This window comes from Talpa europaea (genome assembly GCF_964194135.1).
Source record: "Talpa europaea genome assembly, chromosome: 9".
NCBI classification, from domain to species: Eukaryota; Metazoa; Chordata; class Mammalia; order Eulipotyphla; family Talpidae; genus Talpa; species Talpa europaea.
The window spans coordinates 2,447,008-2,584,897 of record NC_140076.1 but is presented as its reverse complement, the minus strand read 5'-3'; the positions used below and the strand labels follow the sequence as shown (position 1 = coordinate 2,584,897).

The following is a 137,890-nucleotide window of genomic DNA, read 5'->3' as shown; positions in this document are numbered from 1 at the left end:
GGGTTTCCACCGACTGCATTGAATTTCATCCGCTCCGTCCATCTCCATCCTATGACCTTGGCCAGACCTTTCACCAACATCTCTCCTGCAGGGACCTTGCTGCCCCCAGTGAGCAGGAACCCCACACCAGCTAGATGAGGACTGGCAGCCGCCTCGCTAAAACGGGGAGGGGGCGGAGGGTTGCCGGGTGCCTTCCAGCCTCAGCGCCCCTGAGAGCCTGCGACCTCAAACCTCTGAAACGGTCGTTGTTCTCCAAACCTCTCCCGGTGCCCAGTTCCAATTGGATTATTACAACCCACTTCTCTCCAGAATGACCCGAACCCCTCCCTCGACGCTCAGCCACAGAGGGAAAATTAACAGTAACATAAAAAGTTAAGAAGGTGAAGGAACACGATCACTCTTGTCAACAATAAAATCTGCTGCTGATCTTCAGCGGTGAAGACAGGCACATCTATTATTTATAAAATACAGATTGTTAAATATTAAATACTTGAGCCCGGGACAGTGTGAGGGGAAAGCCAGGAGTGTGAACTTGTCAAAATCGTAAAAACGGTAACTGTGCAAGAGTGGCATGCACCCGCATTTACGGCCGCTTTTACTGCGCTATAAATTAGGGGGGGAAACCGATGATGTGTCAATTTCAAGTTCTAAGTGATACGCATTATCTTTGGATCCACATCTGTCTAGATGCTTCCACTACCCACTTGCCAAGGACTGTTAGCTCTGTTGGCTGGGAAGGTAGCAAAAGATAAGGTTTTCTTCCTTCTTCACCCCATGGTAGGTGAAGGAAGATGGTAGACAGGTCAAACATTTCACAAACCCGTCATTTTTCTTATCATTACTTGAATGTCTGATCTAACATTTGTCCAAAGATTTGTGTTGATGAAGGCAAAGATACTCCTTAAAAATCATTAAGGTCATCCAATGGAATCAAATAGAAAATCCAGAAATAAACCCACAGATTTATGGTCAACTAATCTTTGACAAAGGAGCAAAGAATATGCATTGGAGCAAAGAAAGTTTGTTCAATAAATGGTGCTGGGAAAACTGGGTTGCTACATGCAAAAGAATGAAGCTTGACCACTACCTCACACCATACACAAAAATCAACTCAAAATGGATTAAAGAACTAGACATAAGACCTGAAACCATAAAATATATAGAAGGAAATATAGGCAAAACACTACGTGATTTGCACATCAAAGACATCTTTACAGACACATCACCCAAAGCAGTGATAGTGAAGGCAAAGATCAACAGCTGGGACTACATCAAATTAAAGAGCTTCTGCACAGCAAAAGAGACAATAACAAAAACAAAGAGAAACCCCACCAACTGGGAGAACATTTTTGCACCCAACACTAATGATAAAGGACTGATCACAAAAATCTGCAAAGAGCTGATGAGACTCAACAACAACAAAGAAAATTATCCAGTCAAAAAATGGGCAGAAGAGCTAAAAAGAAACTTCTCTGAAGAGGAAATGCAAATGGCCAACAGGCATATGAAAAAATGTTCAACATCACTTGTCATCAGGGAAATGCAAATCAAAACTACCATGAGATACCATCTTACACCAGTGAGAATGGCACATATTAAAAAAACTAGCAACAACAAATGTTGGCGAGGGTGTGGAGAAAAAGGAACTCTTGTGCACTGTTGGTGGGAGTGCAAACTGGTCCAACCACTGTGGAGAGCTATGTGGAGATTCCTCAACCTGCTGAAGATGGAGCTTCCATATGATCCAGCAATTCCACTCCTAGGTATTTACCCAAAGGACACAGAAACATCAATTCCAAAGAACACCTGCACCCCTATGTTTACAGCAGCACTGTATACAATAGCTAAGCTTTGGAAACAACCCAAATGCCCAAAAATAGATGACTGGATCAAGAAGATGTGATACATATATACCATGGAATATTACTCAGCATTCAAAAAAGATAAACACATGCAATTTGCAGCAACATGGATGGCGCTGGAAGGGATCATGCTCAGCGAAATAAGCCAAAAAGAAAAAGAAAAATACCGGATGGTCTCACTCATAGCAGGAATCTAGAAAACTTAAATAAGGGACCAGGAAAATGAATATAAGAAAGTGAAAATCAAAATCAACAAAAAACTATGAACCAGAGACACTTTTAGGGGGGCAGGGGCAGGGGCAGGAGGGGAGGGATTGGGGTCAGAATGGGGGGGCTGCAATTGTATGGGGAATATAACAATAAAATTTATAATATATATATATATAATAAAAGGAACAAAAAATAAATAAAATAAATAAATAAAATAAAACAAAAATCAATGATAATTTTTATAGATAAAAAAAATCATTAAGGTCATCTTTGATGCCAAACATCTCAACTTTTTTTTATGCATGCGAGAACTAGGATATAGGCCAGAGGTGCAGGGGTGAGAGGATTCACTAGAGACAGAGTGGGGAGCAGAACAGGCTGATCTACTGAAATCCACTGCTGAGGGGAGCAGCAGGCAAGACAGTAGAGGTCTGCTCCGCCATGTGGGCCAGCTCCCTGGTGGGGGATTGAACTTGTGCCGCAGTGGCTGGTAATAGCTTTTTAGCACTGAGACTTTAACCCCTGAGCCACCAGGGAGGCCCCATCTTAACTTTTACATGATTTTAATATCCTCCAACATACCTAAATTTATTTCTGGGATGACTTATTCCCATAATTTAAAAAAAATGTGTCTCCCCATCTGCTTCATCATGTGAACAGAGCTGCCATGAGATCTGCTGGAATCTGAGTGTCCACTCAGCCCCCTAAGAAGCTTGTAGGTATAACATCTTAATTTCTTGCTTTCCTGCTCAAATTATAAGTCTTTTCTTACAAAGAACATCAGCACATCCAATTTGCTTGCCCCTTGTAAAAAAATGTCTTGAATTGAGGCAAAAATTGTCCAAGGAGAGCCCTGATTCAAACATCAATTCTGCCCCCATAGTAGGCGGTCTTATTATGTTTAATAAGCACTCAGCAGGGATTATGCATTAAATTATCTTCCTCTAAAATTTCAATATTTGGACTTAACTTGAATGTTAAAGAAGTAAATTCTCACCCTTTCCATTTTCGGAGAAAAGCAAAGTGGTGACCGCAGAACAGTTTTAACCTTGATGGTCCCTTTATCTGATTGAACAATATATAATGATATTAAACTCAAAAATTAATCTAGCCTGCAGGGTGGATAATTAGTCAAAACCAGGGGAAAGTCACGAGAAATTAACAATGAAATCAATTCCTTGATTTTGTGTCACACCTCTTGCTGCTGGGCATTTGAGGCAGATTTGCAATATGAGCTCATCGCTGCCTTCTAAATTCTGCTGAAGTCACATCCCAGAGAGATCTAGACTTTTCTTTTAAAGATGGGAAAACTCGGGTCAATTTCCAAAATGACCAAAAGGAAACTTAGAGGGAGAAAGGATCCTGAAAGAGACAGACTAGGGAAGAGCCAGGACTCAGAGGAACTTAGGGAGCTGGTCGGCAGCTGGGGATGAGCAGGAAGCAGAGAGCTGCAGAGGACAGTCTCTGGTGGAAATAGATGGCATGACAGAGAGATCAAAAAAGAATTGAGAGGGCCTCCCCGGTGGCGCAGCAGTTGAGCGCTGGGTTGCAAGGCTGCCCGCAGCCTCTGCAGCGCCTGGTTCGAGCCCCGGCTGCTCCCCGGCCACCGGAGGAGGGTCCCACATGGCGCGCAGACCTCTCCTGCCGCCCGCTGCTCCCCTCAGCAGTGTCCTTCGGTCCTTCTGCCTGCTCTGCTCCCCGCTCTGGCTCTGGTGAATTCTCTCACCCTCCCGCGCTTCTGACTGTACCCAGTGCATGTATAAATAAATAAATAAAAATAAATCTTTAAAAAAAAAAATGCAGCAAATAAAATGTACCCTAATTTTAAGCAACCAATGAGCTATAATAAAAACTTTTTTTTTTTAATTTAGAGATACGGCACAGAGTTCACTCCAAGGCCAGGCATTAAATACACCTGAGGAAGTCATTGTAACATAAAGTTACTCATCTGCTTGTGTCTTTTCAATTCAAATCACTGGCAGAGGAACCAAGACTTGGTGTGTTGTCAGAATGGGATGTAAATGTTGCCAATCTTGAAGTAGTGAAAGTGTAGCTAATAGATGTATAGCCAAGGAAGGAGGGAGGAAAGCATGAGGTTTAACTATCCTTATCTGATACGGGTTCAAATGAAATTGTGGACCGTTAACATACAAAAACATCAAGAGAAGTCTATACAATGAGTAAAGCCACTGATGGAAGAATTTAGAAGAATTATGTCAATATCAAACATTAAGAGGACAGGAAAAATGCAACAAGGACTCGAGGATAGAAAACAGGCACCACCGACTAGAGCAGAGATTGAATTAGTAGCCAAAATACTTCACACATGCACACACACACACACATGCACGCGCGCACACAAACACACGCGCATGCAAACAATCACACACCAATATGGCTTTTGGAAATAGATGCCCAAACCCTTGACATAATGCTAGAAAGTCAAATGCAACAACATATAAAAAGGATTCGATGGCCAAATGGGATTTATCCCAGGAACACAATGCTGGTTTAACATGAAAATTAACCAGTGTAACATAGCATATTAGCTACATGACATACTAGGACAAAAATAGCATAAATTAACTCAATTAAACACAGGAAAGGTATTTGACAAAACCCAACATTCCTTCACATCATTAACATTCAACAAACTGGGAACAGACAGAAACATCCTTTACCCAATAAAAGTCGTCCAGGAAAAGTTCACAGACTTAATGGATAAAGACAGAGTACTTTCCCCCTAAGACAGGGAACAAACAAGGATGTTCAACATCGTACTGGAAGTTCCAGGCAGGGCAAGAAAAACAAAAAGCATCTACAGTAGAAAAGAGAAAATAAAACTATCTGTATGCACAGATGACATGATGGTGTACACAGCAAATCCTAAGGAACACACAGAGACAAAACCATCAGAACTAGTAAACAAGTCCAACGGCAGGATACAAGATCAATAACAAAAATCAATTGCATTTCTATACACTAGCAATGAACAAACTGAAAATGAAATTAAGAAAATAATTCCATTTGCAACAGCATCAAAAAGTGAAAACTACAAGACAGTATTGAAAGAAATTAAAGAAGACCTAAATAAATGGATCCCGTGTTTATGGCCTGGAAGACAATATTGTTAAGATGATAACTCCCCAAAACAGTCTCCACACGCCACATAATTCCTATCAGAGACCTACACGAAAAAACCAAGCCTGTGAAAATCTCAGACAAACCTGTATAGGCAGCCCCGTCCTGATCCAAAGTAAGTCCCCAGGAGTTTACATGGGCTTTGAATTTGCAGTAACAGGTATGAACATTCGAGCAGCCGTGTGATGATTCTGCAAACTGGAAAAGAAGAAGATAAAGGATAAAAAATTTAGAAGAAAACAGGAGTAAATTTTTGTGACCTTGGATGAGGCAATGATTTCTTAGATATTAACAGCAAAGGGATAAGCGATCGAAGACAAAATAAGTAAATTGGACTTTGTCAAAATTTAAAATTTTGAGATGCAAAGGGTACCATCGAGCAGCTAAACAGGCGACCCCCACAGAATGGGCGGAAATAATTGCAAATCCTGTATCTGATAAAGACCCAGTATCCGGAAAACATAAAGGAGTCTTATACCTCAAAAACAAACAAGCAACACAATTTAAGAATCAACGAGAGACTTGGACAGCCGTTGCGCCAAAGAAGATCTGTAAGTGACCAAGAAACTCGTGAAGAGAAAACTCAAAATCAGCAGCAACTTGGGAGACACAAATCAAATCCACAAGCAGAAACCACTTCACACCCACTAGGACAACTAGGTGGAAAAAGACAGAAAAATAGCAAGTGTTGGTGAGGATGCAGGAAGTCCGCCATTGCTGGGTTTGGCCAGAGGAGTGAGTGAGGACCCACCGCTCAGGAACTCGGGGTCTCTTTGGAGAGGACAAAGATGTTCTGGATTTGGAGACTGGAGCTCACTCCAGATTTAGAGATGTTTACTCAGCTTTGGGAATGTGCTGTAAAGAAAAAACTGAATTGGGGCCTCCCCGGTGGCACAGCGGTTGAGCGCTGGGTTGCTAAGCTGCCTGCAGCCTCTGCAGCGCCGGTTCGATCCCCGGCTGCTCCCCGGCCACCGGAGGAGGGTCCCGCATGGCGCGCAGACCTCTCCTGCCGCCCGCTGCTCCCCTCAGCAGTGTACTTCGTCACTCTGCCTGTTCTGCTCCCCGCTCTGGCTCTGGTGAATCCTCTCACCCTCCCGCGCTTCTGACTGTACCCAGTGCTTGTATAAATAAATAAGTAAATAAATAAATCTTTAAAAGAAAAAAAAGAAAAAACTGAATTGTATGTTTTAATGGGGTGAATTTTATGGTATGTGAATGCCAGCTCAATCATGCAGTTAGCAAAAGAAAAAAAAGGAGGGCAAGGAAGAAGGGGTGGGGTGGGTGAACTGGATCCTTCTCTTCTCAGTTAGGAGGTCAAAAGAAAGTGTCCAAAACTGGGGTCTCCCCGGTGGCGCAGCGGTTGAGCGCTGGGCTGCAAAGCTGCCCGCAGCCTCTGCAGCGCCGGTTCAATGCCCGGCCGCCGGCGAGGGTCCCACATGGCACGCAGACCTTCCCTGCTGCGCCCGCTGCTCCCCTCAGCAGTGTCCTTCGGTCCTTCTGCCTGCTCTGCTCCCCGCTCTGGCTCTGGTGAATTTTCTCACCCTCCCGCGCTTCTGACTGTACCCAGTGCTTGTATAAATAAATAAATGAATCTTTAAAAAAAAAAAAAAAGAAAGAAAGAAAGTGTCCAAAACTGATAAAGTGAACAAAAGTGGTGTCGCCCTCGGGAATGCAGGCCTGAGACAGGAAGGTCGCTCTGGGGAGAGAGGGGGTAAGAAAGCTGCTTTTCAACTTTATCTCTTTTCTGTTTTTTGTTACCTGGTATGTGCTTTGATATAAAGTGAAAAGCCAAATTCTTAAAAATGGAAGTGTGTTGTTTTTTTTTTTCCAAAGCTCCTAGAGATGGAGGCCAGGAAGAGGGAAGACTTGAAAGATACTCATGGGACATAGAGATGGAGCCGCTGGAACAACTTCTTCCAGGAAAGCATCTCGTCTCGGCTCCACGCCTGCGGAGGCTCCCTGCTGCCTCCTGCTGCGGCCAGATGACCCCATCTGGGCTCCAGCGATGGCTGATACAGATTTTTTCCTGACCAGTTGAGAGATCAGATAAGTGACACTGTCAAAGAAACAGTGAAAAGAATTCACTGTAAAATTAATTCTATGTCGTGCACTCGAAATCCCAGCAAGATTGGAACGAGAACCCGGGCTAAGGCTTACTTAGTCAGCACTCGACTTTCACAAACCTCTGCACATGCCCCCAAGTGTGCTGATCATTGGGGTTCACTCTGTCAACAGGGGTCTCTGTGGCTTTACCTCTAAATCACTTCTCTTCTGCGTTGAACCCACTGCTCAGCTCACACATGGCTCAAAGAACTTCCCGTTTGACCCAATACTCGGGGAAAAAAAAATTAAAAAACACAGTGTGTTGGGTAATTTTGTCCCAGATCTTCCCCTCCAAGTCATGAACATAATAGATTTGACTTTTTACACCGTGTGCCCCCCTAAGAAGCATAAAAGAAAGGTTACACTGGCAGGCAGCTAGAAAAGAGTTTAATTAATCCCAAAGCGTGTGCTTCACTTGGAAAGCACATCACAAAAGAATCTGTGTTTACTGGACTGGATCCTTGGGGCTATTATCCCTCCACCGACGGTGAGATTTTTCTGAGGGAGTCTTGTCCCTTGCGGTCTGGAAGGTACAGCCATTAAAAAATAAGATCCACAAGGGGAAGCAGGAGGGAAGATGCTGAGGAGGCAGGCGTGGCCCCTTGGCAGAGGTGATTGTTGTCCTGGCATTTGGGGAAGGAGTTCTGTGCCCCAAGCCTGCGGGTGCCCAGCCAGCGCCCCTGGAGCCCCGATGGTGGGGTCTTGCTCCTTGCGCCTCCTCTTTGGAAAGCAGACGCTGCCCTGCCTTCACGGGCAAGCTCCAGTCTACCCAAAAACGACTTGTCCAAAACCAAAAATGCACTTGTGTTTTAATTTAGCGTGGCTTTTGTCAGTTAGACGAGTGACTTTTAAGGAGGTTGGGACCTACATCGCGGGTGAAACTTGAAGGCGTTCACAAAAGACAAACACCGTGTTGCTGACATGAAAGGACAGCTCCCACGTGAGCCCACTCATAGGAGACCCCCAGAGCAGCGACAGTCACAGTCACAAGTGGGGTGCCGGGGTGGCAGAGGGTGGAAGGGCACAGGGTTTCAGCCGGGCACGATGCCGAGACTTGCAGAGGAGGCGGGCATGACGGCCCCATATGAATGTGCTTAATGCCCTGAATTACATGCTTAAAAGTGGTAAAATGGTGAATTTTGTATGGTCTATATTGTGCCACTATTTCGACAATTAATTACTTTTTTAAAATGAGAGCTTATCCTATGAAAAAGAGCAGGGGTGGTGCTTTGTCATAGGTGTTGGCATCATGCTGACTTCAGAGATGTCTTAGAAGCCCAGGGCAGGGCCCCTCAGTGGGCACGGGAGGACATCCCGGACTCTTCTGGAAACAGGGAGGAAGCTTGCCCTGTTCATGAGTAATGACTATGGGTTTCTGGCCAACATTAAGGAGGAAAGCACTAAAAATACTTATCGGCCACTCTGCCAAAACTCCGCAGTGCTCAGAACGTACCAGGCCAACATGTTGAGGCACTCTCAGAGTGAGGGGGAGCAGACTACACCCCAAGGTCAAAGTCATGTCACACTTGCCCATCGCCACGCACCGTGGCTAATGCAGGGGAGGCAGGACCTGGTGCCCTGCGCTGCACAGACAGCTGCCCAGCTGTGCCCTGGAGAGAGGCAGCCGCAGGAGGCCCTGGAGTCCCCGCAGCCGCCGGGCCATCTCCCCCACCAGCTGCAGGGCTCCTAGGACTGCCAGGCGGGACCTCTTCCACTGCCAGCTCCCAGAAGCCAAGACAGAAAGAGCCACACAGACACTTCCTGACACTCCCCCACCCCCGCCTGGCTGCGGGCATCCTGGCCCAGACACCTGCGGAGGGCCTGGGAGAGGCGGAGGCAGGGCTGGAGGGTGGGCCAGCCCTTCTCAGTGAGGATGGCGGGGCAGCTGGTTCTGACTCAGTGGACCGTGGCACGGCCGAGCTGCTGTGTATCCAACAAGCGCCCAGCTGGACCAACATTGCTCCCACACGGGCCAGGCCCAGAGGGACGGGACAAACCCCGGGCACAGACAGACAGACAGCCCCGGGCACACAGGCCAGGGCTGCTGGGCTGGAAACGGCAGGTGCTGGTGGGAACTTGCCTGCATCCTGGCCTCGCTCAGCAGACCAGCAGCCTGTGCTGGTGATTCGGCCATGAGGGAGAATGCCCAGGACCCCTTGCAGGTATGGGGCTGCGTGCACCCACCATCGCCAGGAGGAAGCATAAAGCAGCATGCTGCTCTCAATGACGGAGGTAAGAGATCAAGTCCCAGCTGCTCCACATCTGCTGTGTGACCTTGGGCATGTCCTCTGAGCCTCCGTGTCCTCATCTGTAAAGTGGGAGTAACCATGGCCCCTGTCTACAGGGTCCAGAATAATCCCCCAAAGAGATACATATCCTAATCCCTGTGACCTGATGCTGTGTGCCCTCAGGCAGCAAGAAGTCCTTGGCAGCTGTGATTATATTAAAGATCTTGAGTCGGGGGAGTGCCCTAGATGATGGGGGGGGGGGTGTCAGTGTAATCAAACTTTTTAAAGAGGAGACAGGAGGATGAGCCAGACACGATGGTGAAGGCGGAAGCAGGAGAGGGCGATTTGTAGAAGCCTTGGCCCGCCTGGAGGATGGATGGACCACAAGCCCAGGAACATGGGCAGCCTCCAGCAACTGGGACAGGCAGGGGAATGGATTCTCCTTCAAACTCTGGAGGGAACCAAGTCTGCCCAACCTTTGATTTTAACCCCTTGCGACCCATCCCCTCAGAATTTAAGGGAACAATTGGACAGGAATGAAGCAGGGGTGGCCCCCAGCACAGGAGTGCCCTGGGCAGGCCGCAGATGGCACAGCAGGGACGCTGTCAGCATAGCAATGGGTTTCAGGTGACGCCACCCCACTCTGGGCCAGAAACCCAGAAGTTCTCATCACACAATGATGACCAAGGACTTCCTGCCTCCAAGCGCTGGGGGTGACTCTGAGGCCAGGCACGTTTGGGGGGAGGAGAGGGATCCCCAAAGTGAAGGTCAGGAAACACCTATGAAGAACAAAAGGTTATTACTCCCGGGAGTTCTATTCTGTGTCATGCACTTTCCTTTAAAAATTAAAGTCGTGCGGGCCTCCCTGGGGGTGCAGGGGTTAAGGCTCAGCACTGTGAAGCTGTCTGCAGCCTCTGCAGCACGAGTGTCATCCCCGGCCAGGGAGCTACACATGGCGCAGCAGACCTCTCCTGTCTCCCCGCTGCTCCCCTCAGCAGTGTGTTTCAGTGGATCCGCCTGTTCTGTTCCTCACTCTGTCTCTGGGGAATCCTCTCACCCCCCCATACCTCTGGCCTACACCCCAGCTCTTGTGTGCATAAATAAAAATAAATCTTAAAAAAAAATTAAAGCCATTCTAAGAAAAATCCTTATACCTTCCCAATAACTTCACCGAAAAATAACAAAATGCCATTTTAGGGGCGGGGAGAAGGAGCGGAAACAGATGACCTGCAGCCCGGGTTGGGGTTTCTGTGAAACGGACAGGCCTGAGCATCTGGAGGAGCAGGTGCTGTGGGGGGCAGGGGTGCAGAGTCCTGGGGAAGATCTCCTGAGGCTCCAGGGTTCCCAGAGCTGGCCCCTGGCCAGGGCATAATGTGTTATAACTATAGAGTAAGTTATTCAAATTATGATCATTTCAGGAACCATTTTTTATGAGAAAATAAATTTTAAATAATAGCATTTTAAACTTTTTATGGTTACATTTGTCATGTGACCTGGGACAAGGTATATTTTTGCACTAAAATGGGACACATTAATTATCTCCAAAGTAACAATCACTCAGTGACAACATTAGTGGGATGAAAGGACACAAGGGGCCAGACCGCCTGGGCCAGGCCGGCGGAGGCAGCGTCATTGCCACCTGGATGTGTGGAGACACACACGCGCGCGCACACACACACACACACACACACACACACGGTAAGGGCAGGCCAGTTCCTCTGTGAATCAAAGCTAGGTCTCTGGAGGGCAGAGGAAGCTCACAACAGTCAATTTAATTCAGGTCCAGCAAACATTGTAGTGTGTGTGCATGCGTGAGTGAGTGTGTGTGTGTGTGTGTGTATTGCTTGTTTATTCAGCTCTTAAACAATCAAACCATTAAACTTTAACTTTGGCTATAAATGTCCCCAAATTCCTGCAAATGGGGAAGAAACTTCCTATGAGCCATGACTCTCTCCCTCTGTCCACACCCCTAGGGGCGCCCAGGGGGCCTGAGCCGACCCCGATGTCTCAGGCCTGCAGTGGGGTAGTATGAGCAGAGGCTTCCTGGCAGGAGGCCCCATGACACTAGACCAGGAGTGCACATGCCCTTCTGTCCCTGGGGGGGACGGAGGCTTCTCAACAATACCGGTGCTCTGCCCGCCCCCCCCCCACCAAGACTTGGTGCACCTGCCCTGACCAGCTATGGAAGGTGCGCAGGGTGGAAATGCAGACCCTCACTCAAAAATTGTTAGGCATTTCAAGATGGCAACAGCAGAGTATTTAAGTAGAGCCCAGGCCTCTTGTGATGCCGAGGGGGTAGTCTGTGAAACTGGCCCTGCCCCTCTCAATATTCAGAATGACCCTGGCTGCACTGGTACTGCCCGGTGACCCCACGCCCACAGGCTCCCCCTCCACCTCTACCCCCTCAGCCATCCACCCTGCTTTCAGCTGTAAATTACAAACACCCAAGCAAACTGGTTTAAATAATAGGGAGATATAGTGGGTCATATCATTAGAGGTCAAGAGAAAGCAGGGCTTTCGGACCTCCCTGATCCACAGCTCTGGTGCTCACTGGCTTGCTCTGGATTCAGTCAGCTTGGGGGTGACGCCATCCCTGGGATGGAAGAAAGAATGTTCGAGGTGGCCGGAAGGCGGCACCGACGACACAGCAGTGTCCCCAGGAACAGAGGCCACCTTCTGCCATGACTCCCCCGACAAGCAGGGATGTTCGCTCCCGGCAGTGCCCCACACTCCCCCCTTGGGAAACATGGAGCTGACTCATAAAGCCACACGGGCCTATTCCCACAGAACGCAGCGCTGGGTGCCACCCAAGCTGGGTCCTTCCACCAAGAACCAGGGGGAGGGCCTCCCCGGTGGCGCAGTGGTTGAGCGCTGGGTTGCAAAGCTGCCCGCAGCCTCTGCGGCGCCAGTTCAATCCCTGGCTGCTCCTCGGCCATCGGAGGAGGGTCCCACATGGTGCGCAGACCTTTCCTGTCGCCCGCTGCTCCCCTCAGCAGTGTACTTCGGTCCTTCTGCCTGCTCTGCTCCCCGCTCTGGCTCTGGTGAATTCTCTCACCCTCCCTCCCGCACTTCTGACTGTACCCAGTGCTTGTATAAACAAAACAAACAAACAAATAAATAAATAAAACATGCCTCTATAAAAAATATATATATATTTAAAAAAAAAAAAAAAAAAAAGAACCAGGGGGAGGCAGAGCTGCCTTGCTCGACTTCAGGGCTCTTCCCCGGACAGTTGCAGTCCCGGCCCCACCCACATTGCTGCTACACGGGGGGACTGCAGATCCCACTCCCAGCGCCCCAGGGCCCCGCCCACATCTCTGGGGGACAGCGGTCACGGGCAGCCAGGCTCTCTAGCCTTGGACACTGACCTCCGGCCATATTTGAGTGGACCGCGGGTAACACAGGGTCACCAATCGCTGGCCAGACTTTGCTCCGTCTGGAAAGATGACTTGGACCAGATTGTCGGTGTGGGCACTTGAAGGAAGAAGCCACAGGACTGACGGAAGGGGCAGCTAGTGTTCATAGAGAGAATGACACCGTGGAAAGAAATCAGAGAGGCCACAGAGGCCGGGGAATTTGGGAAGGAGAAGAAACCATGGAGGGGCAGGAGCGATGGAGAAAAGATGTTGGCTGAGAGGTAAAGAGAGGGGGTGGGAGGGAGCCCCGAGTCACCTGCTGGTGATGGCTCAGCAGAGTCAAACTTCTGCTCCCGCAGCCCCTGGGCAGCCTCCTGCTGCAGGAGGCCAGAGTGTGCACCCAGCTCTGCCCCAGCTCCCCCTGCGCTGGTCCCCTCCCTCCTCTCTGCGCCCCCAGTCCTTGAGCATTATCTTCTCACAACCAGAAAACCTTGTCTCAAACAAAGGATCTCAGATTTAGCGCCACTCTCAGCTGGCTGAGAGGGGAGAATCCCTCACCCACAGATGACGCCTGGAACGCTCCCCTCCCTGCGGAGCCCCAGAGGCTGTGGGGACGCAGCCGCAAGCTGGGGTTCCTCTCCAGGGCTGCACAGCGCGTGGGGGAGGGGAGAAGGACTCAGACAGGTAAACAAGTAATTACGCTGGGATGTGATGAGCATGGCAGGGAGAGGGAGGCGGTGATTGAAAGGGTCCCCCAAACACAGCCACCTCGGAGGGAACTCTCTCCAGAGCAGGCCGGCCATGGGAGCTGAGTGCGGATGAGATGCAAATGCTTGGTAATAAGCAAGCATATGGCAAATTTGTTCCAGCTCCCCTCCCCACTGCTTCCCCTGGCTCTGTAATCCTTCCACTCGTGTGAAAAAGAATTAAAAACAAACAAAAAAGGTTTATCCTGAGCGCCTTCCCCAAATTAGTGCTTCCAGTGGGTGAAGTCCACAAAAGTGCAGCTCGCGGACGCTGAGAACCGCGATACCCAAAGCCATATCCATGGCAACTGATCAGAAACATAGGAAATCTATGGCGGGGCTCTGACGGGCCAGGGTAATCAGGTGGATGGCGCTGCCTTATGAATCCAGTTATGGAATTTTATGAGAAAAAGAATGATACTCCTCCAGAGGAGGGAGGGCTCACGTCTCACACAAGATCCATCTGTGGCAGCATAATCTTACCTTGACTCCAAGGGAACGGTCCTTTTCTCGGGGAAAAAAAATGCAGGGAGCTGAGATCTAATACCTGTGTGTGCTGGGGGAGGAGGTGGGAGGAAAACTTGCGTATTTCTTTTTTTTTAAAAGATTTATTTATTTATACAAGAACTGGGGTACAGGCCAGACGCACAGGAGGGTGAGAGGATTCATCAGAGACAGAGTGGGGAACAGAACAGGCAGACTGACGAAATACACTGCTGAGGGGAGCAGCGGGCGAGACAGGAGAGGTCTGCCATGTCATGTGAGATTCTCGCCGGCCGGGATCGAACCCGCGCTGCAGAGGCTGCTGACAGCTTCACAGGCTGCTGACAGCTTCACAGTGCAGCGAACCGCCTGCGCCACCAGAGAGGCCCAAACTTGCATATTTCTACGGGGAAGGTCTGAGCAGTCTTTCCCGGCTTACTGAGCGGTGGGCGCCCCATGGCCCCGCTGCAGATTCATATGCTGCTGATACTGAGAAGCTAAGAAACCATCTGGGCTAAGAAACCCCTGGGCCGGGATCTTCTTCCTGCAGGTCTCCAAAGCACAAGGTCCAAACCTGGAGAAGGACCTTAGCTTAGTTCCCAGAAACTTAGGGGGGGACCGTGTCTAAGCACGAAGCCTAAAAACCTGGGGTGTGATGGCTCAGCCTTCAGCCCCCGACCTGGTGACAACCCGTCTCGGCGATACACCGTGAAAGGGGAGCTGCACCACAGGACCTGGGTGGAGTGGGCTTGATGCCCAGACGTCTCCTCCCTCCGCCCCTGTCTATGCAGCCCTTGGAGAGTGGATGTGAGGCAGCTCTCCTCTCGGTGTCTCGTCGTGGCCTCACAATCATACAAGATGTGCAGTTAACTCCTGCAGGAAATATCATCGCTGCAGAAATCACAAAGACCTCAGTGTGCTTTTTAGATTGCAATGAAGAGACGCAGCCTGGTCCTAAGTTCAGCTCAAAGAAATGGGGATGGGAGCCTCCCTGTTGGCGCAAGGAATTAAGTCTCAGCACCATGAAGCTACCTGTAGCCTCTGCAGCACAAGTTCGATCCCCGGCCAGGGAGGTGACCCACATGGGGCAGCAGACCTCTCCTGTCTCCCTCTGCTCCCCTCAGCAGTGTGTTTCAGTAGATCCGCCTGTTCTGCTCCCCACTCTGTCTCTGGTGAATCCTCTCACCCCCCGTACCTCTGGCCTGTACCCCAGCTCTTGTATGATAAATAAATAAATCTTTAAAAAAAAAAAAAAAGCAGCAGGGATGGATTTCTTCACGAAGCCGTTGTTCAACCACCACCCGGCCAGTTGTGACCTGACTGTGTCCACATCTGTATCGGAGGATCCAATCCGCCACCCTTTCCTACCCAGAGAGTGGCTAAACCAGGCGGCTGGCGGCGGTCACGTTAATGGGGTAAGAGCGGCCAGTCTGCTATGGGAGTGACATTTTCAGAATCAATGAGTTTTGATAATTGAGTTTACCCCTCGCGAGGAGCTCAGGAGCCTAGACAGAAGCGTCGTGGGCTTTGTTCGGTTCACTGTTTCCTGAGCAAGGCCCATTAGCTTCACATGACTGTTTTGGACATTTTGCTGTCATTACACTCTGGGAGGGACTTCCAGCGGTGCTCGCCAGCATCGTTTCGACCCCACAGAACCCTTTTTAAAATAATATGTGGAAAAGCAAACAAACCGCTTGCTCTGCTTGCTCGGGGGCCTGGGAGAAGCTGCTTCTCACTTGATGTCACCCCCCAGTATACACGGAAGCCCGGGTGGGGTACCCTGGGGAACACAGTTTGGAAATCACTGTCCCGTCTGCAGTGAGCAGACCTGCAGGTCTCCTGGCTGGTTGACAGAGCATCACGGTCGGGCTGGCCTTGGTGTGACCTTGGCTTGGGTCTGCGTGCCGGACGGGCAGGTGGAAGTTGCCCAGGAAGAGAACACCCTGAGGGCAAAGGGCGGGGAGGTGGACACTGGGCCGTAGGGGTCTTGAATATCAAGCTGAGAAATTTGGCCTTTGTCCAGCACCCTGGACTCGTGACCAGTTCACTGGACTCATCTCCTAGAGCCGCTACAACCAAGCACCACAGATGGCGCCCGGACCCCAGAAGCACCCGACCCCCAGTCTCCAGTTCTGGGGTCTGGAGTCTGAGATCTGGGTGTTGGCAGGTGGATTTTTTCAGAGGCCTCTCTCCTGGGCTTTACATTTTTTTAAGATTTGTTTATTTATGCATACAAGAGCTGGGGTGTAGGCCAGAGGTGTGGGGGTGAGAGGACTCACCAGAAACAGAGTGGAGAGCAGAACAGGCAGATCTACTGAAATCCACTGCTGAGGGGAACAGCGGGAAGACAGGAGAGGTCTGCTATGCCATGTGGGTCAGCAACCTGGCCAGGGATCGAACTCGTGCTGCAGTGGCTGCCAATAGCTTCTGCTGACGCTCAACCCCTTGTGCCACCAGGGAGGCCCTTCTCCAGGGCTTTAGATGTCGGTGCTCCCGGTGTCCCTACAGGGTGCTCTCCTTTAGTGCGCTGCCTCTTCTAACAAGGACCCACTCAGGTTGGACGAGAACCTACCCTGATGGCCTCGTTTTACTTAATTACCTCATCTAAGACCCCAGCTCCAAATCTAGCACATTCTGAGGTCCAGGAGGCTAGGAATTCAACACATCGGGGGCACCTGTCAGTCTACGATGCTGTGACCTAGCGAGGTGATAGCTGAGTAGATTTGATTAGATACACAATCAGATGACATATTTACATGTGTGTGTACGTATAAAAGTAGCTCTTTAAAAAGTCATCAGGCGGGCCTCCCCGGTGGCGCAGCGGTTGAGCGCTGGGTTGCGAAGCTGCCTGCAGCCTCTGCAGCCGGTTCGATCCCCGGCTGCTCCCCGGCCACCAGAGGAGGGTCCCACATGGCACGCAGACCTCTCCTGCCGCCCGCTGCTCCCCTCAGCAGTGTCCTTCGGTCCTTCTGCCTGCTCTGCTCCCCGCTCTGGCTCTGGTGAATTCTCTCACCCTCCCGCGCTTCTGACTGTACCCAGTGCATGTATAAACAAAAACAAACAAACAAATAATAAATAAATAAATAAATAAGACATGCCTCTAGAAAATTAAATAAATAAATAAATAAATAAATAAAATAAAAAGTCATCAGGCGACAGTGCAGAGACAAGGGGGTGGCTGCAGGTGTGGAGCAGGAGCGGCGGGAGTGGGGACAGAGAGAAGCATGAAAACTCAGGGCCACTGCCACGGAGATGGGGAGCAGTGTGGGCAGTTGAAAGAAGGGCAGGCGGCTGTGATGAAATACAAGAAGAGGGGCTGCACCTCGAAGGATGGGTGGGTTTGGGACAGAAGAATTGAAGGAGGGGCCGAAGACAGAACCACAGGACAGGCTTGCAGCTGGCCTGCAGGTCGTGTCATGACTGGATAAGACCCCATGACAGGGGCTGTCTCAATCAGACTCATGAGGTCAGGAAACCATTGCTCGTAGCATGATACTTAAATACGAGGGACTTTAGGGAAATGTTAATTCAAAAAGGTATCTGCACCCCAATGTTCATGGAGGCCATATTTACAATAGCCAAGACTTGGAGGCAACCTAAGTGCCCATCAACAGATGAGTGGATTAAGATGTGGTCCATATACACAAAGGAATACTACTTAGCTACATAAAAGGTGAAATCTTGTCCTTTTCAACAACTGGATGAAACTGGGGGGACTATGGTAAGCAAAATAAGTCAGAACGAGCAAAACAAATATTGTGTGACCTCACTCGTGGAAGATAATGAAACAAAGGACAAACAAAATAAAATAAAAACAAACCCTTAGACTCTGATAATAAGATGGTTATCAGAGGGGAGGGAGTAGGGGTGGGGGGCAGGGGTAGAGGTTGATTGGATGGTGGTGGCTGGAAACCGGGCCTTTCTGGGGGCAGTGGCATGGTATGTGCTTGTAGATACTTATTAAGGTGTGAAGCTGTAGCCCTGAGACCTAAATAGTATTATAAACCAATGGTACCACATGGAAACATGCCTGATACATACACATACGTGCTCATACATGCATGCACGTATGCACACATGAATACATACATACAAGGGACCACCCACCACCACCACATGTGTCTCAACAGTGCCCATCCAAATCGAGTTTTCAGACAAGCTCAAATAACAATCTAGAAAAGCCAGACTTCAGAAAACAATGAGAAACGTAGAGAAGCCAGATACAAAAATACTGAGACATGCAAAAAAAAAAAAAAAATCAATTCACTTCCACAGATTACAACTGGAAATTCCCAGAGGGACGGGTAGATTTTGGAGGAGAACAAGAGATTATATTTTATGGGAAGAGCTACAATAACCATTCTCTTCCCATAAAGCTGGTTTTAGAAAATTGTCTCTGCTCCGTAGCTGCACGCTGCACATTTTCAGGATAATACTAACAGGAAATCAATAGGATCTCTTATATGTGAAAAGACATTATCTCTCTGGAATCCCAGCACGGCTAATAGGGCTACAGGAGCCCTTCACGAAAACTGGCCACTCACCATCGGTCTTGCTCCTGGGACCGGGAGTGGCCTTTACATCCGCATCTTTGCTTAGTTTTAAATTATCCTTATTATTTATTTACTTGTTGTTAGACACGACCACGTTCAAAGCTTCGTCCTTCCTTGGGACCAAAGGACCTTGAGGTTTCGCTGCTGCAGGGCGGGGGTCTCGAGGGTGGGCCAGACGCTCCAGGAAGCCCCCAGCGTCGGCCACCTGCAGCTTTCTGGGGTGCGATTGGGCCGTTTGGACGGGCTCAGCGGGCTGTGCCTCCGTGGAGCTGAAATAGAATCAAAGTTAATGGCAGCACACTTGGGGGCCATTCTCCCACGGGAGGCGGGGCTTCCGACACACACTCCAGCCTCGGCGCTCTACACGCAGCCCCGGGCCAGCGCCAGGTGCCAAGTTTGAGGCTCGCCAGAAAGACTGAACACCCTTGTGTCTCCTGGATGGGGCTCACGCCACCACCCTCTAAAGTCTCTCGTTTCCCAGAGAGACTCACTGGTTGTCTCAGGGCAAAGACCAGTGAGCGTGAAGTTTGGAGTTAATGCTGGATCCCTGCCCCCTCCCAGCCATGTATGCATGGCCCAGGGCAGCCCCATCAAGGTACCAATACCCCCCAGGGGGTTCAAGCAACAGGGATCTATTCTCTCCCAGTCTGGGGGCCACTACTCTGAAATCAAGGTGTCGGTGGGATGTCCCGGATGGCTCCAGGGGAGGAAGAGCTGGCGCAAACCCGCCTCATCCCTGTCAGGTGCGCCAGCCATCCCAGGGCCCAAGGCCATCTGAGGGCCCAGCTGTGCCTGCTTTCCTCCCGCCAGTGGTCTCCTGCCTGTGCCTCCACTCCGTGTTCTCCCTTTGGGGAGCACATGTCCCAATTTCCCCTTTTTGTAAGAACACCAGCCGTGCTGGCTTAGGGCCACCCTAATAACCTCATTTCACTAGCTTACTTCTGTGAAGGTCTGAATTCCAAAGATGGGCTCAAGCTGGGGTCAGAACTTGATGGCACCTCTTTTGGACGACACGATTTGATGCACAGCAGCCCCCCAGGAACTCACCCCTTAATAAATGCAGATATAAGTCCTAATGTGGTCACTTAAATCAGGGTCTCTCAGCCTTCACACTATAAACATTTTACTCCGTAATTCCTGGCTGTGGGGAACTGTGCCCTGCCTCGGAGGCTGTTTAGCAAGGTGAGCTCTCTGGCCTCTACCAAGTGGAGATCCCGGCACGAGGGGCCCGCCGCCCCTGCTCTCCCAGGACAACCAGAAATGTCTGCAGACGTCACCAAGGCTCCCCGAGGGGCCGTGGCAGCCCTGACAGAGAGCCCCAGGCCAGACCCCAGACGGGGCTTCGAGTGTCTGCAGGAGTCTGGGCGTCCTCTGACCACAGAGTTTCCGAAAAGCCAGGACCCTGAGCAGGCCCCTCCATCTGGGTTCTCTCGCTAATGCCACAAGTATTTACTGAGGGCCAACCACCTGTCGGTGCTGACCTGGGCAAAGAATAAAAGGGATTTTAAACCCTTTGCCGTAAACATCATCCACGCTGATAGGGAGACTGGAAAGAAACAGGCTCAAGTGTAGCTCGTCAGCTAGGGCCTCTTGTGGGTGAATAAAAGTGAGCAGGTGGAGGATCGGGTTCCATGGCGGGCTCCGAGCGGCCCCTGCCCGGATGGCAGCAGTAGTTCTAGGGGGAGACACCATGGGCCCTGAGCGTGTCTTCCCCAATCACACGGAGGAACTAGGGCCGCGACAAGGCCCTCCAGAAGGCACTGGGGATTGGAGCAGTGAGGAGCCTGAAGAAGAGCAGGAGGAAAACAGGGCAGGCCCAGCTGGCTACTCCTACCAGCCCTTGAACCAAGATCCTGAACAAGAAGAGGTGGGGTTGGCACCAGTGGGGGATGGAGAAGATGTAGCTGCTGTTATCCAGGATAGGATCCAGCAGGCTCTGGGGCTTCGTTTGCCAGACCCACCATCAGAGAGAGAGGATGAAGATGCAGAGGGAGCGACAGCATTGAGCAGCCACAGCTCTATTCCCACGGACCCAGAACATGTAGAGCTGGTGAAGAGCACGATCCTGGAGGAAGCCTGCCTGCGCCAGGGGTGCCTGCCTGGGCTCGGGAGATATCAGATGCCCAGAGGGAAGACGTGGTGCAGAAGGCCCTCCAAGCCCAGCAGGCAACCTCTGCCTGGCAGTGACCACCCTGAGAGCTGCCTTATCTCCCTGCATTCCAGGCCAGAACCAGCACAGGACTGAACACACCCCTGGTTGTCATGTGTATCTCCACCCTCCTCATCTCCCGTTGCACATCAAGGCAAATCAGGCTTCTCCTCAGAGACCCACTTGATTCATTTCTGTACATATGCGGACATTGGCCCAAGCCCAACCCACCATAGCATGTATCACTCTGTGGAGAATAAAGCACCCCATGTACACAGCCAAAAAAAAAAAGTGAGCAAGGATGAAAGGGTGTGTTTGGGGGTGCTGAAGCTTCCACACGGGCCTGGAGGGGCCCACCGAGAAGCGAGGACCAGCCACAAAGATTGGGGGGAAGCACTTCGAAGACGGAGGAGACAAAGCAAAGGCCAAGGCCCTAGGGCAGGACACCCCAGGTTTCTGAAGAACAGGGGTAGCCTGTGAGCCTGGAGCAGAGTGGACAACCAGAAGGGGAGGGGGCAAAGTCGGCGAGGGCCGAGGCGGACAGACACCTCAGGGCTTGCCCTGGTGCTAAAGACACCGTCACTCCGAGGGGGAGGAGAGGCTCTCTGACCCCAGCAAGACCACTGAAGGGGCCACCAACAGGCAAGGGCGAAAACCCAGGAATCTGGTCTGGGGCCCGGCTCGGTGGGCGGTTTGGGACATGGTGAGTTCAGAAGGCCCGTGGACGTGGGGCAGCCGAGGTCGGCTGGCCATGGCGCCAGGGAAAGCAGAGTTCTTTGACGTGTGTAGGAGAGAAATGGGGCTGGTATAAACTGAAATAGGAAGTCTGCAGAAGGCGCAGGCTCGGAGGAAAAATCAGAAGACTCGGTTCTTTTTGTTGCGGTGAAAGAGATCACAAAATCTACCATTTTTGTCCTTTTTTGGCGTCTATGGCGTCTATGTACGTCAAGTACGTCCAGTCTATGGCGTCAAGTACGTTCACATTTTTGTGCCACCATCCCCTCCATCAGAACTCTTCACCTTCCCCACTCTGTCCCCACTAGGCTCTACCCCCGCCCCGGCACTGGCACCCACCTGTCCACTTTCTGTCTCCCTGAACTGGATGACCCTAGCACCTCATATAAAAAGAATCACACAGTATTCGCCCTCAGCACCTGACTTATTTCAACCACCATAATGTCTTCAAGGTCCATGCACAATGTCATACATCAAAACGTCCTTCCTTTTTGAAGGCTGGCTAATATTCCATTTTATGTGTCTTCAACATTGGGTTCATCGCCTCCATCATCATGGGTACTTGGTTTGCTTCCCCATGTTGGCCATTGTGAACGGTGAAGTTGGGAACGTAGGAACAAATGTTGGTTTGATTCCCTGCTTTGGGATCTTTTGGGTCACTACCTAGGATTACTAGATCACGTGGTAATTCTGTTTACGTCTTTGAAGGACTGTCCTATCATTGTCTACAGCATGCGCCATTTGACACTCGCAACAGCAACGCACAAGGGTCGGAGACTCCATGTCCTCCCAGCACTTGTTATTTTCTGTTTGTCTGCTTTTCAAAAGCCGTCCTAAGAGGCGTGAAGTGGCATCTTCTTGTGAACAGAAGGTTAGTTTTGAGTATGTCAAATCTAAAGCGCCTACTAGACATTCAAGTAAAGATGTCAACTAGGGACTTGCACGGTGGGGTTGGTGTCTTAGGGACACGGTGGAGGTGTCTAGGCAAATGCGATATCAGGGCCATGAGATCAACCCAAACCATCCAGGTGTGCATTGGCCAGGGAAGCAGCCCCTGGACACGGATGGCCACTGAAATGAACATATTCTAATCAATCAAATTTTGATTTTATTCCTCAGTTACTCCAGCCACATCTCAAGTGTCACCAGTCACATCTGACTGGTGGCAATGGTCTTGGACCCAGGACAGCCGCGCCATGGCAGGACGTGCATCCAGAGCAGACAGCCGGGGCTGATGCGTGATAGAGGAGAGAAGAGGCTGAGTCCTAAGGTGGCTCTGGGCACAGGTTGTCCTAAAGCCAGGACTACCAGAGACCTATCTTTCCCAGGGGCCATTCAGATGGCACACACGGCTAATGCTGGCACGTATTACTTGCTAACAGTGGGTTTTGCCATTCACTCTCAAAAGCTCTCCTGTTTGGGTACAATGATCACCCCACCTGCTCTGAAGTAAGGGTTCCCAGGGGATGACCAGGGTGCAGAGCATCAGTGGCTGACAAGCCCAGCTGGGCCCCTCATGCAGGTGACTGTCTGGTGCACCGGGTCCATCAGAGGCTCGGCTGCAGTCTCTTCTCCTGCCACGACCATCTCAGAGAAGGCTGAGCTCCACAGAGGCCTCACCTTCTATGCCAGCAGAAGCAGGTGCAATCTCACAGCCCATGGCCTCAGGGTTGTGGGCAAGGGCACATGGCCGTGGGTCTGCCTTCCAACTGCGTGTCCAGCTTTGGCACAAAACAAAGGGTGAATTCGATTGGCGACGTCTCAGACTGTGACAGCCCCGCCCGGATTTCCATCTCGCCTACAGCCTACCCTGTGGATCCCACCTGCTGACCCACAGTTCACCTGTTGACATTGACACCCCAGTGCCAAGAGAAGAGAGAGCCTAAGAGCCAGGGACAGGAAGGTCTGGGGTGTTCCTGCATTACTCAGTGCTGTAAGCCATGAGGGTTGGAATGTGCTAGAACATGAGGAAGCCGTGGCTCTACATCCCAAGTGGCCCACAACGTCTTCAGAGTGAACGACTCTCAGCGGCAGGCGAAAACAATAGCCCTTGTTAAACTCTGAAGTTTACATGCACACGGGCACCATTCTCACTCAACCTTTCATTTCCATGGAAACCATTTATGATGCCACAAAAAAGAGAATTCTTCCAGAGAGTGAAGGAGTAGTAGCGATGGAAGCGGGCTTTCGAGTGAGCTTCTGGCCCAGAGGAGGACCAGAGGAAATAGGAGCAGGGCTACCGCCAGGTCGAGAAAGTGTCCAGGGACCCCATGCAGCCAATGCAGAGCTGACTCTGAACATATGACTTTTGGGGGACCCCCCCCCCACCGTGAGTCCATGAAAAAGCTTCACCTTTTTTCAAAGGAAAAAAAATGTGTTCTTCAGTCAACATTAAAGAGCTCTTTTCTCCACCTCAAACACAGCAGGTGTGGGAGGTGGGGGCAGCGGTCACCCACAGGGTCTCCTTCCTGAGCTGCCATGGATGGGGGGACAGGCTTAACGAGCAGAGATGCATTGTCTCACAGCCTGGAGGCCAGAGTCTGCGACCTCAGCTGCACTCCCTCTGTGGGGAGGGCTCCAGGGCGGGATCGGTCCTGCCTCTTCCGGTTCTAATATCTCCAGGTGTTCCTTGGCTTGTGGCCACAACCCTCTGACGCCTGAGTCCCACTTCGCATGATGCCTTCCCTGGGTCCACGTGTCCACTCTCCCACAAGGACACCTGCAGTTGGAACTCCCAGGGGTTAGATCCTTAATCTCACCTGCAAAGAACCCTTCAAGTAAGGTCACGTTCCCAGGTTTCAGACATTAGGACTTGCATCTATCTTTGGGGGCCCAGTACACCCCCATAACAGGGAACTTTGCTCGGGATGCTGCAAAAGTCCACTTCCTGAGCACCGAATGGCCGATCCCTGAGGTCTTGTGGCCAAGTTCAGGGCCATGGCATGACCAGTGCCTCCCATTCCGAGACCTGGACATGGCAGGGGAGCTGAGACGTTGCCATAGTGATTCCAAGCCTTGAAACTTCTGTCCTTTTGTATGGTTTGCAAGGAACTAATTGCTCTAACATGACATGAAACACATGAACCCAATAGGTGGGCTGTTTCTGGAGGAAACTCACTGCTCGGAGAGAACTTTCCTCTCTCTTCCCCCATCCGAGAAACAGAATCTGGGCAGTCTTTAGATTTTTTTGCTGAATGACCATTGCACTAGCCTTTGCAACACTGACATTTGGGAGTCATGAGGATGAGTCAAGGTGGTGGGGTGTTCTACTCCTTACTACCTTCCACCCGCCAATGCAGAGGAGATTTTGCAAAACAATGGATGCTACAGAAAGGCTGGTGGTAACACAGGCAGGAAGAGGACACTGAAGACTCGATGAGCAGGCCCGGCCAGGCACATGGCTAGTGGTGAGGAGCTAGCAGAGGGGCCACGCCGCAGGAGACACCCGCTCCTCCGGGAGACTAAACAAATCTGAAGAAGTGGTTTTCCTGGAGCTTGCAGGCAGGTAAGCACATCAAAATGAAAACTGGGGGAAACTCATCAGAGCATCATCCTGGACATTATGTTGATTTGTATGTCTGTTTTTGCAAAGATTTGTTTATTTATGCACAGAAGAGCTGGATTGCAGGCCAAAGATGTGAGGGGTGAAAGGATTTCCCAGAGACAGAGTGGGGAGCAGAACAGCGGATCTACTGAGATACACTGCTGAGGGGAGCAGCAGGGAGACAGGAGAGGTCTGCTGCGCCCTGTGGGTAGCTCCCTGGCCGGGATCGAACTCGTGCTGCAGTGGCTGTGGAACAGCTTCACAGTGTAGTGTTTAATCCCTTGCAGCACCAGGGAGGCCCCGCCTTTGTTTTTTTGGGCAGAATTTTGCTCAAACATTCTGTGGGTTTCTCTTTCTTCAGAAATTAAAGACCAATAGGGCTCTCCTGTCTCAACACAGATATTGCCATCTGTATTCTTCGTCCTGCCTTTGGAGCCTGCTGAGGCTAGAACACATGGCCCTGACTTGAAGTCCTGGCCCTGAGCCCCTGCGAGATGGGGCGGGGCGGTGGGGGTGGTAATAGAGGAAACCCTTCTTTCCTCATGGTGTTGCACAGTAGAAATTGCTTCGCTCCCAGCATACTTGCAGACTATGATCAGCCTCATGATGAAAAGTCAGGAATAGGATGGCAAAGCCAAGGTCCTATTTTAACTAGGTAATGTGCTTTTTGCCTTAAAGACAACACTTTCTTTTTCTCTCCAGAGGTCTTAGTGGTTGTTTCACCCAACAGCCCCATTCATTAAAGGCTTTGATGGGCATTATGCATTTCTGAAAGAACAAGACAACTTAAATACACTGCCCACAAAAATATTAGAAACAGGGGCCTCCCTGGTGGCACAAGGGGTTAAGACCCACAGGGCGCAGCAGGCCTCTCCTTTCTCCCTGCTGCTCCCCTCAGCAGTGGATTTCAGTTAGTCTGCCTGTTCTCTGTTCCACATTGTCTCTGGTGAATCAGCTCACCCCCCCCCCCCACCCCACATCTCTGGACTGTGCTCCAGTTCTTGGAAGCATAAATAAATAACTCTTAAAAAAATAATGCTTTATGGGCCTCCCCGGTGGCGCAGCGGTTGAGCGCTGGGTTGCGAAGCTGCCCGCAGCCTCCTCAGCGCCGGTTTGATCCCCGGCTGCTCCCCGGCCACCGGAGGAGGGTCCCACATGGCGCGCAGACCTCTCCTGCCGCCCGCTGCTCCCCTCAGCAGTGTCCTTCGGTCCTTCTGCCTGCTCTGCTCCCCTCTCCGGCTCTGGTGAATTCTCTCACCCTCCCGCGCTTCTGACTGTACCCGGTGCATGTAAAATAAATAAATAAAAATAAATCTTTAAAAAAAAAAATAATGCTTTAAAAAAAATATTAGAGGGCCTCCCTGGTGGCGCAGGTGGTTGAGTGCAGCGCTATGAAGTTGGCCACAGCTTCTGCGGCGTGGGTTCAATCCCTAGCCAGCTGGCGAGAATCCCACATGGCGTTGCAGACCTCTCCTGTCTCCCCACTGCTCCCCTCAGCAGTGTACTTCAGTCAGTCTGCCTGTTCTGTTCCCCATTGTCTCTGGTGAATCCTCTCACCCTCACACCTCTGGCCTGTACCCCAGTTCTTGGATGGATAAATAAATAAATCTTTTTAAAAAATGCTTTAAAAAATATTAGAAACGGCCCCGCTGCTGGACAAGCAAGTGACCTCTAAGGTGCTATTTTCCCAAAACCTTTCTTCGTCTCCATTCCAAATCAAAAATGGCCCCACTTGTGTCCATGGTGGGGCAGGGGGAGGAGGGCACAGGTCTGCCCTCTGCTGGACATTCTGGCATGACCTCAGCCGGGAAGGGGACAGCTGGGAGCCCTGGGCGGCAGCCTCGCCTGAATGCAGACACGGGCTTATCTCCTGACTCTGAGGATCCATCTCTGAGTCAGAGCTGTTGAGTCGAAGCTGCCTTTGTGGGCACTAGTAACATCCTTACATATCAATATCCAGGGAAATCATAAAATAAAGCTGGCATTATCATACAGATAGCTGAAAGTCCTCTGAGACAGCAGTCTATGAATTAAAAGAAAGGTAAAGCAGTCATTTCAGGAGCGATCAGAACCTGGTTTCAATATCGACCAGCTCCGGGGGCTGGGATGAGAACACGGTCGCTCTGAATTCCAGCTTCCTTACAATTAAAGGAGCCTGTTAATTATTGCACCAGAGCATTGCCAAGAAGATTGAATGAGATAGTGAATCAGCAGTGTCGGCACTCACTCCATACCTATGCATGGTTACTTGGGTGATTTGCAATTCGTTGTGTTCTAGAAGGTACAGAATGTTGAGGCACCCACAGTGGGAGAAACCAGTGCTGGCAAGAAAGTGGGTGCAGAGCTGCTTGTGGTTTGGAGACAGTGGTGCCGACAAGTCCAGCAATGAGGCTGAATGCTGCTGAGGAGGCCACAGGACGCCCTCCAGCTCATCCCCCTGCAGAGGGTCACCATGCAAATATCAGAGGGCTGAGTCTGGAAGCCCTGCTCCTGCAGTTCTAGAAGGGTCTTCATCTCTAACACCAATGCTCAGGCCTCAGCCAACCCCAGTCTGCAACTGAAGCTGTGCTTCCCTCAAGTGGAAAACAATCAGAAATGGAAGAGACTAGTACGCTCTGTGCCAGGTGTGACCTTAAGCCTGGGTGTCTACTGAGTTCTGGAACTTTCCATCCCTGACTGACAGCACTCCTGCTTCTCCCTTGGCTCATTAGATGACAACGAGATAGGGACTAAGACCTCTGGGATTGAAAGTCAACTAAAATCGGGCTTCCCCGGTGGTGCAGCGGTTGAGCGCTGGGTTGCGAAGCTGCCCGTGGCCTCTGCGGCGCCGGTTCCATCCCCGGCTGCTCCCCGGCCACCGGAGGAGGGTCCCACATGGTGCGCAGACCTCTCCTGCCGCCCGCTGCTCCCCTCAGCAGTGTCCTTCGGTCCTTCTGCCTGCTCTGCTCCCCGCTCTGGCTCTGGTGAATTCTCTCACCCTCCCGCGCTTCTGACTGTACCCAGTGCATGTATAAACAAACAAACAAACAAATAAATAAATAAATGCATGCCTCTATTAAAAAAAAATAAAAAAAAAACAGTTTATAAAAGTCAACCAAAATCAAGAGATTGAGACTTGGATTTTTTTTTTTATTTTATGTTGTAATAGAATACACTCAACATGAAACTGACCATCTTGACCATTTTTAAGAGTCCAGTCCAGGTGTGTTAAGTATATTCACATTGTTGAGCATCCATCTCTAGAACATTTCCATCTTGCAAAACTGACCTCTACATAAACAAAACCTCATTCCCCTGCCCAAGGACTCCCACTATCCTTTATAAGGTAAAATATTCATGCATTTTTCAAATGACCTGACAGCCATCTGGGCCCCCCTGGGAGACACCCATGAATGGCTGGAGGCAGCAGGAGAGAAGCTCCCTCCTGGATGATGTCACTGATCTGCTGAGAGATCCACTTCCGGAAACTTCTTGGCTTTGGGCCTCTTTTTTGTTAAGAAATAAACTTATTCTTGTTTGTGGAAGAAAAAAAAAAAACACAAAAACCCATGTAAAGACAAATTAAAGCAAAACAAACCAACAAACAAAAAACAACCAACAAAAGCTCCAGAGGCTTTTCTTTGATATTGCCACCTAATTTAAAAGGAGCTTTTCTTCAAAGCCAATCCAACTCTGTGGCCCAGGCAGCTGCCTGTGACAAAGTCACCTGCACCTGTCCCTTCTTGGGACACCTATTGTATGGGGCAGAGAAACAGAAAGCTGACCAAGTTGCAGAGCCCCTTCCTAGGGCAATGGGTGTTGGGTAGAAGGTTGATGCACCCCAATTCAGGTTCATTCTGGGTCAGTCCTCTGACCCAATGGTCCTTGGTACCCCAATCTGAACTCTAAGCCTCTGCCTGTCGTTGTATAAAAATATCTCTGCTTCTCCACTTCCATCTTCTTTTGTTTCCAGTTCTGTGTCTCTTTCTGATGTCAGCATACATTGCATACATAGATGTGCCTTAAGCATTTATTATATGCCAGGCACACAATGCTATTGGAAATATAAACACAAAATATGTCAAGCACTTGCCTCAAGGGAGCTTACAGTCTGATAGAGGAATAAATGTGTAAATGATAGAAATTTGTCAGTGGAATATCAGTGGAACAAATAGGATAGTGCCATAAATCATATTTGACAAAGGGTTTTACATTAAAGCTGTTGAGACACAGGCAGGAGTTTGTCTTTGCTTCCTCCAGAAATCCCAAAACAATGACAAACACAGATCTGGATGCAACTGGACAAAATAAATGGAGAGGAGATAACATCAGACCTATGATGTCAACAAAACACTGGAAGATGTAAAATAGGTCCCTTGGTTACAAACTTAGGTCTCACCACTCCACTAAATGCCTAGGGGATGTGCAAAAGCAACTGGAAAGCACACTTGTCTGTGCTGAAGGATCCAGGAAGGGTTTAGGAATTGACTGCTGGGCAGGGGTGTTAATAATCTATATAAGGAATAGTTAGGAACCTCAGATCCCCCCCCCAATCTACCCAGTAAAGCAATGACATAACCTCTACCCTGTAGGAGGTTTATTGTCTGGTGAAACTCAACAGGAAAGGCTTAGGTATCAGAGCATAGCAAGATGTCAGATGTTCTAATAAAAATGGGGATTTTGTGAATGTCTAGGCACTGAAATGTTATTCACAGTTCTTCCCCTGCAGGGTTTTTTTACCTACCCCAGGCAGGAGAAAGGAGGGCCCCTCACTGGGAAAACTAATCCAAGAGGAAAGACCTGGAGATCTGATATCTGGGAGAACTGACCTGACAACTCTCCAAGAGGCACCCCAGAAGAACAGCCTTGAACATATAGTTATTCCTGTGAACAGACAGCCAAGGATCACAAGAGCATTGGGGAAAGTCCCCTACAACAAACCAGGTCAAAACAAACAATAAAAAATAACAAGGAGGAAATAGAAACAGTGAGAAAGAAGAACAAAACTTAAATACATCCTCAGAGATTTGAGAGAACATATCACATCCATGAAATGAAAGGAAAAAAATCAGAGAATAAGAAAGAGCTCTAGAAAATGAAAAAGTATTAGTTCATTTAAAAAATCAATAAAGGGTGAGTAGATATAATTGAGATCTCCAAAAAGACTAAAAAGACAAAATAATGGAAATAAAAAAGAGAATAGTACAGGAAATCTGACATCACAATAAACAAAGTTCCAGTAAGAACAAGCCAACAAAACTAAAGGAACCAAGTTATCAAGAAACCATAGTCTGCAAGAAGTGACGGACAGAAGGTTCCTGGTTAAAAGAGCCTGCTGAGCACCCAGCCCAATAAATTTTAAAGCCCCATCCCGGGTACATCATGGTAGAATTTCATAACTCCAGGAATAAAAATATTTCCAAAGAAAATGAAAAAACACAAAGTTCAGGCTAGATCTGCCTTATTGCTAGCAATGTGGGGAAAACTAGAATTAACAAAACAATGCCTTCAAAATTCTGAGGGGAAAATTTTACAACCTAGACTTTTATACCCAGTCAGAGTATCTACCCATTAACCTAGGTGTCAAATGGAAAGGTAGGATATAGGCATCCAAGTTTCTTAAAAGAAAACTGGAAAGATTTGGTCCAAAAAATAAAACAGGAAACAGGACATTCAGGTAACAGTGTTAACATTCTGACACCAACAGTGGAGAGCAGAAAAGTTTTCCCTACAACGAAGATGCAAGGAAGAGGCAGGATGACAACTTTGGAGCAGCCTGTGTGATTCCCTATACAAAATTCTAGAAAACATGAACTAATCTATGATGATAATGGATCAGTAATTTCCTGGAGATAGACCCCAAGAAAGGGGTAGGTTACAAGGAAATAAGAAAAATTTGTGGTGATGGAAATGTTCATCATTTCAATTATAGTAAGAAATTCATGGGTGAAAATGTGACAAAACTCATAAAATTGCTTACTTGAAATATGTGCATTTTTACACATAAACTAGACCTTGATAAAGCTATAAAAAATTTTAGGAAAATGAGAAAATTAGTGAAGCTGAAGATTGGTCAGATGAACTAACCACAAAAACCCCATAGAAATAAAAAGAAAGAAGACAGAGATTTAAAACCAAACAGGCTACACTGAGGAGTGCTTCCTTTAGATGCATGTTTAACGGGGACCCCCAAAGAGAAGAGAGAGAGAGCCCCTTCGCACAGCAATACCAGAATTCGAAAGGAAATGAAATATTAGAAAAGTGCTGGAACACAAAACAACTTGCCAGACTCAAGTTCTCTGCCCTGAGAAAATGCCCTTTAATATTAATGAAGGTAGACAAAGACATTTTCAAGTAAATAAAAATTGAGAGTTCTCCAGCATGCACTCAAAGAAATTCCATGGGGTGTCTTTAGGCTGAAGGTCAATGACCCTAGATGGAAGCTCAGACAAGCACAAAGGAGGAAAAACAAAGTTCAAGGAGTGTTCAGAGAATCATAGATTTTTCTTTCTGGCTAGAACCAAAGATCCATGCAGGAAAGGGAAGGGGTGTAGACCGAAAGGTACGTGAACCAAGACCACAAAGGGACCTCAGTGCCATGCAGGAGCAGAAGGATGAACCAATACAGAGAGGGATGGAAGGTGGAAGGCAGGAGGGAGTAAAGCAGTCAAGGATGAGGGATTAATGGAACAACATCGTGCAATATACCTGGAGTTCAGGCAGAGGGCACACAAATGCCATTGGACTTGGGGTTCCAAGAAGTCCAAGGGAAGGTAGCAACGGGAATGTTAATGGAATGATGGCAATGAGCACTGATTGCAAGAAATGAGGGTGAGCGTGGTAGAGGTAGCAGAAGTGGCAGGTCCCTCGAACTGGAGGTCTAACAGACGCCTAGCTCTACTTCTCCAAAGTAGAAAGCTCCCTCCCCACTGAGCCTGCCTCTTCTTGAATTTTCCTCAGTTCCATAAGGGGCTTGACCACTCGTAGTGCAAGCGAAAATGCAAAAGTAATCACTGATTCCTCTTCCCAGTCCCCCCAAAGTCAGTCTATCAGTAGTTTCTGTTGACTCCAGCCCAGAGTGGATTTTCCAGCCCAGAGTGGATTTTGTCTGCCCACCCTCATTGCTTAGCCCAAGTCCAAACATTCCATTCTCCTGCTGCCCCCAACCAGTCTGGAGTGATCCTTTGAAGGGGAAAAAAATCAGACCATGTCATTTCCCAGCTTAGCACCTGTCCGTGGTTCACCACTGTGGGCAGAATAAGATTAAACTTCCTGACCACATCCTGCCCTGGCTGAGCCTGTCTCTTCCTACTGCCTCCCCCACCTGCATCAGCTTCTTCCTGTCTCTGAGTCCTTGCACAGGAAGTCTCCTGCTCTAAAGCTGGACCCTTCCCATCATTCAGCTCAAAATTACCTCCTCGGGTCGACCTTCCATAAGCAACCAGCATAACGTGGACTCCCCCATCGCTGTGGTTTATTAAAGCACTTAGACCTGCAATTCTCTTCTTTATTAACTGATTAGTTTATTGTCTACACCCATACAGCCACCCGCAGCCCTCACTGGGGTGTGGCGGGCAGGCTAGGAACAGCTCATGGGTTCGGATCCCATCTGGACTCCATGACCGAGAGAACAGAGAGAATAATCTGCTGAATTTCCTCCTGAATTAAAGGGCAGGTCCTCCCCTGGTGGCGCAGCGGTTGGGCGCTGGGCTGGGAAGCTGCCCATAGCCTCTGCAGCGCCAGTTCAATCCCCAGCCGCCGGCAAGTGTACCACATGGTGCACAGACCTCTCCTGCTGCACCCACCGCTCCCCTCAGCAGTGTACTTCGTCCGTCTGCCTGTTCTGTTCCCTGCTCTGGCTCTGATGAATTCTCTCACCCTCCTGCACTTCTGACTGTACCCAGTGCTTGTATAAATAAATAAATAAATCTTTAAAAATAAATAAATAAATAAAGGGCAGTGGGTGGGTTCAGGCCACCTTAGCAGGACTCAGCTGGGGTGACCAGATGTTGCAAATAATAATACAGAACCTGATTCACATCTGCATTTCAGATTAGCATGGAATTTTTTTAAGGGTGCGTACCTGCACATGAGTGTGTTCAGACTCTGGTTGGACCCTTCCAAGCGCAGGCCCACTTACACCCAGATTTTCTTGTAAATGGATGGCAAGGACTCACGGTATCCAAAAACTCAGTATCACTGACTTATTTCCCTTCTGAGTCTCTGAATGTGTTTCCTTTCTCTAGCTTCCTTTATTATAAGAATACAAGGCCTCCCTGGAGGTGCAAGGGGTTAAGTCTCAGCACTATGAAGCTGTCGCCAGCCACTGCAGCACGAGTTCCATCCCCAGCCAGGGAGCTGCCCACATGGCGCAGCAGATCTCTCCTGTCTCCCCGCCGCTCCCCTCAGCAGTGTATTTCAGCCAGTCGGCCTGTTCTGCTCCCCACTCTGTCTCTCATGAATCCTCTCACCTCCCCCCCCCGGCCTGTACCCCAGCTCTTGCATGCATAAATAAATAAATAATAATCTTTTTAAAAAAGAATACCGTATATAACAACTAATAGACAAAATAGGCGCTGATCAGCTGTCATGCGGTCGGTGGCCTTGGGTCAACAGCAGGCTCTGGGTATTTCTGGGGGAGTCAAAAGTTGTATGTGGACTATCAAGGGCATGGGGGCAGGTACCTCAACCCCGCACCCTTTAAGGGCCAACTGTACTTATGTAACAGGGTGAGCCCCATAGACAGGAGGAGCTTCAGGGTCCCTGCCCCACCCAAGGAAGCGTGGAGCCGAGCAGGGAGGAGACGCTGGAGAGGACGGGAGGGGCGCTGAGGACCCAGGAAGGGACGGAGGGAGGGGGGCCTGGAGACACCGAGGCAGAGAGCCACGCGGAGGGGCTGTGCTGGCCTCCCGGCCTGGGGCTGGCACCAGGACTTGGGGACATGGTGTCGACACTTGGGGGAGGCGTGGGGGAGCCCGCGGGGAGCCTGGCAGGGGCAGCTTTTGTCCTGACTTGCACTTTGATTTTGCTCCTTTCCTCCCAGCCCCGCCTGGCGCCTTCTGCCCATTCCTGTGGCCCAGCAGGGGAAGGGGGTGGCCTCAGACTGGGGCAGGCTTTTTGGGTGCTTCCCTGGGAAACCATTTCAGCTCTACCCTTTCTCTGCCTCTCTCCACCGCACACTAACTGTATGAAAGTTCTTTTCTACTGAAGGTTGTATGCACTGAAGGTATGTTTTGCCTTTATGCAGGTAGGTTGGGGTGCCCCTCATTCTGCCTGCTAACACACTAACGAAATTCCTTGTTTTTTTTTTTAAAGATTCAGAAGACTTTATTTATTCATTTTTAAGATTTTTTTTAATATTTATTTATTAATTTATACATGCACTGGGTACAGTCAGAAGCGCGGGAGGGTGAGAGAATTCAGCAGAGCCAGAGCGGGGAGCAGAGCAGGCAGAAGGACCGAAGGACACTGCTGAGGGGAGCAGCAGGGGAGACAGGAGAGGTCTGCGCGCCATGCGGGACCCTCCTCCGGTGGCCGGGGAGCAGCCAGGGATCGAACCGGCGCTGAGGAGGCTGCGGGCAGCTTCGCAACCCGGCGCTCAACCGCTGCGCCACCGGGGAGGCCCTGAAATTCCTTGTTATCTGAAGTTCCAGCTAACGGGACACCCCATATTCAACCTTGCAGCCCTGACCACGCACGCTAGAAGAGAGGCCCAGGCCTTTGCCCTGGAGGGACCCCAAAAACAGGAAACCCCTGAGTGCTGTGCTGGGGACCAAACATGCCCAAGTCACCCCGCAAAGGGGAGGTTGTGGAGGCACGTGTCCCCAGTCACTAGTTAAAGATGAGAGAATTGCGTGATGCAATAAAACAATCACAGTGGAAAAAAATACAGGTGAGCGACATCCTTGGCCTAGACACACACGTGTAACGTGCACACGCGTGTCTACCGCTGCATAAATGTGACATTGCAGATGAGCTTTGCTTGACAGCTAAGTGACAGGCTGCCGTGCGGCTCTCGCCAATAAGAAAACAAAGGTGCAAGAGTGATGGTGACGAGCGTGAGCAGCAGCCGCCTGTGGGTGCTTAACGGGACCGTCTGTTCTGCACCTGGTTCTGTTGTTTGGCCCATCACAGATTAGGGGTTTGGGAGGAAAGAAGACGGCCGATCTCTGAAGTAACGGTATCCCCAGGCCGGTGGTGTATTTAAGTTTATTTTCCATTTGTCACAACCACTTTCCAAGTAACCATAACAGAAAATATCGCGAGTCCACAGGGGCGCGCTGAGCATCCCCGGGTCACTATTTATTTGGTTTGAGTGGTGATAAAAGCCGGGTCATTTTCCATCACAGAAACCCAGACCCGGGCCTTCTGAAACCCACATTCTGCCCGTTTATGTCATTTCTAGAGGCAGCGTTTTCCAAAGCAGAGAAAGCACCGCAAGGAGCCTCTCTTCCTAGCTGGGCGCTATGGCCTGTGTCATGACCACGGGAGGAGGGGTGGCTTGAGATGTCACGTCCCCTCAGTCTCTCTGTGAGGAATTCCTCATGACCAGCAAATGTCAGCACGCAGTTTAGCCTTAATCACAGCTCTGCAGAGGAGAAGAAAGGAAACCATAAAAAATGGCTGGATTAGCTGACAGCACCGGCGCGTGAGAGACTGTTGCAGGGAGCTGCACGCAGCTCCAGAAAGAGCCTTCCGTTTACAAGCTGGCCGACAGTGGCTGCAGACGGGCTCAGCGCTCCCGAGGAACCGGCTCAGCACACCTCCGTGTCTGTGCCAGAAGACCCAGCGAGAGCCAGACGCCGCCGAAGGGACACCCGGGCCCACATGACGCACATCTGGCCAGAAATTAGGAAGAGAAAGAAATCCACTTGTCAAATCCACAGACAGGTGTTTGGGGCTCCCCGGAGGCCAGATGCCGCAGGGGACACCGGATGGCCCTAAAGGCAGGGTGAGCGGGGACTCAACAGCGTTCCTGAGAAATTATGACTAGAGGCAGAGGTCAGCAGGAGGCAGGCAGGTGGCGGGAGTATGGGGGGTTCTGCTGACCACCCCTGCATTGTTCCCAAGACTTTTAAATTGTTTAGATGTGGGCCTCCCTGGTGGTGCAAGGGGTTAAGTCTCAGCACTGTGAAGCTGTCCGCAGCCACTGCAGCCTGAGTTCAATCCCCAGCCAGGGAGCTCCCCACATGGCGCAGCAGACCTCTCCTGTCTCCCCGCTGCTCCCCTCAGCAGTGTATTTCATTCAATGTCCCTGTTCTGCTCCCCTCTTTGTCTCTGGTGAATCCTCTCACCCCCTGCACCTCTGGCCTGCACCCCAGTTCTTGTATGCATGAATAAAATAAATCTTAAAAAAATAAATTATTTAGATGATTGTAACCAGGACGTCTTTAATAATGCACCAAACGCCAGGCACTGGGTGGGAATCAATCGGACCCCGCCGCTAAGTGACAGGGTAGACGTTCCCAGCAGAAGGGCAGTGCGGCGGGGCTGGCGGTAGCACCTGCCCGGCCTTGTCATTTAAGCAGCAGAAACCTGGGCCGTGTTCCCAGGCGTGACGAGACAGGAAGGGCCGGCCCGTCCTCGGGGCTGGGCTCAAGGCGGCCAAGGGAGAAGGCGAGGCAGCCGGCTGGAGCGGGTCCCAAGGCGGAGGCGCCCCCGCGGGCCGGGCAGGTGCGGCCCAGGTGCGGCCCAGGTGCGGCCCAGGTGCGGCCCAGGTGGGGCTGTGCAGGCTGCAGAGGCGCCGGCCCTCGCGGCCAGGGGGGGACCGGGGAGGTGCGCAGCGCCCGAGGGTGGCGACCCCCAGGCGCGGCCGCAGCGCCCGGCTCCCGGCGCAGGCGCAGCCCTCGGGCCGCCGGGCTGGGCGTTGGGGCGCACGAGCACGTGGCCGGCGGCGGGCGCCAGGCCCGCCCTCGGCCGCACGGGGGCGCAGGGCGCAGGCGCGCTCTCGCGGGCGCGGGGGCGGCGCGGCTCCGGGCCGCCAGGGGTCGCTGTGGCGCCGCGGCGCCGGGCCGCGCGGTGGCGCCGGGGGCCGCCGGTCCCTCTTGAGCACGGCCCGGCCGGTTTGGCGGGGTGAAAGGTTGCGAAGATGGCGACGGCCTTGAGCGAGGAGGAGCTGGACAATGAAGACTATTACTCGCTGCTGAACGTGCGCCGGGAGGTGAGACCTGCGGCGGGACGCCGTCGGGGCCGAGGCCGGGCCGGGCCGCTCGGGAGGGCCGGGCGGGCGGCCCCGCTCCGCTGCGGGCGGCCGGGCCGGCGGGGAGGCCGCGTGACCCCGCCCGACGCGCGCGGCCGCCGGCAGACGGAGCGGTCCCCGCCGCCGACCCACCCGGGCGCGGGGCTGCCCCGGCCGCCGCTGGCCGTGCGCCCCGAGGCCGCCGCGCCGGGGCCGGACCGGGCCGGAGGCCCCGCGCCCCCGGAGGGGGGCTTGGCGCGGGGCTCCCGGTTCTGCAGGACCCGGTACCGCGTCCGGCTCCCCTGGCCGCCCTGGCGGAGGGCCTGTGTCCTCTCCCCGCACCGGCAGGATGCGCCTCTGAGACCCAGACGCCAAGGTCAAGGCCGCCGGGGAAGCTCCCCCGGGTTCTGTCCGGGCCCCGAGGCTTCTATGGGGACGTTCCAGCTCTGCAGTGAGTCCGTCCAGGCCCACGGACACGTGTCTGGAGCCGTGCTGTCCCCTGAGCCGCTGTCCCCAAACCCCGGGAGGCGCTCCCCGCGCTTGCTGTCTCGGTTCGGAGGCCTCGGATGCGCGGCGGCGCCGAGGCCTGGAAAGAAGCGGTGCCCCCGGGAGCCGCCGCAGCCGGCCGGGTCCCACGCGCCACGTGCTTGTTTACTCGCCGAATGAAAGACGAGAAGAGATTTTCACACCGTGGCCCGGTCAGTTGAGGTTTTTGTTGACTAGTCCAGCAGGGATCAGAGTGAAGGGCAAAAAAGGCTTCCAAGGTCAGGCCATAAGATGGATCATTTCTCTCTAAACTGCTGTGTTCAGCCTTCGAGCTCTGCGTGAGAATCCTTAATTTAAACCCTTAGGTTTTCCAGTGAACAGAACTAGCCACGTTTGGCTCGTCTAGGTAAAGCCAGGTTAGGAGTGTGTTGTCAGTAGACGTCAGCCTGTATGGTGTCAATAACAGCTGTTATTAAAAGTGCTTCCTTCGTCCAGGACCACCTTTGCCAAAAGAACACTTTGCCTTATTTTATCTCATTGCGTTCTCAGGTCAGCCCTCATGTCAGGTATTATGGTAACCCTTGAGTCACAGTTAAGGAACAGGGTTAGGACTATGAAGTAACTTGCACCAGGGCCTGAATTTGACCCTCGGCTGTCTGACTCTGGAGCCCCAGCTTGTGACCTCTAGACTGTGCTGCCACCTTGGTTTACCAGCCAGTCCTCAGACCACAGAGCTGCTGGTGTGGGCCTGTGTCTTGGGCACCCCACATAATCCCTCAGATGTGTTAGCCACCTATTTACGGTAAAAATATCCCATGAACCATTTTTTTGTTAGCCACAGACCTTGGTAAGCTGCCACAGTGCCCCTGGAGAGTCTTGTTCCCATTTGTAACCATCAGCAGCGAGGCCTAGGGAAACTGGCCTTCAGTTTCCTTCCCTTGAATGAGGTTATCTGGCTAGTTGTTCTTTAAGTTTTCTCTTATTCTAGAAACAGAGCAATGAAAACAGCTTTTCTGAAATCAGTGTTTCTTACCACTCATTTGTAATTAGCCTGGTTTATCAGCATTGAGCAACCATTTACCAGGCTTACTGAACCGCTGGTAGCTGCAAATTCACAAAGAAATCTAGAGTAGAAGGGTTGGCAAGGGTCATCGGTAACATTTGTCAAAGGATTTTAGGATCTGTCATGGATTGGACTGTTGAGAGGGAGCCAGGGAAATATTTCTTTAAGAAAACACTTCATTTTCCTAATGAGTGAAGGCACTTCCCATGTTTTTAACTATAGGCAAATTCCATAGGCAGTGAAGCTACTCTGTTGCCTTTGTGGACAGACTCAGTGTGAGATGCCATCAGGTGTGACTTACAGGTTCCTTTCAGGATTCTGTTAGAAGCGAAGGTCTGAAGGTGATGTATGGGCTTGATATTTACTAGGATTTTTTTGTGAAATCGGAAATTGACCTGAAGTTGCAATCACATGACTTAGTTGGAGATAAGCTAGAAGTAACCTTCATTCTTTCTTGTGAGGTCAGAAGAAGATAATAACACCTGTTTTCAAGCTTGCTATCAATTCTGCCACTTCCAGCCATTTAAGTATGCTGTCAGAGGCCAGCTCTCCTCCCAGGGGCACTTCAAAATCCCTGCAAAAAAGTGGCATCAAAACTTTTCCTTAGGAATCTCAGATGGAAGCAACCTGACCCAAAACCTGGGCGGGGCGGGGGGGAGTCTTGTTTAAAAATTATAAACATAATACATAATTAAAACGATTGGAATAACAGTAATGTCAAAAATCAACAAAGAATCTCCCTTCCCAGAGAGTGAAGCAGGCAGCCAGGCTTGCGTCCTCTCGATCCTTACCCTTCTCCACTGTTCTGGATTTCCTGGTCCACCTGCTCCATGTTGAGGGGAGAGAGTCATTTATCATTAATGGGGCTCTCAAGTCAGCTTGGCATCTCTGCCAGAGGCAGCATCACTGACCTGAAATCACTAAGCTGAGATTTTCCAAAATGTATTTGGAGGGAGCATTTAGTTAGACTGAAATGTTCTCATCTTTGTGTTTTTTCTAAACATTTTAATGGACACACTTTAAACCTAATTTATTCCTAATTAATTGACTGGTTCCCAGTTTATCAGCATTGTAGTGCCTTTGTTTTCTTTTTATTCACAGCATTCAGCAGTGCATAGAACCCATTTTAAGATCTGTGGTCCCAATCCATTTAACCTTTTTTTTTTTTATATTTTATTTTATTTATTTTTTAAGGATTTATTTATTTATTTATTTATTTATACAAGCACTGGGTACAGTCAGAAGCGCGGGAGGGTGAGAGAATTCACCAGAGCCAGAGCGGGGAGCAGAGCAGGCAGAAGGACCGAAGGACACTGCTGAGGGGAGCAGCGGGCGGCAGGAGAGGTCTGCGCGCCATGTGGGACCCTCCTCCGGTGGCCGGGGAGCAGCCGGGGATCGAACCGGCGCTGCAGAGGCTGCCGGCAGCCTCTGCAACCCAGCGCTCAACCGCTGCGCCACCGGGGAGGCCCCCCAATCCATTTAACCTTAAAGGAACCAATCTCCTCAGGTTTTAAGCACTTTTTGAAAAAAGGTATTAAGGGCCTCCCCAGTGGCGCAGTGGTTGAGCGCTGGGTTGCGAAGCTGCCCGCAGACTCTGCAGCACCGGTTCGATCCCCGGCTGCTCCCCGGCCACAGGAGGAGGGTCCCACATGGCGCGCAGACCTCTCCTGCCGCCCGCTGCTCCCCTCAGCAGTGTACTTCGGTCCTTCTGCCTGCTCTGCTCCCCGCTCTGGCTCTGGTGAATTCTCTCACCCTCCCGCGCTTCTGACTGTACCCAGTGCTTGTACGTATAAACAAACAAATAAATAAATAAAAATCAATCGTTAAAAAAAAATTTATTAAAAAAAAAGAAAAGAGAAAAGGTATTAAGTAAAATGTAAGCCTAACTAGCAGAGCTTTTTTCTTGTGATCTACACGTGGAGCTTGGTGCTGGGGTCTTCCTTCCAAAGCAGCCATGAGACAGGAAGCTGGAGGTCACGGCCTTCCCTTAGAAAGGTCCCCAGAGTTCCCACCTTGCGTCATCCCCTGGTGTAGAGCACCGCGCTCTTTAACACAATTTGTGGTTGTCCCGGTTTCTCTGGTGGCAGGTTACATCGTGGAGTGGGGGTTGCAGAAAGGAGCACAGGGCCAGATAGGGTCTGCTGGCCCCTTGCAGCATAGATCTGGGAACCAAGTCACCAACCTCCCCACCAGGATGGCTCCGCCACGCCTAAACCCTCAGGCACTGTATGTTGGTTTCACTCTGCCCTAACTTCAGGTCTAGAAGGGGAGCAATGTCATTCCTTGAATGAGTTTCCCATCCCCTAAGTGCTGTTCAAGTCTGATCTTCATAACAATCACCCTGCTTGAAGTAGGTGCTTGGGACAAGTCGTGTGCAGTCTTGCTTGTCCAAAAACCTAACTGCACCAAGGATCACATCCTCAGGTGTCCTGTGAGCCAAGAGGCTGGGGAGTGCATTGCTCTGAGCACGTTTCAGCCTCTCAGTCTCCGCCCCTTGCTGCCAAGGTGCTTCCTGGAGTCGTGGAGAGCAGAAGGGGCAGCTCTGGGGGATGTGGCTGACGGCGGGTCAGGTGCCCAGGCCAGGGTTTGTGCCCCTCACTAGGCATTGAACCCTCTGCTCCGTTTCCTTTGCTGTTGACCTGTAGATGACAGGTGATCCTGTAGTGGGCAGCTGCTGTGAGCCAGGTGCGCGAGCTATCTGCGGAGTGTCAGCTTGTGTGTGAGATATGTGGCGCGTAGGTGTTCAGGCAATTATTGTTATTTCTTGGGTTTTGATAAACATGTGGTTTTGCTTATTGAAAAAAGACAGACATGTGCGCAGAGAGCCTTGGAGTGCTTCATCCCGACTAAATGTACCGCCCATCTGTCAGTAAAAATCGCAGTTCCAGAATTTATGCTGAGCATTAGGTTAAGGGCAGCTGAAGCTTTCTTTGCTCTTTTGGGTCAGAATTCTGAGTTCAGTCTTTGAAAGGCTCTCACAACACCCCTTCCCACAAGGTCTTGAATTTTACTTGGGGGGAGCTCCACAGGCTCAGGCTAAAAATGGGAGACTGGTGCAGAGACCAGGGATCACCCAAAGTGAGAGTGGGGTCCAGAAAGTTGCCCTCCGCTGTCAGCATGGCGGGGAGGAGAGCACCTGATCAGAGGCACTGGGGATCAGGAGGGTGCCCTGGTGGAGTTGGGGGGCTTTCTGAGTCTTGCCCATGGAAGTGGGGGGGGCTCTTAGAGTACCCAGCTGCCTCCGGTGTCATCTCATAAAGTGATTAGCAAACACCATGAGGTTAAACTTTAAAATGTGTTTTTTTTTTTTTTTTCTTTTTAAAGATTTATTTATTTACTTATGCAAGCACTGGGTATAGTCAGAAGTGCGGGAGGGTGAGAGAATTCACCAAAGCCAGAGCGGGGAGCAGAGCAGGCAGAAGGACCGAAGGACACTGCTGAGGGGAGCAGCGGGCGGCAGGAGAGGTCTGCGCGCCATGTGGGACCCTCCTCCGGTGGCCGGGGAGCAGCCGGGGATCGAACCGGTGCTGCAGAGGCTGCGGACAGCTTCGCAACCCAGCGCTTAACCGCTGCGCCACCGGGGAGGCCCAAAATGTGTTTTTTTAATGAACCATGAGGTGCTTGTTATCTCTCTGCTCTGGACATGTCAAGCCGTTAATTACATCCTGAAAATGCAAGGCTCTCGTTCCGTGTTGTCCACCACAACACCTCCTTGCTTGCTCTCTTACAGAGAATTCAGTTCAAAGCTTTCCTGTTGGCTGGAAGTTCAGGAACAGTGAAGCTGTGAGGCACGCGGAGGGGCGTGTTCTGCTTGGCTGGGGCAGTTTGGTGTTTACTTGTGTTGAACTTTCACTTTCATTTTATTTATCCCCTACCTGCTCAAGAAAGGATTTAAGACAATTGACAGATGAGTAAACAAAATAATGCAAACATTATGCATATAAGAGCTGGGGTGTAGGCCAGAGGTGTGGGGGGTGAGAGGATTCCCCAGAGACAGAGGGAGGAACAGAACAGGCGGATCTACTGACAAACACTGCTGAGGGGAGCAGCAGGAGACAGGAGAGGTCGGCTGCGCCCTGTGGGTCAGCTCCCTGGCCGGGGATCAAACCTAGACCGCAGAGGCCACCCATAGCTTCATCATGCTGAGACTTACCCCTTTAAGGAGGCCCCCGGGGCTCACATTTAGATTAAAAGGACATCTGCCTGGTCCCCACTGCCCGGGGTGTCCACCCCCAGCAGCCCCGGCCACAGGGCCACCTCCCTGCATTGCCTGGCAGCGGCTTTGGTTTGGTCCTGGACAGGAGCCACTTCTGCCTGCAGCGTGTACACGGTATTCCGCCCACATTGGCAGGACCCAGAACATTCTTGACAGCAAAATGCCACCAGACAGCAGCCAGCAGAAGCCCGTGCGAGTGGGCAGCTGTAACTAACAGGTGAGCGTGCCCAGTGAAAGTGCAGGGTCAGCTTTTAGGGGGGAACAAGGCAGACCCTTGACGTGGAGACAGGACCCGAGCTTCAGCCTGACCCAGGAAGGAACCCGGCCCTCGCCCAGCCTCTGGCCTTGCTTACCCTGGCCGCTGTGTCTCAAGGGCACCAAGGAAGCGCATGGACGTGACCAGGAAGAGAAATGGAGAAAATGGCAGGGAGTGGGGGGGTGGGCAGCTTAAGCCCTTGGCCTGCCACTGATGAGGAAGTCCAGGTTTTTCTCCGCTGGACCATTTGTTCTTGCCACTTGTGATGGGGGGAGGGTGTGGGGAGCACAACCCCCGCCCCTTAAACCACAAAGGTCGTATGGCCCCGCCTTTGTTCTGTCTGAGTATTTAGGGTCCTGGCGTCGCTGATGGCCTGATCCTTTTTGGGCTCGCATTGCTGTGGCGGGTGCCAGGTCCTGGCGCTTGGAGAAGGCCCCCTCGATGCCTCAGGGCCGTCCTGGGTGTAGGTCGGGCTCCTGTCAAGCTTTCTCAGCTCAGTCATGACTTGAGTCCCTTGGGTCTACCCTTCTGAAGTGAAGATCCCTGGAGGCTCCAACCTCCAGCATCAGGCGAGGTGCAGTGTGTGTGCCTGAGCCCGGGCTCCGCCGAGGTGGGGCTTGGGGTGTAAGGCTGGACGGACGGGGTGATGTAGTGCCGCCCTTTGCCCGGGAGCACCTCTGAGCACTAGTGGGGGTGACTCCACAGACACTGTTGGGGTCTCTTCCTGCTTGTAGATGAAGCCCACGGAGGGGAACTCCTCTTCAGACCCTCCAGGACCTTCCACGATCCCGTGAAACAGGCAGAAGCGGGCAGGACAGTGGCCTTGGGCAGTGGCCTGGCTGTGACGCCCCCAGTGCTTCTTTGTGGGGCGCCCGGCTGGGCGAGGGGAGCTGTGGGGGGTTCCCAGCTGGGCCCTGCCCTAGTGAGCCAATGGGTGGTCTAGCCAGTCTCTGCCCAGTGGCAGGAGACGCCAGATAACACCCCTCTCTACCCCTCTCGCCACGAAACAGCCTTCTCAGCACAAAGCGCCGGGCGCCTTGGTGTTAATTACCCTGGCATCTGCTTTCCCCTTCCCGTCGTGTGAGCACCAAGTATCGTTAGAAAAAAAAAAAAAAAGCACAGGTTTTATTAGCTGATGCAGTTTATTTCCCTCGGATTCTCCTGGAACATATGGACAGTCATGAATCTTCGATTGTGGTAATTAGGCAAACTTCCCAAGAGCCAGCCCGATACCGTTTGCAGAGACGTCATTGCTGAAGTGCAGCAACTTCGGTGTCGCCCAGAAGCCAGCGCTTGAGCACAGGCTTCAGCAGCAAAGAGCCTGGCTCCGCCACCCACTGTGGGCGTGAGGACGGGCCGTTACCTGCGAGCTCCTGGGACCTCTCCGTGCATCACACTTGGCAGCTCCGGGGACTCTGCACTTGCCCTGCACCTGGTAGGACCGCACGTCCTGGCCCGCCAGTGGGCGAGTGGGGCCGTGACGGGTTCTCGCCGGTGATGTGGGTGGAGGGGACGTGTGTCCCGCCAGATCGCAATGCCTGTGTGAGCCAGAAGGTCCCTCGCTCTTCCCTCTGCCGCAGCGACTGGCAGAGGCTCCGGAGGGAGGCTGCGCTGTCATATCAGTGCCTGGGGACATGCCAGTCACAGTGCCAGCTGGCCCGGGAGAGACATGTGACATGAGGGGGAGATGTGGGTTGCTTGTTGCACAGTATCATCTGCGCGGCAGTTCTGAACCTCTCTGGTGGCAAGACCCCTTTGTATTCTTAAGAGTTTGTTTGTTTTTTTTAAGATTTATTTATTTATGCATACCAGCACTGGGGTACAGGCCAGAGGTGTGGGACGTGAGAGGATTCACCAGAGGCAGCGTGGGGAGCAGAACAGGCAGACTGACTGAAGCACACTGCTGAGGGGAGCAGCGGGCGAGGCAGGAGAGGTCTGCTGCGCCATGTGGGCAGCTCCCTGGCTGGCCGGGAATCAAACTTGTGCTGCAGAGGCTGCAGATAGCTTCATAGGCTGCATCTTAACCCTTGCACCACCAGGGAGACCCTGTATTCTTAAGTTTTTGAGGGATCCAAAGAACTAGTCTGTGGGGGCTGTAGCTGCCAGTGTTCAGTTCAAAATTAAAACCAAATCATTGATGAAAAATTGTTGTAAAACAGCGCATGGTGTCCGCACATCTGTGAGCAGAGGCACAGGAAGACTCAAGGGTCAAAATGAGTGTGTGTTAGGTAATAAGGAGGTTACAGGAGAGCAGGTGTCATCGCAGATGTGACATGGTCGCTGTAGAGGTGAAAGAACCGGGAGCCAGTTGAGGTAACTTCTGGAAACTCCTGTATTTATGCCCTAAAACTACACTTTGAAAATTTCTAGAAAACATGAGAACACACGAGGACACATCCCACTGACCTTCAGAACAGAGACGTTATCACACACGCCTCGAGAAAAAGAGAAGGGGGGGCAAAGAACAGCACGGAGCTCTTACGGAGAGGGGGCCTCCGGGGTGCTCCACGGCGCGCCTTGAGAACCACTGACCTGGCTCGCCCTGTCCGACGCCCACCCATGGCTGGGACGGGATCCGCCCGGCACCGCTGCCCCCGCCATCCACTGCTGTCACTGGCCGGCTCCGGGACTGCGACAGTGAGGGAGGCAAACGCTGTGACGTCACGTCAGCAGCCCCCGCGAGCCACCACAGCAGTCGCAGAGACCTGGGAGGTTTGGTTTCGTAAAAACAAGAAGCTCCGTTTTGCCATCGTTACTTTGATAAATTCTGTAATTTTTTTATTCTCATTCAGTTTCATGATAAATTTGTATTTCTGGAATATTAACTTTCCAGTTAACTTCCAGTTAAATAATTAGAATAAGCAGCTTCTGTGAAAAGCAAAACAAACAAACAAACAAGAAGCTCACCTTTATTAAAGGAAAAAGCTGAAACCTAAAAAGAAAATAATAAATGTTACTTAGTGGCTTAAAAGGCTCAGGAGGACTGCAATGGATTTTTTGATCAGAAATCCCTATTTCTAAAGTTAACAGACAAGCTTGAACAGTGTAAGTGTCAAGATCTGATTGGCTTTATTAGTTTACGGGGAGGGGAGGGATCTGCCTGATGAGCTTCACCAGGTCGCCTCCCCTCCCCTTCCGCCTGTGGGCCGCCCCATGGACCACCCCCACCCCCACCGTCGGGGCAGAACCCAGACTGACTGGTTGTGATCACATTCCTCGGAGGGGCTGAAGCTGCAGTAAATGAGGTACTGACACTCCCTTTTGGGCCTGTTGACTCTTTTTTTGACACTAATACTGTAAGGAACTCTTGGAAACCAGAAAAGAAACAGATGAATACCCACTAGGAGAACCGAACTGAAAAATGCATCGGCTGTTTCATAAAAGGAGGCATCTGAGATGCAAATACGCGTCTGGAGAAAACGGCCCCCCTCCCGGTAAACCAACGCTCCTTCTCACAGACCACGCTCCTGGGCTCCACCAGAGCCACCGAGACTCCGTGCCCCCTGCTGGGCCCGCGCGGGACCCACGGGTGGGAGTGTTCCCCTGCCCTGTCGGCACCCTCGGGTCGCTTCTGCGAAGACACTGGACCGGGAAGGGCTGGCCTCGGCGGCGTCCAGAGAGGACGGCACAGGAAAACTCCACAAACTTAAATTTTAAAAATCAGGACCTCACCTCTTAGACATAAGCCACGCAGAGGGAAGCGGAAGGCATTCAGCAGCTCCCGTGAGAAAATTTCTCAGAATTAAAAGGATGCGAGGCCGGGAGAGGCTGGGAGAGAGCCGCTGCCTGGCCCAGGGAGCCAGGAGCCCTGAGGGAGGCTGGGGGTTGTGGGGCTGAAAGTTCCCGAACCAGTCCTGGCTCCCACCAGCGGCCCTGGGCTGGAGGGCAGCGTGGCCAGGCATTTTCCTAAGGGAAAATTCCTTCCCAGCTAGATTCTCTACTCAGCCAACATGTGATCAAGCGCAAAGGCAGAACTCAGTCATGCCTGGCTTGGGGGCAGGGGTATGTGCTAAGGGACAAGCGGCGTCAGGCGGCCTGGTCACCACGCACCTCACGGAGGCGGAGCCGAGATAGCCCCTCCGAGGTCTCCTCCCCACTCTGCCTGGACGTGTGATGTGGCGAGTAGCGACGACGTAAGAACATTTTCAGAGATGCAGCGTCTAAAAATTGTTTCTTTCCAACCAGCCTTGGAAAGGAAAGTGCTGGAGATGGACCTCCACCAGAGGGAAGAAGAAACCAACAACGGAGAAAGTCATGGGACACAGAAAAGGGGACCAGCCCAGAAGGGGCAGGAAATTCCTGGGGGAAGCTCATCAGGCCTGACCTCTGGCCCAGGCGGCGCGGGGAGACCCTGGCAAACAACCCCGTGGGCGGGCCGAGCCGCTCCAGGACCAGGACGGGGAGCCTTCCCGCGGGAGTTTCCCCTGAAGAGCCCGAGAGGCGTCCGCACGGGCCCTGGAAGGTGAAAAGCCAACGAGAAAAAGGTTAACCGATGGCTAATTCCAGGGCCAGTAAAAAGTAACTCGGGGGGGAGAAAACGTAATTACAGTTTATACTGTTTGATTTGGCTTTGAACTGTATTTGTGTAGTTACAATGAAAATGAATTTAATTTGTAAAAACACGTTGTGTTTTGATTTCAGCCCAAGTTGTGATAATGTCCCTATGGGGAGGAGGAAACAAGCAGGGTTGGGAGAGAGTGAAAGTCTTGTAGGGAGCGGATTGTCGGGAACGGCAGGTGAGGGTGCCCTCCGGGAGGACGCCCCGGCAGTCCTGTCAGACCCAGGCTGGTGCCGCCTTGCTCCCCGCCCTCTGTCTGCGGTTCTCTCCGCTGCTGAGAGCGGGACCCTGTCCACCTTGCAGTTATTGGTGCCACAGAATTACAGCTCTCCACTTTGTGTTTCAAAAAATAAGCCCGTACAGACCGTCTCCCTTCAGCACCGTCAGTGGGGTTTTGGACGGAAATTGCAACTTGAAGGTAAACCGTGTGCAAGCCGGGCCTCAAACACCGTCCTTTTTGTTTCAGTGCTGGGTTGTCGTTTTCCTCACCGATGTGAGAACAAAACGACTTTGACCAAAAGGAACAAAACAGCGAATTTAGGGACCTGCTGTAAGTTTGACTAGTCTCTAAGTTACCTGGACAGCAAATGTGAAGTCACAAGCCAGAGTCACAGACAGGCTTTTATTTTTACTTTCAGACTCATAATTGTATGTCTTCGACCACGCAGAAAAGAAAATGTGGAAGTACAGACTATTTTACTATAATGCCAGCTTTTATAATTGCCTGTTAATTGCCTTTATGGGGATCTGTCAGCATAGGGCCCGGTGTCCCTTCCTTCCATGTCCCTTCCTTCCACCCGGCGAGCCTCCCTCTGGCAGCTGTGCAGGCCAGACCTCGTGGCACCGAGCTGCTCCAGCTTCTGTTTATCTTCGAGGTCTGGGGCAGGGTCTTTGGGGGCAGGGGAGCACTTGGATGCTCACTTCTAGCGCCCTTTGCTGAGAAGTCCGCCCCACCCACCCACCCACCCCCCACCCCCGCCACTGCCTCAGCTCCTGGGGTCTGCCTGTGCACTCGCTACTGTCCTGGGGGTTTGTATCCGCTGTTCCACCAGCACCACGCTGGCCTGGCCGCGTGGCCACATACTAAACACTCCAGGTCCAGTTGTGTGAGCCCCCAATTCTTTTTCATAGTTACTTTGGCCAGAGAAATGGGAGAGTAAAAAATCTTTTGCTTCTTATCCTTGTTTTAGCCATACACATTTTATAACGGACTTGTCAGTTTCTACCCCAAAAATCCCACTGCTGGATTTTGATTGGACTGCATTAAATCTCTAGAGCACTTTGGAAAGAACCGACATCTGAAGAATAGTGACTCTCCTGATGCGTAAAGAGGATCACTCCATTATCTTGGTCATCTTTAATATGTCAGCAGAGTCTTGTACGTTTCCATGTACGGAGCGCGTACAAACTTATCAGTTTGTCTCTTAAGTATCATCAGTTTGCTGATGATACCCTAATGGTAGTCTTTTTTTTTATTATTTCAATTCTTAGTTTGTAGAAATGAATTGAAGTTTGCATATTGACCCTTTACCCCCCACCTTGCTAAAATCCTTAGTTCTAGTAGCTTTTATGTAGATTCTTTATAATCTACATAGATGGCATCCACTGATATAGCTTTACTTTCTCCTTTCAACTTCGTGCACCTTTTATTTCTCTTTTGTAGCTTTTTTTTTTTTAAGATTTATTTATTTATGCAAACAAGAGCTGGGGTACAGGCCAGAGATGGGGGGTGTGTGAGAGGATTCACCAGAGACAGAGTAGGGAACAGAACAGGCAGACTGACTGATATACACTGCTGAGGGAGTAGCGGGCAAGACAGGAGAGGTCTGCTGCACCATATGGGTTTCTCTCTGGCCTGCCAGGGATCTAACTCATGCTGCAGAGGCTGCCGACCGAGGTGTTCAACACCCTGCACCACCAGGGAGGCCCTCTTTTGTGGCTTATTCAGGAAGTTTGTACTATACAGCCTCTAGCCCAGCAGGTTTAATCACTAAACTGTACAGTCAGGTCACAAAGGGCCTTCCTCTGAATTTTATGACAGAGGTGGAATTTATAATAGATTTACTTTCCATTGAAAATACCCTAAACCTGGTGGCGCAGGCAGTTGAGTGCTGCGCCGTGAAGCTGTCCGCAGCCTCTGCAGCGCGGATTCGATCCTGGCCAGCTGACGAGCTACCCACATGGCGCAGCAGACCTCTCCTGTCTTCCCGCTGCTCCCCTCAGCAGTGTATTTTAGTCAGTCTGCCTGTTCTGCTCCCCACTCTGTCTCTGGTGAATCCTCTCACCCTCCCATACCTCTGTCCTGTACCCCGGTTCTTACATGCATGAATAAATAAATAAATCTTGAAAGGAAAATAATAACCAGATGCGTGAGATGACATCACTTAAAGCACAACATATCTCTTAGTTTTATCATAGAATTTTTGAGATAAGTGTTTAACTTCTCTATCATTTTAGTGATAGTGTGTATTTCAAAATGTCAGTATTTTTATGACAGTGAAAGCGTTTGTCCTTTATGAGCTATCAAGCCAGTGACCTTAGCTATTCACTCATGATGAAAAACCAGTCTAACCTTTTATTGAATGTGATATTTATTAAAAATGAAACTTCTCATCTCTATTTCTTAATCAATAGCACATTAAGCATCTATTACTGAGATAGTCTGTTCTCATCTAGGGCTCTCACCTAAAGTCAGCCAAACCTGAGCCTGCACTTGGGACTTTAATGAGATGCTGGGGGGGGAAAACAATTAAAACTTGCAGGAAGAAAATAACTTGTAATGGCTGTTTAGGAAAGAGCACACCCCGTTTATGTCCTCACGTCAGTAAGCCTACCCGGCGAAGATTAAGGATTTGCCATTAGTTGGCTTTTTTTTTCTTTTTTAACTTAAAACAATGGCGTTTAGAACTGGTGACCTTATGAGTGTGGCAAGAAACACGAAGCACTCCTGCCCTGCACTCCTGCCCTTCGCAGGGAAGGAACTAGGTGGGGAGGGAGCAGGAACCACGCAGACTGGCAGACGGCGCCTCGCGCCTCTCTCATCAGGTGTCTCTCTCATCAGGTGTCCTGGCCACGCAGCCAGAGGAGGGTGCAGAGTCCTGTGGCTGCTGATTAAGTGATTAAGCCCCTACTGTGTGCAGGCATTGGAGGCCCTGTCCGTGCGCTGTTCCATCTGCCCCTTGCTGTAACTCTGAGAGCGACACTGTTGTCCGCAGTCTCCAGTGAGAAAACAAACACAAGGTTTTAGAGGAGCTGCCATGCTGCCATGCATGAGGTTTAGCTGGACGGGGTGGGGCGTGGAGCCCCGGGTGGCCTGTGCTGTCTCTGTCTCTTTCTCTTGTGTCCGGGAGAATTATTCCCCCTTTCACAGCTCTGAAGGCTCATTCTTAGCCTGCATTCTTAGCCTCTGAACTTGAAAGTGGGCGTATTTCACAGAGTGAATCACAAAGGTGACCAGAAGGAGAGCAAGGAGGGAGTTGTTGGGTGCTGTAATTCCCAGGGCTGTACCTAGGAGAAGGTGGGAGAAGGAGATCGGTGCTGAGCGGGCAGACAGTCACGAGTTCCTGAAAGTGAAGGGTGCTGCCCCACCAAATCTTGACCCTTTTTCCAGTGACATAATTCATGGAACGTTCGAGAAGCTCCTGACCTCAAGTGCCAAAGCGAGCAATGGTGCCTCTATCTGCAGCAATGACTGTCTCCTGCCAAGTGGCCCAAGTCCAGCTCCGTTTTTCCTTTTCTGATAACAGAATCATGCGAAGTCAGAGCTGGGAAGTCTCTTAGAGGCCACTGGCCCCCACCTGCTGCCCTGAGGAAGTCCTGGCCCCAGGAGGCCTCCCTGGACCCTGTGCCCCCAGCGTGGCCTTGCCGCCCTGTGTCTTCCTGTGGAGTTCTCCAGAACTCCTGTGGAGAGCCTCTGGGAAACAAGCTCAGACAGCCTGGCTTTATAGCTTCTGAATAATTTAATCTCATATAAAATATTTAAATTTCATGCCAATATTTCTAAAGTACTGTCAAGTTTGTCTCTCCTCATCATTTAAAAAGCTCATGAGTCCTGGAATTGGGAGATGCTAAAACGTGGTAGACATCATAGCGAAACAGCGTCATGTTCCCCCGGGGACCGGGGTCCCGTGAATGATGATGTCTCCGCCTCACTCCCCGGTGGGTCAGTGTTTGGAGCCTCATGGCATCCCTCTGCCCACATACAGGTTTTGGGGCCCCTGTGCTGTGCTGTCACTGCCACAGACGGTGCTTCTGTGACCAGATTGGGGGGGGGGTCTTGTCTTATTTGACAAGCCACCTGGGTGGAGCTGCCCGTGAGCAGCGTCGATAACAGCACGGTCCAGCTGGCACCAAGTCAGACCTGGGCCTCCCGGCAGCAGCGCCCAGGGCTGGGCTGGCGAGATAGACGTGCGGTCCCTGGGACTCTGCAGAGTCTGACCGCGAGTTTCGCGGTGGCTGCCAGGCAAGTGGCTTCGGGTGTGATCTTTATCCTCCCTCTTCTTCCCCCCGTGTGGTGGCGACACACCCAGGGCCATTTCGCTCTGCGTCCCCCAGAGTGACTGCTTACTGGAGTTGGGGAGTCGTATATGTCGGGTGGGGCCTTTGGGGGGTTGTTTTGCTCTGGAGTTTTCCGTGCTCCCTCATTGAATCATGGGGTGGGGGGGTTGGTTTAACAGTTTCACGTGTCTTTGATTTGAAGGATGAATATTGATTGTAATTCCTTTGTCAGAAAACTGATGTGGCTTTCCTGTCCGAGCCACGTAGCCCTTTGCTTGCTGAGCACACCCCCTCGGAGGGCGCCCCGGCCTGGCTTCCTCATGCAGCTCAGAGGCAGGTCGACGGCCTCTGGGACTGTTCAGTGTCAGCCCAGAGCACACAGGGCCTGCATGGGCACGAGCTTCTGTCCCAAGGACAGTGGGACAGTCGCATTGTCCAGCAGAACAGTTGCTGCTGGTGGGCAGGACTCATTGCTTGATTGGCTGTGGAAACAGCCTCGTTAAAGTGACAACGCGTCACTCCCTCACGTCCTGCGTGTGAGAGCGACTTAATGGCACGTGGCCGGCTGGTCCCCATTTCAAGGGTTGGTCTGATCGTGATCATGTAGAATGGTTGATGGTTGTCTAATTGGATTTCTCTTCCTCTAGGCCTCCTCTGAGGAGCTGAAAGCTGCCTACCGCAGGCTGTGTATGCTTTACCACCCTGACAAGCACAGAGACCCCGAGCTCAAGTCACAGGCGGAACGACTGTTTAACCTCGTCCACCAGGCTTATGAAGGTCAGTGGGGGCTAGGCTCGGCGGGAAATCCTGGTAGCAGGTGTTCGATTTGTAAGAGACTTGATTTGTAGAGGGTCGGGAGAGAGAGTCCTCAGAGGTGTATAAAAGAGGCGCTTCAGCTTAGTGCTTATCTCTGGCAGGGGCCTTGGAAAGAGTAGTATTTTGCTTTGGGAATCAATATGTGTCCAGTGAGCAGAAAGCAAGAGTCCGGGTGAAGTGGGCGAGCGAGGCCTGGGCTGCAGGGGACACGCGCGTGTCAGCCGCTGGTGGGTTTCCTTCTGCAGTGAGCCTTTTGAGGTGAATACAGACTAGCTTTCTGTGTTCTCTTTTTTGTGAGAAGAGACAAGAACATCCTTTCATGGGAAAGTGATTTTATGGGTTCTGTAGCGTTCAATTAAGGAAAATTTCTAACAAAAGAGAGAAAATGATGTCGGGAAAGCTAGTGGACCATAGAGTCAGCAATTCAGGTTTCTGTGCCTACATCTTACCCTTTCAGAAGGGAAAGTTGTGATGTATTTGCTGATCAGAAACTAAAATCACTGATAGGTTCACAGTTTCCTTTTGAGATGGTAGAAAAGTTTTAGAAGCAGTGATTTTGTGAATGGACTTAAAGCACTGGCTCATACGCTTAAAATTCGTCAAGCAAGACATTTTATCTTATGTATAGTTTACCCTGTTTTTAAAATAATTTTTTTGATATTACACCACTCTTAGGACATATCCCAAGTCAGATGAGGCATCCATCCCCGTGCCGTTGGTGATTTGCCCCTTAGTGACAGGCTGCGGGTTGGGTAATACGCTCCTTTACGGAGGAAAGACTTCTCGTTGCAGCCTAAAAGCATTTGCTGTATTTCACATTGTAATTTTGCCCAAATGTTAGCTTTCCGTGACCCGTAGCTGCAGGCCACAGTCATGGCGTGCACGTAGGCAGCATTGTCCCAGCTCACCTGCCACCCCAGGCCACTTCCCTGGCGACCTTGACCGGAACCTGTTGCTTGCTCGCAGTCGCTCTCTCGGCAGCTGCGCTGGTGTCACTGTTGCCTGCGTTACCGGACAGCTTGCCGGCGGTGCTCTGGAGACTTGGGGGAGTTGAGAGAAAACTCCTGCCAGTGTCCACGAAAGTGCTGCCGCAGCAGACTGCCCCATGCGGGCCGCGAGGGAGACAGAGGGAGATGAGGAGTAAATAATCTAAATAATCCCTTGTTGTCCCGCGGTGAGCTTGGACGTGGCTCCTGGGCTCCCAGTGTCAGCACTTCTCTCTCCACGTTACACTGGAGTGTAGATAGAATCGTTTACATGGTCTTTTCATTAATCCTAAAAATACACGAGAAGTCTCCGGGGAGAAAAGATTCAAAGTTCTCAAATAGAATTTGGTGGTACGGGGGCGGGGGGCTGGCAGCGGTCAGCCCTACCCAAGAGTAAATTCCATCGATGTCTTGTGCACAGCTCTGCCTTCATCGAAAAATCATTTTCTGATGTGACGTGACCGACACCATAGTGACAGGTGTTTGTGTCTTTTAGAATGGGGTGCAAATAGAGACGCCCCCAAAGTGCAGATTGTCTTGGCTGTTTGTAACTCAAGAGAGTAAATTACAAATCAGATTTTCCTAATATTGAGCTTTACCTTCAGGGAACTGAAATTGACTCTTCACTGCAGGGTGCTCTAGCCGAGGCGGGCACTCTCTCCGCTCTCCGGGAACAGTGGCCTGTGGGGGTGCGGGACGGTGGGCATCCTGCGGTGTGCCGCACGCCCGAGGGGGCTCAGTGACACCCTCACAGCCAAGACGCACATGATAAGATGCTCATCGTTGCTCCCCAATAGAGAAATACTAATCAGACCTACACTGAGGCACCCCCACAGCTGCCCAGCGCGAGGCCCAGGAAGGAATGGCGTTAGCAGGGCTGGACCGAGACCCTGTACCTGCTGGTGGGATATGAAGGGCACAGCCCTGCGGAGGACAGGGCGGTGGTTTCTCACAAAATTAAAATAGAAGAGATACTTGCACACCCACATTCACAGCAGCCAAGATAGGGAAGAAGCCTCAGTGTCCATCGACGTAAGAAAAATGTGGTCTGTGCATGCGGTGGCATATTATTTAGCCTTAAAAAAGGGAGGAAAATCTGACACTTCCTAGAGCATGAACCTTGGAGTCCTTATGTTAAGGGAAATAAGCAGCCCAAGATGACAGACACTGTATAATTCCCCTAAGATAGGGTGCCGAGAGTAGTCAGATTGTCAGAGGCAGAAAAAAGGAGAAAGACTAGCCAGTCGCCTCTAGACATGTCTTAGATTGAAGCAGAAAAGCAGTGAAGAGCAGGCAATGAAGGGGCCCTCTGGGGGGCAGAACAGAGGGGGGCTGACCTGTGATGATGTTGTCGGGACTGAACGGTTGTAAATATGTCTGGTTTTTAATTTGCAGTGCTTAGTGACCCCCAAACCAGGGCCATCTATGATATCTATGGGAAGAGAGGCCTGGAAATGGAAGGCTGGGAGGTAAGAGAAACTCTGTACCTGGTGTCCCAAGTCACTAAACAGCTGCAGGACACCCCGCCTTGCACCCCACAAGCTGTGTGATGGCTTTGGGGGTGTGTGCAGATGTTCCGTCTCTTCCTGGCCGTGCTTTCTGGTTGAGATTGAGCTCCAGACCTGCCTCTAACTCTGTGGACTTGGGCGAGACCACCGGCCAAGCTGCCCTTGGTGTGCTCAGTCGCCCAGTGGGAGGGAAGCAGGAGAGACTACCAGTGGTTTCCTGCCAGGGGGATGGGGGGACTGCTTCTGCAAGGGGGTATTCTGTCTGCACATGCGCTGAGCCCTCTCTACCGGAGTTGATGAGTGACTACATTAGGAAGTGACTTTGTGATGTGTTGTGCGTGTGAACAAAATGGAAGCAGAGAAAAGCTGAGAACGCCTGGGCCGAGGTGGCTGCCAGGACCTCTGGCGTGCCAGCGTGTAAGAATGGCCCCAGGTGTGGTGAGTATGACAGACGGGTAGTAAGTAGACAGGAAACCACCTCCCCAGGCGCATGCGCTGTGCAGTCGCTGGACGCGGAGTGTCTCTCTCGAACTCCGCCACCGGCCAGGCTTCGCGCCGCGCCGCGGGCAGGTCACCCAGCACCTTCTATGTCCATATTATCTGAAAAATGGCAAAGCTCCGGTTGAAAAGTGAACGTGAAAATTAGTTGTAAATTTGCTGTGAGACCGTGTGTCAGTAAAGAAGTGTCGTTTTCATGCCCGGGAAACGTGGGTGCCTGGTGGTAAATTGACTGTTTTCCCGTCCTCAGACTTCCCTCGACGCCCTTTCAGCATTTAATCGCAAGCCTGCCTCTGCTAATTCTAGTAGGAAAATCTTCTAAAGAAAGACTTTTCTATGCAGAGTAGAGAAGCAGTGGGTCTGTCCCCCTGCTTGGTAGTGTTAGTCTCAGGCCGCGTCCCCCCGGAGCCCTGTTTGGTGCCCACACTGAGTTGTGGCTGTTGACACATAAAACATGGGAGATTGTGCGGAAAAATCGGCCTTCTGTCTTCTCTTGAAAACTCAGGAAACCCGGTGGCCCGGTGGCTGAGTTCCCTCAGGAGGCAGTCGTCGGCAAAGCCTCAGGGTCCCATGTGCAACACCCAGCCCCCCCACTCCCTACCACCCCCCACCCCGCCCTCCTACTGCCAGTCTGCCCCCCCCCCGGCCCCGACTTTGGTGGGCACTTGTTTCCCGGCCTTTGCTTGATGGAAATAGCCTCACGGCACGTTAGTTCGTGGCAGCATAGCGGCAGGTCCTGTGGCTGAGCCTTATTTCACCCTGAAAGGAAGACAGGATCGTGTAGTCACGGCTCCCCGGCGCTCTGCCATTAAAGCTCCCTTGGTTCCTTTTTTTCCTCTAATATTTTAATTTTCACATCGTCTGCGATTTCTTAGCAGCGATAAGCACTCTCATGTCCCTTCCACAAAAATCCCAGGAAAAAGGAGCAATACGGGCCGGTGACCGACACTGAACATTGATCAGTTGCCAGCAAGAAGGCCTGCGTAGCAAGACTGCCAGGAAGTCAGAGAGAAACTAAAATCCAGCTTACAGCTTCAGTCGGGGAGACCTCTTCAGACAAATAAATAGTTAATTAAATGAATCCTAAATGTATCACACTCCTCCCCCCGTCAATGATCGTGGATATTCACGGAAAATGTTATTCTGTCACTTTAATTGAGGCGTTCCAACAAGGTCTAGTCTAACACATGAGGTGAAGTTACTCTTAGAAAAATAAGACCTCCCTGTTGGCACAAGGGGTTAAGTAAGTCTCAGCCTGTGAACTCTCCGCAGCCATTTCGGCACGAGTTCGATCCCAGCCAGGGAGCTGCCCACAGGGCGCAGCAGACCTCTCCTGGCTCCCCGCTGCTCCCCTCAGCAGTGTGTTTCAGCAGATCTGTCTTTTCTGCTCCCCACTCTCTCTGGTGAATCCTGTCACACACACACACCCCACATCTGGCCTGTACCCCAGTTCTTGTATGCATAAATAAATAAACCTTTTTAAAAAAAAAGAAAAGAAAAGAAAAATATTGTCTGGATGAGAAGATAGATTTTGGTCTATTTTAGACAGTTTTGGTTCGTTTCTGACCATGCTTCATTTCAGCATGATCATCACTCAGGGGACAATTGCCCTGTTTGTTTTTTTGGTTTTTTGGTGTTTTTTTTTTTTTTAGAAAGGGCAACCTAAATGTTTAATTAATGTCAGAACTCTACAAATACTTACCCAACCAGTATCGGAAGAAGGTGCCATCGAATACGCAGAGATTGCCAGAATTTCAGTCAGCAGAACCTAAAGGGGAAAAAAATCTTCGCACGGTGTGACATGTTGGGAAGTTTTATCCAGAATTCAGCGCTCTCGGGTTTCCAGTCAAGGGCTGGGCACAGGCTTTCTCGGTGACTCCCTGCCACAGCTCTGCTCCCCTGGACCCCCTTCCGGCCCGGGCACAGCACCCCAGTGCCAAGGGGCTGCAAGGTCACGTCCTCCTGGCCGACATTGCTTAGCTTCCTATCACCAAACCGTATCATCTCCCCATTAGAAACAGCAAAACTGCACCACAGTCGTGAGCACGACCCAGGGCGGTCGCAGAGGATGCGAGAAGCTGTGGGCTCTCGGCTTGCAGGAGCCAACCTGAAGGAGATCAAGTTCCCACGGGTCAGAATTGGCTTTTTTTTTTTCTTGTATTGATACTAAGACTTCACTGCAGATAAACATGCCCACAAGGAAGATACCTCCCCAGATATTTGGGGGTGCCCCACTGCCAAGCACTAGAGGACGATTGAGCCTGTTACTCAGACTTAAAAGGAAGGTCACTGAACTCGGGGCTACAGCTGGCATCTGCACTGCTTCCAGAAATCCCTGCAGCGGGACAGCTCGTTAACGTGTGGGCCCCACCTCGGTATCGCTTCAGGGTGGCCACTGCCTCCATCCCTAGACTGCTGGCTGTGTCTGTACACGAGCCTGTGATCCCGGGCACAGAGAATAGGGGATAGAGGACTTAGTTTGCGCCCTAATGCCAGGGGTGCCCCTGACCACGAGGAGCCGGTGGTCTCCGCTGCAGCCTCTCCCTCAGGCAGTCAGTGGGCTGGAGCCCAACACAAGCCCCTTGGGGTTACAGAAAATATTGGGCCAAGTTTTCAGTCTTTTTCTTTTCAGCTTTCAGGAGGCTTTGTTACTTTCTGGCAGGATTCGAAAAGAACAAGATGCAGCCCCTTCCAACTTTATAAAAGCAGCCATGTCAGCTCGTTAGCAGAAACCCACGTTGAAAATGGAACTGGCCTCTGCTTCAGAACAGCGAGCACCCCGCTTTGAGCAGTGACCACTCTGGTGGGGTTGCTAGTGGGACCTCTGGCAGAGCTGCTGCCTCTGGCCTGGACCCCTACACCATTCAGGTTTTGCCAGGGGCCCCTGACATTATCCGCACTTCACTTCCCGGCTCTGCCTTCAGCCTCACAGTGTCTGAGGAGGCGAGGGGGCCCCCGGGGGCTGGGCTTAGTCGGTCCTGCACAGGTGCTGACCGTTGGCTGTGTGTGATGTTAGCTCTAGCGGGAGCCTGGTGAGGGCATCCAAGGACTCTCTGTGCTGTCTTGGCAACTTACAAAGTTCAAAATACTTCTAAAAGTGTTTTAAAATAAAAAGGTAACTAGAATATTAGACCTTTCAAACCAGTCACCTCAGGAGTCATTTCTGCACCTCAGTTTTGCTCAGTCCAAGAGGGTGTAACTTGGGAGGGTGTAACTTCCCTTAAGAGAACCATCTCTGCCTTGGAATTGTCATTGTTTCATATTGAGTTATTAGAAGAGAAAATGGTTGTGTGTGGATGTGGTTAGTTATTTTGGGGGAACTTATTTTTGAGACCGTGTTTCCTTTTTTCTATTTACTTCTTGAAAGCAGTAGTGAACAAATTTCTCAACTTCTTTTGGATAGGCCAGTTTTTATATTTTTTTTAATTAATATATGGCTGAATAATAAAATCAGTTTGCAAAAAGCCTATAATACGTCCCCAGTTTTCTTAAAATATGTGTCCACATATATAGACAGGCATGGAAAGCACATCAGAAATCTAATGTCAGGGCCTGCCCTGGTGGCGCAGCGGTTGAGTGCAACACTGTGAAGCTGTGCACAGCCTCTGCAGCGCCACTTCAATCCCAGTCGGCCAGTGAGGGTCCCACATGGCACAGCGGACATCTCCTGTCTCGCCCGCTGCTCCCCTCAGCAGTGTATTTCGTCAGTCTGCCTGTTCTGCTCCCCACTCTGTCTCCAGTGAATCCTCTCACCCTCCCGCGCATCTGGCCTGTACCCCAGTTCTTGTATAAATAAATAAATCTTTAAAAAAAAAATCAAATGTCAGCCTGTGAGAGGGAGTGGAGAGAACTGAACTTTTTATTGCCCGTCTGTACTGCTCTGATGTTCTGCTGTACATGTGCATTTTTTGCATAATGTTTTAAACATTCCCCCAGTGGCTTTTTCTCATGTCACCTCGCTTTTCAGATGTTCTCTGAGCAGCCTCGGAGGCGCCCCACCCACTCTGTTCCTCACAGGCCACCCAGTCGTGGACCCTTGGCAGCCACGTGGTGACAGAGGCCCATGGTGGCTGCCGTTCCTGCCTCTCTGAAATCACACCCATACGTCCTCCCTTCATGAGTTGCTAGAAAGGTGCATGCCTCGTTTCCTCACAGATTTGACCTCATCAAGCATCCCTCAGCACTAATGGGGTCTGCCACTTGGTACCAAGTCTCACTTATACTGAAGTGTAACTGACATTGCATCACACTTAGGAGGAAGAGCCTGTGACCCTCAAACACCCAGGCCTGCTGGCCTCACCCCCGAGGCCCAGGGAGCTGCAAGGGGTCTGTGGTGGTGGTGGCCCCTGGCCCCCAGGGAGGGTGGTGATGCCATCACCCACGCCTACGCGGGGACAGCTTTGCCTTCATCTTGATACTTCACTCGTTAGGAATTTAAACTGTGGGACTTTGTGAGATTCCTGCAGCCTCAGAGATGTTAAAATGAAGAAAACAATGCTCAAGTTTCTGGAGGCTGGGGAAAGCAGGACCTTGGTTTGGTGCCGGCGGCAGAGCCAGGGAGGTGGGACGAGAGCCTGGCCTCTCAGGGGCCAGCTGTCTGGTGGGATAGTCAGTGCGTCCCCTGAGTCCTGACCAGAGGAAGGGTGGGCTCTGGGCAGGCCACCAGTGGACAGCAGCCCCTAGGGGCTGCCTCCCTTTCCTGGTTCTTACTGTGTCCTCTCGACTCTGCCCGCAGGTTGTGGAAAGGCGTAGAACACCTGCTGAAATCAGGGAAGAGTTCGAGCGCCTGCAGAGAGAGCGGGAAGAAAGGAGACTGCAGCAACGAACCAACCCCAAGGTAGGCCGGCCGTTCAAGGAGGCCTGTCGCAGGCTTGTTTTCCGGGGGCAGGTCTGAATGAATTGGGTGCCAGTGGGTTTTTTACAGCAGTGAGTTACAAAATCAGAGGGAACAGAATTTTCCCTGTCTCAGAATGGTCTCTTTCTGGAAAGCAGCTCCCTGAGCGCTACCAGCAAAGCTGCTGCTGAGCCTGGAAGGAGAGAGACAAAACCAAGCCATGGTTTGCCAGGAAGCCAAGTAGACATTACAGGAAGGTGCGCGCCTCACGCCCTTTTCCGTAGGCACCCCGCGCAGTCCTGGGCGGGTGGGAATGGGGTCGAGGAGGATTTGGAGTGCCTGCAAAAGGTTTGGGACCGACCGCAATGATTGTACCTCGCATCCGTCACCCCACATAGGACTGTGACCCCCGTCACCGGGCTGCTTCGACAGGTTTAGGCCACCGACCCCCTCCGACTGGCATGAGCTCCCCATGGAGCTGGAGTCTTGTGATTCAGCGACCACCTGCGTCTGTGTTACTTTGGCCTGTGTCTGTTCTTCTTCCTTTGGTTGGCTAGGGGAGCAAATTGTGGCGGAAGTGCCCCAGCCCTGTGGCAAACAGGCCCTCCCTCCAGCAGGATGCCTGTCGCGCTGAGTAGCTAACCGAAGGGCGGTCCTGTCTGACCATGTTTAACCCGGGGCTCTGGTGAGCAGGCGCCAGCCATTCGGGATAACCTGGCAGCTAAAAACTGCCAGGGAAGGGAAAAAGCAGTGCTAGCTTATAACCGGGAGCGTGACGATACACACTTCTGATTGAATCAGTTCTGGAAAATGGATTTTTTTACAACACATCCCTTCCCCTGCACTGAACGGACCTTTTATATTCAGAACACGCCCATCCGTAATCATCCTACGCTTCCAAGTGGCACTGTGAGTGCCACACAGGCCTTTCTACCTGCCCTCCCTGGCAACAGCTGGTGGCTTAAGGGAGGGTTACTTTTGGATCAGGTGGAGAGAACCTGACAGAATCAGCACCTGGATGAGGCATGTCAGGGAGCGGCGATCCCTGGGATCCCTAGAGATCTCAGTGTCCTGAACGCTGCTGGCAGCTTCCCTTCTGGGACTTCCCAGCAGGGGGTCCAGGCTACTACCCTGGGGGTCTGGTTTGAAAGCTGCTGCTGGCAGAGGGAGGCGAGAGTGGAGGGGCTGGGGGAGCAGGCGGTAACTTTGGTGTCTGCACTCTTAGTGCCTCAGCTGTGGTGTCTAGTCACTGGGAGCGCCTGGCATCTCTCGCGTGGCCTTCCTGCCAGAGTCCGTACCGCTTACAACAGTACCGCCTCAGGGTCGTCAGACTGCATCAGCGGGCTTCCCCCACAGGCACATCCCAGGGGCCTCGATGAAGCCGCAGGGCTTCTTATCACTGTCACCGCCTCTGCATTATATTGGACGAAAGTAAGCACCCTGGCCAGCGCAGGAGCCCGAGCACTGAGCAAGGGTGCGCCCTCCAGCAGCCGTGCCTCACTGCAAGGCCTTCTGGCCACTCCCCTTCAGTGTCACACTGTTCTTCCAACGGACATGCACGGAATGTCTTTCTTCCCCCTGTCATAACAGTGCCTGCCATCGTCACAACGGGTGCATTTATATTTAGTAAATCTGAAATTTTTGACAGATTTAATTGACTCTTCCTTCTATGTCATAATATTCTTTTTTTTTTTTTTTTTTTTTCCTGGCATAGAAGAACTGGGGTGCAGGCCAGAGATGCGAGGAGTGAGAGGATGCACCAGAGACAGAATGAGGAGAAGAACAGGCGGATACTCTGAAATCCACTGCTGAGGGGAGCAGCAGGGAGACAGGAAAGGTCTGCTGAGCCATGTGGGTAGCTCCCTGGCCGGGATGGAACTCAGGCTGTAGTGAGGCAGTGAGACTCCACCCCTAGGCCACCAGGAGGCCCTGTCGTAGTATTCTTAATTGAGAACAATACTCTCAATTCTAAATTTTTTCATTTTGAAATACGTATTTTTGCCCAGGTATTTTCACAAGTATTCTCTTTTTTTTTTTTTTTTTTTTTTTTTTTGGCCTCCGGAGTATTTTTCTTTGACAAATCTTTTATAAATTGTCCTTTTTAATTAGTCTTTATTTATGATCTCTTGATCATAAATTCAATCAAATTTAGATGCTACAAGACTGTAGGCAAGCCTTTCCAATTTCATTCCATTCCAGCACAGTATATGGAATTTCAAAATGAAATAAACTGAGCTCTCTTCATTTTCTGTGTTCAGTTTTTCCCTCCTCAAGAGATCAATTTCAGGATATTCCTGGTTACATACTTTGTTTCAGTGATTGCAATTCATTAAATATTTTAAAGCTGCAGGGTTGACTGTCTCGCTCTAAAGGACTTCTCCCGAGGCGCCAGCTGCTCACACACCTCCGTGCCCTGCCGCACACATTCCTTCCTCTGGAGCAGCTGCTCGGCAAGTTACTCCGTTACTCTGGCCATGCGAACATGTCTGTACATTTAACAGTCCAGCATCGTGTTCCACGGTAGCCGCTCACCACTTGTTTGACAGTTACACATGATGTGGGCACTGGGCTTCATGCTGAGGCTGCTTCTGCTCCGCGGATGTGACTTACTGAGAGCACGTAGCCTCGGCCACCCTGTCCTTCTCTGAAGTCGGCATTTGAGGATCAGATCACAGACAACCTAGAACTTTTGATCTGAGTTTACAAAACATTAATGATGTCAGGTATTTCAGCTTCAAGAAACTCCATTTTTAATTATTTTCTGTCTGAAGCCCTGGCTGCTACAGGGCTCAGACCAGCAGTGTTAGCGCCTCTGCCACGAGCACCGCACTCCCGCCCACCACTGTGCCATTCACCAGCACGTGACACCCCAGAGTGGACAGATGAGTGGCATCAACACAGAAGCCTGCCATGTACTGTCATATACCTGGCACGGTCTTCTTAAGAGAAAAGCATGTGGAGAAGAGGCTGGCTCTTCTCAGCACATCTTGAGGCCTGGTTTTCATTTGGTTGCACTTAGCACTATGGGTGGTCAGTGTTAATATTTTGTGTAATTCATCAGCTTTCTGAGAAAATGGAGACTTAGTACCATTAGTGGGCAGAAGGCGAGCCACCCCAGGACCCCCAGACCTGCCTGTATTGAAGTTCTCTTGCTGATGGCCTAGGGGTTGAGTCTCAGTGCTATCCCTGCGATGGCTTAAGTTCAATCCCCAGCCAGGGAGCTGACCCACAGGGCACAGCAGCCCTCTCCTGTCTCACCCACTGCTCCCCTCAGCAGTGTATTTCAGAGTATCCGCCTGTTCTGCTCCCCACTCTGTGTCTGGTGCATCCTCTCACCCCCTGCACCTCTGGCCTGTACCCCAGTTCTTATATGCATAAATAAGTAAAAATAAAACCTTTAAAAAATAAAATTCTCTTATTTATTTAAGAGAGGTTTATGCTCTAGAGTGAGTTTTACCTTGATGGGGCGGATGGCAGGACCTAATTAGAGCAGGCAGGTTTGGGGGTCTTGGGGCCCCCCGCTGTGCCCACTAACTGTACTTTGTTCTTCTATGACCCATACACGATGTTTAATCGTTGCTACCCAAAAAGTTTATCAAGAGAGGAAACAAACATTTCCCTCAAAAAAATAGCAAAAACAACCCCTGTAGGTTTCTATCAGTAGTTGCCAGATGTGCCTTCTGCCTGTTTTTGTGGGACCTGTGAGCTAAGAATGGCTTTTCTATTTTTATTTTTCTCTCTTTTTTTTTAAGATTTATTTATTTATTTGTACAAGCACTGGGTACAGTCAGAGCACGGGAGGGTGAGAGAATTCACCAGAGCCAGAGCGGGGAGCAGAGCAGGCAGAAGGACCGAAGGACACTGCTGAGGGGAGCAGCGGGCGGCAGGAGAGGTCTGCGCACCATGTGGGACCCTCGCCCGGTGGCCAGGGAGCAGCCGGGGATCTAACCGGAGACTGCGGCCAGCAGAGACTGCAGAGATTGCTGTCAGCTTTGTAACCCAGCGCTCAACCGCTGCGCCACCGGGGAGGCCCGCTTTTCTATTTTTAAATGGCAAAAAAAACTCAGGAAGAATATTTTGAGACATGACAACTATGTGAAATTCAGGCTTCAAAGTCAGTGAGGAAGGCCTTACTAGAGCAGTTGGGTCTAGTCCTTGGCTGGACCACAGGCTGCTTTCCCACAGCAGGCAGAGACGGAGGCCCCGACGCCTCGGTGCTGTCACCCTTCACAGGCAAAGTGCCGTGTCCTGGCTACCTTGCACAGGGGACAAGGAGAACCCTGGCAAGAGCGTCCGGGCTGCTCTCCGGCGCCACCTGCTTCGGGACAGGCGGACACCATCTCCGACACCGAGAGCTTCCTGGAGCGTGGCTGACCAGTGGCCCCCAGCCTAGCAAGTCACAGGCCATGGCCTCAGCCACCTGCCTGTTGCGCCAGTGGGCAGCAGCACCTGAAGCCTCCCCACCAGCTGAGACTAGGCATTAGCTGCGCACAGCTACCAGGCATGCGGGCACTAGAACGGGGGTGTTACTCACCTCGCACCTGGAAAGAAATGGGAGAAGAGGGTTGTCATTGTCATCTCCTAAGCCGCCACGTGGCCCACACACCATTAGCTCCCAGGAGGCCAGAGGCTAGAAGTGCAAGGTGCAAGCGTAGCCACCACGCCCTCTCATCAGCTGTTGATGGTGACTATTGATGATGGTGACAACTTAAATTAAAAAGGACAATCTGGGGTAGTTGCTAAAGCCACCAAAACAGGGTTAACTGATACTATCATGGATGTACCCACACCCTCCAAGCTCCTCTGCCTGCCCGCTCTCGCTACCAGGTGCCCACAGGCTCAGCCCTCTCCTGCTCCGGGTCTTTCTTCAGGGGTCCTCTCTTCAGGGCCAAAGAGAAGCTCCTCCCAAAATGAAAGTGACCTGTGTATTGATTGGGGCGGGGGGGGGGCGGTTTCCAGGTGTATACAGCTTTCAAAACTCACTTATGCTTCTCACGGGTGTAGTTTATATTATATGCCGCAGTAAAGTTTGTTTTGTTTTAAAAAATGGGCTGCAGGGCCTCCCCGGTGGCGCAGCGGTTGAGCGCTGGGTTGCGAAGCTGCCCCCAGCCTCTGCAGCGCCGGTTCGATCCCCGGCTGCTCCCCGGCCACCGGAGGAGGGTCCCACATGGCACGCAGACCTCCCCTGCCGCCCGCTGCTCCCCTCAGCAGTGTACTTCGGTCCTTCTGCCTGCTCTGCTCCCCGCTCTGGCTCTGGTGAATTCTCTCACCCTCCCGCGCTTCTGACTGTACCCAGTGCATGTATCAAACAAACAAACAAATAAATAAATAAAACATGCCTTAATAAAAAAAAAAATTAAAAAAAAAATGGGCTGCAGAGCATTTAGTACAAGTGTCTGTGGTCGTGTTTCTGTATGTGGGATTAAGATATATCCCATTTGCAAAGTTAGGACAATGAAGTAATAAATGGTGATCTTTCTGAGTAAGGAGTTTTATCACTCAGCAAGATTCCAGCTTAGTATTTTGTGAGAGCATGGTCTGTTTCTCATGACGTAATTCTCAAGCATGTGGGGCAGTTTTTTAAACCTCCATTGACTCATTGTTCATTTTGTTTGCACTTCTCTGCTGAGGTGTTTTTATGTCTTTGAGTCATAAGGTGGTTGTGCAGCGGAAGACTATGGAGGAGAATGTTGGCTCCGTGTACTAGTTTCTAGGTTCTGTGCGCTTGTGGTTTAAATTGGGGATGATCTGTAGAGCTGTGAGATGCTTCTGTTTGGTCTCTAAAAACCAGATTGTGTAACTTGACCTTCTCCCCAGTACTTGTTTTGGGTGCGTCATTGGCCTGCGACAGGGCCCACTTCTGGCCTTGCAGGTTGGGGGCTCTGCCGTTGGTCTTGTGAGCTGTGACATTCGCGCCCGAGGGCCTCCTGTGACGTCTGCCAACGCCCACCAAGCCACGCTGGGACCACATGTGGTGTTGCCTTCCATCCCACAGCTGGCCCCCACTCTGTGCTGATGGCCTGTTTCTCTGCCCCAGGGGACCATCAGTGTGGGCATCGATGCCACTGACCTTTTTGATCGCTATGAGGAGGAGTACGAAGATGTGTCCGGAAGTGGCCTTCCGCAGATTGAAATCAACAAGATGCACATATCCCAGTCCATCGAGGTAAAGGGGCACCCTCCTGGGGGCAGGTCAGGGAACAAGGCACGACGGGCAGCTGGCCACGTCCACTCAGGCTCGCCTCATCTCTATTTATGAAAGTGCTGCAGTTAGCCACTAGAGAAAAGGTAGAAGCACTGCGGTCACGGCCTTGATGGTGACTGCTCGGCCGACACGCCTGGCAGGAGTTCCAGAGCCCTCAGCCTGCCAGGTCTCGGGGCTCACACTCGTGCTAGTGGTCATGTCTGGGAGACGCAGAAGCCCAAGGTCGGGGTGACTTTAGGAGAGAAAGCAGACCTCGGGGGTGACGCCATGACACCCCCCGGGGTGCACGCTGTTTGGAGGGGCAGGGTCTGGCCTTCCCGGAGGGTGACTTTATAGCAAGTCTGTGCTGTGTGTCCTCAGATGCATCAGTCTAGAACCTGACATCCTGCCCTGGGGAAACTCGCCCCTCTGGGTGCTTGGGGAGTCTGTACAGCTGTAGGAAGGCTGTCGGGTCCCTTTCCTAACACCTGTGGCGAGAAAGGGCAGATAGGCCAGGTGTCCGCAAGGAAAGCACCTGGTGATGTGCCTGCAGGCCGGCGCCGCAGTGCCTGAGGTGCCAGTGCATTTGCAATGGCGGTGTTGAGGGTGCTGGGGCAGCTGCACTCAGGCCTTGTGCTTCTGGCGCATGTCACGCTGCTCTCCTGTGCTTTCCTGTGCCTCGGTGCCTTTGTTACCAACAAGTGTCATTTCCAGGCACCTCTGACAGCTACGGACACAGCCATCCTTTCTGGAAGCCTGTCAACCCAGAACGGGAACGGAGGGGGCTCCATCAACTTCGCACTCAGGCGGGTCACTTCTGCGAAGGGGTGGGGAGAGGTGAGTGTCACCCGGCTGCCTGGGGCCTCTTCTCTGAACACTCGTACTCTAGAAGCTAAACCCTCCGTGAGGGGCTGTCCCCATGAGAAAGCCATTCTCATGTCTAAGGAGTCCTGAGTCAGCCAAGCTCAGGGTTAGGGTAGAACAAGATTTCCTGGAGATGCCAACTTCTGGAAATCGAGCCTCCAGAAACTCAGCAGTTTATTCCCTTTAAGCAAAAACCTGTCGGCTTTTCCCTTTTTCCTGCACGACTCAGAAGGCGGTGCCTGTGGGATGCACTGGCCCACTCACTGGAGGTCATTTAGCAGCCTGTTCTGCTGCGCAAATGGAGCTGCATCCAATTAATATTGAAGAGTTGCCTTGAAAGTCACTCAGACTGGTAAATGAGGCAGCTAGGGCGGCTGACTTCCAAGGCTGAGTGCAGAACCACTGATGGGTTTCCCATTAGATCCCTGAGAACCATCTCCAGTCGCCCATGAGGCCGCCCGACAGAGAAGCCAAATGCCGGGGGACAGGGCCGGGCCCCCCGGCTCCCCCACAGGCACTGGCCTCTGCGCAGGCTGGGGCAGGCAGAGGCCAGCTCTGACCCAAGCCAGGGGCAGTCCGCGTTGTCTTTGAGAGATCCTTCCTGCTCCGTGCCGCCTTTGCACCCGGAAGTCGCCTTCTGCCCTCGGCAAAGGCTCGCCTAAGATACGAGAATCCTCACCCCGTACTTTCAGAGCCTGGTGCAGGCCGGAGCATTGGACTCAGTGCAAGAATCGTAACCTCAGGGACATACCAAGACCTGGGAGGCTGCTCTTTGATACCCCACCATTAATACTTTTCTTGTTCTCTTTTGAGCAGCTTGAATTTGGAGCTGGGGATCTGCAGGGCCCTTTATTTGGCCTCAAGCTGTTCCGTAATCTCACACCAAGATGGTAAATACAAAGAGATAAGTCCTCTCCGATGGTCTCTGTGGGTTGGGAGAACAGAACCTGCGTGTTCTGCCTGTCCAGGTCGTCTGAGTGGCCGGGTCTGCCCCCCAGGCTGCTGAGCACAGGTCTGCAGCCCTGGCGTGGGGCCTGGCCCTGCCGCGTTGCAGGGGTGCTGGGTCAGCTCTGCCTCTGTCCTGCCCGGCCAGCTCTGGCCTGTGTGGTCAGCAGTGCCCTCCAGGTGGGGGGAGCCATATCTGTGAAATACCTGTGACCTCTGGGTGGGTCCTCGTCCCAGCAAAAGTACATGTCCATGCTCTGAAAAGGACTGGGATCAGCAGAGAGGAGGCTGGTCGGGAGACAGCCCGGCCATCAGACAGGGTCCACGTGCTGCGGCCCAGAGCCCTCCCCGTCTGCGGGATGGACGGGTTGTGGTTCTAGGAAAGACCAAATGCTTTGCTGCCGGCCCCAACTGCCGAAGCCAAAGTGCAAAGGACAGGAATTGAACCTGTATATGCACTGTCATTATGAGATTTGCTGGCAGGCTTGAGAAGGGCTAAGCATCCTGCACCTCCTCTCTCACCACTGCTGGCAGGGAGTTAGACAGAGACAGTCTGCTATCAGCGAGCGGGCTTTCTCTCCATGCTTGACAACTTCTGGGTGCCCCGTCTCCCCGGCAGCTCCCCTGCATACTGGCATCTGGATTTAGAGCACTTCACTCCTGGGGTAGCTGAGTCTCTGGCAAAAATGACGTCCATTACTCTCCCAGGCACTTCCAGGACTGGGAAGCTCGCTCAGAGCTCACAGGTCATAGGTCAAACTGTGCACGTGCAGATTCCTAAACTGTGCGGTGCCCTAGTCACCCCTCCCTGTCAGTGTTGATCCTGGATCTGCCTGGAGCATCACAGCTTGGGATTGGCCCCTATAGTGCTGGTTCCTGCCCCCACCCCAGACTGACTGGCCTGGGTCCTCAAGAGGGCCCTGGGCACCCAGGTCGTGGTGAAGACTGCACACACATAGGAGACCCTTCCACAGGGAAGCCAAGTGGCCCTTACATTCTGGCTGCATCTGTCCTTTGCAGGTCTAGAAGTTGAATTTTGTCAGTGCCCAGAGTAGATCAGATCTGAGAACGCAGCCCTCTAAGCAAGGGTGCCAGCTCGTTGCTGCAGGCCATCTGCTCTTCACACACCCACATCCGAGGCCTGGTGTCTGCAAGTCCAAGCTAGTGACCAGAAGGTCGGCTGCTGAGTGGATGAACTCACCCCACGGGTGGTTCTCCATGTGGTACCTGCCTCGCCAGTCTCCTAGTCTGTCTGTCCAAGTCTTTCTGCTCTCTGGCAAAGAAGGAATCTCATTCTTCATATTTGAATTGTTGTAAATATCAGCCTGTAACTGGAAATTCTGGGGTGACATTTAGCTCTTCCTTCTTGCCTCCCCTGACCCCAGTGTGGCTAAAGCACAAAAATGTAGCTATTAACCAGTGCCACTTGAGTAGGAGGTAAGAGAAGAGACGGGAGGAAGGCGTTAACGCAGCATTCATTTGGAAAGTGCTTGCTGGAAGTGTGTTGGGTAAAAGCAGTGTGACCAGAGTTACAATATTTATGGCTGTTTTTAATAGCAAAAGCAGAGCTTAGAAAGGAAAGAACCTAATCCAGGCAATGGACTGAATCGGGGTGTTGACTAGAGGCACCTGTTCGCTCACCTGCACCACCTTGCCTGCAGTGGTGTGGATGCCTGCCGCTGAAGTGAAATACCCCTTTCAACCAGAAGATGGGGCTGACTCCCTGGGAACAAGCCTCAGGCCCGGCCGGGAACAGTTTCCTGGACCAGCTTCTCTAAGCTTCAGCTCACAGGTGTGGGCAGCCTCAGAGATGTGCTGACGCCCAGACCCCCACCCAGAAATCCACCCACAGTCTGGGTGGGCCTGCGTGTGTGGCTCTGAAAATGTGGCGTCAGAGTCGCCTCTTAACAGGCCCATGGCACCACACCTGGGCCTTCGGGGCGGGCCCGTCAGCATCAGGTCCAGCTGTGATCAGCTCTGTGCAGCCCCCAGGAGCCCCAGGAGGTTCTGACCTGCTTCAGGATTGGCTCTCCCAGCTTGGGAACGCAGGCTTAACATGGGGCCTGCTGCTCTGGTGGGGGTGTGGGGCCTGGAAAGATCCCACAGGCCCCCCTGCAGGTGGGAACCTGGTCTCCCTGCCGGGAGCTGGCCAGGCCTGGCCGGAAGGGAGGACGAGGGGGTGCTGAGCCAGGTGTCACCCAGGACCCTCTCCGTCTGTGCCCCCAGCTTTGTGACGACAAACTGTGCCCTGCAGTTTTCGTCCCGCGGCATCCGGCCCGGCCTCACCACCGTGCTCGCCCGCAACCTGGACAAGAACACCGTGGGCTACCTGCAGTGGCGGTGGGGCACCCAGTCGGCCATGCACACGAGCATCGTCCGGGACACCAAGACCAGCCACTTCACCGTGGCCCTGCAGGTGGGCCCCCCACGCGGCCCTGCCCAAGCCCAGGTGCCCGTGGCCCAGAGGAGCAGGCCGAGCGCCCCCGGGGAAGTGACGTGCTGCTGTCCCGGGCTCCCGGCGCTGGGGCCCAAAGTGCTAGGCACAGTGCCTTCCTGTCCCGGGGTGGGAGAGGCCGAGACCCACGTGGCCGGGCACAGGGCACCCTCCTCTGCTTGCCCACAGCTGTCCCATGGGTGCAGGAGCCGCTCTGCACAAGTCCTGTGTGTTGTGAGTTGGAAAGCGGGGCTTTTAGGTGAACTCTCCCCTGGTGAAGTACTGGTGGCAGCCTGGTCTCCCCGCGCTTGCTGCGCCTGTCCGTGAGCCCTGCCGGAGAGGCCCTGCCTCCTCCCCGGGCTCGGGACTAGCCCGCCTCCCCTGCCCTGTCTTCTCAGCTTGGGATCCCTCACTCCTTCGCACTGATCAGCTATCAGCACAAATTCCAAGACGACGAGCAGACGCGCGTGAAAGGCTCTCTCAAGTAAGTGCTGGCCCGCCCGCCCGGAGCGCACCTGCGTGGAGCCGCCCTGCTCACACGCCCCAGCCCGGGAAAGCCGGGTCCCGTGGCAGAACTGAATCTTGGGGAGGGGAGGCCCGGAAAAGGACCCGGCCTGTGCCCCACTAAGGGGTGGGGGTGCTGCCAGCGTGCTGCTCACTGCCCCCCGCTCCCTCCCCTGCAGGGCGGGCTTCTTCGGGACGGTGGTGGAGTACGGAGCAGAGAGGAAGATCTCCAGGCACAGCGTCTTGGGCGCGGCCGTCAGCGTTGGCGTCCCGCAGGGCGTTTCTCTCAAAGTCAAGTAAGCTGAGTCCACCCGGGATCTCCTGGGCATGTGCAAAGGGCAGGCTGTCCGCGGTCCCCGAGGCAGCAAGGTCGGAGTCTGTTTAGGAGCTTCCGCATGCCCTCCGCCCTCCCTCAGGGCCTGACGCACCACAGGTGCCCCACGCACCCCTCTGCCTCACTCCGGCCGTACGCCAAGCGCCATCTTGTTTGTGTCCACAGGCCTGCCCGCAGGGCACAGCCTTTTCTCTGGCCAGGCCTTCCTTCCCGCCCTCAGCCCCTCGGCGCAAGGTTCCCGGGCTTGTTCTGCATTCACCTGGCTGGCAGGTGGCTTCTAAATGGTGGTGTCACCGGAAGGCCGGGTTCTCTCTGTCCAGCTCGCTCCCCCAGTGGGCTCATCGAGCCCAAGGTTTCTGGGACCCTTGTGCCTTGGTGACCTCATGTTTATAGCTCTGCCCTGGCCGCCGACCTCCGGCTTCTGTGTCCAGCTCCCCTCCCGAATCTTTTCCTGGGTCTCTAACAGCATCTCACGCGTCACAGCTCCGCCCCAGCCCGCCCCCTGGACTCACAGGCCCTTCCACGCGTGCTCCCCGCAGCCTCACCCTTCCCTGCAGATGGGGACGCGGTCCTTCCCGTCCTGTCCAGAAGCTTCGTGTTCCCCTTGACAGCTCCGTTTCCCGCATCGCCCATTTAAGGTGTCCCTGAGGCCTCTCAGCTCCACTCTGGCCGCCAGTCTTTTGGGGAGTATAGCATAAGCTCCTGGACAGGAAGTCCCCTGCAGCGCCAGCCAGGTCAGGATGACGGACAGCCTGTGTCGGAAATGACAGCTTCTCTGACCGCAAGCGGGGAGGGCGCTCTGCCAGCTGCTGAGAAAGGCGTGCCCAGGTCTCCGCTGGCTGCGGAACCGATTCTTCCTTTGCCACATCTGCTTCCTGTGCTTTCCCTCAATAAGCCTCTTTCTCTGACGTCTCTTATCTGATGGGACTGTGGCGCCCCCGCCATTCGCTTTGCGATTCCAGCTCACCTCTCTCCGCCTTGCGTGCTCGGCCTGTCTCTGGGTGTGGGTTCACTGACGGCAGGCGGTGGACGTGGCGTTTACGGCCTCATGACCCTCGTGTGCCTTTCCTTTTGTTAGCGGGGGTGTGGGGTGCGGTGACACCCAAGGTGACAGTGGGACAGTTGGATTGGGCCCGCTGCTTTGTGACTTGTTTTCTGTTCCCTTCTAGCGTTTCGTTCCTCTGACACTCACCTTCTGCAGCCTTTTATATTGTTTTTAACCTTCTGTTTTATTTTTTTTAATTTTCTGTTTTAATTTTCTGCTGACTTCTTAGCTGTGCTTCTTTGCAATCCTTTGTTTTAGTGGTTGCTCTAGAGAATACAGTGCTAACCTTTCATTGCTAATGTTTTATTAATTCATGTAAAACGGAGGGGCCTCGCCTGCCCCCTATCCCCACCCAGGTCCCTTATGTTGCAATTGTGTGTTACCCCATCGGCATATATTATAATCCCCCCATGGTGTTAAAAGTTTGTCTGCAAATAGTCATATGTGTTGTAAAAAATTTAAAGGGGGAAGTATTATGTTTTACTGACTTTTTTTATTAAAAAGATTTATTTATGCATACAAGAGCTGGGGTACAGGCCAGAGATGTGGGGGGGTAAGAGGATTCACCAGAGACAGAGTGGGGAGTAGAACGGGCAGATCCACTGAAATGCACTGCTAAGGGGAGCAGTGGGGAGACAGGAGAGGTCTGCTGTGCCCTGTGGGTAGCTCCCTGGCCGGGGATCGAACTCAGACTGCAGTGGCTGCAGATAGCTTCATAGTGCTGAGACTTAACCCCTTGCACCAGCAGGGAAGCCTGTGTTTTACCCACTTTTTAAAGAACCATTTCCAGTGTTCCTTATTCCTTTCTAAAAATCCAAGTGTCCTTGTGGGATAAGTTCTTTACCCTATAGAACTTGCTTTAGCTTTTCTTGCAGTGTGGTGTTTATTCGCCCTTCCTTCTGCTTCCATACTGTGTTAATATACCGTCTTATCTGCATGGTTCTCCCAGCGCCTCTCCATTCTGGCTCCAGTCCTCCTGCTGGCCAGTGCCTGCGAGGCTGTTCCCACACCTGGGCCGCGTGCACAGTGTAGCCGTGGGACAGACTGGCCAGCAGGAGACGCTCTGCAGAAGCTCCTCGGCATGCTGACTTTGGAATCTTTGCAAGCCTCTTCCCGACAGATCCCCGTGGACAGCACTGTGCCTGTCTGCAGGGTCCCTGGGGGCGTGTCCGCTCTGGCTCATGAGTTTGCACTCCTCCTGCTTGGCAGGCCTGCTTTGCCCAGGAGGGCAGCAGGCAGCGGGGCCTTCCTCATAACAGACACCAAGGCAGTGGGCACACTCGGGAAGAGGGACCCAGCAAGGAGCGTGGCTGGTGACCCCGGCTGGCCTCTGGGCCCCACGGCAGATGCTGTGTGCAGAGGCCTCCTTGGGGCCGTCGCCTCCTCCAGGAAGCCTGGCTCACACTGGGCATGGTACTCGCTTTTGCTTCCAGGTTAAACAGGGCCAGTCAGACTTACTTCTTCCCCATCCACCTGACGGACCAGCTCCTGCCCAGCGCCGTGTTCTACGCCACCGTGGGGCCCCTCGTCGTCTACTTTGCTATGCACCGCCTCATCATCAAGCCGTACCTGAGGGCTCAGAAAGAAAAGTGAGTTCACTGGACACTCAGTGTCTCAGTTTCTCGTTTTGAAGTGGGGGCAATGGTGGTCGCCCCTGACCGTGGGTCACTAGGAGTATCGGATGCACGGGGCCGGCTTGGCGTGGGCTCACCTGTGAGCTGCTCCAGGTGACGGCCGCTGGCAGCGCCGCTAAATGCAGACTGCGACCACGAGAAGCAAAACGCTTTCCCTTTTACCGTTCCGACCGTTTCTTGTCCTGGCACTGCGTTGGGGAATGGATTTGGAGTTCTTCGTGGGGGCCTGTGTTAACTGCAGAAGTCTCAGAGATGTGACCTATTGGGGTGTTTTGTAGACAGTCCATCAGGGCCCAGCATTAACCCTGGGCAGTGGCTGGGGCCTGCTGCAGCCTAATAATCTCATTAACAAACCACTGAGCTGAGCAGCTGTAGGCGCCGGAACCCCCTCCGGCCTTGCAGTCACTGGGCTCCATCCCGGTTCTCCCGGAGGCTTAGGCTTGGAACAGGCGGGTGTGTGCGGCCCGTCTCCCCAGGCAGTTGCTCTGTCCGCACAAAAGTGTCCTGTAGCAGTCCTCCCTGCAAGCCTGCCCTCCTGCCCCCCAAGATTCCTGTCAGCTACAGTCTTTTTTTTTTTTTTTTTAAGATTTATTGATTTATTTATTTATACAAGCACTGGGTACAGTCAGAAGCGCGGGAAGGTGAGAGAATTCACCAGAGTCAGAGCGGGGAACAGAACAGGCAGGCAGACGGATGGATGGACGGACAGAGGACATTGCTGAGGGGAGCAGCGGGCGGCAGGAGAGGTCTGCGCGCCATGCGGGACCCTCCTCCGGTGGCCGGGGAGCAGCCGGGGATCGAACCGGCGCCACAGAGGCCGCGGGCAGCTTCGCAACCCAGCGCTCAACCGCTGCGCCACCGGGGAGGCCCCAGCTACAGTCTTTACGGGGGCTGGCGAGGGAGAGCCATCTCAGCACCAGCCGCTCAGGCCTGTGTTAAGCAGATTTGCTTGGAAATATATTTCAAGTTCCAGAACTGGAAAGCCATCGGCTCACAGACTGCGGGCTGGGCGCTGTCCAGCGCGGGCCGGGCACTCGGCTCACACAAGGCTTGTATCCTTGCCTCAGGGAGTTGGAAAAGCAGAGGGAAAGCACAGCCACCGACATTCTACAGAAGAAACAGGAAGCAGAAGCCGCCGTAAGTGCCGCCTCTGCCGCCTGGACCCCCATCCCCGTGGCCTGTCCCTCCACACCCACAGCGTCCGCCTGTCCAGTCCATGCTCCCCCCGGCGGGCGGGGAAAGGCCACACATCGCGGAGCGGCTCCAGGGCCTTGGGTCCGGCCTCCTCTTGCCCCATGTCCCTTCAGTCTGCGCATTGCCTGCGGCGGCAGTGCTTGGGCGCGGCATTTGGCTGGAGTCGCGCAGTAATTCCCCTCAAAAGGCGTAAACAAAGTGCTTTGGGAGGCGGTGGGTACTGTCCTCCCTCCCTTCAAGCGATGTAAGAGGACAGATCTCGAGGATGAGTAAGGGGGGTGCTGTGGGCCCCTTGGGGGACAGGGAGGCCTGAAATACCCCCATGTGGCTGTGGCCTCTGAACCGAGAGGTGGAACAGGTGGGGCCCGGCGCCATGTCTCCTCCTTGGCAGGTGCGGTTGATGCAAGAATCTGTCCGAAGAATAATCGAGGCAGAGGAGTCCAGAATGGGTGAGAAGGCGTGGCTCCCCCTGTGGGGGTGGGCATGTGGTCTCAGCTGCCCACCTGTCCTGCGGCCCAGCTTTTGGGGGACAGGGAGGGCCTGTCCCTGCTGACCCAGCCCTCCCTCAGGGCTCATCATCGTGAATGCCTGGTATGGGAAATTTGTCAACGACAAGAGCAGGAAGAGCGAGAAGGTGAAGGTGATTGACGTCACGGTGCCCCTGCAGTGCCTGGTGAAGGACTCGAAGCTCATCCTCACAGAAGCCTCCAAGGTACAGTGCTGCCAGGCCCACAGCAAAGGCTTCTGGGGTAGGGTCAGCCCAGCCCCTCAGAGTGGCCCTCAGTGCCACCCTGGCTGCCCAGCCCCAGGCCGGCCACACTGGAGCCAGTCCCTCCGGCACATCCGGCCTCCACTCCTCAGTGGCCGGTGGTGTCTGCCTGGTGCTAGCGCAAAGCACGCCGGCCTTGTGCTGCTCAGTCTGCTTCCCCTCGCCTTGTTGCGAGCGAGCCAGCGGGAGGTCACCTGACCTGTGCACTTTCAAGACCCACACTGGCCTGGTCACCACACCTGTGCACTTTCAAGACCCACACTGGGTATGGCCAGTCAAGGCTGTTCAAGTGCAGAGTAGCTCGGGTTCGAGGCCTCCTGGCTCCCTGCAGAAGTCTCTGGGGGTCTCTGCTTCCTGGCGGGGGCTTTGGTGAGGACAGAGGTGACTCTGTGTAGCTAGAGGGACATCTAGGGCTACCTGAGCGGCTTTTTTTTAAGATTTTTTTTTATTTATTTATACAAGCACTGGGTACAGTCAGAAGCGCGGGAGGGTGAGAGGATTCACCAGAGCCAGAGCAGGAAACAGAACAGGCAGACTGACGAAACACACTGCTGAGGGGAGCAGTGGGTGGCAGGAGAGGTCTGTGCGCCATGTGGGACCCTCGCCCGGCGGCCAGGGATCAAACCGGTGCTGCAGAGGCTGCGGGCAGCTTCGCAGCCCAGCGGCTCAACCGCTGCGCCACCAGGGGAGGCCCTTACCTGAGCAGCTTTTTGACATTCTCACACCTGCGTCTCTGAGCTCCCAAGTTTGCCCCCGTCGTGAGCAGCTCCTGAGGGGAAGTCCAGGCCCTTCCCGACAGTGCAGGTGGTGAAACCCCACAAATCACCTTCCAATTAATGGTCTGTTCTGACAGGCGGGGCTGCCCGGCTTTTACGACCCATGTGTGGGGGAGGAGAAGAACCTGAAAGTGCTGTACCAGTTCCGGGGCGTCCTGCACCAGGTGATGGCGCAGGACGGCGAGGCCCTCCGGATACCCAAGCAGTGTGAGTAGCGGCCCCTTTGTGAGAAACAGCGGTGCTTCGACCCCCAGATTCTTCCCGTCCACAGCTCACAGGATTGACACAGACGGATAAACTGCTCTGGCCCCTTGGGACCAGGGACATCAAGGGTGGGGGTGACAGCCACCACGTGCCCTCCTGTCCGCCTGGGGTTAGGGCCCCAGCTGCCCTCGGGCCTGCTGGGAGGTCTGGAGGGATCGGCCCTCCCCAAGGGAAACTTTAGCGAGCCAGGTGCGGGAAGCCGCCCCTGGGGTAATGCATGCTGAGCCGACTCAGCGGCTGTTTTTGTTCCAGAACCGGTGGTTCTGGGTGGGTTGGGCTCCCTCCACAGGCCAGGCCGAAGCTGAGCCTCTGAAGTAGAAAGCGGCGGGGAAACAGTGGTGCTTTGACCCATAGATTCTTTCCTTCCACAGCTCACAGGATTGACACAGACGGATAAACTGCTTCAGAAACCAGATTAAAAAGAGGCTGCGAAAAATCTTCCTGGGATTCTACAAATTTGGAAGCAGGGGAAAAACCCAGATATCAGATGTGTTTCTATTATCCCTCTAGAAGGTGGCGCCGTGTCATTACATGAAGGGACACACAGCCCCACGTGTGGGTGCTGTGGGAGGGCCAAGGCCGCCCCGCCTGGACCAGACTAGGCGCCGGGTCTGCCCTCCCCAGGATGGTGCCCCTGGAGGGAAGGACGCCTCGGCCCTCCAGGCGCTCGCACAAGCCGACTGCAGCCACCGGCCGCTCCCGGTCTGTCCTGAGGTATTTATGGAAACCCCACCCTCACGCACAGGACTGTGAACCACCCCTGAAGCCCACGCCGAACCTGGAACCGGAGCAGGGAGGCAGGCTTCTCCCGAGCAGGGGTCTCCGGCCCGGTGAGCTTCCTGAAGCCTCCTCCTCCTGCCGAAATGTTACTAAGTGAATCTGGAGAGGATTGTGTGGGTTTATAAATCTGCTTTTTATCTGAGAATGAATGGTTCTGGAAGTCAGTCTCTTTTTTCCCCTCCCAGAACTTCTCAAATCATTCCACAGCACCGGGCCTGGGCAGAGTGGTGTCCCTCCCTTTCCTCTCCCCGGCCACACAGCACCGCCTGGGCCACCCCCAAGAACGCAGGGCTGCAGGAGCGGCCCCCCCGGTGCAGGGGAAGCGCGCGCGATGAGAGGTGAAGGGGCCAGGGGTCCCAGCTCCCAGACTGGCCTCTGCCTCGCTTGGTGTGGCCAGCAGGTGGCGTTGCCACCCCCACAGCCTGTGGCCCCAGGCCCTGCTCTCAACCCTCCACCTTCACAAGCCTCTTCCACGGAGGTGGGGCTGTCAGGAGCCCACCACCTCGGAGCCGCCTGGTGTGGCCTCACTTTCCTGGTGAGCAGAGGGCCCTGGTGGGCCGCTGTCCTGCCAGCCCCGCAGCCTCCTCACTGGTCCTGCTGTCAGAGTCAGCTCCTCTGGTCTCGGGAAAGGCCCAGTTGCCCAGTTCTGTGATACTTAGGACCCGCCCGGAGCCCACTCTGAAGGGGGTTGTGCGCGCAAGCCTGACAGGACTGCAGTGCATGCCCACCACGCCGGCCTCTTCTGGGCCCCCAGGCTGCTCCTGTTTGGAAGACTGTACGGAAGGCGCCTCGCCCCACAATAAACCTTTCCTGGACACTGGACGGCGTGTGTAATGCATCTGGGTTCGCCGCAAGGATGAGGAAAGTGCCCCTCATTGGCGCTGTCGCGGCCAGGCCTGGGAGGAACAGCCTCGCCGGGCCGGCCCCTCCACTCGGTGCGGTGTAGGCGGCAGGGCTGGGTTTTCATTTGCTCTTGGAAGCACTGAAGCCAGATACTTCCGTAGTCGGAGGTGTCGGCCCAGGCCCGGTCCGGCCTTCGCAGCAGAGACCCTGGGCTCCGCCCCCACCCGCGGTCAGTGAGGCGGCGGCCTGCGCCTAGGAGACGCTTTATTTAAAAGTTGTTCGCTCACACAGGCCCTGTAAGGAGGCTCCTCACACTAAGTGCCGCTGTGCTCCCCCTCAGGTGTGGTGGGCGTGGGGGTGACCCCACCCTCCAAGTCAGCCCCTGGACCCAGCTGCCCCTCAGGAAACGTGCTTCCTCCCCTCTGGGGGAGCCGTGGCCAGCTTCACTCAGGACACTCGGGATGGGGGCGCTCGCCCCCCACAGTGGTGACAGGACACCAGGGCCAGCCCTCCCCCCAGAGACAGGACCGCCATGCCCACAGCCTCCCCTCCCGCTGACCTCCGCGGAGGCGACAGCAGGCTTCTCGCCAGGGGGCAGGACTGAGGTGTCCAGCCATGGCCCAGCCAACACCACTGCCTGCCCTCCAGGGGCTCCCAGAAATCCCAGCTGACGGGCTCAGCTCCGCTGCTCAGGCCGCGGCCTGGCCTGGAGTCCCGGCCTGGCCTGGAGTCCCGGCTGCCCAGCCCTGTGGGCGCGGAGGCGGCTGCACATCCTCTGCATCACCAGCCTCTGGGCTTTCAAGCGCTTTCGAAGCTTCTCGTTTTCCTTCAGCGTCAGGAAGAGCTTTTTTTTTAGGGCATCCAAGTCCAAAAGGGCGTAGCTGTGATCAGGCGGCTGCGTGGGGAGGGGTGGCCTCAGTCCTGGGGGGCTGGCTGGCTGACCGGGGGCCTTGGCTGCTTCCGGCCCGTGTGGCAGGACCTGAGGACAGAGGTGGGAACGAGTAAGGCGCCAAAGGCCGGGGCCCGCAAGGGGCTGCTCAGCCGGGAGCTCATGTCAGCAGCCTGGCCCGGGCAGGCAGCAGGGCCCACATCACAGCTCGCCTGAGACCCCAGGGGGCCTGAGGCACGGCTGCAGGCAGGCATCATTGGGAAGCCCTGGACTCTGGCCACGTCCCATGGTGCTCTGGGCGTGGGCAGCAACTCCATCTCGAGCGAACCCTGCGGTGCTGAGACCGGCCGAGCCCGGCCACCTTCGGCCCTGGCCGGCACCTACCTGCCTCCCGGGCTCGCTGGTGTTTGGTGGCAGCTGAAGTGCTCCGAGCGCGGCGTCCATCGTCCTCCCTGGGCCCAACTCCCCGGCCTCCGTTGCCAGGAGGACCTGAGAACCGGGGCAGAAGCGGGAAGCTGAGCGCAGGCCCCGGAGCCCTGCAGTCCTTGCGCATCCCTGGCGAGCCGCCGTCCGGGGGCAGCTACAGCCAGGACCAGCCCAGGCCGGGGGCAGGACCGCGGCCAGACTTGCGACAACCGCCCTTGTTTGCTAAGACAGGAGGAAGCGGGCAGGGGAGACTTCTGCTTTTCCTCCTCCCGGAAGCCTGGATTCTGAGCAAAGCAGCAAACCCCCGCCGGCCACCTGGCTCAGCAGCTGCGGCCGCCGCGACAAGTGACGGCGAGCACTCACCTTTCCTTCCTCGGAGCTGGCATTTCCGGCCCCGCCAGCAGGGTCTGTGTTCTCCCTCACCAGCTGCAAGAGACATGGCACTGCTGTGGCCTGGCTGAGAAGCGCAGGGCCTGCTGTCAGGCCAGCCTGCTGGGGGTGCCCAGCCGGCCCTGGTCTCCGCCGTGGCGGAGGGGCCCACGAGGCCAAGGACCTAAGTCACACGAGGCACCCCCAGGGCACACGGGAGGTGCCCAATGGGCGGCAGCCACACACATCAGACTCGGAGTCTGGACACAAAGGAGGGGCCACAAATGCCCCCCAGTCGTCAAACCCATCTCTGAACTGAGGGACAAACGTTTCGCCATTAACAAGTGGCCGCGAGCAAACAACTCTCCCTGGCACGCGTGGGGCTGGCGCTACCCTGAGGCAGCAGGTTCTGGATCGGCTGTCGAGCTGCTCACCCACCCCGACACGCACCCAGTGAGCAACACCCTCCCCTCCGTGGAGCGCTCACGGTCAGCGTCTTACACAAAAAGTCGGAACTTTACAAGCACGTAAGCTAGACGCCCAGGAAGGCGCCAGTGCCTTCCACGATGAAAACAAAACATCATCGGTGCCGGGTGTGGGGGCTCACGCGTGACGGCATCGCTGCCCTCTCGAGCCTATGCTGGGCGGGGAGCCCACCGAGCAGGACGGTGGGGAGCCCGGGCCGGACAACGTGAGCAGGTGGGAAGGGCCAGAGTGGAGGCCCGAGGCGGACGGCCACTCTGAGGCCCTGTGCACACCGCTGCGGCAGCCCCGCTTGCCAGTAAAACCCAAACCGCACAGGCAGCTGTCCACTGGGTCCCCCCACCCCCGGCCGATGCCCACGGGGCGCGGGCTCCCTCCAGGGCTCCACCCACGTCGTCCTACGCCTGGACGGACCTCAGTAGGGCCGTCGGGTGCACAGCGGTGGCACGCTTGGCCACCCGCCACCCGCTCCAGAGCCCTGGCTGGCTAGGGGAAGGCGGCCTGAGTGCCACTCAGCGGAGCCCCCGGCTCCAAGTCCTCACCGCGTGGCCGGGGGCGAGACTCCCGCCGGAGAGACGTGGGAGGCCCAGGCCCCGCACACGCCGTCAGCTGTTGGGCAGCGTCGGGCTGTGAGGCCTGGTTAGTTTTTAACGTGTCTCTAAGTCTCAGCTTCCCTAAAGCGGCGCGCACGGGCAGCCGGGGGCCGGGCACCGGAGGCTTGGCAGGGCCGCCCTCGCTGTCCCGGATCTCCGCCTCGGCCATCCCCGCTCGGGCCCCCCCCCGCCCCCTGTGCCGGGTGGGGAAGGCGCGGGCGGCGCCCACCTGCCCGGGCTCCTGGAAGGCGAACACGGTGGGCACGGCGTTGAGCTTCAGGTTCTTGCGGTTCCCGAAGGCGCTGAAGCACTCGGGGCGGAAGTGCTCGGAGCAGATGACCGTGTGCTGCTTGGGCTGGAAGTTGCCCCGGCCGATGTTCAGCACCCACTCCTTCAGCAGCTCCGGGCGGCTCAGCGGGAACCTGGGGGCCCAAGGAAGCGTGCGAGGGGGTCAGCAGAGCCGGACCCCGCACTTCAGGGTCTGCAGGGACTTCCTCCTCGCAGTGCCGGGCCGGACAGCTGGGAGGATTCAGTCACCTCCGCCAGCCACACCCCACTTCCAGGCGCCCTGTCGGGGCTGTCAAGGGCACCTCCAAGGAAACCCAAGACCGGGAGCGTGACAGGAGCAGCCTTGCCAGGGGCGCCTTCACCTGCTCCTCCCGGAGTCTTCTACAGGGGGCCCCTGTGCTAAGGGGGTGGGGGTAAGTCCCGCCTCCTGGAGCCCGCATTCCAGCACAGGAGGCGGCGGTGAACCGCACAGGTGCACTGTCAGCACAAAGAGCAGGACGTGGTCAGGGACGGTCCCCCAAAGGTGACATTTGAGCGGAGGCTGCAGGAAGGGGAACAGGAGGAAGGGCCCAAGCAAAGGCACCGTGACAGCAGCCGGAGCGGACGGGCCGGGCTGGGCCAGGCTGGCGGGCCTTGGGCCACTGGGAAGTCCCTGGAGGCTCTGGGCAGAGGAGACACATCAAGTGCACCCCAGCTGCTCCTCCACTGTCCCCAGCCTCCCGCCCGGCCTCAGCCCCGGGGGGTGGACAGGAGTGGTCGCGCGGGGGCAGACCTGGTGATGACTTTGAAAGCTCACCAGCAGACGGTGAAATAAAGGAGTCCCAGGTACTGAGGGGGGCGGGCAGGCTGCAGGAGGGGCAGGTTGGGGTTCTGAAGCTTGGTTTTATATGTTAGGTGTTAAATTTGAGGTGCTTCGTAGATGCCCTTCTAGAAGTGCTGGAATGGACGGGCAGGGAGACACCCCTGCCTGGAGATGCCAAAGTGGGACCCCGCGTAAGGTGGCAACGCCGGGGCCCACGCCCTCAAGTGCTCCACGTCTACCCTCGGAAATGAGAAGGATCCAGCAAAGGAGACGGACGAGAAGGGGCGCAGGACAAAGGCTGGCAGGAGGCCAAGGAGCCAGGACGAAGTGTCCCGAGGTCAGTGGCTGCAGAGGTGGATTCAGAGCACAGGACGCAGCATGTGGCGTCACGCGTGGCCACTGGAGACGCAAGAGTTCTCTGGTGGCTGACTGAAGGGGGTTCCAGAAAGAACCCGAGACAAACCCACTCCCAGGCGTGTCAATGCACCGCAAGTTTCCCAGCAAAACCACACAGAGCCACGTGCTTGTAACGCCTCCAGCAGCACCCACGTGCCCCTCAACTGGAGCACAAACCACCCGGTTCCGTGGAGCACCACACAGGCCCGGGGAGGGCCGGGCTGCTGCGGGCACAGGGCACAAGGGTGCCTGAGACAGGAGCAGGACAGCGTGAGACTGCCCCCGGGAAAGCGTTCTGGGAAGTAGCCCTCGGGGTGTGGGAGCAGGGACCGCAGGGAGGGGTTGTGGGGGGTCCCCCGGGGTTGGGGACATTCGCGGTCTCACACAGGGTGTTCTCTGCTACACTGGCTGGGGGCTTACAACTCCGCACACTTCCAAGAAAGTGCCAGTGGGGGTACGGGGGTGAGGCCGTGAGCATGCCCTGGGGTCCCGCCCGAGATGCCCTGGGGTCCCGCCCGAGATGCCCTGGGGTCCCTCCTGAGAAGCCCTGGGGTCCCTCCTGAGATGCCCTGGGGTCCCGCCTGAGATGCCCTGGGGTCCCGCCTGAGATGCCCTGGGGTCCCGCCTGAGAAGCCCTGGGGTCCCTCCTGAGAAGCCCTGGGGTCCCTCCTGAGAAGCCCTGGGGTCCCTCCTGAGATGCCCTGGGGTCCCGCCTGAGATGCCCTGGGGTCCCGCCTGAGAAGCCCTGGGGTCCCGCCTGAGAAGCCCTGGGGTCCCGCCTGAGAAGCCCTGGGGTCCCGCCTGAGAAGCCCTGGGGTCCCGCCGCAGGGCACAGACAACAAGCGGGCGCCATCCGGCCGGGCCTGAGGACAAGCTCCCGGGCAGGGGCCGTCCCCTCCGCCCAGACCCGGCGCCCTGGGCGCTGGGAAGGGGTCTTGGGACTAGGGGGGCAGGCCAACCCCCCCGGGCAGCCCCGAATCTCGCCGCGACAGCCGGGGCCGCCCGTGCCCCCGACACGCCCCACCGCGCTCCGCGGCAGCCGCGGGGCCTCGGCGCGCAGGGGCGCGGCGACCGGGCCGGGGCGCGGCGCGGGGCGGGGCGGGGCGCGGGGGCTGGACGCGCACGCCCCGCGGCGGGGCCCGGCGAGGCCCGAGAGCGCGGCGGGGCCGCCCGCCGCCCGCGCCCGCCCGCCCGCCCCGGCGCCCAGGCCGGCCGGCCGTCCTCCGCTCCGGCCTCGGGCTCCGGCGGGGGCGGCCGGTCGGCCGGGGAGGCGCCCCGCGGGCCCCGCGCTCACCGGTGGAAGGTGAGCTGCTTCCGGCGGCTGCTGTAGCGGTTGCAGCACTGGCGCGCCGCGCACGACTTCGGCATCTCGCCGCGGGCCGGCTGCCCCCAACAAAGATGGCGGCGGCGGGGCGGGCCGGGCCCGGCCGGGCCTGCGCGGGCGCTGGGGCGGGGGCGGGACCTGGCCGCGTCGGGGGCGGGGCGAGGGGGGGCGGGCCGGACCTGCGCGGGCGCTGGGGCGGGGGCGTGGCCTGGCCGCGCCGGGGGCGGGGCGAGGGCGGGGCGGGCCGGACTGCGCGGGCGCTGGGGCGGGGGCGGGGCCTCGGACCCCGGAGCTGGACGCCAGCCCGGCCCTGCTCCACTGCCAGCTCCTCTGGCGGTCACGGCGACCCGCGTCGCTCAGAGTGGGACGGGTTCCAGGGTGCCACGTCAAGGGGTGCTCTGGGCCCCGACTCAGACCCCAAGCTCTAATCCGGGCCTCCGGTGCCAGTTTCACCCCAGTTCGCTGAAAGCTGCTCACCCTACTCCCTTGCTCGGGAGACCCCAAGATTCACACCGGAGGGCTTGGCTTTGGACAACTGGAAACCCGAGGAGGCTCAAGGCCCCATTCAGCCAGCGGCTTCAGACTCTAGAGGCTACACAGGTTCTGGCGGGAGGCGGCCCTGGGTGACCACTATTTGGTCGCTAATCAGAGCTAGGCAGACACCAGGCTCAGACTCGGGGGACCCTGGCAGTGTAAGGGGGCAGCAAGAGCACCCCAGAGAAATTCAGTTCTGGGTTTGCAGAATCTCAGGCTGCAGCTGTTCCAAAACAGGTTAAACATGGGGTTTAAGCTGATCCACCACCGCTGAGGACTGTGAAAGCCATTCACGCCTATTCAGACTGCGGTTTCTGGAGAACTTACTATAGAAAACTTAGATTAAGGGCTGCGGGCATTTTTCACCCTGCTAAACTTCAAGCTCTCACGTCAGGTGCTCATCTGATCACGGTCTGGGGAGGTGACAGGAGAACCGTCCAACTGTCCTTCAGCACAGAGTACAAGCACCCAAGCTAGACAAGAACCTCAAAGTAGCAATATATTTATTTACAAAATATACAGTTTCACAGAAACAGCTTCGCTTTATACACATAAACTTTGTAATTACACAGAACCATGTAAACGGTGTTAAGTGTCTGGCCTGGCCAAAGCCAATGGGAGGGGCTTGCAAAGGGGGTGACACAACAGCTCTCCCTCCCCTCACTTCATTAGTCACCCACCAGGAGCCCCTGAATGGGCCAAGGGTCAGCCTACTATGGGGAAGGGAGCTGATCGCAGCCGCCCAGCTCAATCTTAACAAAACCAAGGTGTCCTGACTTCAGGACACCACCCACAGGGTAGATGTGTTAGAATAACAAAAAGGAAAGGGAAGAACAGAAACCGAGATGAACATGGAAGCCTTCCAGAGGCATCGCCAGGCGGCGGGCCCCCCAAGACACAGCCATCGCCGGGCTGGCGGCTCCGCACTAAAATCACGCACCTTGAACACACTTTTAAAACCTTGAGCGTTTAGAAGAAAAAAAAAAAGTAAAAACCCTTTGGAACTTTGGCTATTCTCATGTTGAAGACACTGGACAGGCCATGGCAAGGGGCAAATCTTTGGCAAATTCCTCCCTACTCTTCCTGGCTGTTCGCCCTGGTCAGAGCCGGCTGTGGTCCGGGGGGAAGGTGGTTCCTCAGCCAGCTTCTCCCCGTTCTCCTCCACGGCAGTTTCTCCCTTGGGGATCTTCATCATAAACGAGGTTTCAGAAACTATTTCTATTTTTGTGTTAATATTAGCAACAGAATCAAAAATAAAATTGGAGGGGAAAAAAAAGTAGTTGGCTGGTCAAGCATGAAAGACACTAGACAAACTTGGCCTCTGGCCCCTCAAACCCCCCCGGGCCCGGCCGGGACATGGCGGGTGCAGCGCCCCAGGGAGAGCGGGGGTCCAGCCTGGCATTCTTCCCTCGCCATGCTCTGTAAGAACAACACTCCCGGAAAACACACGCCGCCACTCACCCGACAGAAAACAATTTTGAGAACAAGTATCTGAACTGGGGAAGAGCGATGGCGACCTTGAAGCAGCACAAAGCCCTGGTCTCCCGCCAACCCCAGAACCACCTGTGTCCAGGGCATACCGTCCTGGCAGAGCCCTGCGGGGGCTTCTCCGGGCGGGGCTGCCGGGGGCCACCCGGGTCAGGGTCAGACTAGGGCTCTGAAGAACTCTGCACAGTTCCAGGCCAATGTTACCTGACCTCCCCCTCGCCAGCTCAAACCAGACACAGCCTTCCTGCCAGCCGTACCCGTGCCCCGTGGAACCAGCAGGCCAGCCTGAATGGGGACTGGGGGAGCAAGAATCCGCAGAGAGACCTTCGATGTTCAGCCTGACGGAGAGGAACTCATGCCCGAGCCCGCGCGGCCTCGCCTGCTCCTGGGCAGCGGCACGAGAGGAAGAGACCGCAGCTGCCACCTTGCTTGCCCGGGCCAGCAGGGCTCTTACACCAGCCGGAGAGGAAGGGCACCCAGGCAGAGACCTGCCCACACTTTTGGCTATTATCGTGCAAAAAGACAGGTTTTTACATCGTGCAAAACAGGAAACAGTTATGAGCACAGGGCTCCGCGACCCCCGTTCCAAGAGGAGCGGCCACATCCTGTCCCTTTGAACAAATGGAGGGAAACCCAGGGCGAACTGGCCAAGCCGCCGCCCCGGGGCGCCCCACTCAGGGGGAGATGTGAGGACCCCAGCAGGGCGCCCCCAGGAGGCGGGAAGCGGGCGGCCCAGCAGGGGGCAGCTGGAACCGGCTGTGCAGACACTTACGGCAGGAGACTTACACTCGGGGACGCGCGCGCGGGGGCTGTTCCGACGCGCCGGGGACACGGACTCTCTCCCCCCTACACCGCGGAGGCAGGTGTCACAGCGGCCCGGCCTCCCCCCCGGCCAGTGGAGCCAGAATTCACGGTGCCACCTACCCCGCTTTCGGGGGAACTGACCCACCGCGGCGGGGCGCCTCCGCTGCAGAGAACGGCGCCGGCAGCGGCTGTGGCCAACGGAGACTTTATTCAGTCACTGCTATGTACAGTTCCGACGCGGACGGCCGGTCCTTGGCTTAGGCACCTGAATGGCGGGGTCTGCCTGCACCGCGGCGGGGGGTTCTGTGCTCGACTCGGAGGGGCCGAGGAACACCGGGTCCCTCCCGACACCTCGAGCGCCAGCTGTCAGTCCAGAAACAGCTTCCGGGAGCCCATCCGGGACCGGTTAGAGCGGCGGATGTCGAACTTGGAGTCCCGGCACTTCTGGCAGACGAACACTTCCGGCACGTTGGACTTCCGGATCTTGGCGCAGGACAGGTGAATCCAGGTGTGGCACTCGTTGCACTCGATCATGGGGCGGCCCGCGAACGGCTTCATGCAGAAGCAGGTCACGAGGTCCCAAGAGTCGTCATCTGCGAGGAGAGAAACATCAAGACCAGGGCAAAGCTTCCCAGGACCCGCCCCCCCCCCCATCAGGATCCCCTTCCCCTCGGGAAAGCCCCCGTCCCAGGGGACAGACAGCTGCGCTGAGGTGACACCTGACCCCAGCGCGCAGAGCCCGCCCTCCTGAAAACCAGCGACGCCACCGGGGGACCCGCTGCCGCTGAGCTCCCCGGCTCCCTTCTCCGGGTCTCGGCGCAGCCTGGCTGCGCGCGCCCTTCGAAACACCACGCCCGCCTGCCCCGACCTTTCTCCAGCAAGGGCGGGAGCCTCTGCTGTCGCTCCAGCCACACCGGGCTGGCCCGGGGAGCGCCCACCTGAGTCCACCATGATGTCCTCGTCGTTGCCGGTGCTGTCCTCGTCCCGGAACACCACCTGCTTCCCCTGCCGGACGATAGTCCGTTTGCCTTCAGTCTTTATCTCTGTGACCTGATCAGGTGACACGGTGGCGCAAGAGCCGCTGGAAGGAGTGTCGGAGTCCCAGCCGGAGCAGGGGTCGCCCGGGGCCTGGGGGAGACCCTGCAGCGGGGGACTCGTGGGGGTCTGCACGTAAGGATCGGCAGCTTCCAGCTTGAGCAGACTCCCCATGTACCCCTCCTTCCCCTCGCTGTCCCTCCGCTTCCTCTTCTTCTTCTTCTTCAGCTTGTCGGTCTTTCTGTCCAGCAGGAAGTTGCTGGGCTTGGGCCGCGGCAGCAGGCCGGGCTGCAGGTGGCCGAAGCAGCGGTCGGAGACGGGCAGGGGCACCGCGGAGGGGATGTCCGGGAAGCCGGCCTCCCAGCCATCGCTGTCGACCGTCCCGGCGGTGCTGTTGGCGGGGCTGGGGCTGCTCCTCAAGGGGAGCTCCTGGAAGGACAGAGGCGAGGCGCTGAGCCCCCACTCAGGCAGACCCCCAGCCACGGGCCTGCGCCCTTCCCTCTTGGTGTCCTCAGGAGTCGGGGGGACCCTGCCCCGCAGCCCAGCACTAAGTCAAGGCTCAGGAAGCACCTGCGAGAAGGGCCTCCAATCTCCCCACTGCCAAGTCCCCCCCACTTCACTGGTACTCCCAAAAGACATGCAATATTTTTAATTAAATGAATATAAATCAACTCTGCGCTCAGAGCTGATTTGACAGAGTTTCCTGACACTTCAAAAAAAAAAACTGGAAACTTCCCAAAATACTGCTAAACCCCCGCAGGGAGGCAGCGACCCGCAGCCAGGAGCGGACTCCGGCCCGAAACCACCCGGGCGTCCCGCTTGCAGAATGCCAGCCGCCCGGCACAGGCAGCGCCCTCCGCCCGCCGGGGGCGGGAGAAACACCAGGTCCCCTTCCTTCAGCCTCACCCGAGATGGAGACGAGCACCTGCCGCTGTCCCCGCCCGCCTGGAGCAGGGAAGGTGGAACCCCACGTGCTACACGAGACTTGGGCCACGCCGCTCGCGGCGTCCCAGCAGGCAGGCTCCTGGGGCAGGGCAGTGCGGAGGCACCGGGCCGGGAGGGGCACCCCAGGCACTGCCACTGCTGGGCGCGGCCCAGGGCAGGGGGTGCGCCCCAGTGCCCCGTTTCTATCTTCAAAATGGGGACAAGGAACAGCACCTCCCTCCTCAGAGGCCAAGGAGAGCGGCGGGGCAGGATTTAAAGCCGGCAGAGCTCCAGGCACAGGTAAACCCCAGGTGCTCCTGAAGCCCCCCCTAAGCACCCCCCAGGAGCCGCAGAAACCACCCCCAGGCCTCCCAGCCTCCCAGAGAGTCCCCCCGCCCGCCGCGGGGAGGGAGGGTTACCTCCTTCGGGTAGGGGATGTAGCCCGCGTAGGCCAAGACGAAGGTGCAGAACTTGTTGAAATCCTCCACCGTGCGGCGCCTCTTGCAGCTGGGGGAGTACTCCTGCCGGGAGGCGGGGTGCGGGGGTGAGGGGCGCTCGAGGGGGGCAAACTCAACCGCGCAGCGCCGAAGGGCGCCCAGGACCGGGTCACCCCCGTCCAGGCCCGCGGGGCAGGAGCGCCACGGCCCCGCGTTTCCTCAGCCGCGCCGGGGCTCCAGGAGCCAGGTCTGCGGGCGCCCCACTTTGGGGACGGGCGCCGCGGCTGAGCCGAAGCTCTTTACGCGATCCCCAGGCCAACCGCTGCCGCCCCGGCTCTGAGGCCGGACCCGCGCCCCGCCCCCGCGGCTCGCCCCCAGGGCGGCCCTTCCCCGGCCGCCAGCCGCCCCTGCCCCCCCCCCCCCGCCCCGCACCCAAGGGTGCCCCCGCGGCCGCCTCCCGCGCTGAGCCAGCGCCGGGCCCGGCCCCGCTCGGCCGGGGACGCCGGGGGCGGGCGGGGGGGGGGTCTTTCCGGGGCGCCCTCCGAGGCGGCGGGAGGGCGGCGCCCCGACGGCCCGGGGGCGACAGCAACGCGCCCCGCCCGGGTCCAGGCCCCGCCCGCCCCCCCACCTGCGGCCCCGGGCCGCCCCCGCGGGGCACGCGAGGGGGCGCGGGTGGGCCCGGCCTGGCCCTCCGGGCGCGGCGGCGCGCTGGGGGCGCTGGGGGCTCCCGGACCGGGCCGGGTCCAGCGCGCGGCCCGCGGCTCTGGCCCCCGCCCCGCCCGCCCGCCGGGGGAGGGACGGGGACGCCGGCCCGGCCGCAACTCCCGGGAAGAACTTTCCCCCGCGGGGCCCGGCTCTCGGGCGGGGGGACCCGCGCCCCGCGGCAGCAGATGGCGGCGCGGCCCCCGCGGAAGCCGCCCCCCGACCCTCGACCCCGGAAGGCGCGGGGCCCGCCGCGGGGGGCGCGGGAGGCCGGCGGGCCGGGCCGGGCCTGCGACCCCGGGGCGGCGGCGGCGATCGGGCGCGGCCCCCCCACACCGGCCCCGGGCCGCGCCGGGCGGGGGGCGCGGGGGGCGGCCGGAGCCGCGGCCGAGACCCGGAGGGCGGGGGGGCGGGGCGAGCGGGCGCGGGCGGGGGGCGGGGGCCGAGGGAGGCGCCCGCGCGGGGGCGGCGGACCCGCCTCGGGGCCCCGCGGGGGGTGGGGACCCCCGGGACCAGCCCCCCGCAGCCCGTGGCGCGGGGGGCGCGGGGGGCGCGGGGGGCGCGGGCGGGCGGGCGGGCGGCCGGGGCGGGGGCGCCGGGGCGGGCGCGGGGGCGCGGGAGGCCGCCGCGGCGAGGCCGGCGGGGCGCGGGGCGCGGGCCGCGGGGGGCGGGGCCGGCGGGGGGCGCGGGTGGGGGAGGGGCGCGGGCGGCGGCGGGGCCGGGGCCGGGGCCGGGGCCGGGGCCGGGGCCGGGGCCGGGCGGGGTGGGCGGGGGCGATCGGGCGCAGCCCGCACTCACCTCCGGGTGGAAGGCGGCGGCGCAGGAGCCGGAGTCCATGTTCGGGCGGGGGGCGGGGGGCGGCGCCGCGGGTGCAGGCCCGGGGGGCGGCGCGGGGCGCGGGGCGCGGGCGGGGGGCGCCGGCGGCCGCGCGGGGCGAGGCGGGCCCGAGGGGTCCCCGCGGCCGGAGGTGACGGGCGGCGCGGCGTGTCGCGCCCCGGGCTCTGTGCGCGCGGGCCGGCGGCCGGGGCCGAGCAGCGCGGGCGGTGCAGCTCCGCGGCCGGCGCGGCGGGAGAGGCGCTGCGGGGGGCGGCGGCGGCGGCGGCGAGCGGGAACCCGACCGGCTCCCCGACCTGACGCCCAGTTCGGCTCGTGTCTCGGGAGGGAGGGCGGGAGGGCCGCGAGGGCTGTCGGGAAATGTAGTCTGGGGGCGACGGCGGCCGTCGGCGAGGGGGCGTGGCCACTGGCCGGGCGAGGGGCATTGTGGGAGCGGTAGTCCGCGGCCTCGCCGCGGAGGCACACGAAGGCCGCCCCGAGGACTCCAGCCCCCATAGCGCACCGCGGCGGCCGCCGGGCCCGTGGAGGTGGTGTCTCCGCGACTTGAGGCCGCCGGGGCGGGGGAGGTGCGGGGGTCGCGCTGGCTCGGCCGTGGGGGAGGGGCGGCCTGAGGGGCGCCCCCGCGCTGTGTCCGGGGGCGGGGGCGGGGGCGGGGGCGGGGGCGGGGGCGGGGGTCGCCCCGGCGGGTGGAGGCGGGGCTGGCGGCCTTGGGCGGGGAGGGCGGCGGCTGCTCGCGCCTCCTCTTTCTCCTTCGGGACTTGGGGTTCGTCGCCCTTTGTGGGGTTCGTCGCCCGGCGGCCGGGCGGGAGCGGGGCGGCGAGCGCTGACGTCGCGGCGCCCCCCGCTCGGCTCCCCGCGCCTCGGCCGGGCGCAGCGGGCGTGTTTCGCGGCCGGGGGCTCGGGCGGCGGCTGCCGCCGAACGGGGCTCGCGCCGCGGGGCTGGACCTGGTGTCGGGGGACCCACTCGGGGTGTCGGGGCGCCGCGTTTTTAAAAACCCGGCCTCTCTCGGTAGGGTGGAGCGGCTTGCTTAGCTTCTTTTCCATTTTCTCCCCGACCTCGCGGCGCCCGCGCACCCGCCCTTTGGTTGGGTTACTCCCCAGAGCCGGTTCCCCGGGGTCGCCGTCGGGGCGGGCGGAGGCCGGCTCGGGCGGTCGGTGTCTCGTGGGGTTCGCGGTGTCCGCGGACCGGGCCGAGACGGGCCCTCCCTGTTTCACGGTGTCTTACAACTTCCCCTGCTGGGAATGGGCCGCACACGCGGTGGTAAGAGCCCGAGCCCCGCCGCAGGAGGCCCCCTGGACGGTCTGCAGCCCCGTGACAGCTGAGCCCCCTGCGCGCAAGGGGCCTCAGCGGCCTGTCGGGGGCTTGGAAGGCAAAGGAAGGGGGGCAGGGAGGCCGGCCGGAGGGGGACATGAATTTTAGGTTCAAATCAGAAAACCGACCGACATGCCAGGTCAAGTCGGCGGTCAGAAGCGCCCCAAAACACCAGCTGATTTCCCAGGCCCTGACTGCCAGGCTGGTTGGCTGTTGAGGTGGAGAAGTTCATTGACTGAAACATTTCGTAATTGAGAGACTGGATCTTAGGAATACTTCTCCAGCCTCAGCTGCGAGGTTATGCTTACGCTGGGACATTTTTATAGTGTAGCACTGGCTTCAAATGATGGTTTACACTCACTGTTGTTTTTTTGTTTTGTTTTGTTTTGTTTTTAAGATTTATTTATTTATATATACATGCACTGGGTACAGTCAGAAGTGCGGGAGGGCGAGAGGATTCACCAGAGCCAGAGCGGGGAGCAGAGCAGGCAGAAGGACCGAAGGACACTGCTGAGGGGAGCAGCGGGCGGCAGGAGAGGTCTGCGCGCCATGGGGGACCCTCCTCCGGGGGCCGGGGAGCAGCCGGGGACCGAACCAGCGCTGCAGAGGTGAGGGCAGCTTTGCAACCCAGCGCTCAATCTCTGCACCACTGGGGAGGCCCTCACTGTTGTTTTTAAACCTCAGCAATATCTTTCCTGATGGGCCTGCCCCGAAGTGATAACACATTGAGGTGCTTTAGCAAAGCTGTAAGATTTTTTTTCTTTAATCAGGCATTGGACTTGGCCTATGAAAACATCATTACTAACTTCTTCCAGAGTTGTCATTTTCAGACGCCACTTTTAGCCAGAATTGGAATGTCATCTGATCTCCGTGGTCAGAGCAATTGTCCTGGGGTTGACCAGTGTTGCCCAGCGTCAGATTCTCCAGGCACAACTGGTTTTGCCTGAATAGGAAATGGCCAAGAAGGATATTATGTCATTGGCTGTTAGGAAAGAGGAGGGAAATTTATTTAATTTTTGAAAGTTTATATCTAGTCATTATTCCCTAGGGAATAATTTTTCACATATTCAGGTACTATTTCTCAAATTTTGCGTGAAATCAAGAACTCGCTCCTAATCATTGTGAATTTGATGGATGTACAGCAGCCTAGAATTGGGGAACCTACACTAGGCCACTCAGTCACACTAGGGAGGAACACCCCCAACTTGAATTGTGTCATGAGACAGTGATAACTTGCTCCAACAGGTGCCCAACAGCAATTTTTCGAGTAAGTTGTTCCTAAAGGGTGATTCTCAGTGCGCAAGCCTGACCAGCACTTAACTGCTGTGCTGTCCCTGCCCCTTGCGCTGCCTGCTCTCCAGGGAAAGAAAACTGCAGGCCAACTTTCTCCCGCCTTTCTTCGATTTCCCTTGGAAACTGGCACTTTGAAGGAAGTGTGAACATTAATATTTGCCATCCCTTAACTAGATCAAAGGACTGTAACCCAGAGCCCCTAGTGGCACAGAAGTTAAAGTCAGCACTATCAAGCTGTTGCCAGCCACTGAGTCCTGAGTTGGATCCCAGGGAGCTACCCACATGGCGCAGCAGACCTCTCCTGTCTGGCCCCCTGCTCCCCTCAGCAGTGTATTTCAGTCCATCTGCCTGCTCTGCTCCCCACTATCTCTGGTGAATCCTCTCACCCCCCCACACACACACACCCCTCTGGCCTACACCCCAATCTTATATGCATAAATAAATCTTTAAAAAACAGAGGACTGTAACCCCAGCAGCTGACCCAAGTTCAATAGCATATGTGCCTGTGAATAAGGTTGCCTTTTTCTGCAGGACAGGGTTAGGTTTCTGTGTTACGCCAATTTCTCGAGTGGACTGTACTCCTCCCGGGCTGCGGGAGCAGATCTAGAATTCCTCCATGAATGCATTAGCCACCGAAGCAAGGTCCTTGGAGTCTATGACTCTTTGTTTTCTGTTATACCTGGGGGGTGGGGGGCGGGGAGGGGAAGGATTGGGGTCAAAATAAGGGCGTTGCAATTGTATGGGGAATATAAAAATAAAATTAAAAATAAATAAATAGATACAAAATTAAAAATAAAATTTCACGTAAGCTATAAAAAATAAAAATAGACTTATTATAAAAAAATTAAAATTAAAAAAAAGAAAAATTATACCTGCTGCTGCATACTAATTCTCAGATGATTATACTTACTTAGGAAAGAGGAAGAAAAAAGCCAATGTTAGCACAAGTTGTGACAAGTTTAAAAATACTAAGAATACCATGGTTTCCCAGTAAGTAACTTGAGAATGGAGTTATTTTAATTGAGTTACCAAATATAGCTTCACCTTCCTAAAGCTCACTGGCTCCACTGCATTCATAGGGGAACATTCAGGAAAGCTTTCTGCCTCCTAGTTAGTATGTTATACACATAAGGATTTATGTTCCCCAGAATTATTTTTCTGGTATTTCAGCTTGTTATTTAGCTTAATTAATAGTATATTCTTTTAGGAATTTTCAGGAATTTTTGCTCTCCTGCTTTTCTCACTTCCATTTCCATGGAAGGGGGGGAAAGTGAAAATTTCTCAAAATTGCATAGTTTTAAACTTTTCAGACTTTATATGAATATATGAATGATTGTAAATTGTTAAAAAAAAAATTTCTGAATGATGTAGTCAGCCTTTCATCTAGTGAGGAGAATGCGTACTGATGAACAAATTTTCTTATGGTTTGTGTAAGTAAAATATAAAGATTAACTGCTAACACTACGTGCCAAACACTAAATAGCTTTACTTTCAATAGCTCACATATAATAATGAGCTTCATAACGATCGACAGCTACAACATTCTTTAAAAAAAAAGTTGGGGGTCTCTCTGGTGGCACAAGCGGTTAAGACGCAACCTACGAAGCTGTCTGCAGCCACTGCAGCACAAGTTCGATCCCCGGCCAGGGAGCTCCCACACGGCACAGCAGACCTCTCCTGACTCGCCTGCTACTCCCCTCGGCAGTGTGTTTCAGTCAGCCTGCCTGTTCTGCTCCCCACTCTGTCTCTGGTGGATCCTCTCACCTCCCACACCTCTGGCCTATACCCCAGTTCTTACAGGCATAAATAAATAAATCAATCTTTAAAAAAGAAGTTAATAGGGCCTCCCCGGTGGCACAGCGGGTTCATCGCCGCGCTATGAAGCTGTCCACAGCCTCCGCTGTGCGGGTTCTATCCCGTCTGGCCAGCGAGAATCCCACATGGCACAGCAGACCTCTCCTGTCACACCCGCTGCTCCCCTTGGCAGTGTATTTCTGTCGTCTGCCTGTTCTGCTCTCTGCTCTGTCTCTGGTGAATCCCCCAGCGCCTCTGGCCTGTACCCCAGCTCTTGTATAAAAATAAATCTTTTTTTTGTTGTTGTTTAAATGAAGTTAATATAGGCCTACCCAAAGGCCTAGGGGTTAAGTCCAGCCCTATCCCTATGATGGCCTGAGTTTGATCCCCGGCCAGGTTGCTGATCCACATGGCACAGCAGACCTCTCCTGTCTCTCCTGCTACTCCCCTTATCAGTGTATTTCAGTGGATCTGCCTGTTCTGCGCCCCACTGTCTCTAGTGAACCCTCTTATCCCCCCCATACCACACCTCTGGCCTACGCCCCAGTTCTACACAAAAATAAATCTTTTTTAAAAAGTTATTATATTGTAAATGTGTTACTATCCACACCCATGCAACCCAGAACCAGAAAAAAATCAGGGCATATAGTAGGGAAAAAGGGTGACTCTAACCAGGCTAAGTTATGTCTTTTTTTATGTTCTCAAAAGGATAACAACTTTTAACATTATCTCAGCACCTTTTACCCCATCTGCCCAAAATTCTAACTCAAGTATCAAAAGGAGGTAGTTTGAATTTGTCTAGTCCCATTTTGTGTTAAATTACATTGGCATAAAGAAATTATTTAGGGTGCCCTCCTGCTGGCCTAGGGGTGAAGTCTCAGCGCTATCACTGCTATGGCCTGAGTTCCATCCCCGGCCAGGGAGCTGACCCACATGGTGTGGCAGACCTCTCCTGTCTCGCCTGCTGCTCCCCTTAACAGTGTATTTCAGTAGATCTGGCCTGTCCTCCCCACTGTGTCTCTGGGGAATCCTCTCATCCCCTGCACCTCTGGCCTGCACCCCAGTTCTTCTATATACAAAAAAAATTTTTTCAAAGAAATTATTTAGGTAAACACCACTGTCATGATTATGGAAAAGATAAACTCCTAAAATTGTCCTGGCTGAAGCTTAACCTATAAATACATTTTCCCACAAACTGTTGCTGAATTGACAAGTTTATCCTCTTCCTTAACCAACCATAGTGCTTCCCGCACATGGGGTTGGGTGATAAAATTTGGGTTTGAATCCCCTTCATTAACAACAGTTTGCCGGCTGTATGGGCTGTATGGATGACATGGGAATGGGTGGCCACTCTCCCATTTTGAACTCACGAGACTGATGGGTTGATGTGTTACTCAAAATTCCAAACACAGCTGACAGGTCTAAATCTGGGCCTGCCTTTTCTAACCACATTCCTTTCAGGACTTGCTTCAAAAGCTGGCCTGTTAAGTCTGGGATGTTAATAATAATCTCCTTTTTTACTCAACAACTGAATCTTTCATTCCACTTTGACTTGTTTTCTTTCTTTAATGCACAGATTGTATAGGTCTGGAACAGAAAGCAGGAAAGGCAAGCAAGCAAAAACAAAAACAAACCTAACCACACAGAGAAAGTGTGAACCTCACACTTTTGTTACGCCTATGAAAACATCGATCAGGCCCTATCACGGGGCAATCTGATTCTCACAAGATGCGCTGGAGGGCTTCCCCTGGTGGCACAGGCGGTTGAGCACAGCGCGGTGAAGCTGTCCGCAGCCTCTGCAGCGCGGGTTCAGTCCTGGCGGGCGGGGGAGATACCCACATGGAGCGGCAGACCTCGGCAGTGTATTTGTCAGTCTGCCTGCTGTGTTCCCCGCTGTCTCTGGTGAATCCACCCACCCTCCCGCACATCTGGCCTGTACCCCAGTTCTTGTATGCATGAGTGAATCAATCTTAAAAAAAAAAAAAAAGATGCGCTGGAGCAGGAAGGTCGTCCCTTCCAATACTTAACTCTGTGCTCCTCAGGGCAGCCCAGGAGGCTGCAGGGGGGTCTGTCGAAGCCCCCTTAGAAACACACCAGGCTGGCCGCGGATCTGCGCTGTGGAAGGCCGGCTCCAAGGCTGTGGTGGATGCAAGGTGGGCGGGGGCCCGGGCTTCCCCATCCACATCCCGCTTCCTGGCCGCTCAGCCTCGGTCACGGTCCGTGCGCGAGGGAGCGATTGGCCCTGCTCCTGGGCCCAGGAATGCGGCGCTGCCCTTCCCGGCCCATCTATGGGCATCGGCGGCCGGCGGGTACCTGCTGTTTCCTCCCTGAGCCCGGCCTCCCCTGCTGAAATGCGGACCAGACATGTCCCCGCGGCAGGGCGGGCAGGGGCGCCGGCAGCTCCCTCCTCTGCGGGGCCGCGGCTGGGCCTCCTGGGGGGCTGCGCTCGCTCGGCCAGGCCCGGGAGCCCAGGCCGGGCCCCGGACGGCTCCACTCCCGCGGGTGTGGGAGGACGCGCTGCCCGCGGGGGGGGGGGGGCTGTGAAATGACAGAAACTCAGGTTTCAACTACGAAACCGGGCACTGGAGGCAACAGGAGGGGCTTTTCCAAACCCGAGCTCGGCAGGACTCATGGAACCAAAGAAAACAATGGCTTCCAGCGAGTGTTTTCAGGAGGTTCTGTGGGAAGTGAGCTAAGGCGAGGCCGGGGCCTCCCTCGCGGCCACCCCGGGCAGCCTCACCCCCCGCCCGGGCAGGCCGTGCCCGGCTGACCTTGGCCCGGGGCTGGGGACGGGGCTGGCAGCCCGGGGCTGCCTTCGGGCGCCCGCGCGTTCTGCGGGGCGCACTCGGGGCGCCTCGCGAAAGCTCAGGGCTCTCCCTGCCCCCGGTTTTCGGCCCGGCGCCTTCCCCCTCCAGGAGCGGCGCCCGGGCACCGTTGGGGAGGGCGCTGCGCCCCGTCCAGTCCGCGCGCGGGGCGGGGGCCAGGCTCGAGGCCTGACGTTCCCGCGGCTGCCGCCCGGCGGGGCCCGGGCTCGGGGCGGGCGGAGCCCGAGCGGCGGCGGCCATTGTGCCGGCCCAGCGCCGGGGCGGGGCGGCGGGCAGGCGGCGCGACCGGGCGGCCGGGCTTCGGGGCCGGGCTCGCCTCCCCGCTCCGCCGCGGCGGCCGGGCCCGGGGGGGTCGTCGAGGCCCGGGGGGCGGGCGGGGCGCGCGGGGCGCGGGCGGGGCGCGCGGTGACTCAGCCGGGCGCGGGCCGGGCGCGCGGGGGTTAAGTGGGCGGCGCCGCGCGCCCCGCCCCGCGCCCGCCGCCCCCGCGAGGCCGCCCGCCCGCCCGGCCCTACTTATAGCGGCGGCGCCGAGCGCGCCGCGTCTCTCCCGCGGCCCCGGCCGGGCGTCCCCGCTGCGCGCCCCGCGCCCGCGCCATGGAGCGGCCGGCGCCCCAGGCCGTGCTGCCCTTCTCCGACCCGGCGCACGCGCTGAGCCTGCTGCGCGGCCTGAGCCAGCTGCGCGCCGAGCGCAAGTTCCTGGACGTGACCCTGGAGGCGGCGGGCGGCCGCGACTTCCCCGCGCACCGCGCCGTGCTGGCCGCCGCCAGCCCCTACTTCCGCGCCATGTTCGCGGGGCAGCTGCGCGAGAGCCGCGCCGAGCGGGTGCGCCTGCACGGGGTGCCGCCCGACACGCTGCAGCTGCTGCTGGACTTCAGCTACACCGGCCGCGTGGCGGTGAGCGGCGACAACGCCGAGCCGCTGCTGCGCGCCGCCGACCTGCTGCAGTTCCCGGCCGTCAAGGAGGCGTGCGGCGCCTTCCTGCAGCAGCAGCTCGACCTGGCCAACTGCCTGGACATGCAGGACTTCGCCGAGGCCTTCAGCTGCGCGGGGCTGGCGAGCGCGGCGCAGCGCTTCATCCTGCGCCACGTGGGCGAGCTGGGCGCCGAGCAGCTGGAGCGCCTGCCCCTGGCGCGCCTGCTGCGCTACCTGCGCGACGACGGGCTCTGCGTGCCCAAGGAGGAGGCCGCCTACCAGCTGGCGCTGCGCTGGGTGCGCGCCGACCCGCCGCGCCGCGCCGCGCACTGGCCGCAGCTGCTCGAGGCCGTGCGCCTGCCCTTCGTGCGCCGCTTCTACCTGCTGGCGCACGTCGAGGCCGAGCCCCTGGTGGCGCGCTGCCCGCCCTGCCTGCGCCTGCTGCGCGAGGCCCGCGACTTCCAGGCGGCGCGCTACGACCGCCACGACCGCGGGCCCTGCCCCCGCATGCGCCCGCGCCCCTCCACCGGCCTCGCCGAGATCCTGGTGCTCGTGGGCGGCTGCGACCAGGACTGCGACGAGCTGGTCACCGTCGACTGCTACAACCCGCAGACCGGCCAGTGGCGCTACCTGGCCGAGTTCCCCGACCACCTGGGCGGGGGCTACAGCATCGTGGCGCTTGGCAACGACATCTACGTGACGGGTGAGTGGCCGGGCGGCCCCGGGAGCGTCCCTCGGCGGGACTGGACCGCCCTGGAGGCCACTGTCCAGCTTCCTCTCGGAGCTGGCCTTGGGCTTCCCCGGCAGGTTCCTCTCTTGGGTCCAGAGACCCCCGGGTGTGACTGGGGTCAGGGAGCTGCTTGGGCAGCCCCGTACCTGGCAGAGCCCGCTCCTGTCCAGGATGTGCCCCCCCCTCCCTTTTGCTTGCAGAGTGCTGGACCCCGAACAATGGGTGCTTTCTTTTCCCGCCTGAGGAATGCAGGCGCCGGCTGGAGGCTGACGCGCCCGGTGAGACATCCGTCTCCCCCCGGGGCTGGCTTCCTCACCACCGAGGCACCCCGGCCTGCTGACGCGCTCAGTCACCTCTTTGTCACCGGTGACAAGCTCCCGGGCCTGCACCTTCGTGTGGGTCACGTGTGGGGCTGCTCCGGCCCGCACTGTAAACACGGTCACATGCTAAGAGGTTTTCCTCCAGTTACTTGGCCCAAACCCCAAAACACTGCCGAGTCATGCTGGGCGGGTCCCGCCAGCCCCAGCCCTGGGCTCTCCCGCACTTCGTTCCAGAGAAATCCCCCTTCCAGCTGGAGGCCCCTCTGCGGTGGCGTGAGGAGGGCGGTGGCTGTGCCGGCTATATAAGGAAAGAACCAGCGCCACCCGGGGCCCCTCGGAGGCTCTTATCAGCCAGGGGGCCTGCGGGCAGTCCGTCCCGTGGGGCGCTGGCTAGAGACCCGGTGCTTCCCCCCGGGGACGCGCTGGGCTGCGGCCACCCCTTCCCGGGCCTCTGCGGAATCAGAATCGGGCCTTTTCTGATCCCGGGTGGCCTGGGCGGGCGCGGAAACACGCCGCCGTCTGGCCGGTGAAGTCCCTCCCAGAACTGGTCAGACTGGCCCCACTTTGCTCACTTCCATAAATGTCTCCGCTTCGGGCTGGCGGCTGGGTCACTCCACCCAGCCGCCTGCGGGGGATTTCACAGGGCCTGCCTGGCCTAGCACACAGCTGGCCCCACTTCACAGGGACTGGGCTCTCTCCCTTTAGCCGCTGGAGGCAGACAGGATGTGGTGCCTGCGCTGCTCCGGGGGCCCCGGCCTGGGGGCATCGCTGGGTGCTGGGGTGCCCTCCCGGGGGATCCAGTGTCCTGGTAGGCCTGGCCTAACTCAGTCACCATCACCACCTTTGTGGGCTTCCTTCGTGTCTCCCGTTAGCTCTTTTTGAAATAAAAAAACAGAAGCAGGCGTAGCCCCCTCCCTAACCATGGGGCTCTGTTCCATGACACCCCCCACCCCGGTCCGAAGTCTCAAGCAGTGCTGAGCCCATGGGGACCTGTTGTCTTCTCCACTCTCATACCCGAAGTTTGACTCACCGGTTAGGCAGAGTGAGAGAGTGGCGTGACTGGTGATAAGAGGGAGCAGTTTTAACAGCGTGCTGTGACCTGGTCTCTTGATGGAATGTTTTGGGCTGTGGAGATCGCCGCTCCGGACTGGGGAGGAGGGGGGGTCACCATCGCACGTGGTCAACCTGGCAGGTTTTTCCAAACAATACGCCTCAAACCTGCACCTACAGGAAGAACTAGCACCCGAAGCCCCACGCGTGGCCTGAGAGCTCTTGCTCCAGCACAAAGTAGAGTTTCTCTCGGCTCGACCTGGCACAGCCTTGGTTAGGAAGGGGTACCAGGGAGCCCAGGCTCTGGTGCACAAGTCCCTGTGCACCCCAGCGTGCCTGCTTTGTGGCTCCCCCAGAGCTGGCGGAGACCCTGTGTTCTGGTGCAGATGTGCTGTTAGGCAGTGTGAGTGGGGGCCAGCATGTGGCCCCAGGGCCTTGGCTTCACCCTGGTAGTGTTTTTCTGTAAAGGTATTTTTATTTATTTATGCACAGAAGACCCGGGGTTTAGGCCAGAGGTGCAGGGGTCGAGAGGATTCACCAGAGACAGTGGGGAGCAGAACAGGTGGATCTACTGAAATACACTGCCGAGGGGAGCAGTGGGAAGGCAGGAGAGGTCTGCCTTGCCGTGTGGGTAGCTCCTTGGCTGCGGATGGAACTTACTGCCTGGCAATAAATAGCTTGATAGTGCCTAGACCCAGGCAGGCCCCCTGGTGGTGGATTAAACCTGAAGCTCGGCTGACTGTCTTCTGGGCCTGGGGTTCCTTCCTGCATTCCCCCGGCAGAGCCCCTACACATTCATATCATATCATATCATATCCACGGCAGAGCCCCCCCACATTCATATCCAAAAGGCCTGTGAGGTTCCTTCCGCCGGGAGACACCACCCACTGGGCAGTGCAGGGAGATCCGGTGGGCACCCTGGGCTGACCGCCCACCCCCTGTGCCCCTGCAGGCGGGTCTGACGGCTCCCGGCTCTACAACTGCGTGTGGCGGTACAACTCGAGCGTGAACGAGTGGACGGAGGTGGCGCCCATGCTGAAGGCCCGCGAGTACCACAGCTCCTCCGTGCTGGACGGGCTGCTGTACGTGGTGGCCGCGGACAGCACGGAGCGCTACGACCTCAACACCGACTCTTGGGAGGCCCTGCAGCCCATGACCTACCCCATGGACAACTGTTCCACCACGGCCTGCCGCGGCCGGCTCTACGCCATCGGCTCCCTGGCCGGCAAGGAGACCATGGTGATGCAGTGCTACGACCCCGACGTCGACCTCTGGTCCCTGGTGGACTGCGGCCAGCTCCCGCCCTGGTCCTTTGCCCCCAAGACGGTGACGCTGAACGGACTCATGTATTTCATCAGGTGAGTCCCCGTGGAACTGGACTGACAAGGAGACCGAGGCGCTGGGCGCTGAGGCTGGGCTCGCTGACCCCTGAGGCTGGGCTCTGCCTCCTAGGAAGGTTTCCACGGGCGCCCCTAAGCAGGTGCCTCCATCTTGCGGAGACCTCGTGGTGTCCCTTCGACTGGACTTGCTTCCAGAGGGGCCCCCTAAAATACCCAAGTGGTTCTTGTATTTTCTCTGTTCAAAAGGACCCCGGCAGGGCCTGGCATCGGGTCAGGGGCAGCTTTTGACCCCTCGAGTCTTTGTGGCCGTGGCTGGCGGCGGGGCCACGCGGTGGAGGAGCTGCCCCCACTCCCGCCCAGGGCTCAGTGTCAACCCCGGCACAGCTGGCCTCAGAGTCTTGTCAAATGACGACTTCTGGGGAGCCCCAAAGCTGCCCGTGTGTGATGAGGACAGTGAGCGGGTGTCAGGGCCCTGGTGTCCGGTGCTGCCTGTACCTCAGCGATGGCAGGAGGGTTGGGACGCTTGCTCATGGCCCCCAGCTTTACGTGGGGGCTCAGGCTTGGGAAAAGGGCATCCACCCCGGTCCCCAGGAGGCATCCCTGGTCTGGGCGGTGGCCTGGGCAGCGCGGAGTGGACACGGCCCCCTCCTGCTGGCTGGTGGACACGAAGGGCCAGGAGCTGGGGTGGGCGTGACGGTCTGCTGCTCCCTCTGGCCCACGGTCTGCCTGAGGGAGCAGGGCGGGAGAAGGGGTTTGCTGTGAACAGCGCTGCCCTCTGTCCGGTCCGCCTGGGGTTTTGAGTTGGGATTCAGCAGCCGAGTGCGCTTTGCTTCTCAGCCTCCCCCACCCCCGCCCCCGCCCCCGGCTTCCTGGGTGAGCACATCAAGAACCGGCAGCGTTGCTTGTCCTCACCTGGCAGCAGCCTGCCGTCGGCCCTGAGAACACCCTGGAACCCCAGCCAGCGCCTGGGCTTCTTACAAAACACCTCTGACCTTCGGCTTGCTCTCCCTCCCCCAAGTCCGGGTGGTTGTCTTCAAAGAGGGGGTGGCAGCTGCTATAAATACCACCCGCAGAGCGCCAGTGCCTGGCCTGGGCCTCGCTGGCCGTTCCAGCCCAACACCCTTGTGAACAGCCTCCCACCCTGTGGCCCCCGGTCACACCCAAAGGCTTCCTGTCTGGGTGGGGCCCGGGTCTCCCTTCCTGGTCTGTCACTTGTTTGTCACTAGGCAACCTGAGACTTTCCCTACCCCGCACTGGGAAAAGGTGGGTGTCCCAGTGAGGTCGCACAGGCTCGGGGGGGCAGCCGGTGATGTGCTTCAGCCCACGTGGAAGCCCAGGGTGCCCTCCGCCCCTGGTGTGCTGTCGGCCTTGCTCCAGGTGCCTGAGTGGAGCTGGGGGCCTGGCCGGGCCTCCCAGACCAGCCCCAGGGCCAAAAAAAAAGTAAGCAGTCGGGAAGGGCCAGAGCTTGCCCCGGAGTTGGGAGGCCGGCCTCCACCTGAAGTGGGGGACAAGTCTGACGCCTTCACTGGTCCCTGTTCATGCGCTCCGGAGCCCCATAACCCCCACCCGACACCTGTCTGGAAGTCGGGTGCTGTGTGGACGCCTCGCTGCTCGCGCTGCTGTCCTGGGCTGAGCAGGTACCCGTCTTGGTCCCGGCGAATGAAAAGTGGCCCTTGGCTGGGCCTCCCCGGCCCCACACAGGAAGAGGTGGGCCCTGTCCCACCCCCAAGCTGCAGTCCGTCCGTCCGTTTGTCCTCTGGGGGTGGCAGCCCAGTGGGTCCCGGCCTTCCTCGTCATCACCTCGACCACAAACAGGATGGTTTTCACAGTTTGAAATGATGGGGGGAATCAAAGCAAGAGTAACGTGTTGTGTGAGAGGTTCTACCGAACCCAGGTCTCTGTCCATAGTGAGGTGTGTGGGCACCCAGCGGCCCCAGTTTCCTGTGCCTGGGCTCCGAGCCACTGCCAGGCCCGGACTGCTCCCCATGGGCGCCCCTGCGACCCCCCACCTGTGCTCCTTGTCACTGTTGCTACTTGGGGGGCCGTGCCTCGGAGCATCAGACAAGGCTGGAGGGGGCCCCAAAGGGAGGGGCGTCGCTGGTGCCCTCATCCTGTGACGGTGCCTGCTGGGCTCCGAGGACACAGCAGTGATGGGGCAGGACTGGAGGCCGCGGCCATGGGGCAGGCGGGTGTGCTGGAACGGGAGTGCTGGCGGCCTGGCAGGGCGGCCCCAGGGGGATGGGAAGGGTGAGTAGGAGCCCATTCAGGGGGTTGGGGTAAGTTTGGGATCTGAAGGAGACCCCTGTGGCCGCAGTGAGGGGCAGGAGCCGCCTCGTTGGTGCTGGGCAGCATGGAAGGGTCGAAGCTGCCAAGGGCGTGATCTTTCAGAGTCGGGATTGAGGCTGATTCTGGCCAGAGTCTGGACCGGAAGTCAGCTGTGCCGCCCAGGTGGGCTTCATGACCAGTTGGGCTGCCAGCGGCCATCAGAGACGTCCCCCATGGAGAGGGCCCTGGAGGACCCTCCTCCAACCCTCCCCGCCCAGAGTGCCCCCCTCAAACTCCCTCTTCCCCCACAGGGACGACTCCGCCGAGGTGGACGTGTACAACCCTACGAAGAACGAGTGGGACAAGATCCCCGCGATGAACCAGGTGAGTCTGCAGGGGCGCCGGGCAGGGCCCGTCACGGGGACCGTCCTGGCGGGCAGGGCCGTGCTGGCCCTCCCGGGGCTCTCTGACGAGACCTGGCGTCTCATCTCTTCGCACTTGGCCGCAGACATGGAGACCTTCGGTTAGACCCCCGGGTCACGCGGCTTGGTCGTCCACTGTGGCCAGTACCGATTGGTCGCCTGCTGCGAGCCGGCTTCATGCTGGGGCAGTGTCACAGAGGGACAGTCCGTGCAAAGGCCCGGAGGAGGGTGCGACACAGGATGAGCTCAGACAGGGCTTGGGGACTGACCCTGGGGTACACTAGGAGGCGACTGCTGTGCTCTCAGCACGACACAGACCGGGACTGTTGGGACAGACCCACTGCTGAGTCCCCAAGCACCTTCTCCTTGGAGCGGGGTCTGGCGCGCTGTGTTGCCCTTGCTGCCAGCCTCCCATTCACCCACCCACCCCTTTGACCCACAGGTGCATGTCGGGGGCAGCCTGGCCGTCCTCGGAGGAAAGCTCTACGTGTCGGGAGGTTACGACAACACCTTTGAACTCTCAGACGTGGTGGAGGCCTATGATCCAGAGACTCGGGCGTGGAGTGTGGTGGGCCGGCTCCCAGAGCCCACCTTCTGGCATGGCAGCGTTAGCATTTTCCGCCAGTTCATGCCCCAGACGCCCTCGGGCGGGCGCGGCTTTGAGCTGGACAACAGCAGCAGCTACATGGACCCTGGCCGGCCCCGGCCGCCGCAGAACCCCAGCGAGCCGCACTAGCGCTGGCCTGGCCCAGGGCGGGCCTTGGTGCAAGTAACTGGCACCTCTGGGGGTCGTGACCCCTCCTTGTGCACATGGACAGGTGGAGCACCAGCTCCTGGGCTACGTGAGCCCGGGGATCTGGTGCCCGGAGAGTTTCTGCATTTAGAGCGTGGGCTCAGCTGCTTAGGGTGCCCAGACCTGGGACGCAGGCCCCGCCCTTCGTCCAGAAAGACCTGCCTCCTGGCCGGCACTGGGCTCCAGCTCCAGCATGTCGCCCCAGCTCACCAGCGCAGAGCCTGCCTTCCCTGCTGCTCCCTCCCACAGGGAGGGCTGCTTTGAAGTCCTGCCTTGGAGCCTGGGGGTGACGGGCCTGCCCCCCACGCTGTCTGCCCTGGAGATCGGGAATCAGGCACAAGGTGGCTGCAGCAGGGTTCCGGACTCCAGGCCTGCACTTGGCTCTCCCAGCAGTCTGCTCCCCAGCCCCTGCCCCTGCTGGGGTCTCATCAGAACACCCCATCAGGAGGTAAGCTGAGCCCAGGGCGCTGGCAGTGGGATGTAGCAGGAGTGTGGTCCTCGAGGGGGCCCAGAGGGAGCTGCTCAGTGTTTTTTGCCTCCAGGGGACCCGGGTGAGGCAGGTGCTGGGCCTCTGGCTCTCCATCCACCAGCCTTGTGTCCTCACCTGGACCTTTGTCCCAGGCCATAAGGGTTGGGTGGGAGCCTGCAAGTGCAGACTCACGGGCGTCACCGGGCGCCAGCCAGGCCCCAGGCCAGAGCGGGCCTGTGAGAGCGCCGTCCTCAGGCAGGCTGGGCAGCGCGGTCGGGCCCTCGGGAGGCAGGGGGTCGAGGAAGCAAGGCTGGGGTGGTCAGAGCTCCGTGTCCTTGATGGTGTCGCTCTGGAGGCGACACTCCTGGGAAGCCTGGGCGAGCCCCCGCTGTCCTCTGGGGTGATGGTATTTCTGTAGACCCGGTGGTCTCGTTCCTCCAGGGCCCAGGCGGCCTTGCGTCAGTTCGTCCTTCCCTTCCAGGAGGAGGGCGTTTTCCTCATTAGATGAATTGAAAGCAAATGTTCCCAGCACCGCCGCCTCCTGGTGAGCTAACTTGGGGGTGTGTTCTTGGCAGGACCCTGAACCGTGGCGCTGAGGCCCTCGCACTGGCCTGACGGCGCGGGTGGTTCTGGGAAGGCTCCCTGGTGCCTGCCATGCCGGGACCCTGGGGCTGTGGGGCGGTCCTCCCGCTCACAGCTGCCCCTGGGGCCCCTCTTTCGCCTCTGGCTAGGCCTCTTGCAGGGATACCTGCGGCTCCCAGCCCACCAGGGGCCTCGCTCACGTGGTCGCCCGGGCACTGTTGCTTCCTGCCTCAGCCCTAGGAGGGACTCAGCAGTCTACCTGCTTCTGCAGGTCCCAGCCTGGGCCCTAGGGACATGCCTCCCCTCTGCCCAAGTGTTCTGGGGTGAGCAGGGCTGACCTGCTCACATAAAGCTTTGCTGGGAAGGGGGGCTGCAAGCGTTTTCTTCTTGTGCGGCCAGCTTTCGGAGCCGCCTCGGCCGTCATGGTCAGGTCTGGGGGCCAGAGCCGGTCTGGGGCCCAGGCGCCAATTTGGGGCTCAAGCCTTTGTGGGGCTCCCCTGAGGAAGCCCCCTCTGGGCAGCCGGGGCTCACCATCCCCCGGCAGCTGGCAGATGTGGGCCAGTGAGCCCAGCCAGCATCTGGGTTTTCATCTCCGCGTTCACTCGCTAGAACCCCCAGATCCTGTCCCAGAGGTGTAGCGGAGGCAGTCGCCTAGGCAACAGCAGGTCCCTCCAGTGGGTGGTCCAGGGCCAGTGACCGCCCTTGAGAAACCTGCTCCCCTACCTTGCCCACTCCCTGGGTGTGGGTCCTGAGCTGGGGAGCCCCCACCCCTTCCTGCTGTCTGTACACTGGCTGGGACAGGCCGGCCAGGGCTGGGGCTCCACGTGCTGGATTCGTTGCCTGGCTGGCCAGTGCCAGGGGCTGCGTCCGGCTGCAGGACACGTTAAGTTATGAGAATTCAGTGACGAGTATTTAATGAGGTTCTTTATTTATGTGATTTAGAGACTCCTGTGGACTCTAGGACACCCTCCTTCCGGTGTCCAACACCCAGTTCCAGCTCCGCGCAAGGGGCCGACCTGCGTATTTATTTGTTCTGTAGGCGTACGTGGCCAGAATCCTGTGTAAGGTTTTAGGGTGCCTTATTACACTTTTTGAAATAAAACCATTTCCTATATGTTGGTGTCCCTGGCCTTTATTCCGCTGCTGCTGCATTTCTGGGACCTCTCCGGGCTGAGGTCGACCGGGGCCAGGAAATTAGCAGCGGTGGGTACAGGGGTGGAATCTGGAGGGCAGATTCGTGCCAGCAGTCACGCCTATGCAGCAGCAGGGGCCGCACCTGAGAGAGGACTGTGCGGTCTCTGCCCCCACCCCCCCCCCAGCGCGCAGAGCCCCGTGAGCATCTGAATGATGCCCATCAAGCCTGAGTGAGCAGGGAGAGGCTGCCTGGGCCGGGGAGGCGTCTGGCCCCAGAAGTCGGCCAGGGGCTGACAGAGAAGGTGGGTTAACCAGTCTGGCCCCGAGCTGTGCATGGAAGTGGCCCGGCGGGGTGGGTGCTGCAGCGTCCCCCAGTGATGGGACTCCATCTCAGGGTTGTGTGCACCGGTCATGTGGTGCCTCGGGGGCCACTCCGGGCAGCAGTGTGGCTGCAGGGTTAGACCCCCATCCCATCAAGCAGTGGAGGGACTTCTTTAGTCACTGCCTGGGCCAACAACATGGTGGAAGTGATGGACTTCCAAGGTCCAAGGTGTTAAAAAGACCCCGCAACCTCAACCTTCCTTGGGATGGTTCCCCTTGGCACCAGCCACCAAGAACCCGGACCAGTGCCAATAGGGCCTCGAGGGCAGACTCCAGGGCAGCCGGACAGTGAGTTACCCATTGAGGGGACTGTCTAGAGGCTGGTTCTGTTAGTAGCTCTGCCCCCGCCTAGAGCCGTCACTAAGGGAGCTGGGATGTCAGGGCACGTGACCGTGACAACTATGCCCTCTTCCAAGGCACGGCGGTACCCCACTTCAGGAGCTAGGGAGCCTGGGGACCATCAGGGCCTCTTGCCACACTGGGCCCCATGTGGCTTGTGCCCCAAAGCAAGTAGGGCTCCCCAGGGAAAGGCCCCGCTGGGCAGCCACATTTGGGTCCAGAGGCCCTAGCCGCGCCCCTCCCCAGGCCCCTGTGCTCACGCACACCCTCATGCGCCCTTGTCTGGGGCCAGCAAGGACTGCGGGGACCGCCTCCACACCCCTGGCTGGCAGCACCCCAGCCTCAGCAGGGGCCCCGTGCCATTCCAGGCCACTGCTCAGCTGAGACTCCGGAAGGACAACGGGGAGATGCACGCCGGGCGCGTGCCTGGCTACATGTCGGGCCCCACAGCTCTGGGCCAAGCGCTGCTCCCGGGTCTCCGACAAGAAGCTGCTGGCCGAACAGGCGCAGGCGCCCTCCCTTCTCAGGACACGTGAGCAGCACGGCCCTGGGGCCGGTTACCGGGAACAGACCACCGGATGGGCTGACGTGCTGGAGTCCAAAGCCGTGTGGTTTATTGGGGGAGGGAGTCGGTGGGCTGTGGGGGGCTACGTGTCACAGTCCTCGGGGATGGAGGCTGTGATGATGAGGGGGGGCTCCATGACCCCTGGGCTCGCAAAGCTCTCTTCCGCGCACAGTCTCTGGCCAGGGAGCTGGGAGGCCAGGCCGCCCTGGGCCAGGGACTCCACGATGACCTCGGCCGAGCCCACCTCCAGCTCAGCGGGCGGCTGCAGCGCCACAACCACCACCTTCTCGTCCTCGATGACCAGGTTCCGGAGCTTGCGCTGCCGGGGGTTGTAGTTCTCCACCCGGTCGTGGATCTCCATGTGCCTCCGGAGGTGGGCCTGGGGGCGAGCGGGCGCTCAGGGCCAGGCTGGATGGAAGTGGTGGGGGGGGGGCGAGCGGCAGAGCAGTGAGCCGGGGACCTACCTGGCGGGTGAACTTGTAGCCACACTCGGTGCACTCGAACTTCCTCACCCCCTTGTGCCTCCGCACGTGCACGCGTAGCTGCTCCACGGCTGCGGGAGGGAGGGCGGGGCTCAGGGAGATGGGCGGTGGCAGGGCCTGCCCTGAGGAGAGGCGGCGAGCCCAGGGCCAGCAAGGAGTCCTGGCAGGAAGGGATGGGGGGGCGGTCCAGCATCCAGGGGATGCCCCTGTGACCCAGGCCGAGGGCTCCACGGCTCCGCCCCAAAGCCGCCACCGCACAGGCCCTGAGGGGCTCCCCCACTCAGCGAAAGCATAAGCAGCTGCGTGGTGACGTGGGGGAGGTGGAAAGGGGAAGCTCTGGCGTGGAGAAGAGCACACACAGCCGCCGCTGCTCCTGACTTTGAGACCCCCCCAACTCTGACCCCGCCAACCCAGGTACCCTTGAAGGTCTTCCCGCAGATCTGGCAGAAGTGGGGCCGGCCCTCCTGGTGGCGGCTGGCCACGTGCCGCAGCAGCGGCCCCTTCTCGGTGAAGCGCTGCTGGCAGAACTCACAGCTGAAGGGCCTCTCACCAGTGTGAGTGCGGTTGTGCTTGTCCAGGCTGGCTGTGGGGACAGGGCGAGGGCTGAGCCACAGGGCCGCGGGCCCACGGGACGGGAAAGGGATGGGCTGCCTCACCTTGGGTGCGGAAGGTCTTGCCACAGAGGTGGCACTGGAAGGGCTTCTCGCCCGTGTGCGTGCGCAGGTGCATGTTGAGGTTGGCCTTCTGGGTGAAAGCGTGGCTGCAGAACTCACAGACATACGGCCGCTCGTTCCTGTCCAGGCGGGGGGCACAGCGGAGGCCGCGATCAGGGAACCAGCCCCTTCGCACTCTACAGTGGCGAGCAGGCCTGGCCCCGGATCAAGGGAACAGGCGAGGCCAAAGTTGGCCTCCTTGAGCCATGGACACTGGCCTGGGCTACGACGAGGAGCCTGGCAGGAGGGCTTGGGCAGTGCCAGGAAGGGGGCACCGACTCCATCCTGAGGTCACACTCAGGGAGGCGCAGAGCCTCCTCTTAGCCTGAAATCCCCTCCCCCAGACTCTTGGCTTGGCAAACTCGCTCATGCCAGGAAGGGCAGGGGGAAGCTGCCTCCCTGGCCCCACCTGTGCTTGGCCTTGATGTGCATCTGCAAGCCGTTCCGGCTGGAGGCCCGGTGCCCGCACTCCTCGCACACAAACAGCTTCTCCCCGCGGTGCTTGAAGGCCTCGTGCAGCTGCAGCTCCGTCCGGGACAGGAAGCACTTGGCACAGGTGGGGCACTGCGGGCGGAGGGAGCAGGGTCAAGATGAGCACAGGGCGGGGCTGCCCACACTGCACCCGAGAACGCCCTAAGCACAGCCGGCACGTACCGCGTGGGGCTTGGGGGCGCCGTGCAGCTTGATCATGTGGCTTTGCAAGTCCTTCTTCTGCATGAACTGCTGGGAGCAGGAGGAGCACTGGAAAGCGGGCGCAGTCACTTCAGAGGCAGCCCGCGCCGACGGGACCCTGGGCACCCAGGCTTTAGGGCAGCCATCTGAGGGCAGGCCCAAGCCAGAGATCCCAGGGGGCTCTGTGGCTACTGTGAGGCCAGGCCCACAGGGGTGCTGAGCTTGCCCTCCAGGGAAAGAGATGAGGTGCCAGAAAGAGCTTGTGGTGCTGCCCATTGGTTTGGGGGCACTGGATGGACAGGGAAGGCTGGCAAGGGGGCGGTGCCTGCCACCACCCCACAAAGGGCTCGGCCAGGGGAATCCCGGGCTGGACCACGGCGCTGGGGACCGGCAAGCCTGACCTTGTAGGGCATCTCCCCGGTGTGGGACACCATGTGCACCCGCAGCTCCATCCTCCGGCGGAAGGTCTCCTGGCACACGGAGCACGTGAAGACCTGGCAGTGTGGCGGCAAGCAGGGCCGGTGTCAGGGGGCCTCTGCCTGCGACAGCAGCCACTGCCTGGGTCTGCCCGAAGCGGGGGCACGAGGCTGGGAGAGGGCAACAGTAACTGCTGCCCTGCCCCTGCCCCTGGCCGAGTGCTGCACACCCACCAAGCTGGCTGGGGCGGGGACGGGGCGGCTTCACCTGCAGCCCCTGCCCCAGGAAACAGGCCTCTGGCGAGAGAAGGGGGGAGCTCAGCTGGCCAGCAGGGCAGGGGGTGCAGCCAGGTGGCCTCTCAGCAGCCATCCCCCACGGTGGCACCCCCGCTCCCTAGCGCAGGGGCCTGGGCAGACAAAGGCCCTTCGGGGGCTTGTCCCTTCCGCTCCTAGGACCTGCGTCCCCACCTGTAACACTGAGGGGGGACCCGACAGCATCCGAAGTAGCTGCAGACCCTCTGCGCTCGAGTTTAGTCCTGTCCCGTCCCCAGGGGCCCCTCCCGAAGGCAGGAGGACAGAGGCCCGCGGGCCCTGCCAGCAGGATCTGGGCCGCCCATGGGTACCTGTTCCGAGCGGTTCACACAGTTCCGGGCTTCGTGCTCCAGGAGATTCTCCTTCCGAAAGTAACACTTTCCACACTTGGGACACTCGAAGGGCTTCTCCCCTGTGTGTTTCCTGCCAGGAGTCACAGGCCGTCGGCTGAGCGGACAGCCCGCCGCCCAGCAGTGCAGCGCGAGGACTCCTGGGGCCGCCCGTGGGGGACGAGCGGGTAAACCTGCGCGTCAGCCCAGACCCCCTCCTCTGCGAGGAGAGAGGGGCCGCCCAGAGACCCCCACCTCTGCCAGATCCACACAGGCTGGCGGGGGCTGGCTGACCAACACGGCTCTGAAGGCGGAAACGACCCCCGAGTCCAGACTCCTGAAACCTGCACGGGGTCTCCCTTCAGAACTGAGGCCAGAATCTGACAGCGCCACAGCTACCGCCACCCCAAGGGTGGCCAGGCCTGCCCACAGCACCCCCGCCCAGGGCCGCTGCCCGAGCCTGCCCCCTGCTCTCCAGGCCTGCCTCCCTGACGTGGCTGGACCTCGGGAGCCAGACGGGCATGAACTGCGAGTCAGCTCTCGTCACTGCTTTGTTCACGGCCCTTCACGCTGCCCACTTCGCCCCAAGCAAAGACCTGGGGGCCGTGGGACCTCCCTCCCAGGCCCCTGCTGCTCGCTGACTGCGCTCGCACCCCCCAACGCCTCTGCTCTGGCTCTTCCCTCCACCCCTGCCGCTCACTCCACCGTCTGCTGGGCGGGTAACGACTGTCCTCCCCCACCCGCTGACCCCGCGAGGCCGGCCCCTCCCAGCTGTCAGGGCCAGCAGGGCAGCCCGCAGCCCAGGTAGGCATGGGGGTGGCCCCAGCTCCTGAGCCCTACACTGGGGGAGCATCCAGGCCATGCAGGCCCCCACCCCCCTTTCCTCCCCTCCTGGGGCCTCCCCAGACTCCACTGCCCCAAAGCGGGGAGCGCAGCAGTGGCCATGGCCTCCCAGAGCACCTGCTGTGAAAAGGCCCCACCTGGCTCGGCCAGGAACTGCACCACTGACTTGCGGTGTCCAGAGGTGTCCCCCCCGGAGCAGCGCAGCCCAGAGCCGCTCGGCGACCGGGACACGCTGTCAGACTCAGCAGCCCAGAGCCGCGCGGCCACGGAGCACGCGACATGTGGCTGACACATCCGGGCTGCTTTCACCTCGGTTGCTTTTAAGTTACAACAGCTTCGCCAGGCGTCTGGTCACCTCAGCGGGCACTGCAGGGACACCCGGAGCTGGCGTTTCCCCAGAAAAGACAGCGCCGACCCTGACGATTGACCTTTCGGCCGAAGGCCCCACTGCCAGGCTAGGGAACCAGCTAGGGTCGGGGCTCCGTGCAGGCCCCAGGCTTCGAGTGCCCTGGGCACGGGCAGCTGGAGGTCAAGGTCCACAGAGGGCGGGGCCTATGGACAAGCTGTCCACAAACCCCTCCAGCTGCGGGCTCATCGGGGAAGGGGAGAAAGGGGGAATCTGACCCCAACCTGGTGCCTCAGGCCCCAATGTCAGAGGACGCGCCACTGGCCAGCGGGGGGTTTCAGACAGCGCCCCAGCCCCCGCAGAGCCCGGGCTCACTTGCCCCCACTCCCCCAATGTGCAAATGCAGGCAGAAAAGAAAATAAACAGAAGGTTTACCTGTTGTGGACTTTCAGGTAATATTTGCTGAGGAACTTTTTATGACACGTGGGACATTCAACAGGCACCGCTGTACCTTTTCTGTTCTCAGCGGGCTCGGCGGTGAGGGACGCCGCGCTCGGGGCTGGCTCAGCAGCACACGGCTGCCGGATTACGTTTGATTTCCTCCTGCTTGGGACAGTCTCAGTCTCAGAAACATAGTCTCCGTCGCCGTCGTCCTCAACTTGAACCACCACTTCCCACTAGGGCAGAAGAGGCAGAAGGAAGGGGCGAGATCGGCAGGAACTCTGGGGAGTAGCTGGCCGCCCCACAGTTCCAGCCCCCCTATGAGCTCCCTGCAGGGCCCCAGGGCAGGCAGGATCTGAATCTTGGATTTGGAGAATAGTGGCTCTACTTGCGGGGAACTAGAAGTGTGGCTGGATTTCACCACCCGGGGGAAACACCTGTAGCCCTAAAGCCGCCCCCTCCGACCTAAGAACTGGCAAGCAGGGACAGCTGTGACTCGAAGAGGGTCAGCCCGAGACTGCAGGACAGACCCGCTTCCTATGTTTGAAGAAAGGCTGCTCCAAACCCACGTAACTGAGCTTCTACCTTGGGGTCCGGATTATCTCGGGAGCGAGTCCGCTTCTCTCCCCACCTCCTGCCTTCCCATTTCCAGCACCCTGAGCACAGTACCTCACTAGTCCCGCCTTGCAGCTGGGCACCATCAGCCTCAAAGGGCCTCGGGGGTGCTTTGCAATCCTCAGGCTCCTTGTCCTCTGGGGGACAAAGCTTCAAGGCCTGCTTGAGCTTCCCACGGAGAAAGGAAGGGCTCTCACTATGAGCAGGGAGACCAAGCTGAGGTCCCTGGGGGCTGTAACTGCCACTGGGTTCCTGATCCTTGTGGACTTGACCGAGAGTCCTTGAAACTTCCTCTTCCCCCAAGCTTGCAGGCTCCTTCAGATGGCTAATCACATCCCGGGGGGCAGGTTTCCCCGGCCCACTGTGGCCATTCGGTGCCTGTCCCACTGAGGTTTTGGGCTTGAAACTCTGGCACAGCTCCACGGCCTCTGGCACTCGTAACTCCCTGGCAGCCAGGAGCACCTGATCCCGGTTTCCCGAGGTGAGGGCCAGGTGACCAGTGTAGAAAAAGTCCAACAGGAGGCCAAAGATCTCAGCAAAGACGGCAGGGAGGACAACACTGCCCCCAGAGCCATCCCCATTAAGGCTCTGGAAGAAGTGGCTGCAGCAGGCAAGGACGCTCCAGTGTGCCTTGAACACCAGGCCCCCGACGTCCAGGGTGGCGTCGCAGTACTGGCCCTTCTCCCGCTGCTTGTTGAGCTCCTGCAGAACCCTCACGCTGTGCTGCACGAAGGAGCCGTCCATGGTCCGTCTGCGGGGGGGGGGGGGGGGCAGAAGTGACACCATGGCCAGCCCGCCCCGGGGTGGCAAGAGGGGAGGGGGTCATGGACTCTGCTCATCAGAGGGTCTGGGTCGAGGCCAGAGGGGCTACTGGGCGCCTCCCCGGCAGGGGCCCGGGCAGTGAGAGCAGCGGGCGGGGGTCAGGCGGACCCCCGCGAGGAGGGGCCGGGCGGGGCACAGGGCCGGGTCGTGGGGGGCTGGTGGAGGGTCAGTCTGGGAAGGGGCGCGGGGTCACGCGGCCCGCGCGGCCGGCACGGCCAGGGACCCGCGCGGCGGGCGGCGGCGGCAGCGAGCGGAGCCCACGCCGCGCCCACACACCCCGGCCTCCGGGCGGAAGGCGGCCGCGGCCCCACGCGCGCCAGCGGCCCCGGCGGCCCGGCGGCCCCCCGCCCCGGCCCCCGCCTCCTCACCGGCCGGTCCGCCCCCGCCGCCCGCCGGCCCCGCCGCCGCCCGGCCAACCGCCCGGCCGTACGTGCCGGCAGACCGCGGGGAGACGCCGCCGTCGCCACCGCCGGACGTGACGTCAGGGCGCGCCGGCCGGGGCGGGCGCCCGGGAGGCGGAGGGCCTCGCGCCGGCCCCCGGGGCGGGGCCACGCGGAGAGCAGCCAATCGCATGCGGCGGGAGGCGGGGCTAGTCCCGTTCACGCGGCCCTGGGACCGCCTCCGCGGTTGCCTAGCAACGCCAAGCGGGGCCTGGGCCGTGTCCTGAAGTTCCGGTCCCGGCGCCCCGCCGCCGGTCTGGGGCGCGCGGTTCCCTTCTCCCCGGACTGAAAGCGCCACCGACACTCAGCTGAGCACGTCATCTCTTTATTGGCGCCCTGGAGCGCGGACTGGGCTCTCCCGCGGGTTTACACTCCCGGAGCCAAGTTAAGGAGCCCGGAGGCCTCCATCGCCCCAGGCTCCTCTCAGCCTCTCCCGCCCAGCCTGCCCGCGAGGCCCGGCAGTGGTCAGGAGGAGCCGCAGCGCCTGGTGTAATCCTGGATGGAGGCTTGGAAGTGCTCCGTGCTGTTGAGGTCTGGGCGGCGGAGGATGACATAGCACTTGGGGAGGAAGTACCCGCTGAAGCCGCTGCTCAGGCTGCTCAGGGCGGCCAGCACGTTGACCGCGGTCAGGTACTGGCCCTGGTAGACGCTGGTCATGGTGAAGAAGGCGATCCAGGACACGAAGTTGAGGAGCAGGCTGAAGGTGACACACTTGGCCTCATTGTAGTTCTCGGGAAGGTCCTTGCCCAGGTAGCTGCAGGCGAAGGCGCTCACCAAGAGGCAGGCGTTGTAGGCGAAAGCCAGCATGAAGCCCACTGAGTTGGCCTCGGTGCAGTCAAGCACCACCAGCTGAGGAAAGCGCTGGTAGTCCCTGGTGGGCAGCGGTGTCCACACTGCCAGCCAAGTCAGACAGATGAGCAGCTGGGCCGTTGAGCTGATCACCACAAACAGCCCCGCACCGTGGTTTTGGACCCAGGCTTGGTAAAACATGGGCAATTTGGTGGAAAACTTGAAGATGAAGACCAGCTGGAAGGAGCGGATTGTCAGGCAGGAAAGGAAAATGGCAAAACTGAGAGAAAAGAGGGCTTGGCGCATTAAGCACATGGGCAGCGTGGGCTCCCCAAAGAAGCCATAGAGGCTGCAGCTGCCCCCCGCCAGGGAACCCAGCATGAGAAAGCACAGCCAGCCCCCAGCTGATCTCACCACTGGGGTGTCTAGGTGCCGGGCAAACAGGCCCACAGTGCCAGCCAGCAGCAGTAGCAACAGCGTATTAGCTGCCAGCAGCACCCAAGAGATGGGCTCATGCCAAGTCAGAAAAACTACGGTGCGTGGGAAGCAGGTCTGGCTTTCCTTTGGTGCCCACTCTTCTTTCCCACAAGGCTGGCAGCTGTGGGGGTCTGGAAGGGAAGGAGAACCAGGTCAACAGAGCAGGATGGGAGGCCATGAGACCCACAAGGTGCTAGGAGGGCAGGACCTGCAGGAACTGAGCTCTGCTGGGCACAGTGAGATGGAGGTGCCCCAGAGTGAGGCCCGGGGCCAAGTGTTTCTTCAAGGTGTGTTATTACGACCCCAGAGACACGTGGGTAGGTTCTCTCTGGCTCATGATCCCAGCCAGGGTTACAAACCAAGAGATCCTTAGGGCTCCCTCCTGCTAACTCTGCCCACAGGCCAGTGAGTTTATGATCCAATGGGAACAGCCACCCCCAAAGGAAAGGTGTTTTCAGCTCTTTCCCCAGCCTTTCCACCAATAATGTTCTTAAGCTGTTGTTCTGTGGATTCTTTGAGCCAGCTCTCCCAGGACAGAAAAGATACATTCCTATGCCCACAGAAATAGTAAAAGGAACAAATGTAGCCTCTGGAGGCCAGTCCTGGGCTGAACTTCTTCCAGCTGTCTGATCTTGACCTTGTACTACTGGGTAAGGTGTGGGGTTTTTTTCCTTTGCAGACACCCTACTATGTCCGGGCCAAGCTATTCAGGCGCTGGCTGTGTTTGGTATGGGCAAGAGAAGAGACTGGATATAGAAATCATGGGGAGGTACTCTGGGAACAAGAGCTGCATCCAGTTGGATGACAAGTTTGAACTAGGATACGATTGCATCTGTAGGAGTTGGAGGGCGGGGGGGGGGGTCACTGATTAAGGATCCAGTGAGGTCTGAGGCTTTCACCGGCACTCTCTGATCTGAATTCTCTCTGGTGGCGGCAGGTAGCCTCCAATCTGAACCGAACTGGCAGCAAAGGGACCAGGGCCTGGGTTCTGGGGCCCCGGCCATCCAGGCCGGAGGAGTGCAGGGTCATTTGCCCGCTGGCTGGGCCACTCACCACTCTTGTTGAGGAATGTCCCAGCCTCACAGGGCACACACTCAAAACAACAGTGGAAAAACCCCATAATCACTCGCTGATGCCCTTCCGGACAGTCACTGGAGCACACAGACGTGGGCACCTGCAAGAAGCCATGGGCGCTCTGCATCCATCTGGAGATGCCCGCACATGGAGCAGAAAGCGGCCTCTGTGCCTCTGCCCCACCAGCTGCTCCCTGAGCTCTGCCCCGGGTTTGTGAGCCGACAGGAGCTGTCCACCAGCCCACGGAGTTTCCCTGGCAGGGTGGGGTAGAGTGGTCCCTGGGGCCTCCCGCTCCATGCCAGCTGTGTCAGCACTGCCCCCAGCTCTGGGCCACCCACGAGGCATTACCTGGTTGTCCTTTCCGTGCCACTGGATCTTGGTCTCATCAATGTCCAGCTGAACTGGAGACCACGTGGAGGAGCCAATGACACTGAAGTTCCACTGGAGGCCAATCCAGTTCCAGGCAATTATGTCATAGCCACTGAGCGGGTCCCCCTTGTCATTAAATGCCAAAGAGTCCCCGTATAGCGGGAAATTCACCTTGCGGATCTGCTCCAGGAGCTGGAACAAGGAGGGGTGGATCGTGGCACCGTCGGCAGTGCCTCCTCCACCCTCTGGACCCAGGCCTGGGAGGCCCAGGAAGCAAGTATGTGGGGCCTTCTCGGGCTTCTCCTGGGCAGTCTGGAAGTTCTAGTCCCTTCCTCAGAGCCACCTCCCCTCAACCCTCACAACCAGCCTCCTCCAACAAAGGACCCCTTAAGAGAGATGTTGGCCCCATCAGTGGGTGATGGGGGCAAGTTCAGGGGAAGAAACCTCAAAGGTGGGCCTTGCCCCCCAACGCCAGCATTGGGTGGCCAAGCAGGGGCCACACTGCCCCCCGGGAGAGCACTCTGAGGTGGGGGCCGGTGCTACTGTACCTCCCCAGGGTCGACTCGGCCCCTGGAACAGGCTCCAGAGGCACAGCCCAGGAGCTGGTGGAGGCCGTGGGCTGCGGCGTAGACAGCCCGGTACACGTTGTAGGCAGAGCTCATGGAGAAGGCTCCCAGCATGGGCACCGTATGCTCCGTGAAGGCCTGGCACTCTCTGCAGAGCTGGTTGCAGCTGCACCGGGGGCCCTGGGGGCAAGGTGGGCGGGCCCCCTGGTCTGCCCGTACAGAGGCCTCCTCAAACGCCTGGAGGCCCGGGACCGACCTCTGCCGGATGGCCACGCCCAGCACCGTGCCGATGCGCCAGATCCCCGGCACCTTGCTGATGTGTCTAGAGATGGCCCAGTCTTCCGAGGCGATCCAGACCTTGGCCGTCAGGTTGGCCAGCACCACGGACTCAAAGAACACCCTGGCCAGGTGCCTGCTGGCAAAGACGACCACGACGGTGGTCCTCACGCGGGCCAGGTGGCGCACCAGGCTCCGCATGCTCTCGTCCCCAGGCTGGGCAGAGGCGGGCACGATGCCCCTGAAGGCAACGCAGATGCCCTGCTGTGTGGCCCGGTACTCCAGCGCCTGCACCCCCATCTGCCCATAGTCACCATCGCTGCCCACCAGCGAGATCCAGACCCACCGGAACCTCCACAGCAGCAGCACCATGACCTCCACCTGGTGCTCATCGCTGGGGAGGGTGCGCAGGAAGGAGGGGTACTGCCGGCTCGCAGTCAGGATCTCGCTGCTGGCCTCGTAGCTGATCTGTGGGGGTTCAGGTCGGCAAGTTCAGGGGCCTCAGCCTCGCCTGAGCCCCAATGCCGGCCCTGTGCCGGGCGTGGGGGCGCCAGGGCTGTGGAGACAAGGCCTCGGCCCTGGTTCTCAGGGAGAGTTCGATCTGACATGACTGAGAAGCTGCTTGCACAGAAGGGGCAGGTTCCAGGGAGGAGGGGACACCCATGGGCAAGGGAGGCGCCATGCATTCTCAGAGGGGGAGCGACAGGAGGCGATGGGACGGTGTGATGTGAGGGGCCTGGGCCCCACTGGAGGGCCATGCCAGGAGGGAGAGCTAGAGGTGTGCATGGCAGGGCAGGAGTTCTCTGCTCTCATGCCCAGGGGCTCGGTCTTGACCCAAAGGCCAGGGGGAGCCCCCATGGGCTCACACAGAGACATGGTGGGTTCAGGTGGGTTCAGCCTTGTTTTAGGAGAGTCACTCTGGGTTCACGCTTGTTTTAGGAGAGATTTCAGTGCAGGGTGTGTTAGAAAAGGCTCAAAACCAGCGTCGGGGAGAGCTGAGCTGGCTGGTGGAAGTATCTAGAAGAGGGATGCCGGCAGTGAGCTGTGGCAATGGTGATGGGGTGTGGCCTTGAGAAGGTGAAAGCAGCAGTTGTGGCTCCAGCTACTGGGGCGGGGGGCAGAGGGGCAGGAGTGCAGGTTAGTTCTGGGGTGCACAGACCTTGCGCTTCTGGCTGGGCTGCACAGAGGACGCAGGAATCAGAAAGACCTCAGCTGCCTAGGGAGGGGAGTTCCAGCTGGGGCCTGTGCATCCATCAAATGGGGGCACTGGGTGAGCACCAGAAATGAGGCCCAGCGCTCAGAAGTCAGGGGGGACGTGAGAGCCGGGAAGGTGGGCCTCGGAGCTGCCCCCCGCCTGGGAGCCGGAGAGGTGAGCAGGTGGGAAGGACCTGGGGACAGGGACAGCGCCAGGGGGCAGGGACCTCCATGTGGCTAAGGAGCTGTGCCCACCAGGGCACCCAGGCGGGCAGCCTGGCCCTGAGCTCCTGCCCACCCGCCCCAGCCCAACCGGGGGAGCCGCCGGGGCCCCGCTCACCAGGGGCACCAGGAAAGGGCTGAGCAGGGCCGCGGTGGTGGCCGCCCGCTTGGTGGTGTCGGGCCCGATCACGGCCACGGCCATGGGGGAGTGGCTGAGGTTTCCCGGGACCTCCTCGAGGTGCGTCCCCAGCAGCGAGAGCACGCTCAGCGCGGCGTACACGTTGGCCGACTCGGAGCACACGTCGTAGATTTCATATCCCAGCGTGACGTTGGGCAGCAGGGCCGTGGAGTTGTTGATCTCCTGGACGGCGAACCGCATGGCCTGGAAGTGGTGGTAACCGTGGCCGTTGAGGCTGTTGGGCCTAGAGGGAAGCACAAGGTCCCCGTTGAGACCCTCGGCCACCTGGAACCCAGGCTTGAGGGTAGGAAGGAGCCTGTGGGGTCCCTGCCTGGTCCTCCGCCACCGAGATCTCCACAAGGGCCCTGGAGCACCGCGGTGCCTCTGTGGGGAGCAGCAGGGAGAAACGCGCGTATCCACATCAGCAGTTTAGCCAGGAAGGTGCCTGGGTCCTGTAGCGGAGAAACCTGCTGTTGTTCTGGATTCTCCAGAGACGCAGAGCCCTCGGGATAGAGGCAGGCAGACGGGTTTATTTTAAGGAACTGGCTCACGCGACTCTGGGGCTGGCCAGTCTGAGACACGGAGGGCAGGCCGAGATTCCTGCGGGAGTCGGAGCGGCAGGCTTGAGTCTGAAGGCAGAATCTTTTCCTGGGGACCTCCATCTTTTCTCTTCAGGTCTTCAGCTCATCGGATACAGCCCACCCACATCATGGAAAGCAGTGTGCCTTACTCAGTCTCGATTTATTTATTTCTTTTAATTTTTAAAAAAGATTTATTTATGCATACAAGAACTGGGGTACAGGCCAGAGGTGTGGGGGGTGAGAGGATTCACCAGAGACAGAGTGGGGACCAGAACGGGTGAATTGACTGAAATACCCTGCTGAGGGGATCGGGGGGAGTCAGGAGAGGTCTGCCGTGCCATGTGGGTTGCTCCCTGGCCAGGGATCAAACTCGTGCTGCAGTGGCTGTGAACAGCCCCATAGGTTGTGCCTTTTTTTTTTTTTTTGCGGGACCCTCAGCGGCCAGGGAGCGAACCAGCGCTGCAGAGGCTGCAGGCAGCCTCGCAGCCCAGCGCTCAACCACTGAGCCACTGTCTCCTTTACAAGAAAAGCAGCAATGGGGCCTCCCCAGGTGGCGCAGCAGTTGAGGGCTAGATTGCGAGGCTGCCCGCAGCCTCTGCAGCGCCAGTTCAATCCCCGGCCACAAGCGAGGGTCCCACCAAAAAAAAAAAAAAAAAAAAAAAGGGGGCCTCCCAGTGGCGCAGCGGTTGAGCACTGGGTTGCGAAAAGCTGCCCTCAGCCTCTGCAGTGCTGGTTCGATCCCCGGCTGTTCCCCGGCCACCGGAGGAGGGTCCCACATGGCGCGCAGACCTCTCCTGCCGCCCGCTGCTCCCCTCAGCAGTGTCCTTCGGTCCTTCTGCCTGCTCTGCTCCCCGCTCTGGCTCTGGTCAATTCTCTCACCCTCCCGCGCTTCTGACTGTGCCCAGTGCTTGTATAAATAAATAATAAATAAATAAATCTTTAAAAGAAAGAAAGAAAGAAAGAAAGAAAAGCAGCAATGTTGGGCCTCCCTGGTGGCCCAGGCGGTTGAGCGTAGCGCTGTGAAGCTGTCCGCAGCCTCTGCAGTGCCAGTTTGATCCCCGCCGGCCGCAGAGATACCCACATGGAGGGGCAGACCTCTCCTGTCTTGTCTACTGCTCCTCTCAGCAATGTGTTTCTGTCGGTCAGCCTGTTCTGTTCCCCACTCTCTCTCTGGTGACTCCTCTCACCCTCCTGTACATCTGGCTTGTACCCCGGTTCTTGTATAAAAATAAATAAATCTTTAAAAAAAAAAGCATCAACGATGTTTTCTCTGAGGATGCTGCTGTCGATGTGAAGGCACCAGCCTGCTTATGCTCCTGCTGCTCCTGCCGCAGGCCGCATCTCCCTCCCCCACGGAGAGCCCTGTGGGTCCTCCAGGCAGCTAAAGAGTATGAGCTTGAATAGGAAAAGGGCCACACTGACCTCGTCCTTGATGTCTAGTTAGGTCAGCCGGCCAGGACATAACGATGCAATTACAGTGCAAAGCCTGATAACAGCCAGGACAACCGGACTTGGGAGCAGAGCTGGGGAAAGGCCAGCCAGTGCCTGCAGGCGGAGACCCCATGGACATGGCCCTCAGGGACAGGTCTGCTGACCCCTACTCACCTGTCACAGAGGGTCACAGTGGGCTTGTGTCTCACCCCCAGACTCTCGGCGTGGATTGAGAACAGGCCTGCAAGGAGGTAATCCCCAGGGAGGCTGAACCCAGGCGAGCACTCGGCGTCGTGGCAGCTGCAAGCCCAGCAGCAGGAGAGGGACAGCAGCAGGCTGACCTGGTGAGCCAAGTGGGGTGACATGCTGGCCAGACAGCCCTGCGCCCAGCAAGGCCGAGTAGCCCTGTCGGGCTGGCTGGGGCTGTTTAAATAGAAAGGGCCGGCATTGGCCAATGGCTCCCCAGCTTCTTGCCTATAGAAGGGGGGGGGACTGGAACCCCGTTGTAGGAAGCCACGGTTTGCTTTGGCCTTCCGGGCCTGCGGGCCTCCTGGGCAGGGCACGCAGATGCAAACCAGAGGCCCCACCAGCCCTGCCCCCAGGGGCGCCTGTCCTCCCTCAGTGCCTGCGGCTCCACCTGGGTGGGGAATGGAGCCCTGGCATTTTGTGCAGAGGAAGGCTGGGCACAGCTCCTCTGGGGGGGCAGGGGGCAGCGTGGAGGGCTGCGATCAGGGAGCTGTCATCTGGGCCTCAGTTTACCAGATGAGAGGTGACTCTGATCTGACCTCACCCCCCACGCCCTCAGTTTTCTGACAGTGAAATTCTGAGTGAATGCATGCAGGTTTTGCCCGGTAATGCAAGGCTGCTCCCACGGAACAAAGACGGACGCATGCAAACAAAGCCATGCAAATGGGCGGTTTTGCTTAAGCCCGAATCCAGGAGCTTTTCTGTAGGGAAAAGATTCCCAGACGCGTTTCCGGAGGAGCGGCCCCGCGGCGGGGCGCGGGGTGTCCGGCCTCCCTCTCGAGGCGGCCGCGGGGGCGCGTTTGCATAGAGTCAAGGCGGAGGGTGGGTGCCCCGCGCTGGCGCTCCCGGCCGGGGCGCGCCGGGGCTCCGAGGGGCGGGCGCCGGCCCGGGGCGCTCCCGAGAGGCCGCCAGGGGGCGCGCGCGCCGCGGCCGGGCTCGCGCTCGGGGCTGGGGGCGGAGCGTCCTGTGGGCGGGGCGAGCTGTGGGCGGAGCGTCATGTGGGCGGGGCTCCGGGGCGGGGCGGGGCCGGGCCCGGGGCGGGCGGCGCGATCTCGCGAGACCCCGCGCGCGGGAGCCACGGCCGCCATGGCGGACTCGGCGCCGCCGCCCCGGCGCGCTGCCCCCCGCGCCACGTGGGTGCGGGCCCGCAAGGCGCGGCCCCAGCTCGCGCTCGGCCGCCGGCGCCGCCGCCAGCTCGCCTCGCTGCGCGGGCTCGGCCGGAAGCGCCTGCGGCGGCGGCTCCTGCAGGCCCAGGCGGCCGGCGCGGACTGGCGGGCGGCCGGCTGCCCCTCGGCGCGCGCGGCCCCCCGGCCCGCGGCCGCCGCCCCCCGCCCCGCCGCGCCCCCCGCGCCCGCCGCGCCCGCCGCCCGCCGCGCCCCGGCCGCCGCCCCGGCCGCCGCCCCGAGCGCCCGCCTCCCGCCGGCGCGGCCGCTGGGCCCGGGCCGCGCGCTGCTGCTGCTGCCGCTCGAGAAGGTGGGTGGCGCGGGGCGGGGCCGGGCCGGGCCTGGTGGGGCGCGCGACCCCCGCGCCCCGGCCCTCGCTGGCGGCGTCCCCGCGACGCCCCGATGTGCCCGGAGAGGACACTGCCGGGCCGCCTGCCGAGAGGTGTGCGGCAGAGGCAGCACTGGGGTTCGCCGCAGGCAGCCCGACTGCAGCCCCCCTCGCTGGGAGCCCGCGGAGGGGCCTCAGGCAGGACCGGAAGCCAGAGAGCAGCAGAGCCCAATTTATGGGACCCCCTGGTGGTCCTCGTGTACTTGACGGTCACGTGAAGCGGGGTCCTCTTGCTCAGAAGGCAGCTGCCTTGGACATGTGAATAGCAATTAAGGGTTTTTTTTTAAGATTTATTTATTTATTCATACAAGCACTGGGTACAGTCAGAAGCGCGGGAGGATGAGAGAATTCACCAGAGCCAGAGCGGGGAGCAGAGCAGGCAGAAGGACCGAAGGACACTGCTGAGGGGAGCAGCGGGCGGCAGGAGAGGTCTGCGCCCCATGTGGGACCCGCGCCTGGTGGTCAGGGATCGAACTGGCGCTGCAGAGGCTGCGGGCAGCTTCATAGCCCAGCGCACAACCGCTGCGCCACCTGGGGAGGCCCAAGGGTTTTTTTTCTTTACGTGCAGTTGGTAGCAACAGAATATGTAATGTTCTTTCTTCCCCTCCTTTCTTTCCCTGCTAGGATTTCACATTCAGCGGGATCTGTCGGGTGACCTGCCTCTATGGCCAGGTGCAGGTGTTTGGTTTTGCCATCAGCCAAGGCCAGCCCCCCCAGGATGTCTTCTCGACCTATACCCACTCTCGCCTGACCATCAGCTCAGTTCACTACTTAATGCCTGAGAGAAGCAGGAAGGAGATAAAAAGGGAAGCCCGGGCTTTGCTCCGACCGCACCTTAACCGAGGTAACGGGAGGAACCTGCTGCTTTCCTGCTGCTTTGCTGCAGGCCTATAAGGCCTCTCAATTGTAGGTGCTTACTGTGTTTAGATAATGCAGACTTCGCTGTCCCCGTTTATTTTTTATTTTTGCATAGAACTGGGGTGTAGGCCAGAGGTGCAGGGCTGAGAGGATTCACCAGAGACAGAGTCCCGGAGCAAAACAGCCAAATTACTGAAACACACTGTTGAGGGGAGCAGCGGGGAGACAGGAGAGGTCTGCCGCGCCATGTGTGGGTCAGCTCCCTGGCTGGGGATTGAACCAAAGCGGTGTTGGCCCTGAGATTCAACCCCTAGGCCACCAGGGAGGCCTCACACTGTCTGTGTTTAAACCCTCACCATAGTGCTGTGAATGGAACTATTGTTTTCATTTTTTTATATGAGAAAAATTAAAATTTACCTTTTAGCTGAGGAGATCATAGTCCAAAAAGCAGGTAGAGAATTGAATGGAGTCTCCCTTTCTAAGGTAGTTTATCTTTCTCCTTATAGAGGACAGGTGTTGGCTGATGAAGAATTTTTCTCCTCTGTGCTCCATTGTACTGCTGGAACAACTGAAAACCCCCACCGTGAACTTCATCAACAGCCATCCGGGCTTGTCGTATATTTTCGTACAAGAGGTAAAACCAGTTTTCATTTAGAATTTAGGTAGTTACTGTTTTCCCCAAAAGTCTTGTCCACTGAGTGTGTTGGGCGCGCCCTTAGGAGCTCAATCTGTCTGCTGGGTTGTCTGTAGGTCACGTGGAATGTAAGATGTGGGCACGGGAAAGATGATACAGAAGATGTGTTGTCTCCGCCCCACCCCCCTCAGCTTCATCCCCCAGAAAAAGACATCATTTCATGTTGTGGTTGGTTTAGCACCTCTTGGCATTTTTATTTATTTTTTTTTTTTAAGAATTTTTTTTTTTTAATAGAGGCTTTTTTTTTTTTTTTTATTTGTTTGTTTGTTTTTGTTTATACATGCACTGGGTACAATCAGAAGCGCGGGAGGGTGAGAGAATTCACCAGAGCCAGAGCGGGGAGCAGAGCAGGCAGAAGGACCGAGGCACACTGCTGAGGGGAGCAGCGGGCGGCAGGAGGGGTCTGCGCGCCATGCGGGACCCTCATCCGGTGGCCGGGGAGCAGCCGGGGATCGAACCAGCGCCTCAGAGGCTGCGAGCAGCTTCGCAACCCAGTGCTCAACCGCTGCGCCACTGGGGAGGCCCACCTCTTGGCATTTTTAAAAATGATTATCTTTACTATTAATGGCGTTGTGGACAGACTAGATGTAGGTGTGAGCAGGAATCAAGGGATTGGGCTTTTTGGCCTCATTATCTGGGTGTGTGGAGCAGGAGGCGCAGGTGAGGCATGCGAGCGTGCGAACATCCAGTTGGAGGTGTCAGGTGGGCAGCCTGAGGGGTGACTCCGAACTTCAGAGAAAAGACTGAAAGTGTAAATTTCAGCTGAGGAGGACTCCAGAAGCCATGCGACGGGCAGCGGCCCCTGGGGAGGTGCCCAAGAACCCCCAAGGGAGAGCTGGGCGGAAAGGAGGGAGCAGCTGAGAGGCGGAGACGAGTGAGGGAGGGGTTGGCACTGAGCGTGACCAGGGGGAGTCCTTCCCGGACAGCAAGTGCACGGCTGCGTCAGACAGATGCTGCGACCGGAAGATGAGGCCTGAGGAGGCTGCTTATGTCTGGATCAGAGAGGGTCGGTAGATCCCCAAGGAGGATAACCTGGCTGAATGGAGCTTAGAGTTTGGGGCTACGGGGGAGAGGACCCCAAGGGTGCAGCAGCAAGGCATTTGGTTTTGTAAAGGAAGGGAAAGCAGATGACAGAGTGGTAGCGGTATTAGTGTGATCAAGAAGAGTTGCTTCCCCCCCCCCCCCACCAAAGATTTACTTATTTATACAAGCACTGGGGTACAGGCCAGAGGTGCGGGAGGGTGAGAGAATTCACCAGAGCCAGAGCGGGGAGCAGAGCAGTCAGAAAGACCGAAGGACACTGCTGAGGGGAGCAGCGGGCGGCAGGAGAGGTCTGTGCGCCATGTGGGACTGTCGCCGGTGGCCGGGGATTAAAGCAGTGCTGCAGAGGCTGCGGGTAGCTTAGCGGCCCAGCATTCAACTGCTGCGCCACCCGGCAGGCCCCCAAGAAGAGTTGCTTTTTGTTTTTTTGTTTTTTTTTTTTAAGTATTTATGTATTTATTTATACAAGCACTGGGCACGGTCAGCAGCGCGGGAGGGTGAGAGGATTCACCAGAGCCAGAGCAGGGAGCAGAACAGGCAGAAGGACCGAAGTACACTGCTGAGGGGAGCAGCGGGCGGCAGGAGAGGTCTGCGCGCCATGTGGGACCCTCCTCTGGTGGCCGGGGAGCAGCCGGGGATCGAACCTGCGCTGCAGAGGCTGCGGGCAGCTTCGCAACCAGCGCTCAACCGCTGTGCCACTTGGGAGGCCCAAGAGTTGCTTTTTGTTAAGGTGGGTGGAAAAAATGTTTGTATGAAGTCACTAGGTGGGATTGATGGAGGGGTGAGAGAGCTGCTGGCGCTGCAGAGAGGAGGGAGGGTGCTGGGATTGTCGGCTGCGAGCTTGGCCTTGGAAGCACCGGACGCGGTGTGTCAGGGGAGCCCAGCGAATGGCAGGGCAGGGGCAGGCGCAGGTTGCTCTGTTGGGATTTCTGTTGCTTTTGAACAAGGTTGGATGTCACAGCCGAGTGGGGTGCTGGGAGTCAGTTGGTCGCCTTTCCAAGTTGGAGGTGAGAGAAGACAGGAAGGTGGGACAGCAGACAGACTTGGGGCTGCATCAGTTTCATTGTGCAGAGCCGAGTGGCTTGATCAGGGCAGTGGAGAAAGGACCAGAAAGCCTGTGGAAAAGCCTTTGCCACTTGAAAGTGAAAGTTCTGAATGGCAAGATGCGACCTTATGTTTTCATCTCTATTTTTCTGGGGCTTGTGTATTCGAAAGGATTTTGCCCTAAAGCCTTAAGGACCTCATGCCATCGGGGTGTCTCCATCCTCAGCAGTGACAAATTACAAGGGTGTGGTCGAGGCAGGTCTCTCCTTGCTCCCCTCTTCTGTGCCTATTGGACAGTCCTTGGGCCTCTGGACTCGCCTCCCACTTCCTTGGGCTCCAAGTGTGCTCCTTGTTCTGCTGTTTCTGGAGACCATCTTGACTTTGTTCCAAACCACCAGCCTGTTCCGCAGCTGTGGGCCTCCTTTCAGTGTTCTCGTGGCGATCACTTTTAAATTTCCGTGTTTTCTTTTCCCGTGGCGGCTCCTGGAGAGGCCATGGCAACTGGAAGTGGAGCTTAAGTGCTGGAACACAGAGACATGAGTACTTTGGGATAGATTCTGAAGGACTCATCGAAGGATTTGGGGGGTGAGAGAGAGGCTTTATTCCTTTAGAACTGAAGAAAGGGGCATTAGTTTTCACTTTTTCTTAGAGTTTAAATTGTTCGTTTCAGAGTCCAACTTCCCAGATTAATGCTGAATCTCTAGCCTTGAGATCTGTCGGCATTAGAAAAGAGAAAAAGAGAAAAAATGGCCTTCGTTTAACTGAGAGTGCCCTCTCCGCCCTGGAAGAGCTGGTCAGCGTCGCCTGTGGTGAGTAGGACGTGGGCGAAGTCCAGGCACGCCCTTGGGACCGCTGTGAGTGGAGCCCTAAAAGAGAGCGCTCGTTCTGGGCTCATCTCTGTTTCCCCGCAGAGGAAGTCGATGGCTGCCCTGTCATTCTGGCGTGCGGGCCCCAGGACATCGGGAAGTCCACGTTTAATCGATACCTGATTAACCAGCTCTTGAATAGGTAAGTGTTTCTATTCTGTGTGACGTGTTGCTACATTTTTGGTGTGAGGTGAGATTTGAGAAACTTAATGGCATGCGTCTGTACCCCTAAACTGCTGGCCTGGCGTCTGTTCCCGTGCTTGGAGTCAGGTGTCTCGGGGCATGTGGCCTTTCCTGTCAGCTGGCAAAGGGGCCTTTGGGTCTGAGTCTGTGTTCGTCCAGGTCCAGAGAGAGACAATAGGGATAAGATCTGAGGTTTTAGGGGAGACAAAGTGGTGCCTCCCATGCGTGGACACCAACCACCAACCACCTATGCCCTCTCCCTCCTCACCTTCCCGGAAGCTGGCGTGGTGGTGGGTCTACCCGCGTCGGGGAAGCCTCTAAGGTCTGGCTTATCCTTCCAGGGCGTAAGCTGCCTAAGGTTTTCTTCTTTTCAATTTCCAGTCTTCCTTGTGTTGACTATTTGGAGTGTGATCTGGGACAGACGGAATTTACTCCTCCTGGCTGCATTTCCTTAGTCAGTGTCACGGAACCAATTCTGGGTACGTATTGTATGCTTCTTAATGTTGTGGTTTGATGAAACTCAAAAGTAATGATGCTTATTTAAAACTCAAAGAATGTGTAATTATAAAAAGAGAACGTTACCCTATCAAGCTTACAGTCTTATCATAACTCTTCCCCAGCCTGTAAAAACATTTCAGTGAATGGAACTAATGCCCATTTTGTTTCATGTAAGTGAGAAACACCTTTTCTTTATAGTGACATTTTCTGTAACTGTGTAAAATGGTCTATGAGTAAACCAAGTTGTTAACGCTGCTATAATATTAACAATCTATAGGTTTTATTAAGCACATATCGATTCTCCTGCTACTGTCGTTTTTCTGGTTTTGAATCCAACCTGGGGTCCCCAGTTGCTTTTATGTTGTGGTAAAACACACGTGACCTGGCACTTGTCATGTTAACCAGTCGTGCATGTACTGTTGAGTGGCGTTAAACACACTCACAGTGTTGCCCAACCATGTCACTGGTGGTTCCAAAACTTTTTTTTTTAATACTTATGCATGCAAGCGCTGGGGTGCAGGCCAGAGGTGTGGGGGGTAAGAGGATTCACCAGAGACAGAGTGGGGAGCAGAACAGGCAGACTGACTGAAATACACTGCTGAGGGGAGCAGCGGGCGAGTCAGGATAGGTCTGCTGTGCCATGTGGGTTGCTCCCTGACTGGCCGGGGATCAAACTGCTACAGAGGCTGCGGATAGCTTCATAAGCTGCATCTTAACCCCTTGCACCACCAGGGAGGCCCAATAGTGTATTTCAAAGCAGGCGTGCCTTTGCATTCAGTGGAAAGCTTAGATTTCTGAAAATGGGAGTACAGCTGCTCTGTGGGTGCTGTGTTCTCAGCGTCTCTCCCCTCCTCCTTCTGTGATGACAGTGGAAGGAAAGCCCTCCCACCCTCCAAGGGGTAGAGGGCTGACAGCCCTGACCCTTGTCTTCCAGGACCACCTTTCACCCACCAGAGGACACCACAGAAAATGGTGTATTATGGGAAGCCTTCCTGTAAGAATAACTGTGAGAGTTACATTGAAATAGTCAAGTACGTGTTCAGCGCCTACAAGCGGGAGTCCCCGCTCATCGTCAACACCATGGGCTGGGTGTCGGGTAAGCCGCATGCGTGTCGGGAGGCTGGGTGGCCACGGGGAAGAGGCCATTCCCCCAGCCTGTGCAGAAGCCTGACTCTCTCCCACTCACAGATGACGGGCTCCTGTTGCTCATCGACCTGATCCGCCTGCTGTCTCCCAGCCATGTGGTTCAGTTCAGCTCCAGCCGCAGCCAGTACATGCCGCGTCTCACCCCCGACTACGTCGACGACATGGACGGCTTATACACGAAGAGCAAGATCAAGGTCAGAAATAGGGGTTTCCACCTGGCAGAATTCGCGGAGACTTTGGACTTTGCTGATGACGAGAAGGAGAGTCCGGTGGTGTTCACTGGACACAAACTGATGAGCGTGCAGTCGGAGTTTGCATTCAGGAAAACTTCAAGAAATAGGTACGTCATGTCTTGCCTGGGAGGCTCGCTTCCTCTGGCATGATGCTGCCTCTCCCCTCGGGTTCTTGAGTACTCCCCGGGGCCTCAGGCCTCTGCCACAGCTCGTGCTCCAGAAGGGGACTCCGTTACTCTGGGAGCTCTCATTACCCCAGGGAAATGCCTGGAGTGGCCTCCAGTTGGAAGGAGAGTGTTCTGTCTCTCCAGGGAGTTCGCGGAAGGTGGGCTCCATGGTGTTAGGGTGGGGCTGACTCTGAATCTAGAACCCACGTGGTGACAGACGGCCTCTGGTGCTGTGTTCGCTTTTTGCAGGGAGTGGCACAACAGGATTTTCCGTGATTTGGCAGTGTTGGGTTACCTGGGCCAGCTGCAGCCCCCGGTGCCAAAACCACTCTGCCCCTTGCAGGGTCTGAAGCCCTATCAGGTGAGCTGAGACATGAGTACTGGAGTCTTAGGATTCTGGGTGGTGATAAAATAGCAACAGGTGGCTCTTGCTTTTTTTTTTTTTTTTAAAGATTCATTTATTTTTATACAAGAACCAGGGTATTGGCCAGAGGCATGGGAGGGTGAGAGGACTCACCAGAGACAGAGCGGAGAACAGAACAGGAAGACTGGCGAAATACACTGCTGAGGGGAGGTGTGGGCGAGACAGGAGAGGTCTGCTTCGCCATGTGGGATCCTCGCCGGCCAGCCAGGATCAAACCCGCGCTGCAGAGGACAGCTTCACAGTGTGGCGCTCAACCGCCTGCGCCACCAGGGAGGCCCTCTTGCCTTTTTTTTTTTTTTTTTTTAAGGATTTATTTATTTATTTATACATGCACTGGGTACAGTCAGAAGCGTGGGAGAGAGAGAGAATTCACCAGAGCCAGAGCAGGGAGCAGAGCAGGCAGAAGGACCGAAGGACACTGCTGAAGGGGGCAGCCATGTGGAACCTTCGCTGGCGGCCGGGGATAGAACCGGTGCAGCAGAGGCTGCGGGCAGCTTCGCAGTCCAGTGCTCAACTGCTGCACCACCAGGGGAGGCCCACCTCTTGCTTTTTTTATTTTTAAAACTTTTTTTGAGGACAATCTCTTCGTGCTTACTCTGTGCTAGACTTTGTTCTAGGCCTGTGCTGACTCCTCACCGGGCCCTGTCATTGCTCCCATTTCACAGATGATAAAAAGTGGCATTGTTAGCTCGGGCTGGGTGCCCAGTCCCGGCCAAGGTACTCCAGGGCCAGTGCCTTCACCCTCTGCGTGTTGGGGCCGGGCGCTCTTTGGAGCTCTTCACCGCCTAAGAGGGACACTCATGACACTGTGTGGCGACTGGATGTGGAGGTGTCGCCTGACCTGCAGCCCCAGGCCCCCGAGGCACCTCCCTGGAGGAGCCGGGAGGTGTTCAGGGGGTTGGGGCTGATGTGCCGTTGCCTCGTGGGTGACACTCTGGAGCCAGACTTGAAACTTAGGTGCTACCTTTTGTTATTTCAGATTTGTTTTTGAAATCTACATGACTTGTTGCCCGGGAAGGTACACATTAAATAAAGGGAGTCATTCATCGAATGTTCCAATCTATTTTCTAATTCAGTACGTTTTGTCAGGGAGTAATCGGGGCTTTCTGTCAATGAACAGATTTTTACTTTCTTATATTAAGGGACTGCTCTGTGGATGGGGTGTTCAGTCTCCCTTGACTTCTCATTTAGGACATCTCCAAACATGTACCCTGTTTGTGTCTTTGGAGAAAAGTCCCAGGCACTTGGGTTGGATTGCTGGGATCGTTGCTGTAGGCGGGGCCCGGGTCAGCGCTGTAGGCTCTTCACGTGAAAGTGGCGACTGCCCACCCGGGGACTCACTGGCTCATGTTTTCATTCCTTTTAGATACTTTTTGGTAGGTGGTTTGGCAGGCAAATTTTTTTTTTTTAAGATTTTATTTATGCATACAAGAACTGGGGTACAGGCCAGAGGTGTGGGGTGTGAGAGGACTCACCAGAGACTGAGTGGGGAACAGAACAGGCCGACTGGCTGAAATACACTGCTGAGGGCCTCCCCTGGTGGCGCATGTGGTTGAGTGCAGCGCTGTGAAGCTGTCTGCAGCCTCTGGAGTGCCGGTTCGATCCCCGCCAGCCAGGTGAGGGTCCCATGTGGCGAGCAGACCTCTCCTGTCTCCCCGCTGCTCCCCTCAGCAGTGTATTTCAGTCAGTCTGCCTGTTCTGTTCCCCACTCTGTCTCTGATGAATCCTGTCACCTTCCCACGTATCTGACCTGTACCCCAGTTCTTGTATAAATAAATAAATCCTAGGGAAAAAAAAAACACTGCTGAGGGGAGCAGCAGGCGAGACAGGAGAGGTCTGCTGTGCCATGTGGGTAACTCCCTTGCCGGTGGTCTTGCAACGCCAGTGAGGGCAGGAGGGCGACTGGAGTGTAAACACTTGAGCTGGTGCAACCTCTTTTGTGTGATGTTTATCTCTGTAGTTTCTTTCTACCTTATCCTTCTCATCTTAAACTCCTAGAACCATGGCTCTCTCACTTAAGAAATAGACCTTAGTTAAAGTTACTACTTTTAAGAACTATTGCTGTGTCAGCAAACTCCAGATCATCTTCAGAGGAATCAATTCTAAGGTGGTCAGATTGTGATAGCTGGCCAGGGATCGAACTCGGGCTGCAGAGGCTGTGGATAGATTCATAGGTTGTGTCTTAACCCCTTGCGCCACCAGGGAGGCCTGACAGGCATACTTTAGATAACTGATTAGTAAATTTGTAAAAATTAGAAACAGTCTTGCGAAAAAGTGGGATTAATAGAGGGAGATGCAAATTTCCTTCCAGGTCCCTTTCAATGCTGTCGCGCTCCGGATCGTCCACTCCGATGTGGCCCCTGCCCACATACTGTACGCCGTGAACGCCAGCTGGGTGGGCCTCTGCAAGATCATGGATGATGTCCGCGGATACACGCATGGTCCTATCCTGCTCGCCCAGACGCCCATCTGTGATTGTTTGGGGTTTGGTGAGTAGGAGTGAAACGAGTCTGTAAGCCACCGACACTGACCCCTTGAGCTGGGCTGGCTGGTCCTGACCGAGGAGCCCCGCATGGAGCCTGCTAGTCAGAAGCGTCTCTGTCTTCTGCACACAGGCCTCAGGTGGGCAGGATCTGCTTCTGTTCTGCTTCCTCTCCCAGAGCCCCTAAGATGCAGGGTCCTCGGGTCTGGTCACTGGATGTTTCCCTAACATGTGACTCACTGTGAGGGCCAGCCCCTCCTGTGGCTCACTCCCAGATTGTCTCCCCGGCCAGCTCTTCACCTGCTTCATGCCCGTGCTCCCCATTGGGCGTTGGACTGAGGTATCGCTAAATGAGCTAAATCCTTGAATAGTTGACTGCCCATCTCTGGTTTGGTTTTTTTTTTTTTTTTTTTTTTTAGATTTATTTATTTATTTATACAAGCACTGGGTACAGTCAGAAGCGCGGGAGGGTGAGAGAATTCACCAGAGCCAGAGTGGGGAGCAGAGCAGGCAGAAGGACTGAAGTATACTGCTGAGGGGAGTAGCGGGCAGCAGGAGAGGTCTGTGTGCCATGTGGGACCCTCGCCAGTGGCTGGGGATCAAACTGGCGCAGCAGAGGCTGCGGGCAGCTCTGCAGCCCAGCGTTCAACCACTGCGCCACCAGGGGAGGCCCCCCCATCTTTTTTTTAAAGATTTATTTATTTATTTATACAAGCGCTGGGCACAGTCAGAAATGCGGGAGGGTGAAAGAATTCACCAGAGCCAGAGCGGGGAACAGAACAGGCAGACTGACGAAATACACTGCTGAGGGGAACAGTGGGCGGCAGGAGAGGTCTGCACGCCATGTGGGACCCTCGCCTGCGGCCAGGGATCGCAGTTCTGCAGCCCAGCGCTCAACCGCTGTGCCACCAGGGATGGCCCCTATCACTGGTTTTGTGCCCTGTGCGCCTCAAAAGCATCCCACAGAAATCACATCGCTTAACATAGACCACGAAGAAGGGCTTGATGGTGGGGAAGGTTAGGAATGTCCTTGTTTCCCAGTGCCTCCCTGCCTGTGTCCTTGGTCAGCAAGGACACTCACCTGGAGCCCACCTATGCCTCACAGCCGCACGAGGAGCCGCACGACAGCAGCTTCCCAAGTCCTCCCATCATGCTCTGCACTTTTGCAGCAAAATAGTTGAAATGGAAGCTAACTCTGTAAAGGCCCTTGAGTTCGTCTGGGGGGGCGGTTGGGTTCCTTCCTGAGTGTGTGACTCTCATGTGTTCTAGGAATCTGCAGGGGGATCGACATGGAGAAGAGGCTTTACCACATCCTCACCCCTGTGCCCCCGGAACAGCTAAGACATGTGAACTGTCTGCTGGTTGGGGCCGTGTCCATCCCACAGTGCGTCCTCAAGTGCCAGGTGGGTGTGGCGCCAGGCAGCCCCACGGGCTGCAGCCCAAGACCAGGGCAGAGGGAGTGAGGGCCTGGGGTGGGGCTGAGCCCCAGGGGAGCAGGGCCTTGTTTGGGACACTCAGTCTGTGGGAGAGGCTTAGGGAGGTGGGGCAGGAAGCCAGAATGGCCGCAGCGGCCCAAGGCCAGGAACCGCCAACGCTCGTGGTCAGGAGCCTGTGGTGCAGCCGATCTCCTGGGAGCAGGATGTGGGAGAAGGAGCAGAGGCGGCCACCCCAGGATCACCTTCCTGCCGCACCACAGGAAGGTCGTGGGGGTCACATTGGCCAGGGCGTCCAGAGGGCCGGGCAGGCAGCAGGTCTTCCTGCCCTCTTGCCTGCTTGTTGCCCTGTAACAGTTTCTTTTGTTGGGGACTTGGGCACTCCCCTGTACCACCTGCACTTGTGCTGTGTGGTGCGGCTGTGGCTGGGGGGGACACAGTCCCGGCTGTTGCTCCGAGCAGCCCTTTCCAGGCCCTGATGTCCTGGCAGGAGCGGGAGGATCCGCAGGGCCCTGCGCTCTGCGGAGGAGGGGGTGCCGCGCACGCGCCTCACAGGGCTGGCGGGGCCCATGTGCGCTCTCTGCTTCGTTTCAGCGCGGGCCCGAGGGCACAATCCCTTACATCACCACGGACTATAACTTTAAACTTCCTGGTGCGTCAGAGAAAATTGGAGCAAGAGAATTCGAGGAAACACATAAAGAGAAAGTGCACCCGAAGCCTAAACTCTATCGGAAAACGAACTGATGTTGCTCTTTTCAGTAAGGGAAAGGAATTTTTGACCAAAAAGCCTGCCTTTGTCTCCAGCCTGGCCCGCGTAGTCGTGGGCTTCTCTGTGCGGATGCTTGCGCCGCAGACAGTGCCTCGTGCGGGACTCGTGGGCACGCCGGCGTCTGCCCCAGCTGCATGACCTGGAGTTTTGCCCTCGTCATCTGTGTAGATAACCATTTGCTGCCTATTTTATTTTCTAAAGGGATAAAACAGCAAGGAGAGGTTTGTATACCATTAAAACAGAAAGAACGTGGTTAGT

General features: G+C 56.6%; 7 protein-coding genes and 1 pseudogene across 8 annotated transcripts; 4 read left to right on the top strand and 4 right to left on the bottom strand.

The window, feature by feature from the left end:
• The first annotated feature begins 20,342 nt into the window (after positions 1 to 20,342).
• LOC311177815 (male-enhanced antigen 1-like) lies at positions 20,343 to 20,869 on the top strand (annotated as a pseudogene). The gene has a single exon. The product of its transcript is annotated as a male-enhanced antigen 1-like (transcript).
• A 16,198-nt stretch (positions 20,870 to 37,067) lies between these two features.
• DNAJC11 (DnaJ heat shock protein family (Hsp40) member C11) lies at positions 37,068 to 77,965 on the top strand (the record flags this gene model as incomplete). The annotated part of the gene is made up of 16 exons (XM_084242710.1): positions 37,068 to 37,249; positions 52,991 to 53,120; positions 55,541 to 55,614; positions 60,887 to 60,988; positions 67,023 to 67,151; positions 67,884 to 68,006; positions 68,850 to 68,923; positions 71,205 to 71,394; positions 71,811 to 71,896; positions 72,096 to 72,212; positions 74,729 to 74,884; positions 75,997 to 76,066; positions 76,515 to 76,572; positions 76,693 to 76,835; positions 77,746 to 77,875; positions 77,940 to 77,965. Exons 1-16 carry the CDS (start codon positions 37,178 to 37,180, stop codon positions 77,963 to 77,965), a joined length of 1,680 nt encoding a protein of 559 aa, XP_084098836.1. The 5' UTR covers positions 37,068 to 37,177.
• A 1,976-nt stretch (positions 77,966 to 79,941) lies between these two features.
• Positions 79,942 to 85,169, bottom strand: THAP3 (THAP domain containing 3; the record flags this gene model as incomplete). The annotated part of the gene is made up of 3 exons (XM_084241999.1): positions 79,942 to 80,534; positions 82,545 to 82,737; positions 85,096 to 85,169. The coding sequence occupies 3 exons, from the start codon at positions 85,167 to 85,169 to the stop codon at positions 80,232 to 80,234; spliced, it is 570 nt and encodes a 189-aa protein (XP_084098125.1). The 3' UTR covers positions 79,942 to 80,231.
• A 3,148-nt stretch (positions 85,170 to 88,317) lies between these two features.
• PHF13 (PHD finger protein 13) lies at positions 88,318 to 91,886 on the bottom strand (the record flags this gene model as incomplete). Its single annotated transcript, XM_084241845.1, has 4 exons — positions 88,318 to 88,544; positions 88,890 to 89,415; positions 90,330 to 90,431; positions 91,848 to 91,886. The coding sequence occupies 4 exons, from the start codon at positions 91,884 to 91,886 to the stop codon at positions 88,318 to 88,320; spliced, it is 894 nt and encodes a 297-aa protein (XP_084097971.1).
• Positions 91,887 to 99,618: 7,732 nt separating this feature from the next.
• On the top strand, positions 99,619 to 106,882 carry KLHL21 (kelch like family member 21; the record flags this gene model as incomplete). The annotated part of the gene is made up of 4 exons (XM_084243409.1): positions 99,619 to 100,722; positions 103,072 to 103,477; positions 106,036 to 106,108; positions 106,589 to 106,882. Exons 1-4 carry the CDS (start codon positions 99,702 to 99,704, stop codon positions 106,880 to 106,882), a joined length of 1,794 nt encoding a protein of 597 aa, XP_084099535.1. The 5' UTR covers positions 99,619 to 99,701.
• A 3,554-nt stretch (positions 106,883 to 110,436) lies between these two features.
• Positions 110,437 to 116,322, bottom strand: ZBTB48 (zinc finger and BTB domain containing 48; the record flags this gene model as incomplete). Its single annotated transcript, XM_084242993.1, has 10 exons — positions 110,437 to 110,788; positions 110,874 to 110,962; positions 111,310 to 111,474; positions 111,548 to 111,684; positions 112,014 to 112,168; positions 112,259 to 112,345; positions 112,678 to 112,770; positions 113,316 to 113,427; positions 114,958 to 115,199; positions 115,633 to 116,322. 10 exons carry the CDS (start codon positions 116,320 to 116,322, stop codon positions 110,492 to 110,494), a joined length of 2,067 nt encoding a protein of 688 aa, XP_084099119.1. The 3' UTR covers positions 110,437 to 110,491.
• Positions 116,323 to 117,305: 983 nt separating this feature from the next.
• On the bottom strand, positions 117,306 to 124,487 carry TAS1R1 (taste 1 receptor member 1; the record flags this gene model as incomplete). The annotated part of the gene is made up of 6 exons (XM_084244054.1): positions 124,172 to 124,487; positions 121,926 to 122,229; positions 120,098 to 120,859; positions 119,529 to 119,741; positions 119,160 to 119,280; positions 117,306 to 118,237 (listed from the first exon to the last, which is right to left on the bottom strand). The coding sequence occupies exons 1-6, from the start codon at positions 124,360 to 124,362 to the stop codon at positions 117,306 to 117,308; spliced, it is 2,523 nt and encodes an 840-aa protein (XP_084100180.1). The 5' UTR covers positions 124,363 to 124,487.
• An 842-nt stretch (positions 124,488 to 125,329) lies between these two features.
• Positions 125,330 to 137,607, top strand: NOL9 (nucleolar protein 9; the record flags this gene model as incomplete). The annotated part of the gene is made up of 12 exons (XM_084241844.1): positions 125,330 to 125,716; positions 126,419 to 126,638; positions 127,159 to 127,286; positions 130,102 to 130,240; positions 130,343 to 130,439; positions 130,862 to 130,959; positions 131,913 to 132,074; positions 132,167 to 132,464; positions 132,774 to 132,885; positions 135,260 to 135,437; positions 136,700 to 136,833; positions 137,458 to 137,607. The coding sequence occupies 12 exons, from the start codon at positions 125,330 to 125,332 to the stop codon at positions 137,605 to 137,607; spliced, it is 2,103 nt and encodes a 700-aa protein (XP_084097970.1).
• Between the last annotated feature and the right edge of the window lie 283 nt (positions 137,608 to 137,890).